The sequence below is a fragment of the Dermochelys coriacea genome, chromosome 8 (assembly GCF_009764565.3).
Source record: "Dermochelys coriacea isolate rDerCor1 chromosome 8, rDerCor1.pri.v4, whole genome shotgun sequence".
NCBI lineage: Eukaryota > Metazoa > Chordata > Testudines > Dermochelyidae > Dermochelys > Dermochelys coriacea.
Window position 1 is genome coordinate 59,914,054 of NC_050075.1, and position 144,179 is coordinate 60,058,232.

Sequence of the window (144,179 nt, forward strand, 5' to 3'; positions counted from 1 at the left end):
ATGGGGGAGGCATAGCTCGGGGTTTGAGCATTGGCCTGCTAAACCCAGGGTTCTGAGTTCAATTTTGAGGGGGCCATTCAGGGATCTGGGCCAAAAATTGGGGATTGGCTTTGAGCAGGGGGTTGGACTAGATGACTTCCTGAGGTCCCTTCCAAACATGATATTCTATGATCACACAGGCCATAAAACCTTCCCAGAATAATTCCTAGAGCAGAACTTTTAGACAAACATCCTATTGTGATTTTCAAATGGCCAGTGATGGGGAATGCTCCAGGACCCTCGATAAATTGTTCTAATGGGTAATTGCCCTCCTTGTTAAAAATTTGCACCTTATAATTTGTTCCATAGTACTGGAGCTTCCTTATACATCATTATTCAAAAAAGCAATAGATACTTATACCAAAGACATTGAAAAGAAAACACTTAACTAATCGTGAAGGAAAGATTCTCTCATCTTTTTTCCATTTAAAAGTAAATAATTGTATAATAGCTACAAAAACATTCTCCATCACATGAATATTAAAGCTGGGCACATACATGCTACTGATGAGTGCATTTGCAAGATAATTTTAAAGAAGAAAATTGACTTGGAAGAGCACTGCATGTTCCATAATTGATTTGTAAAATGTATTTTATTTGTAAAATTTGTACATTTGTAATGTGTATTTTAGTGTATTTAACGAAAAGACATATACAGAATGCAATAAAAACATTTGTCACCAGATAAAATATACAGTATGCAATCTTTCTCTAAATGGTGGTGGTTTGCATGAGAGGGAGGAGATTTTCAGCACTTGATAATGACTTAACTCTTCTCTCATTGACGCAGCAGAAGCAGACTTTGGCCAACACTGAGTACTTTTGAAAGTCACATGTTATAAATAAAGACTGGGATTTCCCAAACTGTTGAAGGATTTGGACACACAACTCCCATTTAAAATGAATAAAAATAAGTCCCCTAAATGGCTGTGTAAGCCCCAATAGTACTTTTCTTTGTATTTCCCTAACTGTTTTTAATCCCCTTTTTGACAGGGATTCTGTTTTGAAGGCTCTTTTTTCCCATCATGCCTTTCTGGTACTGGCCCTTTAAATTTGGCAATCGCAAGCAGCTGCTGCCCTTAAGTGGCCATCTTGTAACTTAATGCTGCTTACTATGTTGTCTGCTTTTCTCACTGGTAAGTGTTCTTAAATCCTACAATCTTTTCCTGTTGCTCTTCCTATCTTATTCCTGAAGAGATGGTAAATTATTGTATGTACACCACACATATATCATTCTGAATCCACTCCCATAGTATTGTTTTATACAATGGAGAATTAAAATATTTATAAGATATTAGGCATTGAAACAATGAGGGGAAAACCGCTCTTAAAAAATCAGTTAGGAATAGAATGAAAAGAAGGTAAAAGAAGGAAGAGCATTTCATTCCCAAACTCCATCACTAATCACCATGTGCATGTGGGACAAATGTGTGAGGAGATGGGCTATCATGTTTTTTCACTTCTAAGTTATCTCATCACCCTGGGGCTTCCTGACTGTATTTATGTAGTTTGAGGTGCATGTACCCCCACTCCAGCCCTGAAGGGGTTAAAAGCAGCCCTGGAGAAGCGGGGGGGGGGGAAGGGATTAAGAACAGCTGGGGGAAGCTGATTGTGTAGCTGACCACAGCTGTGGCTAGCCCAGTCAGGGCCCAGCTGGCCCTTATAAGAGGGCTGTGGGACAGAAGTAGAGGAGTCTCACTCTAGCCCTGGAGTGGGAAAGGGTAGCTGCCTGGGAGCTGAAGGTGCCTGAGAAGGGCAAGGGCAGCTCCCACCTGGTAAATCCCCAGGCTGCAGGCCTTGGTGAAGGCCTATACAGGTGCTGGGGTTGCAGAAGGGCAGCCCAGGGTTAGGCAGAGGCAGCTGGTCCAACCTCCTTGCTAATGATGAGTGGCCATGACAGACTGCAGTCTGCCCCAGTGAGAGGAGACTAGATGATGACTGGCAGTTGCCACTGAGAGAAAGTGGGTTTAGAGGGTTGGGGGTTCTCCTGGGAGGGGAAACCTAAAATAAGGGCATTCTGTTGGGGCAGAACCCTGAGGTAAAGGGCACCAGGGTCCAGGAGGAACACGGGGCCAGCCTCAGCCGAGACACTGGCCTGCAGAGGACACTCCGTACACTGGAAAAGAGCTAATTCCCAGGGTGGCCAGCAGGAGGCACCATGCCAGTGAGTTGTTGCATTACTACAGTGCAGCATAGTTTCCTAACCCTACCCCAGCCAGATCTGCTGAGTTGTGTAGGGATACAGTCATGACTATGCCTCCTGTTCACCATGTTGTTCCTTTTTGATCACAGCTCCTTTGTTCACCTGATCACAAGGGCTGCAAACTTGGCTGAGGTATACATGGGCCACACACAAGGGGGAATGAGTGTCTTTATTCCCTTTCCCTGTGCAGTCACATATGGGTTTATTTCAATATAATCCCTACAAAATTTTGCAGTAACATTAATTATTTGCTAAGATTTTAATGGAGGCTGCTGTAGATCAGCCCACCGCTAAATCACCTGTAAAAATCCCAGATTTGGAGAAATGTATGTAATTTTCCCTTAGCTGTATTTGTCAGGCTTTCCATCTCCTAGACAGATGAGATAGTTTGATGCTATATGCCAAGTAGTAGGATGTGAGGCGTTTAGCCATCTTCTTTATGGCAAATCAATCTGCCATTAGCAGATACATTGCTGGCTTTGCTCTAAATTTTCCTGCCCTAAGAGAAGCACAGTAGCAGAGAGTAAATACTGCACAAAACTTACAATGTTCAGAATTCTAGCAAAGAATAGAAAAAGATGAGCTTAGAGTAGTTAAGAAACTTGTCCTCCATTTGTAAAGCACATTGGTTAGTAAATAATAAAAACAACACCAGACATAGTCATGAAGACCTTGCAGAGCTGCACAGTGTGTGTATTTGTGTACATGTATACACCTATAGCAGTATATTTCATAGCAAGTAACACTGAGTACTTGATTGCATTTCCAAAAAAGATAATAAAAATCAGATCTGTTTCACAAACTGTAGTAAAGGTGATCTCTAAAAATTGTCTGAATAACTCACTAGTGAGCAGTACTTTAAAAAACAAACCCAAACCTATAGCTGCTGTTTGTTTAAACAAAAGTGGGCTATGTAATAAATTGGCTTGATTGTGTTCCTAATTATCCATCAATTATTTGTGTCCATCATACAAATAGGAATTCCTATCCACTATAGGTCATGTACACTTTTTGTAATTGTTCCACCCACTATGGTGGCACAATTTAGTGATTCTGAAGAGTTCATCCAATCTTTAAATTAGTGTGATTCTGCAGCCCATCCATTGGAAAGGTTCCATCAATTATTGCTATCAATCCAGTAGTTGCCAGAAAAGGCTAACAACCTCCCATGTGAGTCATCATTATCAGGGTTCAAACCCCCCAGATGAGCACAGCACAGATTTGTATTATTTGAAAGGTCTGAATAACTTCATTAGTTGGGAACACTAGTTGGTTATTTTTCTATGTGCACCAGTCACTAGAACAATGGCCCCCAAACTATGGGGTGTGCCTCTGTAAGAGGGTATGGAGGAACATTTTGGGGGGCAGGAAGGGAACATCCTCAAATCTGCTCCACCCCAGCCATAGCTCCACTCCAGCCCCTGCTCTGCCCTCATTCCTGTTTCACCCCCAGGCCAGCTCTGCCTCTCGTCCCAGCTCCTCCCACATCCCCAGCTCTGCCTTCAGCCCATGCTCCTCTGCTGAGCCAATTTTGCAGTAAGGGAGGGGGGCATAGACAAATTCCATTACTGGTTAGGTGTGGGGCATGACAGGAAAAGTTTGGGGACCACTTCACTAGAAGGTTAATGTTGCTTGGAGATGTACTTTAAACTGTCAGTTACATGGGATTTACCCATAACTTTTTTTTCCCTCCCTCAAAGGTAATGCAAATTGTTGGCTAACACTCCTGCAATGCTTTGAAAATTCAGGTTTAATGAATTCCCACTTGGAGAAAGGTTTTCTTTCCTTGGTCAGTCAGACTTGGTATTAACCTCTTTGCATACTGATCGGTCTGGATTTTTAGGAACTTTGAAAGAAGCACATCATGCAGCAGTTATTCCATTTAGTGTGCTTTAAATAGTTACTTTATGCATTGCCACTGACTGCATTCTTTTAAATTCCTTATCTGTGGCAAGAAAGGCACTTTCCTTTCCTACTGCTGTATCCTCACTTATGTTTGTTGCTTCTCCCAACTAAGAATTGCAATTGTGTTCCTTTAAGGCTATTGTAATCAAGAACTTAAAATTTGTATTAACTAAGCTTCATAAAGCTGAAGAGACAGGAAATCAGCAGTAAATAAAATTAAAGTTTGGTGTTAGAATTTTTAAATACTTATAATTTGATTTTGTTAAATTTATACCTAATGGCTTGCTATTCTCTGTATTAATATAATCCTCGAGATCTGGAAAGATTATACAACCCCCCACAGGGTTATATTCCAGTCTCTAGGGTAGAATAATGTTGCTACTCAGGGGGTTTCCTAAATGTTTTTTGTGGTGTGATGGGGAATTCATCCGATACCACCTTCAGGGGTTGAAGGTGGCTCAGAAGAGGTTAATTAACCTAGTAGACTGCACTTGGGGGAAGATTTAGGCTTGACTGACAAGATGGAGCCCATCTGGGCAGGAGTAGGCAGGGGTTTGTTTAAAACCAGGAAGTGTGAGAGAAGGGTGTTGCAGTGTGGAGCTCTGCAGTCACAGTGAGGAGAAAAGGAGGAAACTCAGGGTGGAAGTAGAAGCCCTGGGATCCTGACCCTGTGGGAAGGGGTTTACCCAGAGGTATGGCAAAGTAGGAAGAAGGCCAGGGAAGTGGCAACAAGTGCAGAACTTAGGTGCTAATTGTAGGATCCTGGGCTGGAGCCTGGAGTAGTGGGTAGGGCTGGGATCCTCTATCGGCCCCTGGGAGAGTGGCAGAGCCTTGAATTGGAAGACTGCCTGAAAAAACATCTGGCCAGAAGATCTGGTGAGACTTTGATGCTCTAGAAGGGGAAAACTGTTCAGTGACCTGGCCAGAAAGGGCCAAGCCATGAAGAGGAAACACTGTGGCTTGTAGAGAGCAAGAGGGATTGTGGCCCAAGTGAGCAAAGAAACAGGGCATCAAACCTAGCCACAAGGACCCCAGCAGTGAATAGTAAGTCTGTTACAAATGGATTCTATCTTTGCAACCTCTTTGGAGTTCCCTGTATGAAGTCTGTCATAATCTCTTGCCATTATGCTGTCTGGTCACTAAATGTTTCAGTGTTGTATAGAAAATTCTACAATAGAGAGTGGTGTTTGGTCAAAAATAAAAGATGGAAGCCAGCATGTTTCATCTGAAACCTATTGCTGTTCTTCCTAACACATTCCTGATGTTGAAGGGCTAGGCTCCATAGATTGTGACAAAGCTCCTTACCAATGGCTTTCTCTTGGGGGGCGGGAGGGTGTTGTGCAAATTTCACCCATAACAAATAGCCCCCATTAAGGTACTTCATTTTGATTTCCTTTTAACAGTGGTTGCACATGATTGTGTTCCATAGATTATTTAAAATGGTAGAAATTTAAATGCTAACATTGTTATGTTTAACAGGATTATGTTGAGCTGCTTAGTAGTTGTGTATGGGATGTGACTTGTTTATGGACAATTTATTCCCCTTTTTCTGCATAAGGCAAAACTTTGCAGGATAAATTCAATAGCCATTTATTATTCTTATCACAATGGTGGTGTCTGGATTCCACTTTATTATCATTAGTGGCACAGGTGAGTCTATTGAACTCACTTGGTAGGTGCTGTCTTTGCCTGATGGAGCTCTTCAGCTTCCAGTTAGTGAGATTTTGTTCAATCAATAGATAATGCTGAGGTGACACATCCTGTTTCAAATTGTGCAATTTTTAAATATTCTGCTGTAATGTTCTATGTCCGAGCACAAAAGTGATGTATTTAATTTTAAAAATGCCTTACTGGCTTTAAGTGCAATAAATTTACCTTTTGTGAGTGATGATTATAAGTTTGACTTTACAAAAGTTTGGCAAAGTCTTTCTTTTCTTCCAGCAAAAATTAAATGAGTTGCTCTTTCTTTAATAGCCCATTTCCGTGCAATCTTCTTAGCTGTTCCCAGCAAGTCAGCAGTAGATGTCAGAGAGTTCAGTTTTTATCACTGTAAACAAGCTACTATGTGACTGTATTACTAAGGTTCTTTGCATTTCATAAAGGAAAGGTGTCATAACCAAACTTCTTGAGTTTGTCTTCCAAACTCAAACTCTTAAACAAATGTAAAACAACAAATAAACACAAATTACCATGTCTCCCCCACCACAGACTTTTCAGTAAGTAAACTGAGAGCTCACTAAGAACATCAAAAGGTAATAAATTTATAGGAAAGAGCTATTCATGGCCCAGGCTTGTAAGGTTTAGTTGAGGATGTGTGTTAATTTAATTCCGAACCAATGCTATAAAGGAGAGATTGCTCCTAGCTGTGTCACTTCCATAATTTTAAAACTTGAATTATAAATGATTGAAAGTAAATATTAGGGCAAGTACAACTCTAGGTAATGTCGTGTTACAATGCAGGAGAAATGGTGAAATGGGTCAGGCCAAGCTCTACTTGATGTGGGTCTCGAAGGATGGCATTATATCAACTTTATGCTCCCATATGCTGTTTCTGGAACAGCAAGGAGTTAGTTCTCCTACCCATGTAACTTGGAGGAGCTTCAGGGCTGCTGCTCTTAGACGTACCAACTGTGACTGCCCCTTAAGGGGCACTGCACTAACCTAGGATTTCTGGAATGCAAAGTGGTCTGGACACACTCTCAAGATGTTCCCTAAACATTGTGTATGCCTAAAGAGGGGTGGCTAGTACCTGATGGTTTGCTGGCTTTATGCTGCCTGGAGAATCCCCAGTGGGCTATGAAGCTGCCTTTCAACCACAAGAGCAACATAAAGCAGTTGAAACAAGACCAAGAATTTACCCAAGTGTGTTGTGGCAGGTGCTGCTATCTATGTAGATAATATATGCTCTACATAGGGGTTCAACAAAAGTACTCCTGCATCATGTATGTTAAAAGTAAAGAAAAAATAATTAACCCCATCTTCATGCTGCACAATCATTTTGTATGATTGAATGAGACAGAATATTACCATGCATAAAACATTTTTCACACTTGAAGAAAGGGATTATTTTTCCTACAAATGATTCACAGCAGGTTACATTGTTGCTCTGTATTGATGACACTTCATCTTGATTTTTGGGGGGGGGGTGAAATGTATGGCAATTTAGTTTTTTTGTTTGTTTTGTTTTAATGTTATTTCTCCCCCTTACTCCAACTGGGGGGAGAGGGGGCTTTATTTATAATACAGTTAAGGTGTGGTTTTGCTCATATTGTATATTGCTCCTTTTTTAACTAGCAATTTTAGAACTCCTTCACTGTGCTTAACTTATTATGCACTTGTCCCAGTAGTAGTTGTTAGAAACAATGTGTTCAGATACTCTCCTAGGTACTTGTCTATACGACATGCACATGTTCGCTGGCTTTAGTTAACGTGTCATGGAAGAGAGTGCCAATTGTCAAAGGGAAGGTCTGTGAGCAGATCATCAGGTAAGGCTCCACACCTGAAAACTTAAAAGCATTGCAGCAGTTAAAGTATTATAATTTTATCACTGAAAGGACCCTTTATACTGAGGGATGGCAAGCTTATGGGTTTTCCCACTGACTCCTTGTTCTCTCTTATTCTAAAATTTTTTGAGACGAGAGACTTGTGTTCTTTCATTTAATTTCAGTAGGAATTTTAGGTGAAATTCATCTATTGGGTAGTGAGAAAGGGCAAGGCACTCTGCACCACTTATGTCATAAGGACATAATATGGTCACCTCAATAGCCCTATTGTAGGTTGGTAGGCAAGTGTATCGTCAGGGAAGGCCAAAGGAGAGGCTGCAGATCTTAATTTATATGTATCTAGTGGTCATAAATCTTTTGCATCTGGTCACTGAAGTCGCTGTGACAACTTTACCAAGCCATAGAGTGGAATAGCAGTTGTAGAGCCACCCATATACTGTAGCCCCATGTCCAGGTATTGAGTTGGGGAAGTAGATTTAATTTTTACCTTCTACCTGCATAAAGTCTGAATGTATTGTTGGGTGAAAAGTATTGGCATCATTGGAAGCCATCAGGCAAAGCTTGAGCGTAATCTTGCTGAAGACAATGGACAATGTGTATAACTACGGCAAGCAGAGGGTCAAATGCTGCTCACTGTACTGATGCAATAGTACTATTGACTTCAGTGGACTATGCTCTTAGATCCTTGACTACGCTAAGGAACCTCATATTGTTGCTGACAACTGTGGCTCTGAACTGGTGTAAGCAAAGGTGAATAAAGTTCCCGAGTACACGCTAGGAGAGTGGGATTTGGCCTGAGATCCAGATTGTTGTGATTCCATCCAATTGTGTCAGGTTTTCTAATGGGTGAAGCCTGTCTCGTGGTAGCACAGTACTTCAAGTTATCTGGAATTGCATTCAGTGCATATTCCAGTTTATTTTCATTGCCTAAACTGAATGAGTGAAAAACAAAGTATAAACAAACAGCAAAAATGACAAAAGAATATTATATTTTTAGAACTTCTGTGTTAATTGTTCAGGGCTAGATGGAGACACTACTCCCAGCTCCTGATAAGGGGTAATATGTAGCTATGCCACCAATGGAGCTGTTCAGAGAACAAATTGTGATTCTGAATCTCTGTTGTCTTTGTGGCTTCCCTCTAGCAAAAAGTAATCAGATACTTGTCTCTACCTGTGGTTCTCAACCTTTCCAGACTACTGTACTCTTTTCAGGAGTCTGATTTGTTTTGCGTACCCTCAAGTTACCTCACTTCAAAACTACTTGCTTACAAAATCAGACATAAAAATACAAAAGTGTCACAGCACACTATTACTGAAAAATTGTGTACTTTTCATTTTTACCATATTATAAAATCAGCTGGAATATAAATATTGTACTTACATTTCAGTGTATGGTATATAGAGCAGTATAAAGAAGTCATTGTATGAAATTTTAGTTTGTACTGACTTTGCTAGTGCTTTTTACGTAGCCTGTTGTAAAACTAGGGAAATATCTAGATGATTTTACCTACCCCCTGGAAGACCTCTGAATCCCCCCGGGGAGATATGTACCCCTGGTTGAGAATCTCTGGTCTATACTACTAGAAGACATAGGCACTGACTCTGTAGGTGCTCTGGGGCTGGAGCACCCACAGGGAAAAATTAGGGGGTGCTCTGCACCCACTGGCAGCCAAGCGCCCTGCCCTCTCCTCCTCCCCCTCCCCCTCCCCTGAGCGTGCCCGATCCCTGCTCCTCCGCCTAGCTCCCAGTGCTTGCTGCTGCCAAACAGCTGTAGCAAGCTCCAGGAGAGGGGGGAGGAGCAGGGACATGGTGCGCTCAGGGGAGGAGGTGCGGCCAGGGCCAGGATTTGAGAAAGGAGTCAAATCGGGGCAGAGAGGGAGCGGAGTTGGGGCGGGAAATTTGGGGAAGGGGTTGGAATGGGGATGGGAGGGGTAGAGTCAGGGCGGGGTCACGGGCAGAGCAGGGGTCGAGCACCCACTGGCCTCAGTAGAACTTGGCGCCTGTGCTAGAAGATTCTTCTTATGTGCTGGCTCAGCTCTGCCCATGCACCTTTCTGGCTATTCCCTAATCATCTCCAACTGATAGACAAGCAGAAATTACTTTCCCCCCTTCTTGCATAGACTGTTGATTCAGGTAGCCCATGCTGAGGAATAAGTTAACACCATCAGTAGTGGAAGATGGAGCTTTATGTTTTAATCAGAGGCAGGGATGCTGTGCTGGGCTCCGATTAATGCTGAACATGTTATGTCCTCTTAGCTAGTAGAAAGGAGCAAATGGCAATCTTGTCCGTAATGTGGTTATAACAGTAATAGGGTATAAAAGAAGACCACCTCTATTTGCCACAACCAACCTTAAATATTGTGTTCAAATATAGTGGGTCTTGGATCTGAACTACCCAATGATGTTTTGTAAAAAGACAGTCACTCAATCACTTCAGGCTTTGCCTGTCTCCAGTAAAATAATCTAAAATATATAAATTATAGGAGGAGCTAGAATCACCACCTATTATTAATGTTGTCCAGCACTTCCCCTTGTAAGATCCTGCTTATAACTTTGCCAAAATTTAATTGTTTGGACTGAAAGTTTCCACGTTGGTTGTCTGCCTCAGGCTGATTTTTGTTTTGTTTTTAATTTCAGACAAAACTGTTCAGGTGCTTCTGAGAATGAGACTCATTTCAATAAGTTGTTTTGCACATGTTAGAAAATTCTGGTGACCTTTTATTTGAAAAGTTCTAACACCACCCATATTTTGGAATAGCGACTTGATATTTGTCAAAGGGGTGGCCTTTGTGTCAAGGACATGCCTTTTGCAACCCTTGTGAAAATCTGGTCATGTTATAAGCCTTTGAATAATCATAGTTTGCACATGCTAAATAGACACTAATATTTTAGCAACTAAATTTCCTGGAGATTCTTCTGTCACACTGGGCATATTCCAACTTGGGGCAGAGCAAGACTTTCCCTGCAATTGTGACTCTGGTCTGCTGCAGGCCCGTGCTGGGTCAAAGTTTGGGTGCCTGAACTGAAAACAAGGATATTGCCTCTTGTGCTCTCAATGAACCCCCTGCTAGACACAGGCAGTCTGGAGAAGAAAGGTTTCTGATTAGAATGCTGAGGAGAAACCTCCCACCACACCCCATGGAGAGAAGAGTGGGCAGGGGAGACTGGGATTGGAGGCTGCTGGAGTGTAAGAGGGAAATAGACTGAGAATTGGGGTGAAGGGACTAAAACTGGCTGGGCAAGGAGACTGGGACTGTAAGCTGTTTGGGGAATGGGGGTGGCCAGGGCCAGCTCCAGGCAGCAGAGTTCCAAGCAGATGCTTGGGACGGCAGTCGGAAAGGGGCATCAGAGTTTCCGCGGCAGTGGCAATTCGATGGCAGCTTTTCTCTCTCCTGCCGTCCGTGGCGGCAATTCGGCGACAACAGGTTTCACTGCTTGGGGCGGCAAAAACTGTAGAGCCTGCCTTTGGGGTGGCAGTAAGGAGGAGACTGAACCTCTTAATTCTGGCATTTCCTAACTTTTGAGTGCTTGCGTTCTTTTAATATTATGTATGTCTATACAATACATGTGACTTTGTTGAGAATCAAGGCAAAGTTAACAAATGTGATTGTTTGCTTTTTCATTTGTTCTCTGCTAAGGAGAAAACGCAAGGACCAAGGAAACAATAATTGATTTGAAAATGGTAATACTATCAGACTATTAAAATGAATGGGAACTTTCCTAGAAAAATATTTAATTTTCTTCCTAGCAATAAGTTATTTCTAACTCTCCAGTTTTCAGAAGATCCTGTTAGTAAATTATTTTAAAAGAATGACTAATTCTTATTGCATCCCTTTGGGCTCAGAGTTTACTGAGTTATTAGAGAAACCCTTAAAGCTTACATTCATGTAGATTTATTTGCCCTTGAATATGTTTTAATTAAATTTGAAGTATGACAGGTTTTTTAATTCCTTATGGATAAATAAGATGGGGAGGGGCGTATACATCAGTAGGGCCATCTTTGGACTCTAGCAAAACATTTATATTGAAAATGTTTAATATTCAAGTTTTTTTTTCCTTTGTAAAGCTCCTAATTTTGTTTTTTAAATAATTACGCTGTATGTGCCCTCTGAATAGAGACACTGATTGCATAGATCAGGAATACATTGAACTCTAGAAAATGGCTTCATTTGAGCCTGCCTGGAGCAAGATTTTGAGTGCAAAGTGAGCTTCAGCTCACTTTCCATTTCTGGGAGTTCTCAAAGGTAAGTCATTTTAATGCACAAAACACTGTTGTATACAATTTAATGCTGTGAAAGAACAGGAAGATATTCCCACGGAAGCCAGGATCTGCATGAGACAGGCCTTGTTAGATCACACAAGACATACCAGCAGAACTTAACTTCAGAACTATCCACCCACAGTAGCAGTTGGAAGACTTTGCTTTTGCTACACATGTCATTAAAATAGATAACCATAAACAGAGGAACATTTTGCCTTTTGCTCCTGTTAGGAGCACTGTTGTTCTCCTTGGCCACAGAGACCTTTCAGAGCCCATAAGTAATTAAAGTCAAACATTTCATTTCTACTAAAATGACAACTGATTGTTTTCCGCTCTGATTTATTATTGTGAGATCCTTTGAAGGCAGGGAACAGGTTTTGTAACTTGGTGACAAGGAGGAAAACTAAGCAAGCTCCTGATTACGATGGGTAGGATTCCAGCTGCAAGCCTTGGAATCTTTTGCTGGCATAAGGGAATCTCTCTTGCTTGCTTCAAAGATAGGGATCTGGGATGGTTGAGGGAGAGAGGGGTGGGGCAGGGGAGTTAGTGATGGATGAGCTTTAAAGATTTTGTAAATTTGTGTGAGGGAGAAGAGTTTACTTCACACAATACTCATCCTTATACCATTTAAAAGTATTGCGTAACCAAAATAACGAGTAAAATCTTTAGTACCACACATAGCAGATTCAATCATATGTTGTGTCCATTCTAATAGGTTTTGTATATGCAATTTACATTAGAAACCAGAATAGTAAAAGCTTGATCTTACAACAGGGTAAGACTGAAAGTGGGGAGTGGAAGAATGGCTTTTGCTCATCCAAACTTTTTGGTTTTTGAACGTCCCATATTTGTTTGCATTTCAGAATTCAATTTGCATTTCAGTTCCTTTTAATATGTTTTAGCATTGGTACTATGAAAGAGACAAGGAGAGGAAATTCCATCTTACCTTTCCCAACAGCAACTACAGACCAGATGAAAATTTTGTCTTGGCTTAATATAAATATCTCAATAAAATATTGTTTGAAATACAGGGACCTATTGCAATAAAGAGGGATGACCTATCGTTCTTCACATATCAGTGTCTCCTCCTCATGATCCTCCACTCCAAGATAATAACACAACAGGAAGTTGTCTTATGACTTCTGGCAGCACACTTTAATTCTTACCAATGTTAATTAGAGTAGCAAAGCAGCACATGTTCAGCACCCTCTCTTGCCATTTATAACAGTCACCCTTGTACTAGCAAGGTGCCTAACATGAGTTTAAAATGTTAAACACCAGTGCATGTTTTGTTCTAGCATAGTCCTGCATACATTGTAGAACCTGGGTTGTGCGAATAAAGTGGAATATTTTGTGCACACGTGATGGAACTTGTCTTGTGTGCATATGTTGTCCTCTATACAAGAGACAGAGTATAGTCTGTCCTCTATACAAGAGACAATAGTCCTCTATACAAGTCCATGGTAGGTTTATATTTTTCAAATGATGATGCCTTCTTTGTAGAATTTTAAAAAATGAAATAAAGTCAGTTGCTAGGGACCCACTCATTTCCCATTGCATTTAGTGGCAACACTCTGTGGCTTTTAATGGGAGCAGCACTGAGGCCCAAATCTCATAGTCAGATTTCTCTAATTAACCACTTGTTAAATCAGGCTTGTTCTAAATCAGGCTGCTCTTCATTTGCATAAAGTTTGTGTGTGGATTCAGGGCAGTACATAGTTCTGATAATCCAATGTGCATTGTCCCTTTCAGACAGCTTTATTAGAATCCCAGAATGCCTTTCTGCTATAGCTCTTATTCATACGTTTATCCTGGCTCAGGGGAAACTTTTTTTTTTTTTAAAGGAAGAATGTACCTAGTAATGTGTTCTGTTCATTAGCACTATCCCTCATGCACACCGATGGTTCACTGCTTCTTGTGCTCTGCCTTTTAAAAACCTCAGGCTTCCAAAATAGCATTCATGGGGATGCTGCGGAGACAGGAGTCACACTGGGAGGGGTTGAGAATATTGTCTCTTCATTGATTTATTCCCCCTAAGCAATATTTTACAGAGCATCACAGCTCCTTGTCTTTAAAGCAGAGACCTGGGGTGAGAAGGAAAACAAAACTGCAACAAAATAAAGAAAAGCAGAGAGGAGGTTTGATTTCTGGATGAAAAAAACAAAGGGTAATGGAAGGAAAAGTTCCTACAAGCCACTTCAGTTACTCACTGTTCCCTCAAGATAATAACTCTTATTCTGATGTGAATCAGGAACTCTCTCACAAATGGTTACACATGTGACAGGCCTTGTTGCCTAAATTCTGTAGCTAATATGGAGAGAGGCTTTTTACCCAACATTTTTTTACTTGTATGTGCTCCAGGTGGGCTGCAGAAGTTGTGCAGTGCTCGTGTGTACATTATGGGATTAAGGTTATATATGTGGTTATCTACATTTGTTTTTGTTTTTCTAAATTTCTTTTGTGGGTGAAAGTATGGGAGTGAGTAAGCAAATTTCTTCTATAGAAGATAAGACCTGTTAACCAGCCACATGGCACAGACTGCTCATAGTGCACAATGAATCTGCTTATTTTACCTTACAAGAATGATGAATATTCAGAAATGAACCTATTTGGGGTTTAGATCAATAATCCTTGTGGGTCTGATACACATGAGCTGAGCCTTTGTCTTGTTGGATAAAGTCTACCCCAGTGGAGAGGGCTAGTAAAACCCAAAACAGCACACAAATACCTTTCAGTTCTTATTTTGAGAACTTGAGTGGTGATTAGTCCTTTGTGCTGGCCTTTTGCACAGAGGTAAATTTCAGGAGATATTTTTGATGTAACAGATTATTTGAAGGACATTTACTTTTTCTTATTTATGTGCAACCCTATGGACAACCTAAAATTTCAGAGTTGAGAGAAACCACAGCACTCTAATATATTAATAAAATATATAATATTTGGTGAGAGTGGAGGGAAGCATAAGGCAGTTAGAGGGATCCCATCTTCAGTTCAGAAGGTAGTACTTTGTCCAGATTTATAACAGGTAAGGTTGCTTTCAAGGCTAATCCATGAATTAGAGAATAATTCATTCTTGCTCTCATTCTAGCTCAATGACTTTTCAAGTATTTTGTTGAAGCTGTTCAACTTAGTATCAAATACTTGTAAAGTCATTGGAGAGAAGGAGGGAGAAGAAGAATGTTTATCTGTCTAGCTTTGTGGTTAGAGCATTGTTACTGGGAGAGAAACCTGGCTTCAAGTCCCTGGGCTAAAGAATATTTTATCATTTCTACAATGTAGAAAAGCTTCAGTAAGAGAAAATGAAAACCCTGTCCCAGTGTACCCCTTAGTTCAGTGTGGGAACTTACCTGAGTGGGGGGAGACAGTGGTTCAAGTCTTTGCTCCAGAACAAGGATTCAAATCTGTCTCCCACAAGCCCTTTGTGAATGCCCCAACCACTGGGCTATAAGATAAGTGAGGGCACCACTCCATCCCCATCTTCCTCCTCATTGTGAATGTAGCCCAAAAAATCCAAACATTTTATTTTGATAACATTGAAAGGATTCACGTAGACGTTTCTGGGGGATGTGGGGGAGGGAGGGTGTCATTTGGACCTAAACAATGTGCCAGATTCAACACACATTCCCAACATGTTTTGGTAGACCTGAATCTGTGTTTGTTTTGTTTTCCAGTGGTGGGAAAAAAAGTTATGACTGAACATTTTTACCCAGCTCTAGCTTTTCTATATAAAGGAAATACATTGTCATATCCATCAGGGTGTACCTTTTGTGAGAAACTATTACAGAAGCTGAAATTCCAAGAAAATGCTCTACCTATGTTACTTTTTTTTTTTCCCCCAAAGTTTTCAGTATTTGATATGCAATTATGCAAGCGGAACCTGCCATTATATCCTCTTGTTGCTATGACAGCGGTTAAGTAATGAAAACTAATTAATAAAGAGTGACTTTTAGGCTGCAGGTTTAAAAATGTTGGCCCTAAGGACCATATTTAAGCACTTAAATAAAAAAAAGCTTGATCTTTCAAAGATCTTGAGCACTTGCTCCACTGGAGTTTGTGGCTGCTCAGAACTTCTGAAAATCAGAGACTAACTTAAGGCATCTGAGTTTGATGTTTGTTCTTCCATGTGCAGGGGCAAAAAGCATATAAAAAAGTAAAGGTGCTAATTTAGAGCGTCTTTCTTGCTTTAGAGCATAAGGACCAGATACTTAGCTAGTCTAGCTTCTAGAGTTACATTGATTTAAACTTATTTACAGATGATAAAGATCTGGCCCTTAATTTTTACACAGATTTGTACCATGATCTCATATACTTCCTCACTGTGCTCATAGAGGTCCTTTGCGTTTTTGACTAACCATGTCTGTGTGCATTCAGCATTTGTCCTTGGTTTTACCACTTGGAAGAAAAGCTGATCATGCATTTGAATTGAGAATGAAAAATATCAAGAAAGGATGTTCTCTTCTATCATTTTGGTGTATTATATAAAATAGATTTGGGTATATTTATGACATTTCCAGAGGCTGAACAATTTCTATAGCTATTGTGAAACCTGCAGGAAAGAAGTTTTCAAGTTTGAATGTCGAGCTCATCTTTAAACCTTTGACATTTTCTGATATCAGTATTCATGCCAGTCCAATAAGCAACTTCCAACCTTTTCAATAGACTCAAGTGCCCTGCTGGAGATTGCAATACAAAGACATGTAGACCATAGAATTTTAGTAACTTGGGCACACATTTCATTTTGTACGTTTCTTGTCCTTTCTGGTTTATATCATTTAAAGTAAACTTTGTCATTTCAAATAGCAAAAATTTTACATGACATGATTCCCTGAGCTCTCGTCCAGGGAATCGTGTGTTTGCAAATATTCAGTATCTGAGTTGGTTTACTGAGCTTGTGAAATATCTTCAGCCCAAGTAAAAATGGGTGATATGGCTCAATAACATCTTTAGAAATACAGCAGTTCTTTGTTAGGTTGCTAATTGAATATAGGTGTTTTTAATTTGAAACCTAAATGTATTTGGTTTTTTTGCTCCAAAATTATTTTTAGGTGCCTAACCCTTGGAGAGTTCAATACAGTGCAGTTTTACTAAAAGTATCTCAAAATATCCCGGTCTCTAACCCCGGTCTCTCCCTTTCCACTATTTTTAGTTGCATCCTCACTCTTATTCTGTATTCCTTTACCTCCCTCCCATACTTTCCAGTCTGCATCTTTAATCCCTAGTCATTACTTTGCAAATCTGTTCTCTTATCTCCAGCCTTGCTTTCATGCTACTGAATTACTTTGGAGAAAGTCTGGTGGCTATGTTGGCCTCTTCCATGCTAATATGCAATTCTGCTCCATTGTTTTTGTTTGTTTTGCATTGTGGTAGTGCTTAGAGACACTGTACAGCCGGGCACTGCACAAATATATAGCAAAGAGATGGCCCCTGCCATGAAGAGTTTGCAAACGAAGTAGTGTACTCTAAAATGTGGTCATATCCATATGGTCACAGACCTACTCCCATAACACTTTCACAATAAGAGTTGCTATTTCAGTGACCAACATAAGTGTGTACTGCTGTCTAATCCTTTTTACCTCAAAACTGAGGCATTGAACAGTTGTAGCCATGGGCCTGCTCAGACACACAACCCTTTTTGGGGGGAGGGCAGTGAGGGGTGTGATTATGAGCTAGAAGGAACCCAGCTTGGTTTTCAGGTCTCTAGTTGAATTTGCAGGCTGACTAGCTCTCTTTACCTATATGTGGATCACGCTCGATATGAAAATCACTAAGAGGAACATAGAACTCTTTTTACTGAAATAGAACCACACTAAGGGAGGGGGAAAAAAACTCTCAGGTTTCTCTCAGCTCTGCCCTCTTCTTTTCCAAAGAACTTTACTTCTCCCTAATGAACTCTTATGCCTATAGCCCCTGATGACCTTTGTCTTCAGTTTCTTACTTAAATCCTTTTCCAAACACCCTTTTTCCTTCCTAGAATCTAGCCAACCACAGTAAAAATAAAGCTGATAGTAACAGGCCGGGGGAGAAGAAGCCTTGCCAATCCCCACTCTTCTTTCCTAATTTGACCCTCTCATCCTTTACGCTTGTTTCCAACCGAGTGTTCCATGCATCCTTTGTTTATTTTATCATAACATCTGTACAAATCTATGGGGAGGCATAGCCCTGGTACTGATGAGTTTATAATTTAATTTAGAGACAGGCTGTAACAAGCAAATTTGGGAAATAGTGAGGTAACAACAGTAATCAGTTAATCATGAGCAAAAATGGTGGTTCTGAATCTTCTAAATATTGTATTGTTGTGAGGGTCTCATTTTTCTTGAGAAACAATCCACTCAGGCTTAAAATATATAAATATCAAATAACACGATCTGCTCCACAACCTAATCATCAGTGGAATTCTTGTCGATTTCACAGCAAAAGTGTGTTTGAGAAAAGGGATTTGAAAGAGAGGGTTGTCTTAAAACCTCACACTTTTTTTTTTTTTTTTTGCCCTAATTTTTGAATGTATCCCCTTGACCCTACTCCTTTTTTGCCTGCCTGGGTTACAATGGCCCTGATGCATCAAAACACTTAACATGAGACAAAGTTCATCCCTTATTCAGCAAACCACTTTTAGCATGTTGTTTGTGTTTTGTTAAATCAAGGCCTCTGTTTTCCTGGTACTTCTTACTGATCCTTCCTTTAATAGCTCTTCATTCCTCCCTCCCTCTGCTTCTCACCCCACCCCATGTAGTGGTGACCCTCAGGGTTCAATACTCAGTTCCCTCATCATCTTTCTCCTATTATTTATTTTTTTAGTTTCACCTATACTGATCTTTCTCCAGTGTACCACTGCATACCTGAGTGCTCCTATTTCATCCAGTCACATAGTTCTAGCTCTCTTTGGGACATTTCCTCTAGGATGTCCAGCCATTTCTCTACTCAGTATCATTTCTCATTAATCGCGCTTCCCTTCAGTATCACTTTATTGTATGGGATAGTAGATAGGGTACAGGAATAGAGGTAAATGGAAGTCTATTATAGAGCTTGATTATCTGTACATATTTTGGGGTAACTGGGAATGACCAGTAGTATTAAGTTCTTAACCCATCTAAAGTTAAACAGGTAAATTTTGGAGTTGGTTAATGTTGAGTCACTCAGCATATAACAGTCTCTTTTCTTTGAGCATAGGTGCTGGAACTAGAGGTTTTGGGGGTGCTGCCACACCCCCTGACTTGAAGTAGTAATACTCAAATACATGATTTCGGCCTTCAGCCCACCAACTGTAAAGATTGTTCTAGCACCAATGTTTTCAGGAATGTTTTGTATATTAACTTTAATTAAGGTGACCATATTTACCCCTGTGCTGAATACGGACACCTGGTAAAATTATTCATATTCAAATGAGTTCAACAGCAATCAATCGTACAAATGTTCAAATTAACATCCATTTGACTGAGCTCCCATTAAAAAGAAATACTGCATAGTTGGATTCTTTTTATTTACCTTCATATCTGTAAGGCTTTAGGGCTCACATGGGCAGGGGTGATGCACACAATCCCGTACACTCTCTCACGTGGGGGTGGGGTGTGACCAACCAACCCGACCCTCCCTACCTGGCGCACGCCACCCTTCATACTTGGCTGAGCCCCCAGGACATAACTGCCTCTCATGGTACCTGGCACTGTGTCTTCCTGAGACAACACATTGAGGGGCATGCAGGGTCACATGCACCAGCCCTCCCCAGCTGGTGAGAAGGGATCTGGCCAGCAGCAGGACCCACTAGTACTGATGGGGTGGAGGGGGGGGGGAGGAGAGACAGAAACTATGGGACAATTTGCCTGTTTTTAAGAAAAAGTCAGGACACCTGCAGGAGGGTCTTAAAAACGGCACTGTCCCTTTTAAAAACAGGATGTCTGGTCACCCTAACTTTAATAGACAAAATCCTTCTTGCTTGAAAAATCAACTGAACAATGAAATAACCAAGCAAATATTGCTCCCCCCCCCCATCTAAAATAGATAAGTCATACTTTGAATGTTGTTGTTGTGGCTTTTTTTTTTATTTAAAAGCTACCTGGAATTTGTGGTGGGCAAACTATCACTCAGCAAATGTATGCTTCTTCAGTAGGGCATTTATAATTTCCTCACTTTTTTAAAAAGTTGCTTCATATCCTTTGGAGTGATTCTTGGAAGTGAGACTGGGAATAAGAGAGACAAACTACAATCTCAGAGCACTAAAGATGATAGTACATTTTTATTGATATGGCACCAATATACCTAAATGTTCTTAGACTTTTACAAAGATGTAACAGTGTTATATTTCTAACATTAAATTGTGTCAGAACTTAATCAGATTAAGGTCTTCAGGCCTGTCTAAGAGGTTAATTCCACAACATTAAGAAAAACATATTTGAGAGGCCAAGGGCTATGAAGGCCAAAATACCTGCAGAATCAATTCTGTCACAATTCTTTGTTGCAGACCTAAAAGTTTAATTCACTCCAACCTAAGAGAACAAGATGATAGCCAATAACTGTAGCCGAGTAAGATACCCACACTGAGATTTTGAAAGTAGTCTATTTCACTCTTTTCAAGTAGAAGATTTCCCTCAAATCACTTTGAAAATCTTGATCCTGGTGTGCAGACCCGTAGGTCTCCATGAATATTCAGTTGAAAACTTTAAAGTCATTCCGTGTTTCAAAACACAGTGCAGATGGCAAAGTAGCAGCTATACTGAATCAAGCTACTGGATCATCTGGAAAAAATATTTAAAAAAACAAAACCCTCAGCAAAATAGTCAAATTAGAAACATTTTTAGTCTGCATTAACAATTAGGTTTTGTTACTTGCATAGTCAATAGAAGTTTAACAAACTTTTCCCACAAGTTTAACTAGATAATAGTGGATTTTATGTTTTAAAAATATTGATCCCTTTTAATGATTGAAATGAAAATGTCAAAAATAATACTTGGGTTAGCCAAACTTAATTTATAAGATTGTCTTAACACCTGGCTTGGTTAATTTTGGCATATTTAACTTCAAAATATATTCAAGTAAGGAACATTTGGGTGATTTAAAACAAAGCGTTTTCAGAAATTCATTGATAAACTAGTAATAACCTTGCTCTAGCAAAACACTGATGTACCCTTTAGTTAAAAAGAGAGAGAAAGAGAGAATTGAATCTTAAGTAGTAATTAACCAAACTAGAAGTACTTGCTTGTTAAATGATGTGCCCCTGGATTGTGCCATGCAGATTTCCCTTTCTTTTGTCAAGCCTAGCCTTGAATTTAATTGCATGTTATAAATGCACATCTTTCCTTTTGAATTTCCTAAATTATTCCTGTAATTCTTTTTGCTTTTGCTCAGAATCAAGAGAAATACATTCTTCATTATTACTGATGCTGCAATTACAAGATCTTTTTGTTTTGTTTCTACTTGTAAATGGCAAAATAGCTTATCCTCAGTTTAGTGTGTATGGTTTGTCTTGGAAAAAAGACCAAATCGGGGTGGGGGGGGGAAGTGCTCTAAGCCACATTTAAAAAACACCACCACCGAAAAAAAACAATCTTTCATTCTGGACCTATTGATACTATTTCAACTAGAGAGGCCACTACAATGACAATGCACCTTATGCAAAAACTGGTGATTCAGTTGAAGGTTAATGGCTAGCATTGCAGGAACACCAGCGTACAGGCTATAATTAGGAGTGTCTGATGGAAGCTTGCACTATAATATAAACAGAAAACATCTGCATGTTCATGGTAATGACTGTCTCCATCTCTCTCCATACCATTTTTTGTGTTTTAATAACATGTTTATCACTAAATCTTAGTTTCTCATTAAATCTCTAGCTATAGGGAAAAATAAGTCCAAATTGCAGTTAAGTAAATGGAGGAGTATTGCTTCTTTGCATCCTTTCTACTACTAGTTCAATGCTACTAATGCATTTCGTTCTTCACATTGTATTGTACAACTAGGCTATGGAATATGAAAAATATGAATATTTTTAATAGAGATATATGTGCATAGCTTTTCATTCATTTAAGTACTGACTGATTTGTGTATTTATCTGAGAGTTTCCTTTTTCTCATCTGATTCCCAACAGAACTGTTTTAGAAGGTGTGAGAGAACAGTGACCTGTAAACCACACATTGGCCTAGATCCTTAGTTAGTGTTGATTGGCATAGCTCCATGAGAACTACTTCAGCTAACTCTAGCTGAAGATCTGGCCATTTTAGGCTTATAAGCAGAACTCAGAGTGTGCTGGATGCATTTATTTATTTTTAGAAACTTTTCATCGGGCAAACACAGTGGTGCAGAATTGGTTCATGCTATAAATCTTGGGTTTCCAGAAAATTAAACCACTGGTGAATTTGGCCCATTGTGAAATGTAAAAATGGGGAAGTGAATACCCCTGGGCAGGTTCCCTGAGCGCCTGCGTGGTGCTAAATAGGCTGCTGTACAGCTCTGCAGCTTACATGGAACATAAGTCCCAAGTTGGGCACTGCGAGTCACTAATCAATTTTGAAAATCAGGCCCCATATTTTCATGAGATGGATTCATTTTCTGTCATTCTTTATACTATTTATTATATGACTGCGGGGCTTCACCAGTTAGTGAAGTTGATAGGAAAAAAAGCAGTCAAAGAACAGAATGTGTTTCAATGTTGAAATATCACAGGAAAGTTAATTTTCACAGAGCCGTAGATGTAGATATGCCAAAAATAAAGCTATACAAATACTTAATTTGTCACATGTACATCCTATTTTCAAATCAGCTACCACTAGAGTTCATGTAATTTTGGAATGCAGTATTTAAGTCAGATCTTCAAAAACAGAAGAGCACCAGATTGAAAAATATAAATCCTCCTTTGAAGAACCATGATCCTTTTAAAAAAATTGTGATAAACTTCCAATGAATAATGATATCAAAAAGTTCAAAACATTTTTTCTAATTTTTCACTTTTCAAATATATAAACTACGTAATGAATGATTTTTTTTTCTGTTCCATATACATAAATATTGAAATGTAATGAGATCACATGAGTTCTTGAACACCCCAGTGATGTGATCAAGAAAATAATCATGCAGACACTATAAAATACTGTGTAACTATTGTCCAGCAGCTCAGTCCTGTGTCCTTTTATTTTAGGATTTGCTTTAGCACTATGGTATCTAAGCACTTAATATGTAACTTTTGTTTGGGACTCTACATATTCAAGACATTATACAGACATTAATCCCCATACCTTTGTAAAATAGGTGAAAGTTATGTTCACTTTAGAGATAAAGGAACTGAGTCAGAAAGGTGAAAAGACTTGTGGAAGGAGATAAAGCAAGTCAGTAGCAAAGCTAGGTTCAGAATTTGAGGCCCCTCCTAATCTTAATTTTGCTCTTCTAGGTCACAGTGCCTTCCTCTCAGTCTATGCGGTAAAACTGCAACATTTTACACAGCTTTAATTTTACTCCAAAGGTGACTCTGTTTCAGCAATAGCTATCAAATATTTCCTTTTGACTATACAGCCTGGAAAGTATTCTGGGAGCCTTCTAAATGGAAGTCACTTTATAAATAGACAAGGAGTACTTGTGGCACTTTAGAGACTAACAATTGTATTTGAGCATAAGCTTTCGTGAGCTACAGCTCACTTCGTCGGATGCATTCGATGAAGTGAGCTGTAGTTCACGAAAGCTTATGCTCAAATAAAATTTAGTCGCTAAGGTGCCACAAGTACTCCTTTTCTTTTTGCGAATACAGACTAACACGGCTGCTACTCTGAAACCTGACTTTATAAATAGGAGTCATTATTATTTTATATTACTGCATTAATGGCAGGATCATCTTCCTTTGAATATAGGAGCTAGCTGTCTCAATGAATTAATATTGATCTACTTGTTGCTAATGAGAGACAGCAGAAATAGAGAAAATGTTTAAAAACAAAAACATGAGTAAGAAAAGGTGGGGTTTTTTTTATGTATTTAATTTTTCTCCTTGGAAAAGGGAGATTTCATTATCCTCCCACCATTAAAAAAATAAGTGCTTTCTTCCCCCATGTTCTTACTTTGTTGCTTTTCCCCACCTTTTTCCCCATTTTTTAATTTTTAAATATTAAATGAAAACTGAAAGTAAAAAATTTTACATGAAACAAAAAATGTTAATTTTCTTTTGAAACTGGTTGTTGGGTGTGTGGGGGGGGGGAAGGGGGAGCCAAATTTCAACCAGATCTACTGTACATTGTGAATCCCTATATGTGGCAGCAAGCAATTGGCAAATGGATACTGAGGATAGGTGGAGCCAGGAATCTTCTGCAGCACAGAAACTCAACACCTCTTTGGTGGGTCTCATGTAACATACTGCACCAACTAGTTCCATTATTGGGCTGAAGTGGCCTCCATGGTGTCTTTGACATCTTTAAGGAAAAATGTACAAAATAAAGGTGGTCATAGAAAATTGAAAGTGATCAGATTTGTTTTTATTTCTCCCATTAATGGCCTCTGTTTCTATGGGACCCTATCCAACTCCCACTGAAGAAAACAGAAAGATTGTCACTCACTTCAGTAACAGTTGAGTCAAGCCCTTGGTGATCAAGTGTGTATGTAATGGGGAGAGAGAAGGCATAGAGAACCTTTCACCTCATGGAATCACCATGTTGGATTTCTTCAGCACCATTTCCTTGGAGAGACAAGAGGCTAATATACCTGTTAGAAATAACATGAAATCCTGGTTCTGTTGAAGTAAATAGGAGTTTTGACATTAACCTGATTTAACCCAGCATTTCACCCACAAACAGATTAAGATATAGCTCCAGCAATCTACTGTAAGCCTATATTTAGTCCAGTAACTTAGTTCATACAGAGTAAAATTAGAGGGGGAGAAATTATTGGACCTTTTTCACATAATGAACTAACTTACTCTTTGATTCTTTATAAAATGACTTCACAAATACAAACTCTCCTGAAGATAAGATCATTTACCCTTTTTATTACTAAAGGTATGAATACACCAAAGTGAAACTTTTAAAGATCCCCGAGTAGTTTTGGACTATACATTGTAAGAGGTTTTTGTATAATGTTCCTAGCAATGAGTATGGGGTTCTTTCATATTGTATGAGCATTTGGTTTAGATACATCAAACTATCTAAACGATAAAGAAATCAGTCCTTTTACTCGATCACCAAACAGGAAGGAATTTAATTTTCTGATCTGAAGGAAACCACATGCATGATTAGCAGGTGAAATGAGAGAGAGTGTCACAATTTCAAACCATCACCATTACCCTTATAGATTAGTGATATAAAAGACATGAATAAGTCCAATTCTGTCTTCAGCTAGACCTGTGCTACCCTAAGCACTTTAATACTGAAGCCATGAATTAAATTCCTTGATTCCAAGGTTGTAAGGAAGAATTGTGATCCTATAGTTTTGACTTTCTGTATAACACAGGCCATAGGATTTCCCCAAAATAATTCCTAGAGCATCTTTTAGAAAAAAACATTCAATCTTGATTTTACAATTGTCAGTGATGGAGAATCCAACATGAACTTTGGTAAATTGTTCAATGGTTAATTACTCACTGGTAAAAATCTATGCCTTGTTCCAGCTTGTATTTGTCTAGTTTCAACTTCCAACCATTGTACTGTGTTCTGTCTGTCTCTGCTAGATTGAAAAGCCTAGTATTAAATTTTGTTCCCCATGTAAATACTTATAGACTGTAATAGTCACCCCTCAAACTTATTTTGTTAAGTTAAATAGTTTGAGCTCTTTGAGTCTACCACTATAAGGCATATTTCTAATCATTTTCATGGCTTTTCTCAGAGTCCTCTTCAATTCATCAACATACTTATTGAATTGTGGGCACTAGAACTGGACACAGTTTTCCAGCAGCAGTCAACCAGTGCCAAATACAGAGGTAAAATAACCTTTCTACTCCTCCTCAAGATTCCCCTGATTATGCAACCCAGAATTGCAGAAGCTCTCTTAGTCACAGTGTCAAACTGGGAGCTCATGTTCAGCTAATTATCAGCTACCCCCAATCTTTGAGAATCACTGCTTCCCATGATATAATCCCACAACCTGTACAAATGGCTTACATTCTTTGTTCCTAGATGTATACATTTTACATTTAGCCACCTTAAAACATATGTTGTTTGCTTGCCCCCAGTTTATCAAACAATCCAGATAGCTCTGAATAAGTGACCTGTCCTCTTGATGATTTATCATTTCCCTCCATTTGTGTCATCTGCAAATTTTTATCAGAGGTGATTTCATGTTTTCTTCTAGGTCAGTGGTTACCAAACTTGTTCTGCCACTTGTGCAGGGAAAGCCCCTGGCAGGCCATGCCGGTTTGTCTACCTGCCACATCTGCGGGTTCAGCCGATCGCGGCTCTTGGTGGCCGTGGTTTGCTGCTCCAGGCCAATGGGAGCTGCTGGAAATGGCGTGGGCCGAGGGACGTACTAGCCGCTGCTTCCAGCAGCTCCCATTGGCCTGGAGCAGCAAACCGCGGCCACTGGGAGCCGCGATCGGCCGAACCTGCAGACATGGCAGGTAGACAAACTGGCGCGGCCCACCAGGGGCTTTCCCCGCAAAAGCGGCGGAACAAGTTTGGGAACTACTGTTCTAAGTCATTAATAAAAACAAAGTTATATAGAAAAAGGTGAAGAACTGATCCTTTCAGGACCCTACTGGAAACAGATCTGCTTCATGATGATTCCCTGTTTACGGTTACATTTTGAGACCTTTCCGTTTTTAATTTATTTAACGTGTCATGTTAATTTTATGTTCTATTGTTTAATCAAAATGGTACCAAGTTAAACACCTTACAGCAGTCTAAGTATATTACATCAATTAAATTATTACTTTAATCAACAAAACTTGTATTCTCAAATATTGTTCTCAGGATCATATAAGTATTGTGGTTGCCTCTTTTAAGAATTCCACCAGTCTGGGGTATCTAAATAGCTTCACTTTCTGTACTCCCTAATGCTCATGTTCACAGGGATATCTTAACCGGAGTGATTGTTTTGAAATAACTCAGCACTGAGTCATGTTATCTTCTGAGGAGTCATTATTTTTATTTAAAAATAGAAACTTGTTTCCTTTTGATATATGCCTTTTGAATATGGGCTGTTTTCACAACACTCTCTGAAGCTTTCAAATAATTTTTCTCTCACATTGGAATTATTGACTAAAACCTCATAAATACCTGTCTTTAAATGTTACCAATTCAACTATGACAGCCTAAAAAACTTCAAGTGGAATTGTAGTAATATCAATGGATATACTTTTGAGTGCTCGAGGTTTTGAAATAATCTCTCTAGCCTAGAGGGCTGTAATTCAATTGTTACTGGGGGCCAATATCTCACTGAAAGTCAAGGTAGCACATCCCCCCCACACACTTATTAGTTAGTTCTTTTCAGATAACAGATGCATGTCTGAATGATTTTACAAAGTAGGATTCTGAGGAATACTAGGGAACTAGTTTGGGGCAACATAATAAAGGAAAAAAATGACAAACACATACCTTTACAAATAGGGGCTTAAGTCTCTTGAAAATGTAGGTATTGGGTGTTGCTCCAAACAGCATTGCAACATCTATCTAACTTTGGAGTCTGTCTCATTTTCAAAAGTGACTTAGGCACTGAGCAGAACAATGCCTACATACCATTAAAAATCTGAGCCTTGGGCACTTAATGGAATAATTCCCACTGAAAGTCAAACATGGGAGTTAGGTGACTGACTCATGTTGACTCTCAATGGGAGTTGGGCTCCCAACTTCCCTTTGTACATCTCTCCCTAGATTAGTGGCTCCCAACACCATTAACTTTGGATTCCATTTAATCAGAGTGTGTGGCAGGCCCCTGTGCCTATTCAGTTGCCACATGCTTAATTATGAATAAAACTTGTGCAGTTCTTATTGGAAAAACTAAAGTTTCAAGTATGACAGCAATGGTTGGAAGACTCAGCAAATCTCTTCACCTGGATCTTTTCTGAATAAGTGTCACTCTAGGATTGGCCTAGTACAATTATTGTGTCCCAGAGAGGATTGTTTTGTTTGACTCTTGCACATTTTGAGATATTGGAAGCACGTACTCTACTCTAAGGCATAAACTTCAGGGAGCTACTGAGTTCCAAATAGATAGAGGTTCCCTGGATTCTGTCACCATTGCAGATAGGACAGATGGCCAGTGTTTGGACTGCCCAAACAATGTGGTGCTGAAAATCTATTTTAAGATTGGCAGAGAGTGCACCTATTTGAAAGCAGGAATATTGTATAAAGAAGAAGCATTGAAGAACTTCTAGGTAATTATCCAAAACTATTCAGGCTTGCCCATCATTGCAGTCCTAATTCCGAACAGTGCCGGAATTGCTGATTTTGGAGCTGCACCTACTTCCTGCCACACTGACAGATTTCTATAACATAAGCCATGTCTGTTGCTGACCACCTTGTTTTGTTTTGGGTGTCTCTGCACCACTATAATGTGAGCATATATTGCTCACATTTTCATATCCCATTATATGTGTTTTTACTTGATGGGCCATTTCCTCAGATAATGAGAATTCTTATAGATAAGAGCTGTAATAGGAAGAGAGACTGAGACATAAGCCTTTGTATCAGAGGCCTGAGGACTGGGCTAAAGTAGCAGTCAAAAGTTTGCAGATATAAAGCAAAATCAGGCTGTGAGCTAGAGGCAGGCCCTGCTCACAGAATCTGGCAAGAACAGGGCTAATACCGCAGAAACACACATTCCTAAGAAGTGCTAGATTTGAGGACTTCAGTAACTCTGCCAGAGGTTGTGGATCTATTGCAGGAATGGGTGAGTACAGGCCACAGAACCTCAATGTGCAGGGGATTATATTAGATGATCCTGATGGTACCTTCTGTCTTTAAAGTCTGAGTCTATAAGATCTGGCCCTCTAATTTAAAATGTCAAGTTTTCGTCTGCTGAAACAGATGTTATCACTGACACTAAAGGCAGTGAAAGGAGGTTGTTTTGTTTTAGATGTCATCAATGGCATGAGGAAACAGAATGTGCCAATCAGGCCTGGGTAGATAAATTGAAAGTTTCTGTCTTTTTTGTTGTTTGTTTGTTTGTGCATTTTGTAACAAAACAATTAATTAAAATTTAAACTAATGTACATAATGGGATTGGAGTCTTAAACAGTATTTGGAATTTATTTTAAAAAAATCACTGAACATAGAATGACTGCAATTAAACTGCAGCATTTCAGACCCGTAATCCATAATGTGAACTTGGCCTCTGTAGGTATTTGCTTGCAAATTAAAAATAAAATTAACAACATATTGGTGTTTAAAATGCAACTACTGTAAATTCTCCCTAAATAACTACTTTTCATAAAGACTTTTACTACAAGATTGATATTCTGGTCCATCACAAATACATGTGTAATGAAGATCCATAATTTGCAGACTATGCTTTTGTTAATATTAATTCACAATATACTCTCTCAAAGATTCAAAGGAGCTGCTATGCTGTACAATATGCTGAGAATGCATATTAAGAATAAACAAAACTTAACTAAATGAGTGCTCTAATTTGAGTCCATATTTATGGAATACATGCTATTCATGCATATTCTATACCGTAATTGTTCTGAAGGCATATGCCAAGAATGCATATAAGAGAGTCACAATTTGACAAGCTATTAATGGGTCATATTACAGAATGTGGGGTTAGAAGAAGTTTGGCATGAGAATAACTTTTTTTTTTAATTCTATCATAAAAAATCCAAAACAAAAGCTATCTTAAAAAAAAAAATGAGAGAGGAAGCAGTCATGATGTTGAAGGCCTGGTTATGTTATGTAATTCTCCCATAAGATTATATCCTGCTTATGTTCAGGTGGACTAATTTTATTAAAAGCAAAATTATCCCCTCCAAACTGCACTGTACATCTTCTATTTTGTTTTGCCAGTCTTCAATGGGTATATCACAGGTATTCTACACACAGATATCTGTTATGTCTATGGCAGCTGAGTGCATGGAACAAGTAAAGTCTGACTTTTACCACAGAGCCTATAAGTAATTAACTTATTAATGTATTAAATTAAAACATAAAAGGAAAATCCCAATTCTTGTTCATTAACACGGTCACAAAACTGTACCCCTGGCCAACTGCATCTCATGTCCACTTCTCCACAAGTCACACTAGCTTGTATGTCTTCTCTTAACTCTAGGACCAAGATTTTCAAAAGTAATAAGTCGCCTCAATTGTCAGGAGCATAACTAGATAAGTTGGAAAGTTCTGAGAACCTGCCTTCCTGTAATTGGTCCTTTAGCCTTTCTCAAATTGAGCATCCACAATCTCTAGTCTCTTTAAAAATCTTGGCCTAGATTCAGTTACGTTGGCCACGAATCTTTCTAGCTATCTGTTCTGTTAGGTGCGTTGTGTACATCTTTGGGTGTAGAACAAATAATAATTAAGGATTTAATTGTGTCCCATCCTTTCGTGGCCACATGAGGTAAGGATGCAATAGGAACTATCCCATCTTCCCTTCCAGTGGAAGGACAAAATTCTTGTTTTCCTCATCGGGATCAGAATGAGAAGAAGGATGGATGAGCAGTTAGGGTGCTCTCCTGAAACTTAAATTCCCTGTTTCCCCACAGATTTCCTCTGACCTTCAACCTGTCACTTCATCTGTCTGTCTGCCTCATTTCCCTATTTCTAAACTGGGGGTAATAGCACTTCCTATCCTCCAGGGGGTCTTGTGAGGATATATACACTTAGAAACTATAGTAATAGAGTAATAGTATATGCATATACACACACACACACACACACACACACACACACACACACACCCCCAAAATAGACCTTCTCCAGTGTATAATTATTTTACGCCTATGCAAATTATTGTATTTTTATTACTATTACTTGTATTAAGTTAAATACAGTAGCAGCATTGATGGGTCTGGATCTCTCAAGGGAATTTGTCTTGGAGGATAGTAACTGTGAGAAAAAGGGCCTAAACAGTTAGCATGTACAGTAAAAATAAGGGGTCTCATCAGAAAGCCTTCTATACGAAATAATTTCTTCTCTCTCATTTATTTTCCTTTACTCTCTTAGCCACCCACAAGAATATGACTTTCACAATAAAATGATTGGTCTGGCATTTGCAATTCACAGGTCGCATGCAGGCTGATCCTGTTTCCTCTAAAGTGAATGGCAAAAGTCATATTGACTTCAGTGGAAACAGGATCAGCCTACTTAGAATTACTTAACCTGTGCCAAAATTCTACCTTTTGGATGCATGGGCTCCATTGCCGTTCATTGTTATGGGAGTTGGTCATGCCCTTTTGGCATGATTCTCTGTTTCACATCCTGTGTAGTAACTGAGACTTCAAAGGTGTGTAATATATTACCATACTGATTTTGTTTGTATGTGTTATACATATTTTGAACATAAATAGCTAGACAAGGAGCAAGAAGGTGGTGAATCTGGCCTCTTATGAAGAGAATAAGGATATTTGCTTTCTCTCCAAATGTAGAACTACATGAAGTAGCTGGCATCTGGGGTTATGTGTATCCCCAGTCTTTGTTATGAATAAGATGTGACAGAAATTTTGCTTAAGTATGCTTCTGTTCTTTTATAAATCTTTTGTATGCCTGTTGTTTTTCATTAATTATGCAAATTTATCTTTAAAAGTTCCTCAATCTCATTATGTAGTAGTCTATGTTCTAGTATTTATATTCTGATGCACAATGGGGAGGCCAATTCCTGTGGGTAATGTATAATATATCTGTTAGTTATTCCAGCTCAAATCTCCTCTCAAAGTCCATTCTGCCTTTGCACTGTTTCTAGGTGTTTTCTTCTGCGCCTATTCAACACTCATCTGGGTACTGTTTACAAGTGGGTTTTCAGGATGCAATATTAATGGAATCAGTTTGTTCCTTTTAATTTGCATGTAACAGAGTTCAAGGTATTATGGGAACTTTTCAGCAATGAATATATTCAAATTCTCACTGAGTCATGCTCAGGGGCTTGGACAATGAATTCAGGTAACATTTTGTGTGCAGCTGAATAAGCTTAGCTTTGTAATAATCTGTTTGCAGACTCCTGTGGTTTTTTCCCCTCTCCTGGTGAATAATTAATGGGTGTTAAGGATCATCACCCTATCCAATGGTGTATAAACCCAGATGAAAGAAGAGGCTTGTAGCTTTAATCTTAACAGAAGGCAGAGAAATTGCATGCTTTTCAGACACTTCAGGATAAAATGTCACTTTGTCCATGGTGGCAAACTGTTTGTCTATGTAATTTAAGGATTCTCCTAGAAAATGCTTGAAGCCAAGGCATAATGAAGTTCTTCCCTTGAAATGCAATATGAATTTTTAATGCCAAGTAGATTATATAGCTTTCATACATAAAATAAATAAAATGGAGAAATGGTTCTCCCTTGAAACCTGGTTAATTCCAGTGCACTTATTACTGCTGCTCAGTACCAAAGTACACCAAACCCCTAGGTTGCCAGTACCATGCTAGGTGTACCACAACTTTGAGGCAAGCACTGTAGGTGCTTCAGCAGCTAGGTCTTATAGGCACTAGCCCTGGTGGGTTCTAATATCCACTCATACACATGGCTAAGGGAAGAATTATTTTACTAGGGCTGGTAGGAAAAGGAAATATATGAAGGATGAATATAAACAAATAACACAAGTATGTAGGGGCAATATGAGACTAAATTAGCTAGAGACATAAAGGATAACAAGAAAACATTCTATAAATACATTAGAAGCAAGAGGAAGACTAAGGACAGGGTAATTCTGTTACTCAATGAAGTGTGTGTGTGTGTGGGGGGGGGGGGACAATAACAGAAAATGTGGAAATGGCAGAAGTGCTAAATGATGTATATTTTTTTTTCTTCAAAAAGGTTAGCAGCGCTTGGATGTCTAACATAGTGAATGCCAGGGAAAATGAGGTAGGATCAGAGGCTAAGATAGTGAAAGAACAAACTAAAAGTTACTTAGACAAGTTAGATATCTTTAAGTGACCAGGGGCTGATGAAATGCACCCTAGAATACTCAGGGAGCTGACTGAGGAGATATCAGAGCCATTAATGATTGACTTTGTAAAGTCATGAAAGGTGGGAAAGATTCCAGAGGACTGGAAAAGGGCAAATAGAATGTCCATCTATAAAAAGGGGAATAAAGACAACCTGGGAAATTACAGACCAGTCAGCTCAATGTCAGTATCCAAAAAGATAATGGAGCAAATAATTAAGCAATCAATTTGCAGACAACTATAAGATAATGTGATAAGTAACAGTCAGCATGGATTTGTCAAGAACAAATCATATCAAACCAACCTAATAGCTTTCTTTGACAGGGTAACAAGCCTTGTGGATGGGGAAATGTGGTATATCTTGACTTTAGTAAGGTTTTTGGTTCGTTCTCTCTCCCTTTCAAAATATATATAAAAATATATAAAAGCTTGTTACAAGGGTGAGGGAGAAAAAAATTTCTCCTTGACCTCTGAGGATAGGATAGAAAGCAATGGGCTTAAATTGCAGCAAGGAAGGTTTAGGTTGGACATGAGGAAAAACTTCCTAACTGTCAGGGTAGTTAAGCACTGGAATAAATTGACTAATGAGGTGATGGAATCTTCATCATTGGGGATTTTTAAGAGCAGGTTGGACAAACACCTCTCAGGGATGGTCTAGCTAATACTTAGTCCTGCCATGAGTGCAGGGGACTGAACTAGATGACCTCTCAAGGTCCCTTCCAGTTCTATGATTCTATTAAAGGAGGAGAAATACCAAAGGACAGAGGCTGAAACTGTTACAGTTCAGAATGAGTGATGGTTTTATATGTTTGGGTCCTTGGGGCAGTCAATCAAAAGTCAGAGGTCATCAGCATTGCTGCCCTGGGAGGCCCTCTCCATTCCAGTCTATATTCAAAGAAAACAGGAGCTTTTGGGTTTCTGGGCCAGGCTCACTTAGTGTCTCTCATTGGGGCTTCTCTGCACTTGTTCCATGCCCAGCCAATGCTGCTGCTCCAAATCCCCAAACGGGCCTGCACTCAGCTGTAATGTATGGCAGTCACAGCCAGTTCTGCGCATGGCTGTGCATCTGTTTCTGCTTCCAGCTTCTCTCCAGCTTCCTGCTCACCTGGTCATAGGAAAGGGGTGTGAAGTGGGGTGAGGGCTGATGAGAGTTTTAGTCCTCTGCTTAGCAGATCCAACACACTACTTTCTCATCACTAAATGAGAACCCAGAGTTCAAATTTTGTCAGTGCTCGCACATATTTTAATCTAGATACATTGCAGTAAAAATGTATAAATAAATCAAGTGTGGCAACACTTATGTGAACTTCAACAAAATCTACCCTGTGGACAATGCTTTAAACACGTCAGAGTTGACATAGAGACCTACCAATAGTCATTTAAAATAAATTTATCAGTTAGCAGCCTTCTAATGACAAGGATGAAAGGCATAAAATAATATTTAAAAGATAACTTACAGCAACACATTAACAATAATAGCTCACTAATGCGAAGGAAACAAATTCATACTGTATTGCAGAAGACTTAGTAGCTACAACAAAGCACTGTATTCCTTGTATATGTAAAAATAATCAAGAGCAAATACATCCCAGGGCAGCCTGAGAGAGCATTTGGGCTTCTATCAATCAAATGTGTCTACTTTCCTTAATATGGAATGTTTCCTACTTGAGAAAACTAAAGAAACAGTGAAGCCTCTGATAATGGGTAGCACAGCATTGCTATTATAGATGAAAAATGAATGCTGATTCATCTATTCATCATAAGAAACAAGTTCACAAATCAAGAAAGTGATTATAAAGATCATATATGACCACTTTGACTTCGGAGGTTTCATAATTGGTCACAGACTTTACCAAAAAAAAAAAAAGTATTCTATTCACTATGCAGTCGTACAGCTAGTGAAAGATTATGAAACTAAACTGCATAGTACAGAAATAAGAAAATTAAACTTTTTATGGCTTTGGCAGCAAAGGCTTCTATCAACAATTTACATTAGTTTGGATATTGTTCCCCGGTCACATTCATGACACCGTCTCCATACCGCAACCATCATCCACCCACTTGCTCTTGAGCACACACTAGCACCTTTATAAGACTGGGATACAAGTGGGAATAATGGGGGCATGGGGAAAAATTGAAATATCTTGTTTCATGCCCCATGAAGGTTATCTAGAACATATAATAAATCTTAAGGTTCTGCGGAGCCCTCTCTGTATGGTGGTGCTGACTGTTGGAGGCCTGACATTGCGCCTCCAGTGTAGATGGCTCTAACCTATTAAGAATCTTCTAGAATCTGCAGAATACTGGATAAACCCCATGGCCTGCTCCACATGTGGAAGAAACCCACCCCCTCTGAATGGGACTTAGGAACATTGTAGAATTTCTTCTCTTAGAGCCCCTCTCGTAGCTTTTCTTACCCTCTAAGTCCACGTATGTCTTATCTCCCCCCAACACCTGCTTGGTTCACAGGCTGTACAGTTGACTCCTTTTAGCTCTGCAGCTCCCTAGTTTTAAATCTCCAATGTTGGCCAAGATGGAAATTGTCACGTTTTCATCCAGGGAAGAGTTAATCTGTCCCTAAGAAAATAAAAATGAGCTCTTTTCCAACCATGACAAAATCTGTATTTGACGTTCATCAGGTTACTGGAATGGATACCCCCCCAAATTGCTTACACAAAATCCAGTATTAGAGGATTCTTTTCCATTTTTTTTCTAGTTGAGAGGGAGAGAGTCTTTTGTAGATGCTTTTCTTCCTTTTTTAGCTATAAAAGTTGCTAGAATCCAGTATGTTGTCTCAATGTAACATCCTTCGTGTTTACATTTTGTGTTTGGTTTTCTTTTTTGTGAGTATGCTCATGAAGTTAACTGATTAACAGCATTGTTGAAACTAAGGCACAGTATAAAATTCTCCATTCTCTGCTGTCTAAACACCTTGACTGTGACCTGCAACACACCAGTGAGTTCAGTCTTTGATTCTTATGGTTTTTTTCCCCATAAACCAACAGGAAAAAGTGTATTTTTTTCAGTCTTGATTACTTATTTCAGATGAAGAAAAATGACAAAACAGCAACATAAATAGGCTTGGAGAGAGAACACAGTGACTCATTCTTTTAGCAATTCAATCTGTGAACTGAAACACACAATGACAGTGGCATATCAAACAGTCTACATTTAAAGGTATAGTACATAAAAAACAGAACATTTCCTCATAATTACATATGATTTTGGTTGTTAGGGAGTTCAGGAAGCTAAAGCTATTTGTAAACATCATTCAATTTGTATTGTATTGATAACGTATTCAAGCACGGTCTTCCAATAAATATAGTTATTCTATCATAGAGAAAAACATCCTAATTTTTTTGATAAACTTGCAAGAAGTATTAGATTTAATTTATCTTCTAAGAGTATATAAAGCACAATAGACCTACTCTAAAAATCTTAGTCATTTTTTTTTCAAAATTATCATTGGTTATATTTATTACAATAGTGCCGACAGGCCAGCCAAGAATGGGGCCCCATTACATTGATATCTGTAGATTTTATTTAAACAAGCTAGTAATACTGTTGTCCATTAGCTCAGTTGGCAGTAAGCTTGCCTCTGACACACATAAGACCATTAATTCAATTCCTCCTTAGGAAGTCTGCTTGCGCACATTTCTGAAAGTACCAAGCAATAATGTGTGAGTGATGCAATGCTAAAGGCATTGCTATGACTTAGATAAGCCAATAAATTGAGGCACCACCTTCGATGACTGTAAAAATATACATTTGAAATATTTCCTGGCATTTATCAAAAGACAGGCTAAATGAAATAGCCTCCTTGTCCTGCCACACATTTTCTCTTAGTGGAGCAGTCCAAGTCCATATTTTTACCTTATTCTGAGCATAAGAGCTGCCACATTCATCTACAAGGCCAAGGTCTGACTCATTATTGCAAAGAACTTTGAGATGCCTTGTGTGTGAGAGCTATGGTATAAATCTTTCCTTTCTATTTGTTAAATCAACCAGAAGACTCCATCCCAATATTTTTAACCCTTGTCTAAGCAGAGGCAACATAAATGCTTGAAGTCTGATCAAAATTTTCCACCCATTTGAAATGGTCTTTCAGAAGACAATTCATTGATAATGATGTGAATGCAATGTAAGAGCTGTCAATGGATATTGATGGCACTCGTCAAATGCTACTATTTATCATTTGTATTACAGTATTTCCTAGAAATCTGAACCAAGTTGGGGCTAGATATAGTGCGCATACACATAATAAAACACAGGTCCCCACCTCAAGTAGCAACATGAATTTGAAAATCAGTCACATCCAGATTCAAAGAATGCTGTAACACAGTGCTTAAGTGCATACTATTTTTTTCTGGACATACTTTACTTATCTTGTAATTTTTTTTCATCCTTATTCATAATCCTAAACTCTAGAGTGCTTGGGATTCTATTAGAGCAAATGTCATCAAATTACTTCTTGTTCAGAGAGAATTAAGTCTTTTATTACAAAAGCAGATTCTGAAAAATCAATGGTGCAGGACAACTAGCTGTTTTGCAAGCTCTGTTATCTAAGTAATGAGCTTGTATTGATTTAAGTGACTTTAAAATACCTTTTTATTGCAAACATAAACAATATTTTTTCTTAGAAACCTCTTAGATATAAAATCAAATGAACACATAGAGAGGGTTTCTGATTTATATTAATATTTAAGATCCTCCCTTTAGCAGTCTCAAGACTACGACTGATACACCAATGCAATAGATACATCTTGTTAAGTGAACTCTACTAAAACAGAATTTTTCTTGTAGTTTGACAGCAGAAAAGTCAAGCATCTGGGATTTTTTAGAAACAGGGTTTGCGGTTTTACCATATTCTCATTTGTGCCTGAAAAGCCTCATCCTCCATTTTGGGGAAAAAAAGACTGTTACTGTAAGATGTACCATTGGGAGTTTTCTACACATATTGACCCACAGATAGACTGAATAGACCCATACATACTTCAAATAATTAATAGTATAACATATAAAGGGCATTTCTGCATTCTTTAGTATAAAGAGGGTTTTTTCCCTCAATATCCTTTTTCATTCAACAAAAAATTACCACTGGCATTGGGTGACCTGTGGCGGGGGTGGTTGGAGAAATAGAGTTGGGCCCATTTGATTTCTTTGTGGTGTTGTTTTTAATAAAAGCCTAAAAGTGTTTAAAAAGGTGGACTTTTTTGCTTGCTTGTTTTTCCATAGCATTATAAGGAATAGCAAGTCTTTCCTGTGTGTTTTTGTGTGCTTTTCCCTTGAGGGTTCTTTGAAGGACTAGAAATTTGGTGAGAGCTTTTGCCACCACTCATCCAAAGGGGTGATGATATGGAAAAGGATACTTTCAATGGAAACTCTGTGAGCACTCAATTGAAGAAATGGGCACTCAGATAAGAAGGGGAACTTTCAAAGCCCCAAATGATCTGTGTTTGCCTTTTAAAAGTTTGTCGTCTTCACCCGAATACTGATTGCTTGGGGTTCAGTCTGATGCTCAGCCACTGGGATTTTCAAAACCTCAGAGCCATGTGAAGCTGTTCTGTGGGAACCCACCCTATTTTGACACTTTTTTATCAGCTTTTTTGACTTGGAAAATAGTAAAAAAAAAAAAATAGTAAAAAATTGTTTTAAAAAAGCTGAAACATGTTTATTCCACACTTTGACTTCCAGTTGAGAAGACTCAAGTGCATCTGACAGGTTCAAGTGCTATAAGGTAAATAAGAAGAACCCTTGATTTTTTAAAATTTTTTTTACTCATTAAACAGAAGTTGAGATTTTGATGTCATCACATGATTCCAGGAACTGAGGCTTCAAGAAAACACGATACTTGGCAATACTGATCAATGATCACATGAAATAAGTAAATCTTAGAGTATATCACAAAAGAGTTGCAATCATATTCCTCCTTCAAATTCCCAAACACTGAAATGTTGTACTCAAGCACCCAAACTGAGTCCTGAGTTAGAATTCATCTTGCATTGAGATGATGCCAAAAAGAAGGCCAGGGAGTCTGTGTTAGTCCCCCTTAACCACTTTGAAGAATTTTCGCTATCAAAATATTTTTTCCAATTTCTGATTTGGCTTGCAAGCACCCTGAAGAACACTGAAGCACTACTGTCATCTAAATTTGGCAAAGGGGTAGTGTAAGTGACTTATTAACTAAGGCTGGGACGATCCTGCAGATGTTGGGTCTGATTCTGATTTTCTTTACAAACTACTAAACCCACTGAAGTCAGTGGAATTACACTGATGTAAGTACCAATTTGTCTTTTGCAGAGCTTTTCTACAACTATTTCTAGAATCAGTCTTTAGAGTGTCATTTAAATTATGATCTTCATGTTTGCAATGTAGTCTAATCCCTACTTAAGGCATTTAGGAAATGCAAGTGTTCATCTTTTCAGGTGCATAGACAATAGGAGGGGTGACTGAGTCAAGATAAAAGCAATGTTTTCCAGGAAATACCATGATTTAAAGATGAATCCATAGTCTATGAGAATATTGGGATTCATATTATCAATTGGATCTACATAGTCTGTATATTCCTGCATACATACGAGTTTATACGTGTATTATGAAGTGTTTTGCAAGTGCAAATGGTCAACATGCCCATCTTTGTTTTGGTCCTGTTTTCATGCCTTTGTTTGTTTGTTTTTGATTCTTCCATTTAGCAGATGTTAGAACCAGGCCTAAAGCTGTGGGAAGTCTTGTTGACTCATTGTGGAAAAGTGCAGATCATTAACTCTACCCTTAATAAAAGTGTATGTATGTGGCGGAGGGGAGGAGGCGGGGGGGACTAGCTTTCTAATAAGAAGGAGCTAGATCAGATAGATGTTAGAATAGAGAAAATATAGGGACAGCCAAGGTCCCTGAAGATTAGGCTGAGATTTGTGCAGGTTTTTTTTGTAGTAATGTATCCAAACTGAATCTGACTGCAGAATGGGGCCTAACTGTCTATAGAGGGAGAACTGTGAAGTTGACTATCTGCAAAGGACTGTAAAATCCATGAAGTACACAAATGGGGGGGAAAAAAGAGATTTTTTTTTCTTATCTTTCTGAAGTGTAGTAATTCTTTTTTGGTGGGTAGTATAATGGAGGGAAGCGTGAAGTTGCCGTTATATCTAACAGAACACAATTTGCCACTAACAATTTAATATTCCAAGTTAATAAATTGGCTTCTCTTTTGTGATTTTTTTTGAGGAGAGGGCTTGCGGGACGGTTCCTGGGTTTTGGTGTTTTGTTTTTGCTCGTTCTTTGCCAAAAGTCTTGGTCTACAAGCATTTAAAATGGAATAAACTGCACTTGATACTTCCAAATTTGCCAAAGGATGATCCATGGTCCTTCTATTTGTTTTTTCTTGCCTTCCCCAAAATGGTACTCACTTCACAACTTTGTTTCCATAAATAAAAGCCTGATGGAGGTCCAGTCTGATCACAATGCCTTCTTAGAATTATCTGTTATGCCTATGTTTTCCACAGTGATGACCTTTTGCAAGAGAAATTGATGTTCTTACCTGCACAATTTCTATGCCTTTAGGTTAACAAAATTCTCACTGCTGTCTCTCTGTGGTGTATTTAGTTCTCAGCCTGTTTTTTTGTTTTAGCCTTTATGCACCATTGCCGTTATTTGCATATACACTCTGCACTCTATACCACAGACATGGTTTGCAGCTGGTGTTCAAGGAAATCTATCTTTTTGTGGTAACACCAGAAGAACTTGTATCCAAGAATATATGGTCTCATGCTTTGCTCATTGTCTTCTCCTAACAGCTTTCATTGCATAGTTAATTGCACAAATGTTTCAAAGATTTCTTTAGTTCCTTTTCCCTGGCGTATGTGTCTAGCAAAAACCAGGTCTGCTCTTAGAATAACATATGCTCTCTATTTATCAAAATATTTATTTTTTTTCATTACTTTTGCATTCTACTGGCTGATTTTTCATGTACTATAGGTGTCTCATAAATTCATACTATTAATTTAGCTGCACTTTCCTTCAGATTTTGCTTTGTATGGACCAGAAAATATTGACATAAGCTTTGTATGTACACCCTCTACTTTTCTGTTCCTGGAGACATGACAGACTCTGGGTGAAGGGAAGCTATTAATATCTATATTGTGGTAGAGGACAGTAGATTCCATCTGTTTCTGAAACCATGGAATATTTTATATCTTTGTTTAAGCATGTTAGAAAGACACCATTTGTTACTAGAACTCTAGCTTCCATCTGCTCATTCTTACTCCAAAACATAAGTATGGGTGATACAAAAAACAAAGAATGTTTCAGGAGATCAGAATGTAAACAATGAATGAGATTAATGCAAATAACAGTAGCTCATTCTGTTACACCATTATAATAGATATGTTAAAGTTACTTGTGATCCTAATGTGTATACGTGTCATTCTATTCAATATTAAGAGTGCTCTCTGCATCAACTACTGCATATTAATGAGTGAATCAAACTAAATGACGTTACTGGGTCAGAAACATTTATGACTATCTCCCATAAAGGATGTCAATGAGTTAAAAGGATATATTTTACTGGATAAGCAGGATAGGTTTAGGAACTCTAAATTGATTGCACAGAGGAAATTACATCTGCTAAAAATGACTGTTTAGAGAGTATAATGCCGAAAAGCCTAGCTTCAATCCCATTGAAGTTGTAGCACAAACTGACAAAATCAGAAAATCCAAAGGTAAGGTCACCACTCTGTCCTTTATCAAGCTACTTTGATAAAAAAGAAAATTGCAGGAGTCTCATGACCTCAATGTGTTTCCTTTTAATTTAAGTGCATTTGGGGAGTTTGTATAAGTCAACATACTGTGCATGAGCAATTGTACATCTACTCTAATATAAAAGCTAAACCATTTACAATGAAAATGACTGAGACTAGGTCAGATGGAAGCATTCATATCAGAATTCTAGGATCTGATTCTCCTCATACATGAGTTGCACAACAGGGGGCACTTCAATGGAGTCACTCTCTAGATTTGCACCAGTGTAGGTGAAAAGAGAATTAGGGTCTTAGATTTTCAGTACTACTTAACCACAAGCAGAGGGAAAGGGGCATAATGTACATATCTTAATGCTTTAAGATAGTCGTGGGGGATTGGTTCAAAGTTGCCATCAAAGTTCGTTAAAGTTGTGGTTTCGGTGACATCCGTGTGTCAGCTTGATACTCCCCTGGGGTCTAGTAAACCTAACTCCCTAAACCTGTTTTCTGAGGAGATTGAAAACCTGCATCTGGGTACCCTCAAAAGGAGCACCAGCCCTAGGTACAGACTCACACATAAGCTACAGCACCTTCTTCAAAGGCATGCAGCCTACCTTCCAAAGCAGCACAGCAGCACAGAAGAGATGTGATAGATGTCACTTAACTCTCCAAGGCTGGGGGCTGACCAGTCCAAATTTGAGTGGTGGTGTGACTATTACAACACCCATTACTCAAATTTGACCTGGCTATCTGTCCATAATTCAGTGGCCAGGCCAAATCTGAGTGACTGGTGTCTCAACCTGGTGCATAGCATCACAATGCCATTCAAAATTCCAGCAACTATTAAAAAGTTGTGGTTTCCACAACAAAAGAGTGGCCTGTGATTTCCTTACAGCCTTATGAATATTCCATTTATTCCGTTTTATCAATAAGTTGTTTAATTATTTAATTAAAAGGCTTACCACAACAGTAGTTGAGTTCATCAATCATATAGAAGCACATTCTGATGCACTTACTTAACAGCACATTAATCTACAAGTAGTCCCATTGACTTCAATTAAATTACTCATGAAGGAAGGTTCTACTCAGTGAGCGTATAAGGGGATTAGAATCTGGTGCATAATCTGGAGTTGGTAGATTAATTGTTGCATAAGGGATAATGCTGCTCTAGGACCTGGGGGAGTTTGTGTCTGTCTCCCGGGCCTCCACCCAACATTACCCCATATACTTGAACAGAATTTTAGCTGTCTTTTAAAATTCAAAACCAAAAAAAAGCCCTTCTGGCTCTGAGGCCATGCAAAAGTGACCAATGGAAACCAATCCCACCTCAGCAGTATGAATGGGTTCATGTATTCATTGGAAATCTGGCAATGTGTCTAATCAGTGTTGGTGGATGAATGTCAGTGGGGCATGCACACTAGGGGGTATTGTGGAGGAAACAAGAAAAGCCTCATGTTAAACAAAGTGTTTGGCACTGTAAAGCTCTGCCATTTATACTATTCTTCCTCTGTACCTGGGTTTGCCATCCTCAGTGCTAGTTCTCTGTGTAGGAGAAAGCATGGATCGGTTCCATCTCTGCTTTGCTGTGAACTCTGAACATTAGAAGTTGAAGGTCTCTCTAAAATAATTCAGACAGATAACCTCCATAGACTTTCAATCATGTCTCTAGCTAGAGTAATGACTGTTGGGGGGAAAGGGGTGTGATTAAGGACTAGGTGGAACGGACCAAGGGCTGAAGTAGTTGGGCAGTCTGTGGCAGCTGCTGCCAGACCAAGCACTAATCAGTTTATTTTAACAGTAGCAATAAGCATGCCCTGATAAAAATGCTGCCTGGGTAGATGGTCTGTTTTTCTTTATGGACACTTTTTATTTTTATTATTTTCCAGGAAATTGGTATTTTAATCAAACTGCTGGGTTTTTTTCTGAAAGGAAAATCTCAGTGACACTTGGTTGGGGAGGATCAATTACACGTCAGGTGAGATTAGGATTTTGGGATGCAGCTCTGAACACCTGTTACTGTGTTATCTGCACCACCCTGTGGTATTGCCTGGAGGCACCACAAACATATCTGATTTCCAATCCCTCCACTGCTTCCTCCCTTCTTGGAGTGCAGTAGGATGGAAGAAGAGAGATTTCGTAATTTGCCACTTTCTTTACACTATCAGCAAACTAAGGCAGACTCATGCTGGCTCAGTAGGGGAGATGGAGCCAAGGGTTAATCCATTCTCTACCTGTCCCTGCCCACTTCCTCTGGGTTAGAGGAGTAAGTGGTTACATAGTGTTTGTATTATGGTTTTTGTTTGCTTTCTGTACAAAGCTTTTACTTGTCTCTGTTCCTAATAACCATGATTCCGTTCCACAGAGGCTGCAACATTGTGTACAAGTGAACTCCAGTGAAAAAAGGCCAGTTTGAAGCTCCAGGAAATGGCAATAAACTGGACATGAATGCAGAATTTCTGCCCAATTTCAGCGTGAATGTGAAGAATGCATGAACTGACTTGTATACAAGAACTACTATGGCAAGAATGTGACACTTTTTTTTGTTTTGTTCTAGCATGATTTAAAAAAAAATCCTTGAATCTGCACAGTACATCTGGGACTGGATTTCTATGCCAGATAAGGCAAGGGTATTAATGTCATTAGGGCTGATATCCATCATAAAAATACCTGCTAGATAATCTATTGAATTAAATAACATTGGCAGGTTTTTGCTAGCAGTTTCTTGCTCTTTGCTGAAGGAAATCTTTAGGCAAGACACGAAAATTTGTCCTGTCTTCTTGGTAAAATGACTAAAGTCACTACCAAATACTAAGAACATTGTAAGGTTTTAAATCTCTCTCTAATTACTATTTCTCTGAAGTTTTATAGAACTTTTTATCTGAATCTTATCAAATGATATGACAATACTTGACCTGAACTGGAAAAGAAAAAGCAATGTATACAAAGCAAAAGCGATAGTGTGCTCCAGTTTTGATTTCCTTCCTATTTTTTTCAGCTGGCAGTAGTCAAAAGCATGGATACTCACCCACATCTACCTACCACAGTCTGAGTCCCGACCAGGAAGACATTTGCATCCCATTTATGAGCTAAGGTAGTTTTGAAATGGTCAGGTATATCTGAATCTAAAAAAATACTGGGATCTGTGCATATACCCTGCTATCTTCTAGTGTGTTGGTGCCGTTGTTTTGTATTACGAATTTTCAGAAAACTCATTAAAACAAAGGTCAGGCAGAACAATAGGTCAAATGTATCAGAAGGGATGATAGGTAGAATAGATTCTTAATTGCTACATCATGAAAAAACAAACAGTAACTCCCCGTAAGAATGAAGAAACAGCATTTACCATTCTGTTTCATTTCATTGGTCCAAGTCTAGTAGGCTTTCTCCTTACAGTGAGAAAAACTAATGCTTCTGAGGTATTAGGAAATAAAACAATCCTCATAATGCAGCTATCCAGTTGTGCAAAGCTATCCTTGCATGTGAAAAATTCCTTGAACCCTGCAATGATTATTTTATAAGCTGATACATGGTTTAATTCAGACTCAGTTCTAAGGCTTGGGTGAAGATTCACATACATTCTCATTGTATACATCTATATAAAATATTTAATCATAAAGCATAAATTTCCATTGCTGGGTTGTGTACAGGTGAGTCCTAGTGGCCTGTGATATGCAGGAAATCAGTGAATCACTTTATCCACCACAAAAGTGCAGCCACATCTGAGATGACGGTTAATTACTCATAATGGCACTAAACAACATTTTAAGTAATGAAGTGAAGAAAAATATAGTAATTGGAGACTGTAGTAGAATTTAGGCAGGAAGAATGTAATTGTCAGAACTGAAATTTGGGCAGGCCCCACTGACTTAATATTCCTGCCCAAATAAAAAGGGATCTGTAATGACTGCAAGTGGTGAGGGCTTCAGTTTTACACATGATCTGAAAGACAGTAGGAGAGTGAGGTTAGGTCTATACTGTGGTAGTGTAGACATAGCCTAACTCTTAACACCATGTTGGGACATGAGATGATTTTGATGGATGTAGTGCCTATGGAATCATCAATACCCCTTCCTGCAGACACTGAGTGATCCTTTGAAGTTCCCTATCCAAGCACTGAACCAGCTTTACCCTGATTAGTGTGTGGCTGCAGGGTAAAATATGAACTGATTTTTCCCATTCCCAGTTTGAATCTATCAGCCATTTATTACACCATTCTCCAGTGTGTTTAATTCTTTCTCCAGACAACTGAAACATACTGAGCTCTTTTGCAAATCTGTCCGTATATTTCTAGACCAATATGACACAGGGAGTTTTTTAGGTGAGCTGGAATTGAACCTAATCTCCTGAATTCCAGACCAATGCTTTAAACACAAACCCATCTTTCTTGTTCTTTTGTTCTGCTCTTTTTTTCTTTTTGATGCAATTTTCAAATTTAATTGCTTCTGATTTTTTGGAGGCACAGCTTGCACTTTCAGTTGAAGTACCAGTGCATAGCTCAGTGGTAGCATCTCTACCTTCTGTACAGACCAGGTAGATCCCAGACTTACCATAGCAGTTCACTTTTATGGACAATCAATCTTCAACTGCAAAACAGGAGTCTGGACCACATGGGGATAAATAGATTATTTTACTCTCTGACGGTCAATGCAGCATCATTATGGACTAATAAATTCATTAAACATATTAGGAATTACCAATAGTTACCAAATGGTGATATCAGAAATATTCAAGATATTTCTCCACATTCTTTGGAAAGAAACAATTGTGGGAGATGGGTGGACTGTATTGTCAAATATTGACTTTCATATATTGTGTGTAATTAATATGATTTAGAATTTCAAAAGAGTTGCAAGGATTTAGATAACTTCCATTCCTTTTAATGGAATATGTATGTCTATCCTGCCAAACCCAATCACGAGTCTGCCCTCAGAATATTGAGATTTGCTTAAAACTCATGATCTCTTAATACAAATGTTGATTCTTTTTATTCCTCTTCTGATTTTTGAGCCTTTAGCAGTCATATTTTCAAGTTTTTTCTCCAGGAACTAGAGGGTTAGACATTCACTTTCTCTTCCTAGCCCCCTCCAACCCCCCCGCCCCCAGTGAAAGATGAGATTTTTTACATAATCAAAAGATTTCAGTTGCTGGAGTTTTAAGAAAAGCAACAAATCACAAGTCCGCATCTAGCTATTTGCTTTGGAAATAACCTAACACAACTTTTAAAAGGACACTGATAAAAGTCCTATTTACTTGCCCATGGTAACAAAACACTAGATTATTAAAATGAAATCATGTAAAATATAATTTACCTTTCCTTAACATGATTACTTTTCACATTTCCATCAGCTTAGCCAACAGTTGTCAGTTTCCCTTTCATTTGTAGTCCCTCTGTTTTGATTCACTAACAGAAGGGCTACAGTCTTTGGTTTTGTTAGTACTGAGGGGGAAAAGGTTAGGGTTTTTTTATATATTGTTTCCTTTTCAATTAAAAAAGTCATGGGAACATTTCTATCAGTTTTAGGTTTTGTTAAGGTTTGATAGGTTAAGTTTAACTTGGCTGTATTTTATAATCCTTATACTCTTTTTTTTCCCAACTAGAACTCTCTATAAACGTTATATAAATAGTTATAAAATAGTTGCAAGTCCAGGCCCTGCACTGGTGTAAATTGGCATATGTCCACCAATGTCAGTTTCTTACAAGTACACGTTTTCTAATGAAAACAACATTCCTGTAGTCTAGGGGAAAAAAAGCAACCACAAATAAAGAGTATGGGCTAATGCTGCATGAAGCTAGGATGAGGCAAAAGTTAGACTGGAAAGGTTGATGAGGGAGTTTCTATTGCTTTATCCCAATTCAGCAGTCAGGATTATTGTCCCTGTGCAGGGATGGAGGCACTGGGGTCAAAGGCACTTGTGGCTCAGGCACCTGCTACATTGAGTGCCATCAACCTGTCCTGCATGGTTCATCACCAAAGGGGCTGATGACTACACTAAAGAGTAAGAAGGCAGAAGAACTGTCCTACTGGCCTAGCCAGTGCAGGACAAATTGATGTCAGTCAATGTAGCAGGTGCCTGGGACACAAAGTAGTGTGTGGGAAAGGGTGTACTGTAGGCCTAGCATAAGACCATGCTGATTTTGTCAGCACTCTTGTGCCTAAGTAGCAAATTTCTGAAGATTCACTAATCTATTGCACCCCAAGTGTACACATTAACTGGAGTGAGTGAGTGCTGAGTAGCTGATTATCTCTGATGTCAAAATGTTACTGGCAAGTTGTTTTTTTAAATTGAGGGTGAGATGTAGCTAAAAGTAAAATCTTAAGTGCCGTGAACATATGTTGGCAACAATAGAGAAACTAGAACTGAAAACGTGAGACTATTCAGTAAAAGTAGATTCCAGACGTACTTGTTTCTGCTCTCCTACATCTAGAAAGCGTACTGCTAACATGCAATTAGCATTCCCTATAGGTAGTAAAAGAAATTTTCCCCTCTGCCCTCTACAATATGTGTACTGAAATTCATTTTGACTTTTAATCATTTTCTTGTTTTAAAAAAAAAACAAATTAGGAAAAATAGAAGTTCCCTAGACCTTTTCAAGTGATTCATTAAAAACAAAAAAGCATGTTTGCCAAAATGCCTTAAAATTGTCGGATTCCCAAGTGTAGCATTTTGAAAATGTTTACAGATACTGACAGTTTTCCAATCCTGGATAAATGCCTAATCTGTTTGTAAAACAGACTGCCACAGTTTTCATTATTGCTGACATCAGTGGTTAAAATGCATGCAAGATTCATCATTTTCCCCCTGTGGTATAAAAATCACTTTCTTTGAAAAATAATGTATGGAAATTACTTTCCAGTCACAATTTACCTTGAACAGAACCCTGTTGAAGGCTTTCCCCTTTATGCAGACCACCAAATTAGTGCTTAGAAAATGGGATATTATGGATTGCTTGGTCTTTATGTAGCCTTTTCTAAATGTATTCAGTCTATGGGAGCTCTGTGTGAAAGCAAAAGGATAACATTATGTTGGAATCTCCTGCAGTGAAGTTTGGTGCCACAGAATGGAGAGCCTAGAGAGCAGATAGTGAGGAGCCTATCTGTGCAGCCATCATGATGTCCTGTATCCATGATTCAGGGAAGGACTGGGCTCCTCTCTTCTGCTCTTAGTCATGCAGAGATGAAGAGACAAGGTATGGCTAGGGAGAAAAGGAGCAGAGCAAAACTTACATGCCTCCAATAGAATGCTGTTGAGCTCAGCCAATTTTTCTATGGAGGAATTTTTTCTTAATGGGCTAGATTTCAGATGTCTGCATTGTAGATGACTTCTCCTTTCCTTATGTCCCCTATTTCCCATCAGTGGTGATGGCTCCAAAAGAGCATTCATCTCTCTGGCAACTTGGTGTTTCTAGGTTTTCTTCATCTCCAGAACATACCTAGATCCTATTCTCTTGTTTTCATTCTCTCAAATTCTTTTTCACTCTGACCCAACAGCCCTTGACTCCATCTCTCTTCATCTTGCCATTATTATTCTGCTTCCCTGTCCCAGGCTAAGGATCTTTCACCAATCTTAGCCTGCTTCAGCAACCACCAGCTTAATGTTGCCTTCTTCCCTGAGTCATTTTCCCACCCTGTTTTCCACCTCCCAATCACATTCTTCATTTGGTTACACTTTTCAGATGCCTGTGATACTATGCCTCATGCTCTCTAATCTTCCATATGCCAGTAAATATGGGCAGAGCCTTACTCTCTTACTACAGAACCCTTAGGCTTCATTCACATCTTCCACATAAATAGAACTTTGCATTCACCTTTCCCGGTATAGCCTTCATCCTGTCTGCTCATGGTTTGAGCTACTAAAACCTTCACTAATCTGTTTTATTGCTATGCATTGTGAAGCTATTTGATCTGTTTTCCTTTTTAAAGGGTGGGAAAAACCTCTTATGTAACTGAATATTCTCCAGCAATACATTTTTTAGCCTTTTTTTTTTTTTTTACTTATGGGTGTTGTAAAGCCTGCTCCACTTTTTGACCAGCTGTCCACTGACAATTTAGCAATTAGCATAAAGCCATATCTTCCATTTTAGCTCTTGAGATTCCATTTGCAGTCTCAATGATTTTTGCCTTTTACACAACCAATCTCCCTTCCTCCTTCTCCCTCCACTCACATAAAATACATAAGTTCTTCTTTGAGTACTGTCAAGTAGAGAATGCTCCACTGCAAGTGCACCTGTGGCTGTGATTGGAGGGTTTTTTTTTTTGTAGCAATGCTTGTTCAGCCCGTACATGCGCCCCACGCATCCTTGTGTTTCATGCTGAGGCTATGTGTGGGCAAACCACCCCCAGTTCCTTCCCAACAGCCTCTGGCCAGAGACAGATCCCATGTGCCCGTTTGCTATAGTATTCTGTAATTTGTTAGGTAGCATTTAGTTAGTTACCTTATAATGTGTGTAAAGAACTATTGTTGTTGGAACAATTTTTCCCTTTGCCTTTAATGGAAAAAAAATAAAAGGTATTACTAGATACACTTAAATAATAGTTACGAGCTTTCCCCCTTTTAGGGGGTCTTCTTTTGTTATATTACTCGAGTGCTGGGATTGCTGGGATATAAGATACCAAAGTCCTCAGTAGAGGTAGCCTTGACTGCTGCCTATAAGCCAGAGGAGGTATGCAGTAAATCTCCAAGAAAATCTGTCGCTGATGCAGAAGACGACTATGGAGACCTCAAATCCCAAGGGGAGTTCTGTGCAGACTCTGAGTGATGTCGGTACCACAAAGGCAAGAGGAGTCAGCTGTCTATGACAGACTTGGTATGGAGTTTGGGTACCTGTACCCAGAGCAGCAGAGACACTGGTGAAGAAAGTTCTAAGCCAGTCCCTGAGAAGGAGGGATGGAGGTCAATTTTAGACCTTGGCTCTCCGAACAGATTTGTAAAACAGCAGAAATTTAGGATTGTGACCCTTGCAGCAATAGTTCCCTCATTAGATATAGGAGATTGGGTTGCAACTCTTAACCTATAAAAAACATATTTTCATGTCACTATTCACCTTTCACACGAGATTTCTTTGTTTTCTTATCCACAACAAGCCTTAACAATACAGGGAACTTCATTTTTGCCTATCTTCTGTCCCAAGGATATTCAGATTTTAATTATAGTTTCCACCCACCTACGTATTCTAGGTATAATCTGTTTCATGTGTGTGGATGATTGGTTGATCATAGGCAAATTATATCAGAAAATCTTAGCAGCAGTGAAGATAATGTGTTCTTTGTTTCACAGCCTAGAACTTCAAATCAATCTCAAAAGGTCCATTTTGATTCCACTTCAGTGTCTACATTTCATAGGGGCTCCCCAGGATGTAGTGACAGGCAGAGCATGCCTGTCATCCAGCAGACTGCTCGCATTAATGAATCTCATCTCAGCGATTCAGGGCAGTCCTCAAACTGCAGTAAAAGATTGGCTTCAACTGCTGAAACACATGTCCTCATGCGTCTTTGTAGTGTAGCATGCCAAATTACATCTCTGAGGTCTACAGGGTTGGCTTTGAATGGTTTGCAAACCAAGCAAGTACAGCCTAGGCAGCTTACTGTTGGTCCCCTAGTGAGTTTTATATCTGCTCAACTAGTAGAAGGACCTGATCAAGACTTGTGCAGGTGTTCCATTCTTTCAGAATCCCCTTACCGTAGTGATAATATCAAACCCTTCACTTTTTGCTTGGGGAGGCGCAAATATGTAACCTCACATAGTGCAAGAAAATGGTCATTCCAAGAGCTGTTTCTCCTCATCAATCTTTTGAAATTGAAAGGAATCAAAAACACTTTCTACATCTAATCAGACCAAAGTCGGTAAAATTAATGCCGACGTGACATCCATGTATTATATCAACCATCAGGAAGAAACACGTTCCCCATCTCTCTGTGCCAAGGCAATAAAACTCTGGAATTGGTGCATAGCCAACCAGATAGTGATGGCAGATTTCCCCCCCCCATTGATGGTATTCATCAGAAAGTATGTGTTTGCACCCATTCCAGATTTTTACTTAAGTTGTCTTCAGAATTTCATATTCATGAAACCATTCATCTTCTGTTTTCCTCCTCCAAAACCCCATCAAACTGCTCAAGGCCATATTTCATACCATAGATGTCAGGAGGCCATTAGTCTTGTATCTACAGAGGACCAAACCATTTAGAAGAGCTCCTAGATTATTAGTTTCTGTCTGAAATGGATGTAAGTGCTTGGCAATTTCAAAACAAAGATGATCAAAGTGAATATCTGAATCAGAGGTTTTTAAGAGCAGGTTAGACAATCACCTGTCGGGGTGGTCTAGAATAGGTAATACTTAGTCCTGACTTGAGTGCAGGGGACTTGAGTGCAAGATCTCTCATGATCCCTTCCAGTCCTATGATTCTATATATTAAGATCTGTTATGATGGAACTTGTGTTCAACCCCCTTCAAGAGTGGTAGCACATTCTATAGCCTTACTGTAGGATATACCAGTAGCAGACATCTGTAGATTGGCATCTTGGTCCTCTGTTCATACTTTATCTAAATATTGTGCTTTGGTGCCTGTGGCTAGATCAGCTGTGGCTGTGGGCAACACAGTTCTCTCTTCTGCATTGGACTTTGCTCTGAACTTCCCAGCTTCTTGGGGGGGATATTGTTTGGAAGTCACCTGAAGTGGAGCACATACTGGGATGCTGCTTGTGTAGTAACTGGAGTTCACTTTGTGTAGTAACAGGAGTTCTTTTTAGATGTGTCCCCCTATGGATGCTCCATTACCTACCCTCCTTTCCCTCTGTTTCAGAGTCTCCCTTGCAGGACTTTATGGTGGAGGAGGAACTCAGGGTGGTTCACCCATGCAGCCCCATATAGACTTGGTGCAGAGCACAGGATGTGTGGAGTGCCTGCATGGGATATACAAGCAATGCTACCAAAAATCTCCGATCAAAGGCATAGCGTGCAGGGGCACCTGATGTGGAGTGCCCACACGAGGACACGTCTCAAAGAACTCCACTTAATGAACAAGGTGAGAAACTGTCCTCCTTTCCTCTTGTTTGTTGTTAGATATCAATACATAACAAAACATATGATTTCTGTTTTTATACTGCAGCTTTTTTCAGTAGAGACTTAAACATGAATGCTCTCAGAAAGCTTATGAACAGAGCTGACTTTCTCATTTTATAAAGAGGATATAAAAAGTGTCAACGTTCCTATAGGAGAATTCTTTTCTGTTGACTTATGACAAACATCCTATCTGGATGCTGCTTGTTGAATGCATCCAGTGAGCTTAAAAAGGCATTTGCTTTGTTAGCATGTATTTTCTTTTTTTATTATTCATATAAATGTATGTATGGTGAGTTCTTTTTATAATCCATCTGAAAGCCATACATGGCACTGAATATTTTCTTATTACTAATGTAGAGCACATGGTATCATACAACTGCCGGATAACTTCATTGGTTACTAAGAATGCATTTATTGTATGATGTTTGGGCACTGTAAAATTTAAATTATAACTTTATATGCTATAACTGAGCATTACTGAATGTTTTGTTTTTATTGCATTATGGTCTCACAGTAGTTGCCCTATAATTAAAGTGTGTCAGAATTTTCAGTTTTACAGTCTGTATTTGTGTTGCATGTTTTTCAGAACACATTCTTTTTTGTAAGTATTCCATAGAGTATATGAACCGAATTTCAGCCACTAATTAATATATATGGAATGATGTCCAATACGTATTTTGTGCATTGTGATTCTCGGGTAATTTGGAAAAAATAGAATGTCAAAAAAGCCTAATTTACCATAAAGCGCACAATTGCTTCTACCTGCTGCTGCCTGAGCAGTAACGTTGTGACATCAGAGATAATCAGCCACTCAGCACTCCCTCCCTCCAGTTAATTTGTACACTCAGAGGCAGTAGAGTAGGTCAAGGGTAAATTCTGTCTACACACTTCTCATTTGGGGAATATGGAGTGCAATTTAGGAGTCTGTCCACTTTATTTTGTTTACCATTGCTCTATTGTTGGGGGGCAGTCACTATTGCCCTGATTGTCATCGCAATGGCTGTCTTTGGTAACTGTGACACCTCAAAAGACCATGACATAATTACAAAGAAGGGTCCTGGGAAGACCTGTAATGAAAGGAGACTGGGTTGGGATAAGCCCCCTACTGTTGTCCTGTGGGTTTCCACTGGGATAAGTTACACTTTCTTTTCAAAGGGTAATTGCTACATGAAAATAAGATACATTGTAGCTCCTCTTCCTGGATAAAGTTTATATGTTTCTTACAAATTGTGGGCTGTGAATTTCTGGATGCTTACCTTTATTTTAAATAGCTGGGAAATTATAGGTATGAATCCCAACTGAATTTTCAGTTTTACAATTTAAAAACAAAAAAGGTAATTTAGAAACTGCAGTAAAACTGAAGTTGCATGAAATGTTTTGTTTGAATACAATTTAATTACTTGCAATATATTAGTCAACATGGCACTGAGTGGTGAAATATGGAGCTTCAAAGGATAACAATGACAATAAAATACACCAAAGCCAACAAATTTGCAAGTGCTTTATTATTTAAATAGCACACATATATATGTATTTTTTCCTATTAAAAATACCCTAAAGAAATTCATAAACTAACAAAAAACATTTAACTTTGGTTAAGGTTGCACTCATCAATAGATTAAACCATAAAAATTAGGTCATACAAAATTAAGGATTGAAAAGGATTAAAAGAGTATCATAAAGCATGTGCACAAGGTGGCCAAATTATGATGCATGGGCATGTTTTTTCTGTCATTTCCTAATTTTAGAATACTTGACTTTGCAACCTTTTAATCATTATCTTTAAATAATGAAAAATAGGAAATTCAGTTGGTTGATAATCACAAACATTGATTAGCTAAACATTAAATCATTGTTTTGGGGGCTTAATGGGGCCAAAGCAGTCATATCTAGAGTGCACTGTGATGTGGTAACCTTAATTAGTGTAATTACTGGGGGGGGGGCATTACATGTTAGTAATAGTTAAGGTGACTCTTTAGCTGGTCTAACTTTGGATGGTCCCAGAATCTGGGAAGGATGAGTGATGTTTGAAAACGACTTTTGCCTTCCCTCCCACTCTGCAAAATTGCACTGTGCTCTAGAACAGCTAAGGATTGTCTTACACAGAAAGCTGTGATATTTCTAGTACTATTGTTGTGGGGAAAATGTTTGTTTCCCTACAGGGCTGTGTGAATGTTCAGGTGTTGTACCTATGTTGATATGATATTAATGCTCAAATACTGATGGAATGCGTCTCCATTCTTGGGTCCAGTTGGCTCTCCAATATATTCCAGTGGTAGTTCAATGCTTCATATAATCTGAAAGGGGAGGTCTATGATCTAAATGGATCTCCTAAGAGAACTTTTTGTTTAGTGAGTTTTGGGAAGGGGATAGATCCAGAAGGCTTCTTAAGAGCATAGACATGATCTTACAAGAGAATCTCCAGCTTGGGAGGTTGGATATTGTTATGCACATACAAACTGGTGAAAAAGTGTTGTAGGGACTATCATGTGCCATGTAGCAATACCTTGCTTGCAGCCATGAAACAATGATTTCTAGAAGATTGACAGTTGTATGAAAAGCATTGCTAATAACATCTTGGAGCATATTTTGTTATCTCCCAGTTACATGAAAGATCATGTATATCACTACTATGCTTCAGTACTGCAAATAAAGTGATCCGATCAAGATTGCTTTAACTTATTAGGATATATTAAGAGAATGAAGTGTATTTTTGCCTTTGACAAAAACTTCCTCAATACTTTATTTGCTGGTATCACATTTCTGAGAATGAATTATCCTAACTGTTTGTATAAAAACCCAGAGTTCCTTAAAAAAAATCCAGATCACAATGGATTGTTGCCAGCATCCTGTTAAATTGAGGCATTTAAAGTTTGTATAGGCTGTTATGAATTGACCTAGCATACACCATAGGCATCCATATAACTGTGGGGTGAAACTGCCTGCAAATCTCAAAATTACTGGGATGCTGTAGGATTTGATCTTGGTAATTCAGTAAAGATATGCCTATGCAACTGCCAGGAGCAAGTCTTGCTGCCTGGATTGAAAGGATTGAGCTAGTGGGGTGAGGGGTAGAGGGTGTAGATGTTAAAATAGCTAATAATGGCTGTGTAGGTGTTGTTTTGATATTCAGGCTTGGCTGGAGCTCGGGCTCTGAAGCTCCCCTCTCTCCCTCCAGTTTTCAGAGCCTGAGCTGCAGCCCCAGCTATGGGGCCTCAAGCCCCGTACTGCTATTTTTAGCACACTAGCCCCAGCCCTGCTGGCATAAGTTGTCAACCTGGGCTGTGAGACTTGCTCCCAGCAGTAGTGAAGGCCATACCCAATGTTCTCTTCCTTCTCCGTCAGTACTGAATCAGTGTCCCAGTATGATGTTAAGGGGCATTGAACTACATCTTTTGACTGAGATGACACCAAATCTTGATCATTTGAGGTCATTAATATCTACTGGTACTTCTTGCTACTAAGAGTTTTTAACCCTGATGTCCAGACAATTTCCAACCTAACTATGGAGCCTGTTATCAAGATCAGTATTTGCCAGCGGTCACTGCATGGTAGTATTTGAAATCACTAGAAATGCCCCTTCAATTTAAAATAAGAAACATCTTTGGTAGCTATGTGGCAAATGTTGGCTATTTAATGGCTGTTTTTGTAGTTGCATTCTGTTTAAATAAGTTTTCCTTGTAGTTTGTTACACACAGTTTTTCTCACTTCCCCTACTAAATTAACTTTTAATGTTGAGGGCTAGTTTACACTGGGAATTTACATCAGCATAACTAGATTCCTCAGGGGTTTGAAAAATCCACAACCCAGAGCGATGTAATTAAGCTGACCTAAGCCTCAGTGTAGACAGTGGTAGGTCAATGGAAGACTTCCTGGGGAGGTGGGAGACCCCCTCCTGTCAGCATAGGTAGTGTCTGCATTGAAGTATTACATTGGTGTAGCTGTGGCATTGCAGCTGTACTGCTGTAGCACTTGAAATGTAGACAAGCGCTGAATGTTTCTCCTAAGAGATGAGTGTATTTCAGGGAGGGAAAGTCATTCCTCAGACAAGTTTGCAAAGTTTTTAAGAGTCTTAGGGGCACTCTGAGTTGAAAGATAATAAGTAAAAAAAAATTGAAAAATGTTAAACTTATTTGCAACATATACTTCTGTTCTGAATTTAGCTTAAGAAAACCCTCTTTTTCTGCATCCCTGTAGTTGGACTGGATATCAAAATCACAATATTAAGTGCAAGTTACCAGATCTGGTGGTTTTTGGTTTTTTTTGGTTTGTTGGTTTTTTTTGGTACTGTGCAGTATTTTAGTTTGGGTTTTATATCCAGTGCACCATTTTATATTCCTTTTGTTGACAGCTGCACCATAACATAGTGGTGTTTGCAACACAGAGTGAAACACAATCTGGTATATGTAATGTTTAAACCTCTGACTGAACTGAAATACATGGTTTAGTGATATAATAAAAAAATGTGTATGAGCTTGGCATTTCAAAAAAGACAATAAAATATTATTGCAGAAATAGTTTGGCTGAACACTTCTTGCAGATTCTTTGATTATTCTAAAAAGCAAGGACTATTTGCTGATATTCAGCTCATGAATTTTACTATGAAGGGAACGTTGGCCAGAGGGTGATGTGTCCATGTCAAAATAAGGACATAATCTTGAAAGAACAAAAAAGTATAAGAAGCAGGAAATAAAATACAAAATTTGCTTTATGCTGAGTTTTTAAATCAGCCTTAAACACACAATGGCACCATAAAATCAAATTTTAATTTTCTTTAAATTGCATCAGCTTGCCAGAATGTTGAACTATACATCAGATGTGCTGAAATTAGTTATGGCAGAGAGTAAGATGTAAAGCAAGTGATCTGGAAATATCAGTGATTGAGAGAGCAGCTTTAAACACTGAGAAGTAGGAAACGTATATGGATGTAATGAAGTAATTCACAGGGCATTTATTCCGTGAAGTTATCAGATTATGAAACAAAGCCATTAAGAACTTGCTCAAGCAGAGGATTACCACCTGATCTTTTCAGACTCCTCTAACTCATTAATAGCATTAACCACTTACTCTGCTGATCTTTTTGCATAGTTTAGTTTGTTTTTATCCTTACTGAAAGTATCCTTGTTAAAAACAATATTACAACAAAACAAAAACATATAGGACAATAAGCGATGGGGGAAAAATGAATATTTTCATACCAAGGGACTGGATGCTATCAGCTTATTCTACTGGAAGCTAGAGACACGAGAACTGAAAGGGTGTGCAATAGGGCCTGTGTCTAAGGGTTAGGAGAACTGGATTCTGTTCCCAGAACTGGTATGGACTTGTTGTCTGAACTTAGATAAATCCGTTAACTTCTCAAGCTGTTTGCACTGCATTCAAAAGGTGTGATTGGAAATATGTGTGGACATACCCAAGATAGCTTTGATCTAGCTAGCTCAAGTAACAATAGTGTAGATGTGACGGCATAGGCTGGCTGCCCGAGTACAATCCTATCCGAGATCCTGGGTATATACAGAGACACTAGTATGTGCGGCCACCCATGTAGCTGCAGCTATGCAGTTATTTGAGCTATCTTTATGTATATTTCAGTCACACCACTGATTGCAGTGTAGACACATTCTTAGTGTGTCAATCTGTAAAATGGTGATAATCTAGTCTGTCTATATAGACCACCTCTCTGTAATAGCTGAGCACCTCAAATCAAAAATGGATTACTTCTCACAATATGAATGTGAGGTAAGGTGGTATTGTCCTTGTTTCACAGTTGGAACAATGAAGACACAGGGAAATTAAATGACTTGCTCAAAGTTCAAAAAGAAGACTGGTTGAGATGGGAATTGAATTCAGATCTCCCGAGTCCCATGCTTGTGCCATGTGCACTACAGCATCCTTTCTTTCACTGTGGGCAAAACAAGTGAATAAGTAAAATGAGTTGCCCAGTGTCACACAGTAGTCACACTGGGAACAGAACCAAGTTTTCCTGATTCCAATTCAGTGATCTAGTGGACAGTGCACTGAACATTCAGATACTATCTTACTGAGTATTAGGTATAAAAATCTGAATAAAAAAGACTCATAGCCTTTAAGGTCAGAAGGGACCATCATGATCATCTAGTCTGACCTACTGCACATTGCAGGCCATAGAACCTCACCCTCCCAGTCCTGTAATAGATGTCTAATCTTTGGCTGAGCTACTGAAGTCTTCCAATCATGGCTTAAAGACTTTAAGTTACAGAAAATCCACCACTTACACTAGTGACCCATGCTGCAGAGGAAGGTGAAAAAACCCCAGGGGGTCTGCCAATCTGACCAGGGAGAAGATTCCTTCCTGACTCCAAATATGGCAATCAATTAGACCCTCAGTATATGGGCAAGACCCACCAGGCAGATATCTGGGAAGTAATTCTCTGTAGTAACTTGGAGCCCTCCCAATCAGTGTCCCTTTTGAAGCTCAGTCTTGAAGCCAGTTAGGTCTTTTGGCCTCAATGCTCCCATTGGAAGGCTGTTCCAGAACTTCACTCCTATGATGGTTAGAAACCTTCATCTAATTTCAAGCCTAAACTTATTGATGGCCAGTTGATATCCAGTTTTTCTTGCATCCACATTGGTGCTTAACTTAAATAACTCTTCTCCCTCCCTGGTATTTATCCCCCCTCAGCCTTCTCTAGCTTAGGCTAAACAAACCAAGCTCCTTAAGTCTCCTCTCATAAGGTAGGCTTTCCATTCCTTAGATCATACTAGTAGCCCTTCTCTGCACTTGATCATTTGAAGAGTGCATCCCTGCCAATATGGTCTACTAGCCAGCCATTTATTTTATGAGGTTTATAATTCTATTTTCTTTTATTTACTTATTTTAGTTAATCCAACTCTTAGTGGGAGAAAAGTAGCCATTAATTAGACTTGGAAGCTCAAAATGGACTGCAGCAAGATGCTGAAGATGGACTGTGTCGGGGCTAACGATTAATTTCAACCATCTGATTTAACACATTTAACACATTTTTAACTAAGTTTAGCAAAAGAAAATACAGCTTCTCAATTTTTACTTATTTTTTACGATGGCAAAATTTTGGACAACTTAATTAATTTAATATGTAAACTAGTACTACCAAGAAAGAGAATATACTAAAAGAACAAATCACTTGTTTTAAATCAATACAGAAAAAAAGCTTAGTATATTACATCATTAAATAACTAATCACACTGCAACCATCACCTGTGTGAACAGTATTTGAATACTTTAACCCACCATTTCTTTAGGTCTGAGGAATTTGGATTAATTTCCATGTGACTAAAGATTTTGAGTTAGTGCCTAGATACAGTGTTTTATTCAAGTTCTTCTGTATGAAGCAAAGCATTACTATGCTATTACTTCCTATTCATATAGCCATAATGATATTTCTCAGACTGCTAACCAATGTGGTTTAAACTTCACACATTCTTTGTAGAAGACAGTAACATACTACCAAAGAGCTTTATTCTTTGCACTATTATGGTCACCAGTATCTGAGGGGTAGTGCCTGAGGGTGTCAAGCAAGGGAGAATCTCCTCATTTAAACCAGGTAGGAAAGGAGCCAGTATTCTGGAATCTGTCCAGGCACTGATGTAGTTGTGGACTCCCCAGCACTGGGGCTATGAAAAACCTTTGAGAAGAGTTTAATCCAAGATGCAGGTACCCACCAAAAATGGAATTAAACAAATAATGAAACCTATGTGTTTGTTTCACTCTCTCACAGAACCAAATTCTTTGAGTTGCCAACTGTGCCAAAGGTGTGAACTTTCAGTGACTTCAAAAGAACAGTGAAAAAATATAATTAAAAGGACCCTCTTTTTTTTTTTTTTTGACAGTGCTGAAGTTGAAAAGAGTTGCACTACTTTATTATATTGGGTGGCTATTTTTCTGCCCTTTTTGTGATGTGCCCACATATTTGGAAGCACCTCAATCTTCTGCTGGTAATTCTTCCAATCTGATATGGGTACAGTAAGTAATAGCTTTTTAGTTGGCTAAATTCTTTTACAGAACCTGAGATCTAATCTAATTTTGGGAAAAGTTGAGACTTAAGTTGTCTTAGTTATTTTCACAAAGTATATAGTTGTACTAGAGCTCTTTTAATAACATATTGACTCTTGGCCTGTAAGTTGAGACTCAAACTTTCATATTGTTTGACTCCCCTGTGGCTTTTGGCTCTATGCTCTTTTCATATCAGGTTACTCATAAAATAATATGGTCCTCTGACCCTAAGGACCAAATACATTTTAGATATTAAAGCTATGAAATCTTGCTTCAAACTGCCCTACTTTGATTTTTGAAAGAACTATTATTTCTGTGCAGAAAGAGGAATGAAAATTCCAACACTGTTGCAGCTACTGTCCAATGTCATCCATATACTGTATCAAAATATTTGCAATCCCGTTGCAGTGCTCCATAGGATATTACTAGAGTAAGCACTGAATTACTTTAAATAAAGGAAAAACACTGATTTACCCACAGATCTCCTTTTATTTATCAGCAGATATAGCTGTGATTTAGTCTGACATGTTGATTACTTCAGCTTCCAGAAGGCCGTTGTTGTACCTAAAGCCACTTCTCTATAATAAGGGCTATGCCATCTTAATCCTTATCTCAAGCACTGCCAAGTGTGCCCTTCAAAGTCTAAGAGAATTCAGTAAAAGCCTCTTCTAACTCCTAGAAGTGAATTTTACAATTCTATTAGGCACTTTTGAAAATCCCAATATGCACCTATCTTTATCTTAGGCACCTTAGTACCTTAGCACTCTTGAAAATCTCACCTGAAACCACTGCATAGGAGCCCAAAACTCATTCCAGCAATGATGGAAGTAATGAGCATTAAGACTAAGGTCCATAAAGGTGCTTAGGTGCCTAAACCTCAGATTTAGGCACCTAAATCCCAATTTTAGGCACCACTGCAATCCACAAAACTCCTGCAGCTGAATCAGTACCAGGCAAATTAGTTGAAACCATAGTAAAGAATAAAATTGTCAAACACATAGAAGAAAATAAATTGTAGTGCAAAAGACATCATAGTTTCTGTAAAGGGAGATCATGTCTTACTAATCTATTAGAGTTCTTTGAGGGGGGTCAACAAACATGTGGACAAGGGGGATCCAGTGGACATAGTGTACTTAGATTTCCAGAAAGCCTTTGACAAGGTCCTTCACCAAAGGCACTTATATAAATTAAGTTGCAGCTATGCTCCCTCTTCCCTCCTTGGAGGGGTGGTTACTCTCTGCTCCTCCCCTCTCCAATATTGCAATCCAAGGTGTGAGAGGACAGGTGTGTGAAGATCCCCAGGAGCTGCCCTCCAACCCAGACCTGGAAGGAAGCGAAGAATCTCCACAGTTACAGGACCAGCAAATGTGTGCTGGGATGCAAGGGGTTGCAGAGTTGATTTAGGAGCTGAGGCAGAAAATTAACTGATGTAGGAATGCAATGGCCAAAATATCATTTCTCATTATAAAAGTGGCAACACTAAACTATCACACACATTGGGGAGGGGTAATGGAGTTCAAAAGTCTGTTAAAAAGAGCATTTCATCTTTTAAAAACAAATCTCATTATTTTGGGTCTAATCTCATGATTTTTTTTAACTCACATTTTCATTTTTAAACTTTTAGATTTATCAGTCTGAATGATATCCATCCATACTATATGCAATGACAACCATAATATTGACTCTTGCATTTATTCAAGCATTTTTATTTCACTCCGGGGGGAGGAGGAAATGGAGAGGGAGAGAATGAACATGCTACTAAAAAGTTATGCAACTTATCCATGACACCTAGCACAAGTAAAACACAGGTAAAGTGTTGGCATTCCATTTAATTAAGTAGAAAGACAATGTCTACTCTGTTTGAAGTGATTGTCAAGTATGGAAATTTCAACCTACTTTCACACAACAATGAAAAATGAGTTTCACCTTGGAAAATTATTTGCAGTGCAGGTCTCTTTTTGCAGTCATTTTTATAAATTATCACATCTGTTCTGCAGATTTTTCCATCATCTACCCATATATTTTTGGTGTGCCAAACACTATGGTAGCTAGGCAAAAAATGCAAATGGCTCTGTGATGTAAATGAATACGACCATTTATATCACTGATATTGCCACTGTTATACAATTGCAACAAATGTTGCACAAAGTATGTCATGTAAGGTAAGTTATGATTTGCCAAGTATGGCTATTCTGTTTATACGCAAGTATCATTTTTGTATTGGAAGTTATGAATATTGGCTATATAGTGGCATCATACACACATGTTCCTGTGGGTAACACCCACCAGGTAAGATTTACATGAAGACTAGACAGCTATGTGTTGATGGCCCATTACAGATACCTCACTTTAATGGTGGCCATAGAAGAAACTCATCCCACCCAGTAAGCCTTCCTGTGGATGCTTCAACAAGAACCTGGGCATAGGCTACCCCGAAAATCAAAGGATTCAAGGATATATGATATGCTCAAGTGAACCGAGACTCCATCTTGAGACAGTAACTTTCCGTGCCCATGGGCTGTGAGCTGTGTTTGAGACAGTAAAATTCCAGGCACATGGCAGAGGATATAAAAGACCCCTGGCACATCTCCATCTTGCCTCTTCCCTGCCCTTATTATCTGGATTATGGATTTACTATAAAAAGGAGCATTTTGAACGATAAACTGGAGGACCTTCCAATCTTTTGGAGGATACCAGAGAGACTTTACAAGCCTGCAGTTTATTCCGTTACTGTTGCAAACCTGATATAAGGGCTTTGCAATTATTTGTAGGTATATCGTCTATTAACTATTATTAACTCTCTTCTTGCATTTTAATATTAAACCTTTAAATTTTAGTTACTAAAGGATTGGCATCAGTGTGATTATTGGATAAGATCGGAGTTATATATTGACCTGGCTAAGTGGCTGATCTCATGGAATTAGAAGAATCCTAAATTTGATTAAATTGGTTTTCAGTAACCACTCAGAGTGTCCAATGTCTGGGTGGTGAGACAAGGGCTGGAATGTCTAAGGAAACTGCATCTTTGGCTTTTTGTAAACTGGTGTGGTGAGATGGAAGTTTACTTTTGCTACTGGCTTGATATTTACTATTTACTGATAGAGTAACCACTAATTTGTGGTGAGTCTGCCCTATTTCTCAGCAGTTTGTCCAGAATCTGGTATCTCAGCTGTGACCCACTGAAGCATGGTACCACCTTGGAAAGACCAAGGGCTGAACAAAGAATGTGGAGGGGCAAGATTTCATGAGTCATATTTCTTTGAGGGGGAATAGGATATGCCAGTCAGAAGGGCATCACTTCTAAGACAGTTTAGGCAAACACATGCATCTTGTATTGTGTTCTGAATGAAGGAAGACATTGCTGTCCTGTGCTAGGGAGTTATGAGACCAGATTTTCTTCTCGGAGAATGCCTTACCTTTGCCAGAACAAGTTACATCCCAAAAACCTGTGGCATCCTTGTTGATCATAGAATTCTTGGAGTGGTTCAGATTGAGCCACTGACACAAAATATCCAAGCCAACAAGGAGCTTAAATTAGGTAGTTTCCCTTTTGGTGCTAACCATCCATTTTAAAACACCAGGTATCTAAAGATTAACAAACTAATTTGGCCCACGTGTAGGACTGAGTATTTTCAAAAGAGGTAATAGCAATTCAAGTGCATAAACAAGACTCAATTTTTTTTAAAAAAGTGATGTGTATGAATTTGCTGATGAAAGCAAGACTAAAACTCTGGCTAAAGCCAAGAATGCTGCCCGTTAGGCCCTGAGCCAGCAACAATATCAATTTTAGCAAAATAATTTTCAATAGAGTTCTGCCTTGCGTTGTATTTAGTCTGATGGTTGGCACTTTAGAGCAGTGTTCAATAGAATTTTTTTCCTTTTCCCCCTTGTTAGCAATTAGCTATAGTGTCTGCTAATTTCTATATAAAGTCTGTTGTGGTCAAAAATATAATAAGTAGTTATCTGTTTTGAAGAATGACAAGAAAAAAACTCTTGACCTTGATCTTTTTCTATACAAGTATGATTTTGTAATTTATGCACTGTCCTCATAAATATATAAGAAGCTGCCAAAACCCTGATTATGAGCACAGGATACACTATTTAGCAGGAAATGAAATTATAATGCAATAAAATTATTAGTTTGGGTGGTTGCCTACTGAGTAGATGACCAAAAATTCCTAATCATCATGTGTACCTGTTTTGGATACCCATTATAAGCATGTATAAATTAAAACCACAATAGTTTGTTTTAGATATCTAACAGTTAACCATGGTGTACAACAATAAGATGACAAACTGGTGAATTTTAAGGGGAAAACTTTGTTAAAGCTGAAATAAAAACGATGTCAAAAATGTGGTCTGAGAAAAGTGTTGAAATATGACCTCTGATTCATACTATGCCTTATTCAAATGGCTAGCCTCGAAATAAAATAGAAAAATAAAACAAAGATTTTGTTTCCTTGTTTGTGGGGAAGGAAAATCAATTAGTATTTCTTATTCTACAAAATGTATAATATATTGTTGGTATTTTGTTTGAAATTAAAACAGTGGTAGAAAGGCATGAAGGAAGATGATTCATCTGCACAGAAATAATAGTTCTTTCAAAAATCAAGGTAGGGTTACCATCTTTCAGGTACCCAAAAAGAGGACACTGCCAGAAGGGAGGGGGAGTTGGAAGGGGGGCACAGTTGGGGAATGTTGGATAGGATATGGTGCTGGAAGGTTGTATGTGTACTCAGTGGGGATATTTGGTGGGGTGCTGGAGGAGTGTGTGTTCTAGGAGGGGATATTTGAGGGGGGCTGGAGGAGTGTGTGTGTACTGGGAGAGGTACCTGGGGGTGCTGGAAGGGGAACCTGCAACTTCAATCTTGAGATGGGGAGCAGTGTTGCTCCCTGTAACGGTGGCAGGGCAGCTGGTGCAGGCCTGGGACACAGCGCCATCCATCCATCAACGCCTCCCTGCCTCTCCCCCTCTCCAGGACTGGGAGCTGGGGCCTGGGTGGGCAGGATCTGGCAGCTTTGGCAGCAGTGGAGAGACCATTCTGAATGTGGAGACAGCTCCTTCTGAGCTGCAACATCTGCTCCACAAAAATCCCGGACATTTCCTCTAAGTTGCTGGTGGCCTCTATGACAATTTTTCTTAAAATACTTAATTAACTTTAGGAAAAACAACTAAATATGCACATATACATGTCCAAATCATAGTAATTTATTTATGTAGGGTTTTTTTGCAGACTCAATAATAATAACATATAGTTGTCTCTATTCTTTACTGGACCTGAAGCAGTATCAAGCGGAGTGCCCCTGGGGCCGGTTTTGTTCAACATCTTCATTAATGATCTGGAAGATGGGATAGAGTGCACCCTTAGCAAGTTTGCGGATGACACTAAGGTGGGGGAGAGTTAGATAAGCTGGAAGGTAGGGATAGGGTCCAGAGTGACCTAGACAAATTGGAGGATTGAGCCAAAAGAAATCGATGAGGTTCAACAAGGACAAGTGCAGAGTCCTTCACTTAGGACGGAAGAATCCCATGCACTGCTACAGGCTGGGGACCAACTGGCTAAGCAGCAGTTCTGCATGAAAGGACCTGGGGATTACAGTGCACAAGAAGCTGGATATGAGTCAATAGTGTACCCTTATTGCCCCGAAGGCTCACAGCATATTGGGCTGCATTAGTAGGAGCATTGCCAGCAGATAGAGGGGAGTGATTATTCCCCTCTAATTAGCACTGGTGAGGCCACATCTAGAGTATTGTGTCCAGTTTTTGCCCCCCCCCCCGTACAGAAAGGATGTGGACAAATTGGGGATAGTCCAGTGGAGGGCAACGAAAATGATCAGGGGGCTGGGGCACATGACTTACGAGGAGAGGCTGAGGGAACTGGCCTTCATTAGTCTGAACAAGAGAAGAGTGAGGGGCGATTTGATAGCAGCCTTCAACTACCCAAAGGGGGGTTCCAAAGAGGATGGAGCTAGGCTGTTCTCAGTGGGGCAGATGACAGAACAAGGAGCAATAGTCTCAAGTTGCAGGTATGGGAGATCTAGGTTGGATATTCGGAAAAACTCTTTCACTAGGAGGGTGGTGAAGCACTGGAATGGGTTCTCTAGGGAGGTGGTAGAATCTCCATCCTCAGAGGTTTTTAAGGCCCGGCTTGACAAAGCCCTGGCTGGGATGATTTAGTTGGGGTTGGTCCTGCTTTGAGCAGGGGGTTGGACTAGATGACCACCAAGGTCTCCTCCAGCCCTCCTAATTGGAGGATTGGGCCAAAAGAAATCTAATGAGGTTCAATAAGGATAAGTGCAGGGTCCTGCACTTAGGATGGAAGAATCCAATGCACCGCTACAGACTAGGGACCGAATGGCTCGGCAGCAGTTCTGCGGAAAAGGACCTAGGGGTGACAGTGGACGAGAAGCTGGATATGAGTCAGCAGTGTGCCCTTGTTGCCAAGAAGGCCAATGGCATTTTGGGATGTATAAGTAGGGGCATAGCGAGCAGATCGAGGGACGTGATCGTTCCCCTCTATTCGACACTGGTGAGGCCTCATCTGGAGTACTGTGTCCAGTTTTGGGCCCCACACTACAGGAAGGATGTGGATAAATTGGAAAGAGTGCAACGAAGGGCAACGAAAATGATTAGGGGTCTAGAGCACATGACTTATGAGGAGAGGCTGAGGGAGCTGGGATTGTTTAGTCTGCAGAAGAGAAGAATGAGGGGGGATTTGATAGCTGCTTTCAACTACCTGAAAGGGGGTTTCAAAGAGGATGGCTCTAGACTGTTCTCAATGGTAGCAGATGACAGAACGAGGAGTAATGGTCTCAAGTTGCAATGGGGGAGGTTTAGATTGGATATTAGGAAAAACTTTTTCACTAAGAGGGTGGTGAAACACTGGAATGCGTTACCTAGGGAGGTGGTAGAATCTCCTTCCTTAGAGGTTTTTAAGGTCAGGCTTGACAAAGCCCTGGCTGGGATGATTTAACTGGGACTTGGTCCTGCTTTGAGCAGGGGGTTGGACTAGATGACCTTCTGGGGTCCCTTCCAACCCTGATATTCTATGATTCTATTCTATGATTCTAATCTTCTATGGTTCTGTGATAATTGGTGATATTGAAATGCCAGTAGTATTCTGGGGGACCCTGCCTACACCTTGCTCCCCTGACTCATGAAACTGTACACTAGTCACCATAACAGCAAAACGGAAGGATTCACCTACTGGCTCAGCAGGTGCAGAATGACAATTGAATGTACTTTTGGTCGACTGAAGGGAAGCTGGAGATGCTTACTCACTAGACTGGATCTCTATGAGAAAAATATCCCAGTCGTTATAGCTGCCTGTTGTGTCCTGCAGCATTTCTGTGAGGCAAAGGAGAAAAAGTTGCTACTGGGGTGCCTGGCAGAGGTGGATCAGCTGTCTGCTGAGTTTGAAAAGCTAGACATAAGGGCCATTAGAAGAGCACAGCATGAGGGAGGCTTTGAAAGTGTACTTTAACTGTCAGCCGTAGTAATGTGCTGTGCTCGACTAAAGTCTGGCCCTGAAGGTTTGTGGGCTGTTAAGAATTGGGTACTGCTTGGTGTACTTTTAGAAAGGTAACTGTGTCTTTTAATTAACCTCTGAATTATGTGGTGCTTGCTGTATGTTTACTCATGTACATATGTTTCTGGGTGAGAAAAGGGACCACTGGAAGCCCGTGACTACAAGAACCAGGCAGAGGAAAAGACGGGCTAGTGAAAGAGAAACAGAGCTCAGGAGCAGGTTTGCTGAGTTGGAAAATGAAGAAGGGGCACAGCAGCCACTAACAGAAGGTGGGAGGGCCAGGAGGAAGAGAAGAGCAGTTAGCTTTACAAGAAAGCCAGAGTTTGGAGCCCCAGGAGGATAGAGGATGACTCACAGAAGATTGCAAGTGAGAACAAAAGACAAGAGGACTTGCAGCCTGAACAGACAGGAAGAAGGCTGGAGAATCTCATCATCACCAGGAAGAGGCAGGTCTATATGACTGGCAACTCCCTACTAAGAAGAACTGAAAGGTCTGTCACCAGAGCTGATCCAGAGAACAGCTCCTGGTAGATAGCTCACCCCCTAAGATACAGGATCTGGACCTGAGACTGAAGAGGGTCCTAATGGGAGCAGAAAAGAATCCACTGATTGTTCTTCACATGGGAACAAATGGCACAGCTAGATTCTCACTGGAACACATGCAGGAAGACTATGCCAGACTAGAGAAGATGCTTAAGGAAATGAAGGCTCAGGTGATCTTCAGTGGGATTCTACCTGTCCCTGGAGGAGAAGAATGAAGGCAAAACAAGATTATGATAATCAATAGATGACTCAGGCAGTGGTGCTATAAAGCTGGCTTTTAGGGAGGAAGGGTATGCTCAGTGGTTTGAGCATTAGCCTGCTAAACCCAGGGTTGTGAGTTCAATCCTTGAAGGGGCCATTTAGGGATCGGGGGCAAAAACTGGGGATTGGTCCTGCTTTGAGCAGGGGGTTGGACTAGATGACCTCCTGAGGTCCCTTCCAACCCTGATATTCTATGATGTTAGACTTACTGGTCTGTAATTGCCAGGATCGCCTCTAGAGCCCTTCTTAAATATTGGCGTTACATTAGCTATCTTCCAGTCATTGGGTACAGTAGCTGATTTAAATTGTTCCCTTAGTGATTAAAACTGGATATGCACTGAAGCAAGTGAGAGTTCTGTGTGTGCATGTTTGAGGGCTGGTATTTGGTTCTAAGATTTTAATGGAGAAATTAAATGAAGAAGAGGGATTTTTATGTTTGTCAGCTTCACTAATATTGAATATGGTTTCTTTTATTTTGTTGTTAATACAATTTTATTAACATCTGGGGCATTTTTGTGCCCTTATGGGAGAAGAACAGCAAACTGGGCAGCTGTGAGAGCTTCTTTTTCTCAAACAGCAAGCATCAGACTGAATGAAAATACAGCAGGTATGCCAAGTATCACATTCACCACGTAGTATATTTTGAGTTCTGACAAGATAAGTATTTAAAGAATGAAGAACCTATGCCATCTTGTTAATTATCAAATGAGCATTAATCATAAGGAGTCCTGCTATAGACTGGCAATATTACTTTCCTTTTTATTAAGATTACATAGAGTGATAGTTCCTTTAATAAAATATACAGTAAGAATTAATTACACTTTTTAAAGAGCGGATACCTAAAGTTCAAAGGAACTTCATTTTGTACATCCTTTTTTGTGAGGAAGGAAGAACTAATGTATCTGATTCTTCTTAATTAATGAACCATGGAGGAAAATGTATTTGAGCTTCAGCTAGTTGCCCAAAGGATCCTGGGGTGTGGCACTGAGAAGGTATGTCCAGGTATTTTTACAACCAAATAACTCATTGTGTTTATTATGAAGGAATGATAACATGAGTTGTATACATTCTGATTCAGAAGATGGTAGTTCTGTGGCAAAGAATCAGTGGAAAATGATTGTGTCCTAGCTGAAAGATCCAGTCTTGATTACTAGCTCAAGGAAAGGTCTCACAAGACTCAGAACATCTTACTTCATCAGACCACCCTTGCCAAACGGTAAAGTTTTTTTCAGTACTTTCAACCATGATGGCAGAATCACTAAAGCAGTTTAAGAGCTACAAACAGCTGTTGCATTTTTCAGGTAGTAATCCATGCTATGATATTGCTAATATAATATGGAATCCTGCAGTTTGTTCTGATCCAGGTGCCCTTGGCAAAATCCCACTGAAATCAGTGAAGCTCCCTGGGCAACCAATTGGAAGACAAAAGCCATAGTAAGTGACTTCAAAATCATGCTTCCAAATGGCAGTATTTAAAATTTTGCGAGTGGTATATCCTATTTGATTTCTTTGTGATAACTTTGGTATTGGGGGACTTTGTCAGGCAACATGAATGTGCCATATGTTTCCTGTGTATCATTTGATTATTATAGGATGGTGATAGCAGATACAAGTGTTGTGATGCTGTTATTCTAAACCATTATCTTCATCTGTTCATAGGTTTCTAAAAATTTACAGAGTGCGCCACCGAATTTGATCAACAGGGTTAGTGGGGAGGGAAGGGAAGACTGCATATATGAAGCAGGGCCTCATTTACTTAGACACCTATAGATACAGACAGGTGTCTATTTGGATTTACTAGAGCACCTATGTGAGTTAGGTGCCTAACTCTTCTTGAAAATCATAACATCTTTAGGGGGTCTAAATACCTTTGTAAATCTGATCCACAGTCCTAAATGTTTGATTATAGTGAATATAGTGATGTTAATTTCTCTTGCTGATGCTGGTAATTCACCTTACTATCTTCTGATCATTGATCTCAAAGCTGTATTTTATTTTTGTAGTAAATTATTAAAAAGATATTAAGAGTCCAACAGGACTTTCTGTCTCTGGCTAGCCATTGCAATCTATTTATATAAAGCAGCCAGAATGTTTCCTTTGAGCTACAGGTGATGTCCAACTTTTTGTTGTTTTTTTATATTAATTCCTATCTCCAATAAGTCATTCATGTGAGAGACGTTATGAAATTTGGAATTAAATATTTGTTTGGCTTTGTGAACATAAAGATCTTAATCCATTCTCTGTTAGAATTTAAATGAGAGGATTTGTCACTAGGCGGCTAAGTAATGCTGGAATTGACTCCTGGTAACATGGCCCAAAGTCATGAGGTTTTTGAACATGCCTAAAGATGTGGAAAAATACCACTCTATGCAAGACATAGGATATAGAGATGATGATATTCTTGTGTATGTACAACCTTATCCTAGGTAACTCTTGTTACTGCAGCATTGTAGGGCAGGCTGTGTCTGGATTTGCTTCAGTGTACAAGCAGGGTATGCCACAAAGAGCTCCCCACTTACCATTACTCTGGAGAGTTAGAGCCACAATTCCATGTTAGAGCTGTCATTAGTGTTAGTATCCCATGAGTAGTAGGAGAAGGCCTGGGGCCTGGTCCATCCTTGCTCCTCATTACCCAGGTAGCTGGGTCACAGAAGCACATTCCCAACCTGAAGGCTAAATAGTATCATTGGGCACAGTAATGCACTGAGAACACAGTGGAATCATGCTGTCTAAGGCAGAGCACAGTTTGTGGCATACAGATTATGCTGTGTGGATAGTCAGTTCCACTTGCCAAAACATAATGGGGTCCTGCCTTCTGTCCCTTTGTACATTGTGTGTCTCCAGGTCATGGGAGTGGGAAGGGAAAAGTCCTCTGAGCACAGAGCTAAACTGCAGCTAAACCTGCAGGTCCCCCAAGATCTATGTGGATCTCGAGGCAAGGGCCATTCAGTGGTGCCCATTTTCTCCCTGCTACTCCTACAAGAAACAGCCAACCTTCCAGGGACCCCACTGATCATGGCTGCATTTCCTCAGCAGTGGCTCCATAATATGAAGAGGGAGCAAATGTAAGATAATGCAGTGGAATAATTTGTACATGGAATTTCCAGCAGGCATGGAGGTGGGAGGGGTAGGGTAGTGGGCAGGGTTGGGAAGAGCACAGCCAGCCTCCTCACCCTAAACTTCTGTTCCCCTCCCACTCTGCAGTCTCATGGAGGTTTAGAGGAGGGGATGGCACAGAGCCATCTCTCTTCATATCTGTCTTTCCCAGACAAATCCAAAATTTGTCTTCCCTTCCTAGCATTAGTGGATGAGGAGAGCTGCATAGTGCTCTGAGACATCCCAGGGTACAGTCTAAACCAATGGTGGGCGGGCTGTGTCACCCCTGCCCTGAAACCTTCTATACCTTACAATGCCTTGCTGAAGTAGCTCCCATCTGGGCTGCTCACAAACAGCCTTCCAGCATGCAAGCCACACCCTGAGTATCTGGGTGTGCAACTGCAGCCTGCCAGCCAGGGCAATGGGGCATGGCATGGCAGGGGTGGCCCTGCTCCTCCCAGCCCAGTGCAAGGGTACGATGTAGAAACCAGAAGTTGCCAGATGCACACTGACCTGCCTGGCCCTGTGCTGCCAGTGTGAACCATCCCCTCATGGGGCGGGCCCATGCTGTGTCACACATCCCCCCCCAACACAAACACTCCCCGACTCTCTATGGCCAGAGTCCTCCTGGACCACTATGCCCAGTGCCTTCCCCAGATACTGCCACAAATGCACAGTGCCCTGCACAACACCATCCCTGCCCAGCACCCCTCCGCCCACAGCCCCACCACAACTGCCTAGCACTCCACACAGAACCCCCACACCCTAGTGACTCAACACACACATCTTCCCCATCCCCTCACAACCCAGCACCACCCCAGACCTCCAGAGACCCCTCCTCCACGCCCTGCCTCCCGGCCACACTCACCAGCCCTCCTGGGAGGTGACCGTGTTGGCTGGGCTGAGCCAGCAGTGCAGCCAGGGCTGTTCCTGGGGCAGGGAATCACTCCAGCCCCTTGGGAGTAGCGCAATCTGCCAGGCCAGGGCCTGCCCCAGCTGGGCTCCCTCAGAATCCACTTGCCTGTAGGGGCCCAGCCAAGACCTGACTGAAACTGGCCAGGCTTCTGCACCTGTGCCATGTGGCTCAGCTCTGGGGAGACAGGTGAGGCCCCATAGGTGGTGGGAAGCATAGACTGCTCGGAGCTGGAAGTGCACTGGGGTCAGGCCAGGGGGCAGAGAGGAGCCCCTCAGCCAGCTGGCGGGCAGGCCAAGAGGAGCAAATGGTGGGTGGCAGGGGGGAGCCAGCGGCTGGTGGGGTCTCAGGGTGCAGTGCAAGTGGAGCATGGGCTTGGCTCCATGGCACCACTGGCGCCATTGTAAACCCGGGACTGAGTTTCAGTAGGTCTCTTGAAAAAACATTTCCAGCTGGGCACTAGAAGACAGAGTCTATAGGGAAGGATGACCCCTGCTGGCTTTTTCTCACCTGTTTGAGCTTTCTTTGTTTCCCTCTTTACTTGATGACTCCGTTTACTGTTTAAATGCAAATTAAGCAGAGCACACATTCTTTTGTTTAGGATCCGCATGTTTGCAAATTTCTTTTTAAGCAGGACTGTGGGATTTGGAACAGGTGTTGTTAAAACCATATAGAGGCATCTTAAAACTTCACATACAATGTTGTCCCACATATTTTATCAGGGCAATACTGAGTTTTCAAATGAGTTTCAAATGAGTGAGCAAATTGAGTTTTCAAATGATACCTTACAAATATGTTTTATAATAGTGTGTAAGGTGTGCATAAAGAGGTGTGTTCTGTCACAGGCTCTGAACAAGGACTTGAAAGATCTGGCCCGGTTTAATTATGCTGTTTATGGGCTCAATCATATATTTTCACAGGTCCACTCCACAGGATGGAGTGATGTGGAGCTACTGCATTACTTTTGTCCCAGATGTTTACATCTCTAAACAGGAAATTGTGTGTCAAACTGACTGAAAACACCTTATGTGCTGCAAAAATATATTTCCTCCACTGATGTTTTAATCAGAACTAAACAGGAAGTGCCAAATCCTGCTCCCAGGGAAGTAGAAGGGAAAGGTCCAGTGGACTTCAATGGCTGCAAGATTTGTTTCCGAAATTGGTTTACAACTTTGTTCTGGAATCAAATTCTACTTTTGTTCCACAGGGTTTCCAATTATTTCACAAGCTGGCATCCACCAGCAGCTGGATCGGGAGGAAATCATTTTAACTAAAATAAAAAGCAAACCAATATATTTTTTGTGAGGAGAGCTTATGATTGCTCTGTTGAGATTTTAAAAAGTCCTGTGCATTTGTTTTAAATTATATATCTATATTAAAAAAAACTTAGAAACTTATATTTCTATTTTATTTCTGGAGTCTTAATTGAATATTTTATATCCCATTATATCAGCTACTCACACTTGGCCTTTCTTGCAAACTGAGTCTTGGGTCCAGTGTGGTGGGAGAAAAATACTTCCCCAAGAAATAGCCACACCACCCCCAGTTTCTCCTTGTTTCCTGTTTGCATAATGCATCCTTGCACAGCAGACACCTCTTTGGCTGGGGACTTGCTCCCAGTCAAATTCTATGATGATAGAAAATCACCCTTCTCCTGGATGCTCCCCAAAAATCCTTGATTACCCAGTGCACCACTAATTTGGCCCACAAGTGGATAAACAGTTCATGATAAAGGGTATTAGCTCCCAGTGAGCATTCAGGACACAAGGATCTGTAAGATATTTTCTTTTCTTTCAAAATAGCTGATATTCAGAAGAGAATTTGGGCTAGATTTTCAGCTGGAGAAAATTAAAATTGTTCCACTGAAGCCTTTAGAGCTATGCTTGTTTACACCAGCTGAAGATCTGGCCCTTTGGAAGCAATACATTAGATGAGAGCCAAAATGCAGACTTAAGGTGCCAAGAATATGGAACAATATGAAATGTAATGCTACTGATTAGTTGAGATGTATGAATGTAATGTAATATACCTATTAAAACAGCATGTTGCCTTATTTCAAATGTTCATTAATATGTTTACTGTAAATTACAGAAAGTAATGGTAGTCCTTCAAGCTAAAATCCATCGCAGGATCTGTTTACAGGCTGCTATTCACTAGAATCTATTTTATACCTGAAGCAGGAGTATAGGATCCAATGGTGCTCATTTAAATAATGAGTTATAAGCTAAGTGGACTTGTCTGAAAGTAGAAGCCCTGTGTGAGTAGTTAATAAGGTAGTGACTGAGTGAGAATAAAAGGAAGCAGGCAAACTGGCCACGAAGGATGTATTGTGACTAATGCTGAGCTCTGTGATTGGCAGTTAGGATAAATTGAACTCTCTTTGCTGTGCTTTTTATTACTTGGCTACTGGCTCGCTCTCTCTCTCTCCCTCCCTCCCCCCCTCTTCCCCTCCACCACCCATACAGAATCATAGACTTTAAGGTCAGAAGGGACCATTATGATCATCTAGTCTGACCTTCTGCACAACGCAGGTCATGGAATCTCACCCACCAACTCCTGTAACAAACCCCTAACTTATGTCTGAGCTATTGAAATCCTCAAATCGTGGTTTAAAGACTTCAAGGTGCAGAGAATCCTCCAGCAAGTGACCCGTGCCCCACGCTGCAGAGGAAGGCAAAAAAAAAACAACAACCCAGGGCCTCTGCCAATCTGCCTTGGGGGAAAATTTCTTCCTGAGCCCAAATATGGCGATCAACTAAACCCTGAGCATGTGGGCAAGACTCACCAGCCAGACACCCAGGAAAGAATTCTCTGTAGTAACTCAAATCCCACCCCATCTAACATCCATCACAGGCCATTGGACATATCTACCGCTAGTAGTCAAAGATCAATTAATTGCCAAAATTAGGCTATCCCATCATATCATCTCCTCCATAATCTTATCAAGCTTTGTCTTGAAGCCAGATATGTCGTTTGTCCCCACTGCTTCCCTTGGAAGGCTGTTCCAGAACTTCACTCCTCTGATGGTTAGAGGCATCCAGAATAGAAGTTCTCCCTAACTGCTGTAGCACTGCAAATAAAAGCAGCTAGAGCAAGTATTCACATTTTAACATTCAATTATAAAAAGCCCAGTTGTTTCCTTCTGGAACAACAATGCAGCCAGGCCGACGTTATTCCAATCACAGAACTGTCCAGGAGATTTCATACCATGTATGTGGAGGTCCATTACTGCACAAGTCCAAAATGTTCCCACTGCAAGAACCAACTTAACTCCCAAGCCATTCAAGTGCCCTGGGTCATTGAGCAGACAAGAATGAAATGTTTTATACCTCCAAACAAAGGCATGGGATCCCACTTCAGAATAGTAGTTACTGAGATGGGATTAAATGACACTTCCTTTCACTCTGCCACTGCTGAAACTCTCTCCAAGTCATCAACAATATCCAAGACAAGTATGCCAGAAGGGATGTGGCTTATTTGTCCTTGGTTTCCACTACTGTGTATTAAAGTGGTCTAGGGAGCACTGACTACTGCACTTCCTAGTCAGTGCAAGGCAACAATATTTTCAAAGTTCTCTGTAGGTTCGTGCATCCTCAAGGCAGTGAAGTCTGGACTCAGGACTGCAAGCAAACGATTCCTGGATTATAAAAACTAGTCTGTGGCACTGGCTTGCTGCTTGACCTTGGGCAAGTCACTTTGCAACTTCTGTTTCCTTATTGGTAAAATAGGGAGAATACTTAGCTTTCTGGGTGCTGGTAAGTACCTTTATAAAAAGGGATGTATTAAACATTGTTGTAATGGAACTCCGATTGGTTTTTCCCAGACACTCAAGAGGACATAATTTTACTGAACTACTTGTGTGAGCCTCTGCAAGGTCCTCCCAAAGCCTTAAGAAATAGAAATGCATAACTGGTGCTATTTACATTTGGATTAAAAGGATCTCACTTGTTGATTTCAAAGTGTTCTGAAGGATCAATATCGTCCATCACCACCCTCCCATGAAGAATGTTAGTGCGGTTAAATGTTTGTCATAACTGCCAGCATCCCCCTCCCCTCAAAAAAGGGCAATCACATGGAAAGCAGCCAGATGAGAGCTTTCCATTAGGGTGCCCAAAACATCTAGCAAGATGGAAGTGGTATATTCCCCTTGCATCCACCCCTGACAACTTTACAAACTAAACACATTGCTTATTTACATTCACTTATCTATTTTTATTCTATTTCTCGCATGGTCTTCAAATACAGTTTTACAGCTCATTTTTCTGCTACAGATACTGTTGATCTAAAAACAGATTAATGAAAGGTCATGCCATCATGCTATATCTGCCTATTTCCCCATTATAAAAGATCACAATCTCAACCACATCAGCTGTGAAATTTGAAAACTGTTCTTTTTCAGCAGCTTCCAATTATTTTAGAGGAAAAGTCAACTATATATATTACAAGGAGTGGTTACCTCTGATGTTGTGGCTTTCCTTTTAGTATAGTAGCTGCATGATTATCAGAAAAAGGAATGAAAATTCCAACACTGTTGTAGCTACTGTCCAATGACATCCATATACTGTATCAAAATATTTGCAATCCCATTGCAGTGCTCCATAGGATATCACTAAAGTAAGCACTGAATTACTTTAAATAAAGGAAAAACAATGATTTACCCAGAGAGCTTCTTTTATTTATCAGCAGATATATCTGTGATTTAGTTGTCTGACATGTTGATTGCTTCAGCTTCCAAAAGGCCGTTGTTGTATCTAAAGCCACTTCTCTATAATAAGGCCTATGCCATCTTAATCCTTATCTCAAGCACTGCCAAGTGTGTCCTTCAAAGTCTAAGAGAATTCAGTAAAAGCCTCTTCTAACTCCTAGAAACGAATTTTACAATTCTATGCTTTTCCTTAGTAAACTAGTGGAAAAATTGACTATGTAACTGCAAGTCGTCTTTTTCCCTAGGTTCGTGCTCTCAAAAGGCTTTACTAAGTTAGGCATTTGGGGACAAAAAAGCCTTTAGTTACATTTTTTTTTTCAATCTCTGTAAAACCCCATATGTTGTTCAAACATTGGATCTATCTTTGCAGAAATTGATTAAATAGATGAAAAGAAATACCCAGAAGCAGAAAAATAAAGTATATTTTAATAGTAATCAAATCTTTTTAAATGTATGGAAAGTTTCTACGTGGCCATTATGCATGTTGAAAGGAACCTGGATCAGTATGATGTGTGCAGAAGGAAGTGGCTAGCTGTTTCCTAGTGGGGTAAGTATTGGCTTAAAAAAAAAAAGTAAATATGCTATATAGACTCGATCTTGTGCATATAAGTGATTAAAACTAGAACACCTTAGGATGGCATTTTACAATAAGGATGCAGGGCAGAGATATGGCCTGGTGAGAATAACTTGGGAACTGCCTCAAGAGAGGTGGTTGTTAGCTGTCTAAGAACGGGAAAGTGGTTGTGGTTTTTTTGTTTTTTTTTTGTAAATTCAGAATATAGTTTATATGAAATAAGTCAGATGCAGTAACCACACTTTTGTCATATTTCATAAGAAAATACATGAACAAGTTACTTCAGTTCATTGAGTTGGTAATGGAACTGGGATTCATGTAGAAGACTCAACTCTACAAAAGATCTCAGAACCTTTTGGGAGATAATTTTGTTGGTGTTGACAATCCTACTCTGAGAATTTCAAAGCTTCTTATGCTACCAGGATACCCTTCCCATCAATTTCTCTTAGGCAGCTTTGAAAATCCCACCCTTGCTTTCCAGTCAATTATGAACATTAACATGCAATGCACATACATATGCACCACAGAAGATGAGCTTTGGCATATGCACACATACCTTGAGGAGTAGCTGACTTCCTGAGATGCACACTGAGGCATTATATCTGTCAGAGAATGGGGTCAATACTTTGAGGCTAGGAGGGCTGTCTGTTCCCAATCACAATCTATACAGTGACAGTGGCAATGGACAGGAAAGTGATAGGTCAAGAGGGGCAAAACTGGTTCAGAAAATTGTGAAAACCTCTAATACCAAACTATCCATTCACTGAGGGAGCATTTGATGATCTGTGACTGAGATAATTTAGCATTACCTACAGGAATGGACCTTGAAGGCAATAGTTTGACACAGATTTTTCTTGCATCAGAAGACAGTGAGCTGTAGCTCACGAAAGCTTATGCTCTAATAAATTTGTTAGTCTCTAAGGTGCCACAAGTACTCCTTTTCTTTTTAGTTTGAGTTCTGTTTCCGTAAATCATTCTGTTTTAAATGGCATTGTCAGAAACCATTGCATGGTTTAGAGTTCTGATTATTATTATAATGCCCATCTCTCTCATACTACTAGTGTTACCAATTGTAAATACATTTATTTTTCTTGTAGTTTACCTCAGGAACATCCTGCCTCCAACTCAGAAGCAGCCAAAGTATCCCAGGGTCTTGTTAGGACCTCATATATATTTTAAACTTGTCTTACAATTTAACATTACCATTTACTTCTGTGGAATGTGGGTAGATCAACAATCATCATTTAAACAGAAATATACTTGTACAGACCTCAGATGAAATCCTGGTCCCATAGAAATCCATGAGAATTTTGTCACCAACCTCAGTGGGGAGGATTTCACCCCTCATTTTTAGGAAATATTTTTTCCCCTAGTTTGTCAGCTAAAGTAATTATTACACACTTTTAATTTGCTGCACTGCATTATCTTCCAAGAATCTTCTCTTTGCAGGCCATATCTGTTGGTGTTTCAATCCCATCATATCTACAATGTACAAATTAGGAAGAGCATATCTCGGCAGATTCAGAAGGTGGGCTAAGATAAGGACACACAAGTTCAGACATTGATCCTGAGCCTTAGCCAAACTATCCAGACTTCTTGCATCTGCTAACCTAGGTTGTATTTTTAGACAAAAAACCTTGTTTTTTTTAAAGCAATACAAAATATTTTTATTTAAATAGGTTTTTAAAAAGTAATTAGATCTATTTTATTTTCCATATTCTAGTCTTTTACTTCCTCCCTGTTGTATAGCAACATGCTGCTAATGTGGATGTTTTGTATTTACTTGTTTAGTGGCATAATTGCTAGTGGTGTTTCAGTTGTTACATAATAGAAAAAAATCTCAAAGAACTTTCATACTTAAAATATTCATATCTGCTGAAAAGGACCAGTTCAGGTGCTCATGAACATCCTTACTGCGAAAACAACACAAAGTCTCACACAACATTGATAAGCAAATAGCCCGTGCTATATTTGCAACCAACACATCATTTTCTGATATATTGAACTTGCACAAGCAAAGTAAGCTGGAAAGCTTCAACCAGGCTGTACTCCATCCAGGTTGTCAGAAGTCAATGGGACTTGTGCTCTTTGGAGCCTAAATATAGACATATTAAAAGGTTCACAATAACTTTGTTTAAAATATTGAAACTCTTAAGTAACTTTTTGTTGTTACACTTAATTTTACTTTGCATAAAATCTATTTTGCTTCAACTAAAAAGTTTTTAATAAAAATAAACTTAGACCCTGATTTTGCAGATATTTCTGCACATGATTAGCTGTAAGCACACAACTGCTATTGAAGTCAACAAGAGTACTCATGTGAGTAAAGTTATGCATCTTCTTAAGTGCTCACAGGATCACAGGCTAAACGTTGAAATATTTGTTTTTTACCTATAGCAGTTTTGAAAAAAATTCAAATAAGATATCCTAGCAGGTTTTTGTTCATTATAAAGTTTATTCTAAAATTTGCAATGGCACAAATTAAAGCATCAAACTAATTTAAATCAATGATATTTGTTTTTAAAGCAAGTCATTTAAATGATTCTTCCCTGCTAGGTTGGAAACAAGAACAACTTTTGTTTTTATTGTACTATGTTTAACCCATTCTGCTTAGGCAAACTATGCCTAGGAAGTGGAATGGAAAAAGCCCACACCAAAATAAAATAAAATACGATAAAATTCATTCTCCAGAAAGATTAGATTTGTGTTGGTTCTTATTTTATGCAACCCAATTTACATCTCTAATTTGAAGAAATGTGCTGCAAATTTAGCTGTTTGAGAGAGAGTTTGGTTGAAAATTAACTCAGTGGGATCTAGATTTAAAGTGCCATTAAGTTCAAATCTTACTTTTAATCAAGGGAACTTACAAATTGCCATACTAGATGGACCAATTGGTCCATCTAGGGCAGGCTGTTGTTCTGTCTCTAGCAGTCATCTTCAAAGGAGACGAATAATTATGCAATAAAACATCTCTGAGGAAGCTTTATCCCATCCCTCTGCAATTAGTGGTTGGCTTATGTCCTAAAATATGAAGATTGATATTCTGTATAAATTTTTATCCTTGGTCCGGCTATTATTGTTCTGGTCTTCTTCAGCACTTTCTGACTGACAATCCATGCATTAACACTGGAAACTTGTTCTGTTGCCCACTGTTGTTTTCAATCTGTTGTACAGCAGCATATTTAACAGTGAGGGTGTGAGGAGGAATTTCATGGTGAAAACAATGTAGATGAAGAAAATAAAATAGTTGGAAGAAACTGATACACTTCTGTAGGCACACTTGATTTTCTCTCTTGATTAAAAGATCAGCTGGGATCTCACAGAAAAACAGAAGCGAACACATTTTAAAATAATACACTTTTCTCTGTTGTTGAAATGAATTATCAGAATTTTGAGGAGCACCTGAAATTAGCATTAGGTAATTGATACTGAGCTGTTTGTGACCATGATGGACAATACAGATCCCAATATGCAAAACTCCATTTTCATCCATGTGCAGCATTAGATCTTGGAGCCTGTAGGCTGAATTTCAATACTATTGATGAAGGTAGTTAAATGCCACATTTTGGAGCTGCATTTGGCCCATCATGCTTCAGTTACACCAATCCTAGGCAGCACATGTTATTTCTAGATGTTGGAGGAGGAACACAAATGCAGTGTGAAGCTTGCAACTTTCATTAGGCCATGTACTTAATGTATGTATTTGTAACTTGTAGTTCGTGCTTCTGCTCAAAATCAGGACAGAGCTGTTAATGATGTATACTGTATATTTTATTGTTAGGATGACATATTGTACTCTGTAACAGTAAAATAATGAAGTCATTAAACACTTGCTGCCAGTCACTTAGCAGGGAACAAGCTGCTGAAGAGTCTGTTTTACCATAATGAAATTTATTGAATTCATGAGTTTACAGTTATGTGAGGAAATGAAATTTGCTATACTCATAAGGAGGATTTATAGGTATCCTGAAACACTAACTGGAAAATATTATAGGATCGACAATCATGACACATACTGCGATCTCTCTCCAAAGGAAGCAGTTGCACAGAGTATCTAAAAAATATCTGATGTAGATGGTGACGCTTCTTGCTCAGGTTTTTCAGAGGGCAGTTGAATACTGTGAAAGTATTTCAGTTAGGCCTTGAAAGTTAATTTGAGTATTCTTACTATAAATATTTAAGCAGTTCATATTGGTGAACTGACCATACTATAATCTAGTTATGCAAACCCAAAGAAAAAATGTCCTGCCTGTATAAAAAGTGCTTCTAAGCTGGTGATCGATGCCTTCTTCAATATATCTGTCCTTGAAAGTACCACCACTGAAAGTGACCTACTTCTAGGAATAACCTCAACACTGATTGGCAGAAACAATTTATAGTGGTACATACTGTGACACTTTTGGGCGTGGTACTTTCAAGCATGATGTGCACAAATGAAGCTCTGTTTACAGTAATTTAGTCTGAGGACATTGTCAGGGCCCAGACTACTTGCGATTGACTTAAATGGGAGTTGGATCAGGCTTGTGGAGTATGTTCATAGGCAAAAGGTTGATTCAGGCACAATGGTTTTCAGATTAAGGAACATGAATCATCGCAAAAATGATTAAAGATCTAGCAAACATGACCTATGAGGGAAGATTGAAAAAACTGGGGTTGTTTAGTATGGAGAAGAGAAGACTGATAGTGGACATAATAATTGTCAAGTACATAAAAGGTTGTTACAAGGAGGAGGGAGAAAAAAATGTTCTCCTTGACCTTTGAGGCTAGAACAAGAAGCAATGGGCTTAAATTGCATCAAGGGCAGTTTAGGTTGGATATTAGGAAAAACTTCCTACTGTCAGAGTAGTTAAGTACTAAATAAATTGCCAAGGGAGGTTGTGAAATCTCCATCACTGAAGATTTTTAAGAGCTAGTTAGACAAACACCTGTCAGATAGTACTTACTCCTGCCAGGGGACTGGACTAGATGACCTCTTGAGGTCCCTTCCAGTCCTATGATTCTATCACTGATGGTCCTAAGAATAGAATTCTTTGACAATCAAACAGTAAGCTACTGGGGGTCTGACACAGAAAAGTGGGCCATGGAAGGACTGATGTCTTATGAAATGCTCAATATTGTAACAAAATTGGAGAAAATGTAAGTAGTTGGAGAGTTGCTATTCACTCAGTTTCATGGAGCACTCTGTCAAATGCTTGAATATCATTCAGATATATTCGTACTCTATTTCTCTGACACTCATCTTTTTCAATGTTATCAGTAATTTCCTGAATGGCAAAAATTGGAAAATCATGCATATATCTAATTTAAAAATAAACAAATATGTGAACTAAGTCATAAAGTAGGCATACATGCTTTTTCAGTGGAGTTCTTCAGCTGATACATTGTCTCAAGAGCTTTCTAAAGATATTAAAATTGATGTACATGAGGTTTTCATTTTCCTCTTTATTATGCAAACAGTGGACATTTTTGAATGCTGAGATCTTTTGGAAATCTGGCCACTTCATTTCAGCACCTAACCAGGAGCTGTTGACTGTTCAGTTTTTTTTAATATTTTGGCTTGTATGCTTTGAAGAGCAACTTGTTGAAAAAATTACACTGTATACTGCACAGGCAGCTCTGTAAAGTATTCTGGAATCTTTTGTGATTAAAGCAGGCATAGAAATCTTTTGTGATTTAAAGCAGGTAATGAAAGTTTAATATTTGTAGTTTTAAAATCCGTTCTCATGTAAGTAGGTAAAATATTACTATACCCATAGTAAGCATTGTTTGACTTTTAGACCAAATCTTTTTGTTTGCCCTCAGTTTCATCAATTTCTTCTCGCATCTATCCTTGACCAGTGTTATGTTTTATTTATATAGGCAGAAAGCTTTACAAACCTGGGAAAAACTGAAAAGTGTTTGTTAGGGCTCTCTTGGCCTTTTGTACACCTATGCTGCAGAAGACAGCCATATTTTTGTAATTGAATCTTGCCCTCTGGTGGAATTCAGGGTGTGACTATATCTGAATAGTAAATAATGTACTTTAATTAGCTGGGTAACCCAGGTACATTCATTGCATTTACTATAGCTTATCTATTTAACCCTAACATTTTGCGTGGACATTTGACAAGCCACATTTTTAGCAATACATATGACAATGCATTGTATAATTTTCATTTTAAAAATCTTCATAGACTCATCTCTAACACTTAGCCAATTAGCTATTTACCACCACCACAAAAGCAGTTTTGGTGGTGTTTTTTTGTAACTAACTGCATAATATTGGTTTAGTGTCAGAAAAAAATGTATAAATGATTTATCTATAAAATCAGCCTGTGCTCTAGCATAGCAAAATCCTGTCACCATGTCATACAATTTATCCAGTAGAGCAGTAAATGCTAAAAGAGACCCTTAAAAATAAAATCCCTGCAGCAAGGGATTTGTAAGATTCAAAAGGAAATTTGCATTACTATACATTCTTCCCTCTTATTTCCTGCAGGGGGATATTATGGAACAATTACATTCCTCTGAGCTCACCACTTCAGTTACAATCAGTGCAAAAGTCCACCTCATAGCTGCATAAATAAACCACTTAAAAAAGGACTTTTACAATGACTGATGCCTACTGCCTTTAACAAATGGCACATTTTTTATTCCAGGCTAAGACTGAAGCTTTTCACTGAAGTCCAAGTCAGGAAATGTTGGCTCCTGAACAGCTTTGTCCAAAGGTGCTCACATCTGATTCACTCACATCTGGTTTAATTTTGATGATGTAAAGCACACAGGGAATAAAACACTATTGGTAGATTTTTAAAATTGTGCAAGCTGTTTGTTTGTTTGTTTACAAAAACCAGGTTTTGGATTTGAAAGCAGAGGCTTGTTATATACAGATATAGACTGGGCTCAGAACAGCACATGCATGACTAGAATGTGCCACACTGACATTCTACTCATGTTATATTCACAATGTACAAACAACAAAATTAAATGAAAACATACACATTTTTGCTTTAAGGTTGAAAATTAACACTAGTTTATCTTAGAATCCAAAATGATAATACACAAGAACCCAAAACAGAGATAGAAAAGCAGACCGCTCCATAAAATGGAGAGGCATGACTCACCCCACCATAATTTAGGCTGTTTGGCTGTCTGAATTAACTCTGATCTTGGGCTTCCCTACAGAGCCCCCAGCCTACAAGCAGGATCAGGAAAACCCCATAGAATTTAAAATTATCAAAATTTTAACACAGTTTTCAGTACATCACCATAATAGACTTTCTGCTGGAGGTTTTATAGATTTCAAAAGCGGAAGGAAAGTGGGTGGAGCTAGACAGTATAATCATATATGTGCAATTTAAAAAAAGAATTTATGGAGGCATCTTAGAATCATAGACTTTAAGGTCAGAAGGGGTCATTATGATACTCTAGTCTGACATCCTGCACAATGCAGGCCACAGAATCTCACCCACCCACTCCTGTAACAAACTCCTAACCTATGTCTGAGCTATTGAAGTCCTCAAATCGTGGTTTAAAGACTTCAAGGTGCAGAGAATCCTCCAGCAAGTGACCCGTGCCCCACGCTGCAGAGGAAAGCAAATGTAGACAAATGAAAACATTAACTAAGAAGAATCACTTCATAGAAGTATGTAAGCATCAGCCAAAAAGGCCTGTAATTAACTTTTGTTATCATGGTACCTGCAGATGTCTGGATTACAGAAAGTTCAGAAGGCAACATGCAAATACCTTTTTGGTCCTTGCTTAGGAAATATTCCAGGCAAATATATGAAGATTTAGGGGACCAGATCATTAACCCCCTCCCCATTCATACTGCTTTGCATTGGCTCTTTTCACTGGGTAAAAACTTACTAAAGACTTCAGAGGGTGCCAGACCCCAGCGTGCCTCGTACTCAAGTCTTTACCTCCTAAGTTGTAGTTTAAACTGGTCCCCACAAAGCTGGGAGGTGGAGGAACCCCTACAATCAAAGCCTAGAAGGAGACCACCAGATTATCTAGTCTGACTTCCTGTATGTTGCAGGCTACCCAGCACTAATGCACTAAACCCAACAATCAAACTTAGACCAAAGTATTACAGAGCCGCCCAGGAGACTAAAGTATTATGTGCCACAGGGAGAGAATACAAGTCACTGAGGTGCACCAGTAATGGCAGGGACATAATTATTTGAAATATACCTAGATAATCCTAGCAAGTAACATAGAACCACATGCTACAGAGGAAGGTTAAAAAACCTCCAAGATAACTGCCAATCTGACCAACGGAACAATTCCTTCCTTCAGGGTGATCAGCTAGACCCTGGGCATGTGAGCAAGAACCAGCCAGCCAAGCGCCTGAGATACAGAATGTTCAATGCTATCTCAGAGCTGTGGCCTATCTCTGGTTGTGGCTATCTCTGGTGCTTCAAAGGGAGGAGACCAGCCTCCCTTCCCCTTGAACATATTTGGGGAAAATCCCTTCCTGACTCCTGCAGTTGACCATTTGAAGCTCTGAAGTGTGGGCTTTTAGAAACATAAGACATAAACTGTAAGTGAGCCTGTGACCATGGTTGCTGGAAGGACAATATTGAGAATGCTCAAACAGGGCAAACTGCAAAGAATAGGATGGACACAATCCCCCCAAACTGGTGGTTTATTCTATTATTAGATTTCACCAAGCCAGTAACTACACAACTTCTGTAATACCTTCCTGGTTACCAAAAAGAAACTGGGAAAATACAAACCTATGTAGATCTTAAAAATACTAAATGAAGCAGTAATGAGAAAAAATATATCCTCCTAACATAGTAAGACTTTGTCTCTAAAGTCACAGGAGCTATTGTATTCTCCAAGCTAGGTGACTCAAGTGGTCTGCCAAATTCCTTTAGTCAAAGAGTGTGATAAACTTACTACATTATTTACACGATTTGGGAGATTTTGTTTTCAAAGATTACCAGCGCTCTTGAAGTTTTCCAAGTTCCAGGAGAGGCAAAACTGCTCTTGTAGTGAGCCAGCCACTCCCAGTCCCTATTCAAGCCCAAAATAATGGTGTTAAATTTGCAAATGAATTTTAGTTCTGCAGTTTCTCTTTGAAGCCTGTTTCTGAAGTTTTTTTTGTTCAAGTATGGCTACTTTTAAATCTGTTATAGAATGTCCAAGAAGATTGAAGTATTCTCCCACTGGCTTTTAAATGTTACCATTCCTGATGCCCGATTTGTGTCCATTTATTCTTTGCCTCTCCTGGAATTGACACTTCATCATCAATTATTGGGAGTGGACTACATCCAGCCTGATTGAACTGGCCCTGTCAACATTTGCTCTCCACTTGTGAGGTAACTCCCTTCTCTTCATATATCAGTATAATAATGCCTGCATCTGTAATTTTCACACCATGCATCTGAAGAAGTGGGTTTTTTACCCACACAAGCTTATGCCCAAATAAATCTGTTAGTCTTTAAGGTGACACCGGACTCCTTGTTGTATAAATGGGACTGTAATTTTTTATGGACAACATTTTAGCATATCGGTCACCAGTGAAAGAATATGACAAAACCTTCAATGAAGTTCTGAGCTTAATCAATGAGCCCAGAGTGAAACTAACTAAAGAAAAATGTTTTCTGCCTACACCAAATTGATTATTATCTGTCCCATCTTAGAAGGCTTGTGTTTAAAAAAACCTGATATTTTCATTTTACAGTGTGGAATTCTTTGTAATGAAATTCTATTGTTTAAGCTTAGATTTCTTCTGAAGTTTTGTCCTGTATTGTAACCCAGATCAATTTCATCAAGTTATTTCCTTAAGATTATGATACTATATTCCTATAAGCTAAATATTTTAGCCTGGGAGTATTCAGCTTCCTGGGGAGGCTGTATTTCAATCAGCTATATTTTTTGTGAAGTTAACATTTTTCCATTCCACTAAGTTTCAACTGATGTTGACTCTGGTGAATGGCTGTTGGGAAATTGCCCTCAGAACTTTGTTTGCAGCCACAACAATCTTTTAATAATGAATTGTTGTATTGTGAAAGTCACACTCAGTGTGTCGATTGTTTTCCTAAGTGGCACTGTTGAAGCATAACGTACATTTAGTTACCTGCCTGACAAGTTGTCTATTTAACAGGGAAAAAATGATCTGACTGTGATTGATGGCATAGCTGCCCCTTCTCAGTGATGGGGAAAATAAGCTGAGTCAAAATAGATCTGGCTACACTATGGCACTTCTGTCCTTACTGCTTTTTCCTCATTTCTCTTCATTTGGATAAGAAGGGCTTTGCTCTGAGCACACTTATTCCCACAGTCTCTAATCTACCAACCACTGTGCTTATTGCTTTTTTCTTTTTCACTTTGAAATTACTTTAAAGACGTATTGTTCTGCCCTGGTCTACATTAAAGAAAATCTTTTTAATGTTTTCTCTTCTGTGCACTCCAGGTCAAAGACAACAGTGTTGATCATTTGAGCTCTTGGAGGGGAATGCTTAGAGTGTTCATAGAATCATAGAATATCAGGGTTGGAAGGGACCTCAGTAGGTCATCTAGTCCAACCCCCTGCTCAAAGCAGGACCAATACCCAACTAAATCATCCCAGCCAGGGCTTTGTCAATCCTGACCTTAAAAACCTCTAAGGATGGAGATTCCACCACCTCCCTAGGTAACCCAGTCCAGTACTTCACCTAGTGAAAAAGTTTTTCCTAATATCCAACCTAAACCTCCCCCATTGCAATTTGAGACCATTACTCCTTGTTCTGTGGTGTTTACCTTGACACTCTATATTCCCCTCTAAACACTAACATTCTAATTTGGGCCCTTTTCGGCCTCTATGCTGCTGAGGTACTGTGGTGGTCTGGCTTAGAACTTGAGTTGCAGATTACTCGCATGCAATGGGGATACTACAGGATAGTTCTAAGGCTGGCATGCTGGCTCAAGAGAGAAATGTTTTTGATCACTGCTCCCTCTTTGTTTTAGGACCCTGTCATTTCTGATAAGTATGGAGGTCATCTTGTACCTGGGAGGCTAGTGGGAAAATGTCTATAGTTGTCATTCGCTCATCATTAATTGAAGGGTTCTGCAAATAGAGAAACTTGCTGCTGATCATATCCAGGCATTGCTATGACAATGGAAAGAACTGACTTGTGGAGATTAGAGGATTATAATTCATACTGTCACAAAGGGTATAAATAAGATATTTTTAAAAGGCAGTTTCCTAATGCAAAAGGGAAAATTATACCGAAAACTTGTATCTCAAAACTTAGTTTGCTGTTGACCTCAAATCATTTACATTCAAACACAATGCTCAGAAGACTTGAAATTTACACTAGCCTTGCTGGAAGGGGACTCTTTCAGCACAAAAGGAATATGAGAGATGAAAAGGGGAAGTGAGAATTACTCCATAAGGGGAAGAAACAAAGCATTAAAAACTCATGATCTGTCATGGTTTTTCACATACTCTGTAGCCTAAGAAAAGGAAAAAAAAATGGCAAATTGCAATCTGCAGAATAATGAAGGACCTAATCCAGCTAGTTTATTCATTGTCTTCAGGTGGGAGTTAGATCAAGGCTAAAATGTATAAGTACTGTAAACTGTTTCAGAGCTGGAGCTGCAGCTGCAATACAGATGTACACTATTATACAATTTATATTGATCACTATGTATGAGTTTTGGGTTTGAATCTATTTGCCCCACTGTACCTGTTTTCCCGTTCCTTCTTTCAGTGTTTCTATATATATATTAGGGGTCCCTTCAAGTGCAGAGTGTACATTTGCCAAATAGGGTTCAAGTCACACTCAGCTTTCACTGGTTACACACTAAATAAACAAAAGCTACCTTCTGTTCCCATCAGGAGCAGATGTGGGTGAGACATGATGTGCTATTAATGGCTTACTTATTTTTTGTGCTATCTTTAGAAAAAGTAGTCTGCTTTCCCTAAAGGAGATGTGGTCAAGGCCAAATCCATGGGTGCTTCCCTTCAAAAGCAGCATGATGAAGGGAGCTGGTTAATACTGCCTAATTTGGCTTTTAATTTATACGTCTTCCATTCTCTGCATGGGCCCACAGAAGATATCAGTATTAGCATGGGGTTATGACTCACTGTGAGTACTCTGCGTAATTACAAGATTGACTGTAGTAAATTGAGACTCATTTGTTACTAGACTGTGATACTGCTAATATGCATTTATTGGACCTTTTTTCAGAGTAGCAGCCGTGTTAGTCTGTATTCACAAAAAGAAAAGGAGTACTTGTGGCACCTTAGAGACTAACAAATTTATTGGAGCATAAGCTTTCGTGAGCTACAGCTCACTTCATCGGATGCATCGGATGAAGTGAGCTGTAGCTCACGAAAGCTTATGCTCTAATAAATTTGTTAGTCTCTAAGGTGCCACAAGTACTCCTTTTCTTTTTATTGGACCTTGTATTTCTCAAGATGTGGGGTTGGTGTCGAGATCAATGTAATGGATGGGCTGTTTCCAAATGAGTCAGATATGTTATGGGTATGATTCTTCTGTTTAGTATATTGATGATTTTTGCAGGAATATTTTAACAAGATGCTCCCACAATAAGTTCTCCCCTTAGCCTGCAATAAAAACTGTGTACTCAAGGTGTATGCATTCTAAAAGAAGAGAAAGGCAAGGGACTCGGGGAAACAAATTAAGAGATTGCCATTAAAATTCACAGGAGAGGCAATACCACTTGGCAAATCAATTAATACAAAGAGCCACTTTGAAAATGTTTATAGTTTGTTTGTTTGTTTGTTTTTCCTGAAAAATAACCTGTGAGAGTATAGGCTGTGTGGGATAGTATTGCATCTCAATAGTGAGAAATAATTAAAGGATGATTGGTTTTGGAATTGAGGAGCTACCCTGCTGGTTAAATATTTTTGAAAATACATGGCTCTCTGTGCAATGAAATGCATTCTAAAAGCAAACATTTTGTTCTTTATTAGATTATGAACCTTAGGCATAACATTCTCAGGGATGATTAGTGATACAGCTGTATCTTGAGAAATAACAAACTTCATCAGAGGGTGAAAAATCACCTAAGTTGCTTTCTCATTTTGATGGCAGAATATGAAGAAAGGGTTCTCCAGCTTTTCTCCAGCACATCGCTGGCATTCTGAAAATGAAAATACCCAGGAACCATGTGTCAAGCAACATGTGAATTACTAAAAGAAACACTATTATAGAGCTGACTGGTGGTCTGAAGATACAGTGAAATGGATACTGTGGCTCAGTCCTCCTCATGGCTCAGAGGCTTAGACCCACTTTGTACATCCCCAGGAGGTACCAGGAGACTCACTGCTCCTAATAATTTCAAGCCATTCTAGTCTCTGGAACTGTTTCTGAAGAAAATGATTTTCTGAACAGCTTGGAACAAACTCTCAGAACTGTTCAGATATTTTCTCACATATTAAGGGGTTTTCAGAAAGTGAAGGTAGAGACATGCTTCAATGTTGTATTTTTCCACAATAAAAACACATCTGCATTTCCCTTTCTTGTTCAAACACATATTGGGCTTGAATTGTGGTCAGATTTTGCTGCCAAAGCAAAAGGAAGGTTTGTGAGGGGGCAGGAAGGGTGGGGGGAGAGAAGTATAGGTATTTTGTGATGTAAGAGGGGAAAAGATGGAGGTTAGGGACGGTGGAACAGATCAGAATACTTAATCAGGGAGTAAATTTAAATTATTTTATTTACTTAATACAACATACACTGGTACTAAGGAGGTTAAAAAAAACAAGGTGAATAAAATATTTTAAGGTTAACTAAATATCTGTATCTTGCCTTACCTTTTACTTTGTGCCACTCTTCCCTCCCACTAGGGGAGGCTTCCTTATGTTTAACTGTAGGATTTCGTTATGCTAATGACTTTCACCATACAGTGTCAAAAAGCCTACATCCATTATGACCATCTCTTTGGAGCTTTTAAAATGTAAATAGATGAGACACCCCATGTCTTGGAAATAGAGGTCCACCTCTCTCACAAATTCAATTTTAAACCCCAAACCACTGTATTTTGATACAAAGCAAGAATAAGACTGAGGTATACAGTCTCACTATTCAACAAGCTCTTGATATATTTTGCCTTGAACCCTCTAATCCAAATATTGTCATCTGTAACCACATATTTCTTTCAACTCCCTTTGTTTTAACTATTCCTCCATCTCATTGTAACCCACACACCTTCTGGGTGTGATGTTCTGTCCCATCTAAGTGGCACCGAGACCACTTAGAGAGAGACATTGAGTCTGCTCTACAGCTTGAGCTAACAGCAAGTTGGCTTTTAGCTCATGGGGTAGAAGCTTATGCACTAAGTTCCAGAGGTCCCAGGTTCAATCCCACCAATGATCGGGGTATGTCGGTGTTGCATCATCACTTGTTCTTGGCCTGTTAAGAAGGGTCAGAGACCTGTGGGATTCTTGGTTCAGCAGCAAAATGAAGCAAGAAAGGGAAATAAAGTGGATAGAAAGATGTAGAAGGGACAGAGAGGAACTTTTGATTCCAAACTAAAAATGATCTCATCCATTCATGTCAGACCCTTATCCATTTTCTCTTTCCCCTTCACACAACAGATAGAGAGCCTAATTTGCCTTTATCTTCTGTCTGTTGAGTTGTAAGGGTCCCCATATTTCTTTGCCAAGATGGCTCACAGAATTTTCTTTTGTTTTCACCCATATGAGTGACAAACTCTGTCCTCTGATTAAAAAAAAAAACAAAACAAAAAAAACCACTTTAATATCCTTCCTGATACAATTAGGGTTGTACTGTGCTGCCAAATCAGCCTGTTACAGTTCTTTGTAAAATTAAAAAAATACTCAATATGCTGTTTAATATTGTAAGCAACTTACTTAATAGTTAATGTACAAATGCTGGACTCTTTTTTTTCTCAAGATAAGCCGCAATGGCCTAAGATCACAGTGAAGTTTTGTTGACAAGGGAATAACTTTATTTCATCAATAGAAGTCTGTTTCAATCATCTGATTATTAGCCAAAACTTGAAGAACCAATCCTCTGCCGTCTAGCTCCTTCCAATGTTGTTGTTTTTTTTTTGGTAAACTGTCACCTTTATGTCAACATTTAGCATTAGCACCATTTGGATCAAACTTTGTTACAGTATGACTTAAAGTATTTCTCACTAATTTAAGAAAGATCTTGGTTCTTTCAAACACTGGAATATCTGCCAACTCACAGATTAAGTGAATGCTTTAATGTCCACAGAACTAATTAGAACAGAAGAGGGCTTATAGATTTTCATAGTCAAGGCATCTCATTCTCAAAGTGCATTGCAAAGTAATTGGTTAGGTATGATGAGTGCAATGATGGTGTCAGCAAATAGAGCAGCCATTTATGCATTCAGAAATAGCTCTCACACAACCTTGGACATTACAGCTACTTGCACTGAGAAAGGGAAAGATGGCCAAGGCCCCATAATTATCTGGATGTTTTTTCCCAAATAGTGTAGTGCTCTTTAGCATATATCTGAATAGCCACTTTTAGCAAAGCAAAAGGGAATTTGGGCTTAACAGACAAACTGTAATATCAAGCTTGTAATGGTCACAGCATTCTTTCCTAACACAGCACTGCAATTCAGCTTTGAGTTCCGAGTTCAATATTTCATTTATTCCAGTTTTTAAAATGTCTTATTTACTCATGGGAAGCAGTGTGACCAGCTTGACAGAGCACTATACGGGGACTCGGGAAACCTGGCTTCTGTTTCCATCTCTGCCACTGGCGGGCTCGCTGACCATGGGCAAGTTGCTTCACTGCTCTGTGCCTCAGTTTTCTCTTGTGTGAATCGGGAATAATGACAGTGACCTGCTTTCTAACATGCCTTGAAATCTACTGAAGAAAAGCTCTATGAAAGCTACGTATTTTTATTAGTATTATATACGTATTTAATGCATGTTAGCAGTTATTCGTTTATTATTTTTTAAACACCATTCCCCCCTTCCAATTCCAGTTACTGGCAATGTTAACGCCTCTACCTTATTTTTCAGTGTCTGAAGTATGTCAGATGTTTTGGTGATGAATACAGTAGAAATGTAAATATTGACTTGGGGGGGAGATATAGGCATTAACATAAATATGTACATTCTAAGTATCATGACTGGAAATAACATGAAAGGTAACACATCTCACAGATGAGGATGCTTTCCATTGCAACAAATACATTGTGAAATGACTCATAAAATATGACATTATGAACTAGTAAAAAAAAAAAAAGTAACAAGTAAAAGCTAGTAATAAAATAAAATTCAGGGATGAGGTATAATTCATATGTACAAGATTTGTAATGTAGAAAATCCAGCCCCTGCTAAGAAAAGATTTTATATATACTTGTGCCTCTTCTACTTCAAGAAAATAAAAACCATGTACCAGCTTTTCCCCCATGGAATTTAAATAGTTGTGCCATTTGCAACATCTGTTAAGCAAAGACAGAAAGGAGGTAACGGGGAGAAGGAATATTTTAGGAATGCCATGCAAATACTATGAATCAATACTGATGGTGGCTTGGAGATGCTTGGCATGAATCATATTTGTGCTTCAGTCTATCAACAGAAAAGAATAATTTTAACTATAGTCCACCGGTTCTTCCTAATCCAATCTTCCCAAGTACCCAATCACCCCAACCTCCCTTTTTCTCCTTATATAAAAGCCAAAGGTGGCCAAAAAAAAAGCCTGTTTCTCCATGTAATATGGGCAGAACTACATTTTAGTATTACAGGTTTCAGAGTAGCAGCCGTGTTAGTCTGTATTTGCAAAAAGAAAAGGAGTACTTGTGGCACCTTAGAGACTAACAAATGTATTTGAGCATAAGCTTTTGTGAGCTACAGCTCACTTCATCAGATGCATTAGCACCCTATATTTGAACCTTAGCATTTAATGATGAATGGAAAATAGGTTATTAAAATCATAGTGAAAATATTTTTATGCTGCATGCTCCGAAGTGCAGAGGTTATTTTAAATTCCTAATTTCAGGTATCCCAAATTGCTGTGCTTCCAAAGTACCATAGTTTCATGACAATGCCAGATCCCAAAAGATGAAAAATAACACCGGTATTTTTCCCCAGAGCCTCACTAGCCATTAAAAATCTCCCTTCCCGGAACCATACTGGTCCTACTTTATTGTTCCTGCAATGTTCATGTCACTGGAGGCATCACCATTTCCAGGAGGTCTCGGCGGTCAGGAGCTACCCATGCAGTGATATCCATAGTCCTGACATAACTGTGTTTAAATAAACATTTTTATTTAAAACAAAAAAAAACTGAGTGCATAATATTTATAGCTAAAAAGCCACACGCGTACATCTCTATACCAAAGTGTTCATTTTAGCTATGTTGACCATATTCTATACTATACCAAAAGTTTGAATTGATCCCATCACTTCAGATCTAGTTTAATTGTATTGTATTAATTTTAACTAATCTCTAGCATTACCAATCATTTTGTTCCTCCATAACATTTTTCTGCTGCCCCTTAGGCTTAATGCTGCAAGCCCTGGTGACACTGCAAGGTGGTTAACTCCAGCATGAGCGCTCGGAATCTATACATGGGAGCAAACCCGTGCCATGCCTGCTCCCTTATTCTTAAAAGTGAAGAGTCAGGGTGGAGTCCAGGAAGATGGGGTTATGTGGAATCCTCAGTGTGTAAACGAGGCAGTAGTTCCTTCTTTCACCTTACACCCACTGCAAGACAGGAGTAAACTGGAAACCACATAAGTTTATTCAGTGCAGTTCACTGTCCTGCTCATCCTTTTTACTTTGCTCTTATAATGCAAGGTTCCACATCCGAGCTGTGCCAGGTAAAACCTTTAAATTATTTAAACCAGGTCTGCAGGCCCTGCTGATCAACTCCTCCCCCTCCCTCCCAGCACTTCCTGCATGTCGGGGAACAGCTATTTGGCTCTGGCTCCTTGTCATTCTCTCACACCTATCGAGCAATATAAATAACATATGATATGCTAAAATAAAAAGAAAATGCTAGGCTAAGCTAGTACCATCACTAAAACAAATATTACAAATGTGATGCTAGCCAACTGAAGATGTCATCCCTTATTAGTGAGGTTTGTAGCATTTTTCCATATGACTGTAACATGGAACCTTTAGATGTCATGTTTTTTTTAAAGTTCACATCTATATTTTTGATGAAAAATGGGAATAAAAAATGTACCATGGGAGAAAAAAATCAAGTCTATTTTAAAAAAAAAACTGTGAATATTGATAGCAATGTACTTTGAATCTCTTTTCAAAACATAGGCACTTCTCATCTACGATATGTTGTCATAAATATAAAGGAAAGGGTAAACACCTTTAAATCCCTCCTGGCCAGAGGAATAACCCTTTCACCTGTAAAGGGTTAAGAAGCTAGGATAACCTCTCTGGCACCTGAGCAAAATGAACAATGAGGAGACAAGATACTTTCAAAGCTGGAGGCGGGGAGAAACAAAGCCTCTCTCTCTCTCTGTCTGTGTGATGCCTCTGCTGGGAACGGAGCAGGAATGCAGGTCAGAACTCCTGCAAAAAGTCAGTAAGCAATCTAGTTAGATATGCGTTAGATTCTGTTTTGTTTAAATGGCTGAGAAAATAAGTTGTGCTGAATAGAATGTATATTCCTGTTTTTGTATCTTTTTGTAACTTAAGGTTTTGCCTAGAGGGATTCTCTATGTTTTGAATATGATTACTCTGTAAGGTATTTACCATCCTGATTTTACAGAGGTGATTCTTTTACTTTTTCTTTAATTAAAATTCTTCTTTTAAGAACCTGATTGCTTTTCATTGTTCTTAAGATCCAAGGGTTTGGGTCTGTGTTCACCTATGCAAATTGTTGAGGATTTTTATCAAGCCTTCCCCAGGAAAAGGGGTGTAGTGCTTTGGGGGATATTTGGAGGGGGGGGACGTTTCCAAGTGGGCACTTCCCCTGTTCTTTGTGCACCACTTTGGTGGTGGCGGTGTTTAACCTAAGCTGCTAAACATAAGCTTAGGAGGTCTTTTATGCAGGTCCCCACATCTGTACCCTAGAGTTCAGAGTGGGGAAGGAACCTTGACATATGTATACTGTACAACTGATTTAGACATTGTTTCCACCTGTTACAAATATTTACTGTAATTTTAACAGATCTCCTAAATTGTTGTGACATCTGAAACATTTTATAGCTATAGTCAGTTAGAAAATTCACTCAATCACCACAAACTCTCTTTGAAGCATAATCCAAAAGTCTAATTCAATGGTAAGCATTTTATGGACAATGACTGTTCTTTCATAATATGCATGTACAGTGATTGCACAATGGGAGCAAAATGCATGACAGGAGCGTCTAGACACTGCCTGCAATATGAAGAATAATAAATAGTAATAGTCATGGCTATTTCTCATCCAATTTGTCTAACCTTTGCTCTGATACAACTTCAAAACTATGGCTTCTATTCCAATGCTTTGCTGAAGTGTGATCTTTAGAAGCCATCACTAAAGTGAGACTGGGTCCTAAATGACATCTTGAAAAACTGAGAAATCTCTTTTCTACATTCTTCCCTCATTTCCATATATGGATTCCATATCTAATAATATCCTCATAAAGCTAGAGTAAATTGCCATTTTTCCATGTCCTCAGGCAGTAAAGGTTGCAACCTCCCTGTACTCCCATCCTTGATCAAAGTTTGAATATATACAGTTCTTATGAAAAATGTGGACCCCATTCTGCCCTGCATGGAGCTAAGAGAAGAAGATATTTCTCAAGTTGATCATTGTTGTGTTGGAAGTGTTTTTTCCTTCACCTTTCTTCGCCCCCCCTCCCCCCCCGACACACACACACACACACACACAAGAACATAAAAACACCCAGACTGGATCAGACCAAAGGTCTGATCTAGCCCAGTAACCTGTCTTCTGACAGTGGCCAACTCCAGGGGCCCCAGAGGGAATGAACAGAGCAGGTAATCATCAAGTGATCCATCCCCTGTCACCCATTCCCAGCTTCTGGCAAAAAACACTCTCACTCTCAGAAGAATCTACAGGTTAGCCTCTTTGGCCTGCAGATCTCTGAGCATTTTCAGGAAGCAAGAGGCTTTTGAGCTTCCATTTCTCCTTCTGGATCAATCAGCTCCTGGTTTCTGTACCTCTCCTGAAGTACTCCCCAGTCCCAATCTACCCTATCTCCATAATGTAATAGGGACACCATATGCTCTGAGGCTGTATTAACATAACTGTTTTTCCAGTTGATATCCACTTTTCTCTATCATTTCTCCTCTCACTATCCTGCTTTCTCTAACCCCATGACTCTAGAAACCATGGCACCCCAACAGAAATGCTCTTTAAGGAATAGGGGTGAGATTTGCCTCTGGAATATGTCACACTTCAGAAAAATGTGAGTGATAACTGGGAAACATTTAAGAACACCTTACTAGATGCCCCCAAAGCTGTAATCCCATAGCTGAGGAAGAAAGCTGTGCTGGTTTTAAAAAATGGCCTGGTTTAGAGTAAAGACATGTATATGATAAATCCTGACAATGGTGTTGATCCATTAATGGATGGAAATGGTAGAATTAATAATGCAGAAAAGGCAAAAGTTCAAAAAATATTTCTGTTCTGTATTTGGAGGAAAACAGATGATATAGTCTAATCCTATGGTGAAAATTCTCTTTCCATTCCACTGGTGTATCTGGAGGATGACAAAAAGAAGCTACAAGTTAGACCTTTTTAAATCATAGGTCCAGTTAATTTGTATTCAAGACTTTTTTAAAAGAACTGGCTGAGGACCTTGCTGGACAGTTAATATTGATTTTCAATAAATTTTGGAGCACTGGGGAAATTCCAGAAGACTGGAAAACAGCTAATGTGGGCAATTTTTGAAAAGGGTAAATGGGATGACCCAGATAATTTTATAGGTCTTTTAAGCCTGACATCAGTCCCGGGTGATATAATGGAGCCTGATGTAGAACTTGACCAGTAAAGAATGAAAGGAAGGTAATGTAACTAATCTAAATTAACACGGGTTTACAGAAAATAGATCCTGTCAAACTAACTTGATATCGCCTTTTGAAGAGATTACAAGTTTGATTGATAAAGGTTATACTGTTGATGTAATATACGTAGACTTTAAGGTGTTTCCTTTTTTAACTTAATTTTTATTGTTTTTATATAAATGCACAATGAAACAAAACATTAATGGGTGCACAAGGTGGAAATAGCATATAAATAACAAAATTCAATGTTCATTATTTTCAAAACCTGGGGGGTGAGGGGAATCAAAACTGAACCCATGGACGTCATGCAGGGTATCAATTGTTAAAGTGACTAAATAGATAAATAAGTGAGAACATAACTTATTCTTAGACCTCTCTAAGTTGTTTGAGTTGGTACTGAATGACATTTTGATTTAAAAACCCTAGAACAATATAAAATGAACATTGATTAAATGGATTAATACCTGGCTAAATTATATCATTTAAAATGTAATTGTAAATGGGGAACCACCGTAAGCAGTGGGATCTATTAGGGATCACTTGTGTTTGCAGTGGGGTCTATCAGGGATCATTTCTTGTCCCTATGCTATTTAACATTTTTATCAATGTCTTGGAAGAAAACATAAAATCATAATTGATAAAATTTGTAGATGACACAAAAATTGGGAAAGTGGTAAATAATCAGGTCAATTTTCAGAGTGATGTGGATTGTTTGGTAAACTGGGCACAAGCAAACAGTATGCATTTTGAGATGGCCAAATGTATACATCTAGGAACAAATCACGTAGGACATATTTACAGGATGGGGAACTCTATTCTGGGAAGGTTAATCTGAAAAAAGATTTGGGGGTAAAGAGCTGGAAATTGATAACTTGGGGAGGAGTTAGAGAAGAGTGAGGAGAATGATGAAAGGATTAGAAATATGGTTTGTCGTGAAGAATCAGAGCACAATCTATTTAAAAGGGGTGACTTGAATACAGTTCATAAGTATCTACACAAGGAACAAATATATAATACTGGACTCTTCAAACTAACAGAGAATATTTATAACATAATCCAATGCCTGGAAGTTGAAGCTAGACAAAGTCAGACTTGAAACAAGATTTAAATTTTTGATAGGGTAAAAGCAATTTACCAAGGGGTGTGGTAGACAATGATTTTAAATAAAGATTGGATTTTTTTTCTAAAAGATATCTTCTAGGAATTGATTTGGGGAAGTTCTATTTGCATTATACAGGAGTTCATACTAGATGCTCTGTGGTCCCTTCTGGCCTTGGAATCCATCAATCTATGGCTTCCCTCCTTAGTATCCCAGTTATTTATACTATCATTCCCTTTGGAATATGTTTGAGCCTTGTTTTTTGCTCATGGTTAGTAATAGATAGGAACTGTACTTGGCCTGGACAGCCTCATCTTACATTGCTAGAGCCTCATTCCCATGAAGTACCCAGTTCAATCTTGGTTTTCCAAATTCACTGTACTTCTGCTCTTGGTGTCGATGCTCAGCAAGGTGAGAAGACTTCCAGTGATGCAGCTATGTAATGGTATCAATGAGAGGGGGTGGTGGAAATCTATCATGACTGAATAAGCTTGTAGAATTTTTATTTTGTTTGTTTTTTCTGTGTTTTAAATAAGATCTTTTGAAGAATGAACATTGTTATTACACACCTCTGAAACAAATGTTGTAGCTGCCTTGATCCCAGGATATTAGAGAGACAACGTGGGTGAGGTATATCTTTTATTGGACCAACTTGAGAGAGACAAGCTTTCAAGCTACACAAAGCTCTTTTTCAGACCTATAAAACTTTGTTGGCCTTTGTGTATGAAAAGTATAATTGGGTAAAGACGTCATCTTACAGGCCTTGTCTCCTTAATGACTTAAACCATTTTCCCACTGACCTGACAAAGAGCTCTGTTTAAGCTTGAAAGCTTGTCTCTCTCATCAACAGAAGTTGGTCCAATAAAAGATATTACCTCACCCACCTTGCAACTCTGAAATAATGCAGACAAATAACTTTGGGTAATGATTTATCAAATCCCAAGCAAATTTGTGTGGGGGCAATGGTTTAGCTCATTAAGAAGCTTAAGGCCCTTGACGTGACATCTCTTTGTGTATGAAAAGCATAATGTGATAAAGACCAACAGAAAGTTTTAATTCAGAATGACCTTTTTTGGCCCATGTTTTAAAACAGCAACAACAAAACCTATGTTAAAAGAATGGTAAGAATGCAAAATAGAAGCATGAAAAAATAAAGAAATCCCAAAATTGATTGATTGATTTGCTGCCACTTGAACTCTGTCCACTTATGCATATGCATTATGATCTCATATTCATCCTTTCTGCAGCATGACTGAGTAATTCAATGCGGACACTGGAATTGTTCAAAAGGTTTAATTAAATTTTTAATCTGCAAAACTATGTCTGCCATTTTCTTCCTTGAAATCGCTAAAACACCTATGTTCTACTTTAAATCAATTCTGGACAATGAACAGATGTGCCAGTTTCATCCCAAATTGTAAAAGTTTGATGAAGTTTGAACAGCATTTGTAAATAACTCTTCAGAATGAAAATGCTTGTCCAGCCTTAACTATAAAGTTCACTGCACAGTGTGTCTATAATTAAAACAATACAAAAAAGTAAAGTCTCTGTGAATCAAGCACACAGTGCTGTCTTGTTTACAATGGGCTGCAAAACTATGCTTTACCAAATGGCAGCCATATCTCCTCCACAGAATGGGGTTATAAATCTCCAAATCCCATTTTAATGGAATACTACTGAATAAATTCACTGCAGAGAAAACAAGACCATACGTTATTTAGCTGCATACACCAGAAGAGTCTCCTTAAAACAATAGTGTAATGTCAAACATAGGAAGATTATTTTGCTTTTTCATTCTATGATTGAACTTGAGCCGAAGGGTGGACTAACCACTGTTTGATAACTATGGCAGCAGCAACAGATTCATGTGAATCTGATGTACCCATTGTGGTGTGTAGAAGAGACTCAACATATTCCACAATCAAATATTTGTTTAATATAAGTGAGATTCAGGAAATCCTCATTTTCATCATCTGAAATTCCCCAATATATATATTATGAGGGTTATTGTAGCCATGTTGGTCCCAGTATATTAAAGACAAAGTGGGTGAAGTAATATCTTTTATTGGACCAAAAGATAATACATCACTCACTTCATCCCTCAATATATATTACAAAATAATATGTATATGAAATTAATTATTACAGCCTGTATAAATGTGTAATTCTGTTCTTATTTTTAGAAGCAGAGTGATATGCAAAAAAGACGCACAAGAGTCATGCTTGTAGTTCTGCTTCATAAAAGTAAAACACTATAGAGAACTTGACTGCAGTGAAAGTGTTACCAAAGGTGAGGAACCTCCCCCACCCCATACACACACACTTTTTTTTTAACTCATTGGAAATGCCTGACCAAATTGTGAATATTACTGAAATCTCTGAGAAAGTTATTCAAGCAATATTGAACACAAGAAACAGCTGGTCTGCTCCTATAAACAAGGATTTATTTAAGGCACAAAACAATAAATACAAGCCCTGCATCTTCAGTTTTATGTATATGGCTTCTCTGGCTATCATTTCCAATAGGCTACATGCTAGATTATTCCAGTGAGAAAGCAGAATCTCTAATTTTACTTGATTGCACTACAGAGACTGCCCTCATTCATTATAATTAGTTTTGAAAAAAGCAATTTCAGAATTATTTGTTGACAATGTGACTTGATCAATGTAAATTTACTTCAGAATGAAAAATAAGATGTTGTTAATTTGAATCTCATGCTATTCCTTGAATCTTGAGGTGTGTTAGAGCAGAGCTTGGTGCTCCTGAGGGCAAAAAGGAGGGAAGAAGGGAGAGGGAGGATCTTTTTTCCTTTCCAGGAGTCTGCCCCAGCCAAGGATTCCCTCCAGGTGGGAGACAAGTCCAGCTGCTCATTTTCAGGATAGCTTTAAATCTGCTTTGTGCCACTGGAGTAGCACAAAAGGGATTTAGGGTCAAATCCTTAGGCATACTACCTTTTTACTTCTAAAGGTTCAATACCATTATGTGAAAGAGCTTGTTAAAAATACAGCATGGTAAGTCAAATATTGGATCAGATGCTTTAGCTGTAATTAATTACAAAAATCCTTCTTATAGTGGCAAAATGTTTAGGAGGTATTCAGAGGCTTCTGAAATTGTACCCCAATTTAATTGGTAATTTAACCAATAGAGAGATTAGTTCTGAACCATAAATATAGTGGTTTGAGGTTTGGAAGGACAAGTGTACTTATAGTACCTGCTAAATAAATTCAAGACTATAAATAGGCTTGGCAGAATTTGATTTTTATTTTATCATTTTGATGGATAATATCAATGTTTATTTTAATTTTTTTCTAAACGATTTAAATGTTCACAATTGTGGGAGAGGGGTGTCAGACAGTAATTTAATTAATGATAGTAGGCAGTGAGATTCAAAAAGCTAAAGCTCTATAACTATTAAAACAAAAATTTCCAACATCATGTGTCAAATATACAAAGTAAATATCCTTAAATACAACTGAGTTTTCAACAGAATTTTTCATTCTTTGCCTATATGTAATTTTTTATTATAAATGAAAATATTTTATTCATCAGTTTGAAATTGAAATTTACTCACATTTACCAATAAAAATTGAATCCATCCAAGCATAATTACAGGCCATTGGTAGAGGTATTTGAAGAGAGATTTGGCAATGATTATGATATGTGTTAGTTAAAGAAGATCTGGAAACCAACTAAAGAGGAGAAAAATATATCCTGAATAAGCAGAAGTCACTCATTAGTACTTTTGGCTTAGCCTGTTATCCCTTCCCCTCTTCAAGATACTTATACAGGTTACAATTTGTTGGTATCCCCAATCTTTGCTGATTACACTGGTTGTAACTATGGAAATAATCCTTCACAGAATAAAATTGAGCAGCCCCCCCCGATATACACACACAAGAAACACTCTGATATATTGAATCTGCTGTGCAGTGTTCCCATGTTTATTTTAACTTTTTATTGGGTGAGTATGAAGATAAGAATTCACATTCTTCTTGATGTGAATCTGGGCCCTTCTCAATGTGCAGAATGTGGGTGTCAGCACCAGTTCTGTTTTCTAATGATTGTATTTCCTTTGGAAATGGAAAATCTACCCATGCTTTTGCCTCATGCACTTATGGAGAATAACAGGAGTAATTTATTTTAAAAAATCACTGGTAATGTTCTAAATTGACAAACAATATCTCCAGATGTAAAATACTAATCTAAGTCCCAGAGACTTTTCAAACTTTAAAAAAACAATCTCCATTGCTGAGTAAGGTGAACATAATTCTGGTTTTTTACATTTGGTGCAGTATTCATGTTACTGTATCAAGAGATCTGATATAAGCTCATACGATCTTCTTTAGGAACTAGTCTGTTGCCTCAAATTTCCATTCTGCGGAAAACATCCCCAGTAGCAAAAATCTGTTCTTCTTCGACTTTCAAAAACCAGCATAAATAAGGCCAAGGGTAACAGACAAACCAGAAACCTTAGAGAAGTTGTAAAATATATTTGTGGATTTAAAATTATATCAGCCAGTAAATTAATTGCCAGTTTTCCATTTATACATAAAGATGGAAATTCACTTGCATCAAGCTGGTAAAGTGAAGAACATGTCTCTTTGCAGAATGCTGACATATACCAAGCACCTTTGCTATATTTGTCCTGATTCTTTGTTTGCTTGTTCCAGCTTTACTCCCCTCTAACTAATGGGATTATTTCTGACTTTCAATGACATTTGTGCTCCTGAGTAACCACTGTGCATTTGAAAATCAACCCTTCCCCAGTGCATGTACCTGATGTGTTCTAGACAACATTTTTGTGAAGGAAAGGTGAAGTGCTGACAACTGAAAAGATCACAGGTCTTGCTGCTTAATTATATATGGACAGAGATCCTTTGGAACATGATATTGTAAGTATTGCTACTATGAGGCATTTGTACCCTTATGAGAGATGCTGTAAGTACTTTGCAGACAAAGAAGCATGTGATGCTGAGCAAGAGAAAGGCAAAGACTGAATCAAGTGCCATTCACTGTTCACTTTTCTGCTTTCCTTTCTGCTTGGAGTATTTGCTGTTAGTGGATATTACATTTGTGAATTGCAGTGTACATGTACTGTGACTTTAGGCAAAGAATATGAATTTTGGAGCACTGTCGTCACTAAACTCTTTATTGTGAAAAAGCAATAGATACTGATGGCAATTTTGGAATAGTGAATTCTGTTTTACGGACTGTTAGGTTTCTATATGGCTCTTCAGGAAATCAATTTAAATAGTCAATAACATCCTTTTATTTACATATCATTGATTGCTTTGGCTGTAACATGGACATATGTGCTGGAAAATTTAACAAGAAACAGGTAGCTCAACTGCAGCATGAGCCCCATGCCAAAATGAATATAAAACACAAGACATAATCTAGTCCACAGGGAAATAATACAAGAAGTGGAAATGAGGTTCATTTGGGCTTATATTGTCTCTGTCCTGGTCACAACTCTGATAGGACTGGATAGAAACAGGAGAAACTGAGAGCATTCTTTCATGCGTTGTTACTGTCTTGTTCTATTCTGCTGTCATGAGATATGGGTATCTGCTGTATAGATTTTAGGGACCATGCAGAGTTACTTGGGGATGGAATGTTATCTGCATGTGTCCTCACATGGCTTCTTAAGGAACTCCTGCTGATTTATTTCTGTGTTTATAGTAAGTCTTTTCTCTCATGTCTTTGAGTTCTTCATCTCTATATCTGTTCTGATGGTCCATAAAAGTCTTGTTTTTTCTGCCTCTTCCAACTTTTCTCTTCGACTCCTTCTCATCTGACTGGACACACTCTCTTCTCATTTTTGTTTTCTGCCACAAATGTGTCATTTTTGTTTCTCTGCCTTTTGGCCCGGAGATTTGTCAGGCACCCTCACCCATGAGTTGTCAGATGTGCTCCCTTTTCTGAGCTGTGATGGAGCACCACTTCTGGGTCCCGTGCACCTAGTACTGGAGGAATCCAAAATGTATAAATAAAGCAAGGTAGGTTACTATCAGTAGTATCCCCTGCTTTCATTTGCCCTGTACAATGACAGAGTGAAAATTTGGATTCCCCTAAACTAGTCACTTTGTCCAGCCACAGGAAAGAGACATACTGACCGATTCAAACAGTGTACATTTTTTCCTAGTGCACTTTACATCCATCTGGGGCAGCTGCTCAGACTTCCATCATAAACAAGAGTGTTCCAAAATGATCAAATGCAGCTGAACTCTGATCTCCTCTTCACCCCAGATCTGCACAAATTCTTTGTACTCTGCCAGGAGTATTTTAGGCTGGCTTCTGAGAAGGAGATAGGACTTTGATTTTTAAATCAGGTTGCAAAGATTTTACTGCCACACAATAAAGTGGATCGACAGAAGTGGATGCTGGTGAAAATGTGCATAAAATGAGGCCTGAGACGTATGCTGCCCATTTTTTCCCTGGGTAAGACACTTGGTTGATTTGACCCCAGGGCATTAGAGTACAGAAACTCAGGCAGAGGTCACTGAAGAGGTAAATGGTGCAGTGTGAGAAAGTGTTGGAAGGACCAGATGAATGGATGCAGCTGATGTGTCTATGCTGGCACTTCAGTGATGCAAAGTGACACCGTGGCAAATGGTAAATCTATTAGCCTTGCTCAGAGAAACGGCAGTCACAACAACAATGTGAATGCTTCTGTTGGAAGCACTATTGTGGATATATGGTATATTACAGGCATGCTAGGGTATAACAATGGTACTGGCAATGTGCTCTCATGTAGTCACAAATCAAACAAGGAGGAAGGTGGAAAGAAGCAAAAAAGAAATAACCAAAGTCAGGTTTAAATAGTTTTAAGAAGAATATGTGGAAGTGAGAACTTGATGGAAGGGAAATAGAACATGCTCGGAACAGCTATATGAAGCAGCAACTACGCACCATTTAAATCTCTCCCAATTTAAAGAGCTGCAAGAGTAGCTGAGAAAGTTTGAGTTCATTTACTAAGGGCATCAGGTAAAATACTAAGGCCTGTGTGTGTGTGTGTGTGTGTGTGTGTTTGCATTTGCGTTTGCGTGTGCAGGGCAATGGATTATTACATGACATGGTTAATAAGTGCTTGAGTTTGGAATTAAAAGATTGCAAGTGTTATAGAGGGAGTGTTTTATAATTAGTAGAACACAAGACTAGGAATGGAATACGTGTGGCATAAGCTTTTGTGAGCTACAGAAGTGAGCTGTAGCTCACGAAAGTTTACACTCAAATAAATTTGTTAGTCTCCAAGGTACCACAAGTACTCCTTTTCTTTTTGCGGATACAAACTAACACGGCTGCTACTCTGAAGACTAGGAATGAAGATTTTATTTTGGGTTCTGCTGTCAATTTCCTTTGTGACCTTGGCCAAGTTACTTAGGGTAAAATCCTGTATCAAATCAATGAGGTAAAAAGGGGTGCAGTAGCTCCATATGTTGCATAAGATGTTGGTTTACTGAATATAAGAATAATCCACCCACTGAGCAAGGAGTGTGCACATGTGTTGGGTTGGGGGGGAATGCAAGAGCATGAAAGGGTTCCATACTTTTTCAAAAGGCAGGAGCCACAAGTCTGCTCATGGAAAGAGCTTTCTGCCCTCCTGAGCAGTCCTAAGTGAATCCTGATTCTAGGTCTTGCCTCTGTCCCCAGTTGTGACAACACTTTGGTCTAAACTGGGTGGTAATGTTACGTTAGGTGGATAATAGGGGTTGTGTGGGTGCTCTCTGTACTTCTTCCTTCATCATCTGGTGGCCTCATCCAAGCTCGGTTTTGGAGATGACAGCCAGAAGAACTCTTTAGCCATGTGATCCTGTCTGGAGTACCCCTGGGAAGATTATGGAGCCATTGCCTGTGTGACATGACTCCTTCAATATCACTCCACAGGCTCAACAAGAAAGTAATAGTTGAGCAGCTACTTTATGCACTGTGCAACTGTAAGCTACTTGTATCTGGGTGATATGGGTCCCTCTCTATACCCATCAATAGAGGGGATGAGTTGTTACAGCCCCCACTAAGGAGCCTTGGCTCTTTAGTTCAAGGTGTAGCAGCTTATGTTTTTAGCTCTGGAGGTCCCTGGTTTGTGTCAGCCAAGATGGCAGTCATCACACAACCAGCTCAAATGGGAATTTCACCATTCAGGTGTTTGATGACAGCTGTTTCTAGAATGCTTTGAGCTCTTCACATGAAAGGCATTATATAAGTGCGCAATATTATATATTTTTGAGTGTTCGGTGCCGCTACAGTGCACTCTGATTTTCTAGCACTAGTAAGGAAGATGGTGTCAAGACAGTCTTCATGCTGCTTTCATTTCTCAGATGGTTTATTTCACAGCTTTGTGAAACTTTGAATGAGTATCTTGAAGAAAAGAAAATCATCATCATTCACTACCAGTATTTGGATCAATGTTTTACATTTTTTAGACACAGACCAGCAATTTGACAATCCAATATTTTTTCCATTTCCACAAAAAGTATAGCATCCCATTTGAAAATAGCTTTTTCTGAGAATAGGATATTTTCTCCTTCAGCCTTCTCATTCTACTGTATTTTAATGGTGGATGAAGATTTCCACTATAAAATGTTCAAATCCCTTTTAATATGAATAAAGAGGCAGTTATGGCTAAAATGATCAAAACACCTCCTTTTCTACCTTTGGTACCTAAGTGTTTTCCTGTGAATGTCGTTTTAGTGCTGTAGACAGACTGTATTTTTACTTACTTAAGAACCCCACTTAGTACTTCATTTGCCTGAAAATTAATCTTAACTGCTTCCTGATAATACAGCTCTTCAGTTTTCTCTGAGCACTAAGTTAATTGAAGTAATGATAATGAAGCAAATGGTTGAAGTGGATAAGGAATCAGCAAGATACCAAAATTCTATTCATATATATATATATATATATATATATATATAAAATATTTCTTCATAAAATGCTAGTGCATTCATGGTGATTTATCTGCAATAGAGACAAACTGTTGATGGTCTTAAAATGATTCTCAAATCACATTAAATAATCAAGTCTGTAAACAATATTTCTCAGTCAGGTTGCTGCTGTTTTGCCCAGCCACTATATTGTTTTTATGCCTGTTTACTGTTTCTGAGCCTCTGTGTTAAACAAGAAAATATTATTATAGATCACCTAGTTGTTAACCTTGGGTATATAACTGAACCTCTTCTCACTGGACAAAAAGAATACTGTACTATTTACAGTAAACCTGCAGGATAATCTACTTTGCAGTCTACATCAAATGCAAATATTTAATTCTAACAACTAGAAAATATTGAGCCAGATCCTCAGCTGTTGTAAATGATCATGGCTCTGTTGATTTAAGTGAAGATATGACAATTCACAGTACCTGAGGATTTGGCTATATATCCAGTTCTATATGACATTGGGTAGATTTTTCCATCCCTCATGCTATCTGTACATTTAAAAAGCTCCTGATCATGTCTCTCCAATCTGTAGACAGTTCATATCCTTCCTGTGTAGAAAGGGATGGATGGAACATAATGCTAATGTGGCAGCATATGTTCCCCCACCTCTGCCCTTTCCTTACCAAGGGGTTTCTGTGGAAACAGGGATCCGCAAGTTGGGCCAAGAGGATGCATATTGTTTCCCTCCCAATGCCCAGCATATTTCCCCATGAAAAATTAATACAGCCTCACCCTGTATTCATTTTCCATATAGTGGAGATCAGATGGGTCTGCTGGATGGCCAGGGCTCATGGGGTAGGCGTAAAGAGTTGGTGCAGAGGCACGGGGCACCTCTGCAGATGGTGCAGTCTCCTGCTGCTCCCCAGGAACTGCAAGTTTTGTGGGCTGATCTGTGGTCTGTTGCACAGGGAGCAAGTACCATCCCCCGCCCCAAATGGAGCATTGAGTATAAATCCCATGAGGAAAACTGAGGGTGACAATCCGATCACAAGGGGCAGATCGGGAATCAATGCAAAGACACCATATCAGGTCACAATCCTGCAAATGGCTTCCCACACGTGTCTGCTGCATGCAGAAAATGGCAGGATCAGTAACTAAATTACTAAAATACTGTTAGTAAGATGTTTGCAGGTACAATATGGTGCATGCCCACTATGACAATCCTGCTCCTGTTGAAGATCCTTGTAGTTTTGCCATTGATTTTGATGGGTCAGATTCTGAATCCCTCTCTGAATTTGAGAAATACTTACCCAGACCTTCCATGGCACTCCTCACTTGTATAAGTACTACTTGTTAGGAATGAAGGATGCAGTATCTAATGGAGAGGAGAAGGATAACAGCACTAAAAATCATATGGCTACATAGCTTACAGCAGATGGAATATGTACATAACTTGATGGATAGAAAATATTTGTGAGGTTTTCTTCTTTTTGATAAATAAATACATTCATCTATCATGATTTGCCACTTAGTCTAGTTATTTTCTAGCACAAATCTTGTGTAACGTGTTTCCATTTGGGTTTAGTCATTCATGGTGAACAGCCAAGATGGTAATCTTTTGTTACTCAGCCAACTCTCAGCTCCCACCCCCATACCACATTTGTGGTGTTAAGGCAGAATTAATTTTAGGAGGAATTATTTTTTAAAGAATTCTAAATCAATGTGGAACATATTGCAAATCAAATATAATCAGCACTTATAAATGTATGTAGCTTCTTTAGATGTACTGAATGTGTGCATCAAATTTCTCTTAAATGTGCAAAAATTAAGCACTCTAAATAAGAAATGAACTGTTAACAAACTGATCCAATGTTAGTTAAAAAGCTCAGGCCTATGTTTTTGGATACCCAACTTTGCCTAAAAGAGGTTTTATTTTCAGCAGGCAGGTGCTCAACGTTAATATATCCCACATTTGGGCAACCCATAGACTGAGGCACATACAATCACCTTTTGAAAATGTAGGTGTCAATAGAATCCCAATACCCTCCTTCGACGGACAGCTGTACACACAGTCTCTGTCTCCTGAATACTTCCTCAGAGAATAGCCTGTACAATTACATAGGGCTTGCAGCATGCCTTGAAAGTCACCTAACTGTGGTGCTATCACATCCGCATAAGAAGAGAGTTCCTGGTTACGGGTTTTCCCTGAAAATGCTCTCGCATCAGTGCCAAAATGTGCAAATCTCTGGAGGGGTTCTCCAGTGCCTCAGCTGATCTTGACTGTCAGGTTAGAGCACAAGGAGAGAGGGTGTTATGGATAAATCCATAAAACATCAGATTTATAGTAATTGCATGAAAGCCATGTAACAAGTTGTGTGAATTCCCGGGTAACTCATTTAAGAGCTTTGTAGAGAAGTGTGTGTAATCCAGCGCATACTGTAATGATAATGGCTTTCTAGGAACATTTTAATGAAGAATTATAGAGAATCAGCCAAGCCTTTTTCTGATTAAGAAGCACATAGTCCTTGTTTTACCAGTAATATGACATTTAATTGTCCCTCAGTGTAAAGAGAAAATATACATTCTCACTATTCTTTTAGAATAATCTGGTAGATTTTTTTTTTGGTTCTTATTTTCTAAAACCCTCTGTTCTGTATTTAGAAGATTACCCATTTTCACTTTTGAATTATTTTCTGATATTGTATTTATAGTGTTTGGTTTTTCATTACAGTAATGTAAAATCAAAAGCATTCAAAGTCAGAAGGGGACATTGTAATCTTCTAAATTAACCTCCTGCCTAACACAGGCCACTGGATTTCCCTATATTAGTTTCCTGTTTCAGATTCAGTAGTTGTGCTTGAACTAGAGCATATCTTTTAGAAAAATATTCAATCTTAATTAAAAAATTTTCAATGACGGAGAATCCACCATAACTCTTGTTAGGTAGTTCTAGTGATTAGTTACCCTCAACCCTCACTGTTAAAAAATTTCCTCCATACTTTTAGACATATGTTTAGACTAGCTTCAGCTTTCAGCCATTAGTTCTTGTTTCTTTGTCAGCTAAAGATTATCATATTATCATCAAATATCTATCCCCCATGTAGGTACTGTATATATAGACTGTATCAAGTCACCCCTTAATCTTTTCTTATCTAGATATATAGATTGAGCTCCTTTGACATTTTGGGGATCACCCAGACTGGTAAGAGGTTCCGACACTATCTGCATTGTAACCTTGAGGATCTTTATGATATGCAGTTGTGGTTCACTTCTCTGACACCAGTACTTTGCTTGCAAACACAAGGTCCCACTCTGGCTCTGACCAGCTAATTACCCCTTGCAAGGTGACACCAACAGCCCTTACAATGCCGAGTCTCTTCAAATCCACCCTCCTCGAGTTCTTCAGTACCTGTTTCTCAACTGTTCCTCTCTGTTTAGTCACCCCCAAAGGCATGAAACCAGCCCCGCTGATGCAAGCTTACTTTGCCGTGCACACTCTGCTTATCAAACACAGACAGCCTCCTGCCACAAGACTTTCTCTCAAGGTCTAGATAAAAACCCTCAGTCCTAAGTCTGTTTTTAACAGGCTTTTTCCCTCCCTCAGTCAATGGGAGGCGACTGTCAGTTGGTGGCGACTTATATTTATACAGGATAGGGAGATTTTCTCTTGACTTGATAGCTGGGATGTCTTTCCCTTTTCCCTCTAATTGTCCATCATTTTCTTTTCCTGGGCTGGACAATGGATCATTACTTGAATCTAGTTTTAACTCCTGGCTTTTAAGGATTCTCTCTTTTTTTTAAAATGCTCACTGCATGTCTGTGAGGCATAGTTGGAGTTATAGTACAGATTATGATCACAGTTTTCTATATGTACCAATACATAAAGTCATAATCCCAGTCTGTATACATATCTCATAATGACCATCAAGTTCAGAATATTACAAGCTTTCATAAAAGACCTTACTTAATATACTTTTCTAGCACAATCATTACAATATGCTATTAGTTGGTTTAATTGCTCATTTTGAGGGGTTAAAACTCCAGTTCTCCCTAGAGTGTGTTTGGACCCTGATTGTCATAGCTCCTTAACAATGCTTTCACTATAAAGCAGGTTTCCCAATCCTTTAATCATTCTGATGGCTCATCCCTGAACTCTCTCAAATTGTTTTCAAAACCCTTCCTGAAATGAGGATACCAGAACTGGACATAGTATCTCAGTAGCACCAATGCCATATACAGAGGAATACTTATAGGCAGTATTCCCCTGTTTATATATCTAAGGATCTCATTAACCCTTTTGACCACACCATTGCAATGGGTGTTCATGTTCAGCTGATTATCCACCATGAAACCCAAGTCTTTATCTGAGGTATTACTTCCCAGGATAGAGCCCCCTCTCCATCCTGTAAGTTTGGCTTGCATTCTTTGATCCTAGATATATGAACTTAAATTTGGCTGTGTTGAAATGCATATCGTTTGCCTGTGCACAGCTTACCAAGCAGTTTAAATCACTTTATCTCTGACCAGTCCTCCTCATTATTAATTAATTCTTTTTTTTTTCAAGTTCTTGATAAAAATGGTAAATACCATGGGACCAAGAACAGAGCCCTGTGGGATCACACTAGAAACAGTCACTCAATCATTGCCCGTTTATAATTACATTTTGAGACCTTTCACTTAACCAGTTTTTAATCCATTTAATGTGTGCCATGTTGATTTTATATCATTGAAGTTTAATAATCAAGATATTGTGCAGTACCAAGTCAAATGCCTTGTAGAAATCTAAGTAAATTATACCAACGCTATTTCCTTTATCAACCAAATTTGTAATATCATCAAAAAGACAACTGATTAGCTTGACAAGATTTATTTTTTTATAAATGTGTGTTGATTGGTATTAATGATACTACCCTCTTTAATTCTTTATTGAGTCCTGTATCAGCCATTCCATTTTTTTTCTTGGGATCAATGTCAGGCAGACAGTCCTCTGGAACTTCCCTGGTGTTAAGAGTCTTGATGATCAACATTTAATGATCCAGAGATCTTCTTGGCTAGCTCTTTTAAAGCTCTTGGATACAAATTATATGTCTAGACTTTAGTAGCTGTTGTTTAACATTTTCCTGAGTTACTGTTGGAGTGACCAGGGAATCTTCCAAGAAACATTTATTGTGATTTATTTATTTTTGCAAAAAGTGTTCCAATTTGTCAACCAGTTCTAGCCTCTCTACAAAGAGCCCTGCTGGCATCTCTTCCCTTTGGCAGCACAGTGCTTTCCACAAAGAAATTGACGGTCTTCCCCTACAGCTACATAGTAGCACTTGGTGGAAGTTAATACTGTCTGCAGCAGCATTATTTGTGACTGCATTTCCAGTTACAAATCTTTGGGGTTAGTAGAAGTTAGTTAGTATATGTGACTCCATTTTGGTTTGGAGCCCACCATTGTCTAAAAGCAAGCACATCATGCGCCAAGAGGAGTGTTCCTTAGACACTGCATTTCGGTGAAAACCCTCCCCCTATTTTCCAGCCTGTCTCAACTCCTGATTTCTGTTCTGTGTCTGTTCCTAACTCCCTGCCTCCTGGCCTTGTGATGTGGGCCTCCCATCCTGATAAGAAAGGTTACTGATTCATTGCTTTTAGGACCATGTTGTGTAGTTGAAGTAATAGTTTAGCACTGGGAATGTATCTAGCAGGGATAGGTGGTAGATAAGGAAAGGGTTGTCTATTGGCTAAGGTTTCTGATGCACGAGGGCAACATGCTTTGCTAAAAGGCATATAGTCTTTGTATAACCTGCATTTGAGGTCCTCTTCTGACTAGCAGGGGGGCACCACTCTTGAGCCTAATAAACTTAATATCTTTGGGAACTCTGCAGTTGTGGACTTTTTTCGTGTTCCTCATCTTAGACTCGAACTGAGCGTGACCTATCAGGTATAATTTGCAACAATTCATGCTACAGAGTCTGGCCACTCCCCTATGCAACCCCACAGAAACCAGAGGCTTGATGCGAATGAGCTCCAGCAGAGGGGCTTCTGTAAGGGTTTTTAAGGTGGTAGAGCACACCAGAGAACTGTTTCTGTGTCAGTTCCCACATTCCAAATCTTTACCACATTCCAAATCTTCTGGCTCTTCTCCTCAATGAAGCAAAGGGAAGGATCTGACTGCTAGATTATACACCATTCCTGGTAGGGAAAATGTGACACTTAATGTTTGTATAGTGCTATGGATGTGATTTTACTATGATACATATTCAGACTCAGACATACACCAGGACCAATCCTGTTGCTTTTTCTAACTCCCATTAAAGTCAATGGGAAATTGTATGGAATGGCTATGCAATAAGCCAAGAAACTTAAAAACTTAATTATGTCTCAACAATCCTCCACGCTTACACATCCTTCCCTGCCCCATTTTCAAATGCCTGGGAAAAAAACAAGCTTTGCAACATGTCCTGATGGTCACCATTGTCAGGCTATACTTGAAGCAAAGTGGGGAAGAAAATTCCAAAGTTGGGGCCCTCAAACAGTATACACTCTCAGAAGCCCCTTCTCATTTATACTAACTTTATACTAGTCCGGTGGACTAGACCACCGGAGCTGTAAAAAGTAGATGAGGTGGAGTCACTGTAATGCTGGTCTTGCGAGGAGGATGTGCCTCCAGGATAGTGAATCTATAACACTGCTACTTTTATCTCTTCTTTTTTTTTTCTACCAGAGTTCTTCAATTTGAGAGTTTAGTGAATTCAAGACTTCTGATTTCTTTATTAAAAATCTATCCTAGTGGTGGATACTATAAAATCTGCTATCAGATTTGAGCAATTTTTAATCCTTTGTGCTTTGTACTTTGTACCAAAATTGTATCTTGTGCTTATGACTTTAAAATACAGTATCTTTATATTGCTATAAATTATTTGCCACTTGATGCAAAGGGGGATTCCTCACAATCTGAAGTGCAGTTAGTCACTGTATAGTATATGCAAACTTCAGACTAAGCATTTAGAATATGACCTGCATCCGAGTTCCGATTCTGCCAACGATTCTACGTTTGTCAGCTACTTCATTTAAAGTTGAGATCTACAATTATTTCTCGGAAAGCAAAGTTTTTAAATTAAAATTTAAAAAAATCTTTTGTCTACTTACAAATTGGTAACATCACTTTTTGATCCTCTCATTAGAGGCCTGATATAAAGCCCACTTAGAAGTCTTTCCATTGTCTTCAGTAGGCTTTAGATTAGTGTTTGGATAAACATTGGGTAGGAAATCTTCAGTTGCAACAACCTTTACTCTTCAATTGGGGATAAAAATTTATTGTGACTATGACAAAACATAGGCAGTAAGTTTAGGAAGTGAGTTAAATAAAAGACAATTTCAGATCGCTCTCTACGGAGACCCTGAAGTTAAATTTTCTACTGAAGAAAAATACCTGCATGATGATGTATGATAAAAACACAAGAATTGTATGGGAAGTAAAATTCAAAAAGCAGTGTGAGTCAAAAAGCAAGTGCTAAATATAACAACTTATTTAAACTCAATACGAAGGGCTGCCTAAGCCTTGTCATGTGAAAGTACTAAAAGCACAAAGTGTAAAGAATTATCACAGCTTGCAATTATCAGTATAAGAAGATTAAATGGCTCAATTCATTTCTTTTCTTTCCTAAACTGAGTTTATCTTCATTTACACAGTAACCACAGAGCAAGACTGAAACTTCAAAGGCAAATGTTGTAATGTTCCAAGCTTCATCTTTAAGGTTGCTTATTTTTTTACCATTTTCCCTTCCCCTCTCTGAAAAGAGAACCTTTGTATAACCAAGCATATAATTTTAAGAACATAACTTAAATTCATCGTGTAGTTGAAGTTGCAGGTATGTAACTGTAGGAAGGATAGTCTTGAAACAGAGATGTTGATGGGTTTTTTTAATGTTTGGAATTTTGGTAAATTGCTTTTCATATTCTGCCAAATTGACACATTTAAACTGTTGTATGGCAATAATAGCTGAACAAGTGGTAGATGGATCAACAATTTTTGGTCAAATTTTGCAAAAGTGGCATGCATTTTGGGTCCCCAAAATGAAACCCTTTAAAGGGGCCTGATTATCAAACTTGTTGACTACCAATTCAATCTGTTGATTCTCAAACGTCTTGAAAACTAGCCCCAACAGGATTCAAGATAGACAGCCAAAATCTAAGGCCACTTTTGAAAATTTTAACCTTATTGATTAGCATGTGTGGCCTTTTTACTTATGAATGTATTTAGGCATGCCCCTATTGTGTATGCGAGTGTTAATGCTGTATGGAATGGAAAAGTTGCTTCTTAAAATAAATACCAGGAAGATAAAAGTAAAGGAAATTTCAAGATATTTTTGCCTTGTGGGAGGGAAGTGTCAGGATTGAAGAATATGCCTGCAAATTATCAATCAAATTCCCTTTATAGTAAAATGTTCTACAATATTTAGTTCAGGTAACAAACAGAAACTTGGCAATACAAATAGTCATTAAGTTTAATGTTGTACTCTTCTCCCCTTTTTATTAGACTGCAGTTATGATGCTAACACTATTCCTGTAAGAATGTGCTGTGTATACAATATGTATTGTATTCTCAATCTAACAAATGGGAACAACTTCAAACAGTGAAGCCACAGTAAACTTCTTCCATCTTCCAGGCATACGCTATTCATCTTTCACTCCAAGGCAAAACTAAATACCTATCAATATATAATAAATATTTATACTTAAACAATATGGCTAACAATTCCATACATTCTTACATTAGAACATTTTAATTTATAACTCATTTACCTTTTTTCTTGAACTATCACTGGTTTTACTTGCTTGCCTTACCTTCACTAGGAAATTTTATTGTGGTTTAAACTTTAATGGTGAAGTTGGCTAACACAGAGCTGACTGGCCATATAGATAAGGACCTGTGTACAGTATCATGTCAGCCAGTCATGTGTAAACCCGGTGTTTACCCATGGAGAACTGACATAATGCTGAATGTGACTTCTCCTCGTTTATGCTGGCTGTTGAGGTCAGTATTGTATCACTCAACTCAGTTGTTTAAAAAATGGTTAAATTTTCCAGTGAAGACCGGTCTTCAGAGATCTGTGAAAAGCAAATGCTTCTCTATTTACTTAGAGATTTACTTCCTTTTCCAGAGTTGTCATTCACAGGTTTTCCTACCATAATTAGCAATCCAGGTCTGTATTATGATTAAAAAACCTGTGTTAAACATATATCATAATAGTGTGTTTATATTATAAATACATGGATATTTCAATGGAAATACAGATTACTAGAATCCCTTATGATTTATGTTGTTAAAATGCTAAAAAAGTAGAGGAAAAACTCATCCTAAGGAAAAGATCATCAGCTGGTATAAAATCAACATAGCTCCATCGACTTCAGTGGAGATATTCTGATTTATATTAGCTGAAGATGTAGTCCTAAGTATCTGATACAATTTAACAACATCAACTTGCGCATTGCAAATTTAAAGAGGAGTTTTAACTAATAAAATATAACAAATGAAAACAAAATAGAAAGTGACCTCTCCTCAGGCCAATTTATGCCTCCATATAAGAGCCCTGTGGAAATTTTCCACAGTTTCCAAGGGGGTATGCATCAATCCCTATATTTTCTTTTCAATCTAAATCTTTCTCAAGATGTAAAACAGACTCTTCCCAATGTAATGAATGAGGGTGAAATTCACATAGATTTTCCCATATGTTTCTGTGTACCTGACTTAGAATCCAGATGGTTGAAGTTAAGTTACTTTTAAGAGTTAACGCGTCTGGAATTTGACGATTGTATCTGAAGGCTTAAAGGTGGCACAGGGCAGACTTCACTCTCTACTCTAAGCCTGCCAGTACCCTGAGGTTAATTACTGACTGACTATGGGCTCTGTACTCCATGCAAGATAACAGTAATAAAGCTGAAAAATAAGTCGGTCTCTCAACTCGTCAGCTTGGCAAAACCTTAGTCTTGTATGTCTTCCGTTATTGACTTGGATAATACCTCTGATTTAGTCCTTCCAAAAGTAATAATTCAACCTCTGAAAAGATTTATTTCAAAGCTCTGGGACTCCATATGTCTCACCTATCTTTGCTACCTGTGGAGTTTTAATATTCTTTCCCTTTGGACCCCATGAAAAGACACACTGCATATTATGTTTTGTATTCCAGCATTGCAGCAACCTAATCTTTCATGTGGATTAAAGAGTCACAGTGGCTTAACTGAGACTCTTTTCGGAGTAACTCTTGTATTCTTTTTCACATTTGCTCTATTTCTTCCTGTTCTTAGCTCCGGTGAGCGATAGCACCAGGAAGCTAATGTTGTAGCCAGGATGAGTACTCTCTCTATATTTTGACAAATGGAATGAACTTCGAGGTGTTCACCCTCTATAGAACTTATCTTAACCTCAGTCTTGCAACTTCTTGGGAAAGTTAGTACTTATTATGTTCATGGGAACTTCATTGAATTGTAGTATTACAACTGAAGGAAACAATTCTGATCAGTGTGATCTAATATGGAACTGAGGAAAAGAGTGGACATAATCATTAGATGTTGAAGTTAATTCTTAAGTAAAATTGTCAGAACTATAAAATTAAACGTGTAGATGAGACTAGTCAAGTGTCACTTTTCAGTGGATCAAGCAGTAATTTATAAATATATTGTCATATCAGCATGATCAGTGGTTCATCTAGTTTGGTATCATGTCTGCCAGTGGTGAATGCCAATTGCTTTAGTGGATGGTGCAAACATTATTTTTTTTACCTGCACCTTGGTTTTGATAAGTTTACAGTAAATATTTGTTACTGTTCATTCAAAATTTGCAATATTTTGATTGGAAACATTGGTCATTTGTTACATTTTTGTCCCTGGAGGTGAATGTGACTTTCAGAATTGGGGTTCTAAAGTGGAAACTGGTGGATTTTGAATTCATAAACATGTGCGAAGCAGTACTCTGTAGGAGAATGTCATGGACCAGGTGCCCATTGTGCTAGGTGCTGTAAAAACACAGACTAAAAAGGTGGTTCTGGCCCCAAAGAGCTTATAACCTAAACTAATACTTCTGAAGAGTATTCTCTTATAAAATTAAAACTTATTTTAAAATTCATTATTTGCAAATATCCCTGATTAATCTGGCTCACTAATATATTTCCAAACAGTGATCCAAAAAACAGGAATATGAACATTCATTTTAAAATCCAAATTTGTATGTAATGAACAGTTACTCCCGTATTCAATCAGATCTTGACATTTGTATTGATTTCTTTACATAAAATGATAATTTCATTTTTTTCTCATTCTCTCTTTTTTTTCCTTTTTTCCTTGTGCCACCTCATTTGGAGCATGGGGGAATGGTGCTTTCTTTGGGGTCTTAAAGCAAATCCATCTACTCTTTATTTTCTTTTGCATGTTCTGGCCAAATTTAGTCTTATGATACATTATAGTGCTTTCATTGACTTCATTGGGAGCTTCATACATGCATGCCAGAGAGATTTAGTCCAGGGAGAGAGCATTTAAAAATAGCAGTTTACTTCTCACAACAATATACTTTGCTTCTCTTCTCCTTTCTATTCCCTCTCTGTCAATATTCTTTATCTTATCTATTCTCCCTTAAAAACATGTTCAAGATAATGTTATGATGCAGGATCTCATTCAGCAGCCGAAGGTTCATTTTGACAATATTATGCGATTCCAAGAGAGCAAAACTTTGCATTTATCACCTGTCCAAAACAGGGCTGCCTGCGAGACAGCATAGGTAGTTCTTCCAGGCTCAGGGTCTGTGCTGCGTTGCTATGAACAAGAGGTAAAGTCTCTCCTTTCAGTAAGTAGCTCAGGGCTGTGCTTTTCTCCTGAGGGCAGCCAGGGCTTGGGTTAATGCTGGAGACTCTGTGTAATGAATTCATATTGCAGTGCCACCACTAGCACAGAGAGCTCTATGAGCAGTCCATACACACCAGGTCAGGAGCAGAGATGAGGCGTGTTCATGAAAGGAAAAAGTGAGAAATGTACAGAGATGGGGGAGCAAATGAGGGAAATCAAATAGTCAGTGAGGGCAGAAACAAAGGTGGGGAATAGAGAAGAGAAAGAAGAAAAGCACGAAGGTGCATGAGGTAAAATGAGCCCTCTTGGAGGAAAATGGAAGGACTTGGCTCCAGAAGTAGCATCGGAGGAGATTAGACTGAAACTTTCAAAGGTGCCTTTCAAATCTAAATGCCCATTTCCCACTGAAATTCCCTATGCAGCCTAGAGAATCCCAGCCCTTGTTTCTGCTCCTTGCTCAGGGCCCAGTCCATCTAGCTGTAGCCAAAGTTCATATTTCCATGTCTACTTCAGGCTAGTGTCCTTCGGCAGCAAATGGCAGAATTAGAGCTTGGAGTTGAAGGGAACAGTTGACTGCACTACAAGAATGTAGATCAGTAGTTTAGAAATTGTTTTTTCTTCTTTGAAATGATGTACAATATTTTTACAAGATCCAAAAGTTTGTTCATAATCAGCATGACACACCTGTGATTAAAATTAAGTTCAGAATTATTATATAATTATAGTAAAAAGTAACCTGCTATATTCTGGTAACTGTCTTAAAGATTACCTATTACCTTTTCAATCTTCCCAATTAGATTGAAAAGGGCAACCAAACTGTTATCTGAATCTCACTGAGCAGATCTGGAGTAACATTCAATTTGTATTTCTTGCGCCTTTGGTATATGCTGCTTCATCATTTTAAACAAAAATTGAAAGAAGCTGGTATTTGTTGTTAACATGTTGCAGATCTGATGCCATTATACTATAGCGTCATGTGAGAACTTTGCTATCAAAATAATGGTTGTGTGAGCAGCTGAGGAACCCTCAGTCAAGGGAAGACAAAACTTTGCTGTCTCTATATGTAAAAGTTTAAGATTTTAAACTTTTCAAATACCAAAACAAAAAGCCTTGTTGAGAGACCCCAAAATGTTGGTAGATTTGGGTCCTGATTGGCCTTGGCTCTTCTCAGATCAATCTACTTTCTCCCTAGGAAGAATTTGCGCTCTCCCAAGAATGGAAGTAATGTCTTGGGATAGTAAAAAGTTAACTTCCTTACCTGCATAGAAGGGATGCTAATTTACTCTGCCAGTCACTGCCCAGAGTTTATACATCTCCTAGAGTCCTCCAGGATGCTTACAAAAATGAGAATTTGTCTCATTAAGGCCCTGATCCCTGCACCATTGAAGTCAATCGGTATTTTGTGACAGACTTCAGTGGCACAGCATGAAGCTTTAGATTTCTTGGGTGAAATTCTTGCTGTAGTGAAATCAGTGGGAGTCTTTCACCCCTTGTGTTTTTTTTAAAAGCTTTTCTTATTTATAGTTCTTGTTTCAAATTGCAAGGATGTCCTGCTTCAGTCTATACTTTACTAGTCGTTAGCTAACTACAGATTCATTATTTTTATTTGCTTTAGCAGGATGTCATGTAACATAACACTGGGCCTGATTCTTCATTGTCTTGTGTACTAGTTTACTTCAGTTCAAAATGGGTGTAAAACATTACCATTCTAATTATATTCAGTTTGCCCTGGAGTAAATAACTACACAAGGGTCAGGGCAATGGAAGATCATGCCCATTGTGTGTACATTGTGTCACCTGGAAAAAAATTATAATAAAAAATGAACAATTACAACCAATGTATGGTACACAGTGCTGTGTGGAATTTAAGCAATGCATGACACAGAATACAGGAAGGAAAGTCTTTCAGGTTTGAAACGCTACTGTAAAATTTATACATTTAAGAATACGTGCAAAATGTTATACCATCACTCTTAGAACACTTTTTTTCTTTTTTTTTTTTTGAGGTGTGGAATTTGTGCTCGTTAGAAATATACATTGGTATAGATATGTTTACATATTAGTACATTATACAGATTGACAGGATCTTCTGATTTGTCCTCATAAGTACAACTTTAACAAAAAAAAATACAACTAATTTTTACTTTCACTTTATTCTGGTTTTATTTTATTTGGTTTTAATATAATGAATTATTTACTTTTCCCCTAATTTTATTTTGATTTTTACTCTGGTTTAATTTATTTCACTTACTCTTAGTTTTCATTCAAAATCTGTGTTATTTTTCCTTAAAAAAGCCTTTTCCCTTACCCTAATTGTTCTTCTGTCAAAGATTTCACTCTGTGCTTTTCATTTTTTCTTGCATTTTATTTTCAACCAATATTAGCCACCCATTTTAAATTATTTTCCAGAAATGTTTTGTATGGTTACATATAAATAGTTTATGAAAACTTTAAACATACTCAGACCCACATGTATTGATGAGCACATAAAAGGGAGAGGGCCCGCAGTACTGTGTAACTCAGGGGCAGATGTACAATACCATAACAATATCAGTTTAAAAGAAAGAAGGAATACGCAACTGTTCACTGAGATGTGTGTTGGAAGGTTTTAGGAATTCATAGCCATTCTACTGGAGAGGATTTTTTTTTCTGGAGTAGACCATTTATTTTAACAAACAGATGAGTCCTTAAGATGAGCTGGATGCTGCAACGGCAGCTCTCTTGGGCTACAGGGTAGATATTCCAGTCTGGCCTTCTGCATCATGACAGAAATGATTTCATTATCCTTGCACCATCTTTATAGATTGGTGTCAAGTCTAGTCTTGACATCTCCAGTCATGATAGCTCCACATCGTTCCACTGTTGAAGTATTAAAGTAATAAAGGTCTTTGTGGAGAACATGAGGAAATTGCTCTAGATTTTTATGAAAAGTGATTGTTTCCCCACTCACTTTTTCTTGTAACCCACTAGATATGAAGGGATTAATTTTCTTACTGGAATGGAATAAGTAGTGATGTGTCTGGATGTGAGTCACATAGACATGTCTACGTTGGCGTAAATGGAGTGTGAAGAATTGTAAACATGTGAATGGAGCTATCCTGGAGATATAATGGAAGACAACTGGACCATTAATTTTTAATGATATACTGCCCTCCCTTGGCCAACCTGAAAACAGTGTGACTGAAGTTACAACAGACTTTGAGAGGAAAAAAGCTGAGGTGTGAGCACACTGTACTTAGTTTCAGAGTAGCAGCCATGTTAGTCTGTATTCTCAAAAAGAAAAGGAGTATTTGTGGCACCTTACAGACTAACAAATTTATTTGAGCATAAGCTTTCGTGAGTCGATGAAGTGAGCTGTAGCTCATGAAAGCTTATGCTCAAATAAATTTGTTAGTCTCTAAGGTGCCACAAGTACTACTGTACTTAGTGCCTCCCATCACTGGGGAGTCAATCTAGGGTGACTGGGGGAAGGAAGGAATGTTTTGCTGCAAGCAAGCAATCTCCTGTCACTGTAACATACATAATCAGTGGCTTCTACAAACATTATTTTTTAAAGAGAAGAATATTAGAGCTGAATAACTGTTTTGGGTTTTTTGTGGGGTTTTTTTTTTTTTTTTGGTTCACTGGCTGAATCAAACAATAAAAAAGTGTCTCAGGTCAATTTGAAATGAAAATTTTTCAGTGAACTGAACAAGTGAAAAATATTTCATTTCAGGTCAAACAAAACACTTAATTTAACCTGAAATGCAATGTTTTGTCTAAAAGTTAAACCACTTTTTAAAAATAAAATAAAAGTAAAATTCAAAAAGAGAAGTTCTTTAGAATAAAAGAAAAAAATCACAAGTCCTCCTGCTGAAATTGTTGAATCAAACACTTTGGGGATTTTTTTTCCAGATTTTGGTTTTTAGACCAAAATAAATTGGCAAATTGAACACACATTCTCTCAAATGTTTTGATCAACCTGAATCTGCATTTTCTTTTTTGCAAAAAAAAAAAAAAAAAACACCTCAGCTGAAACACATCACCCAACTCTATATTGGAATGACATAATAGACATACATAACAGGGCAACCTCAGGACTTCAAGTGATTTGGTTTGGATAATCATCCATGTGTTCAGATGATACCAAAACCTTTCTGTGGAAATCAGTTGGGTAATTTAATTTCATTATTTGGGGCATTCTGTTGAGTTTTCCATTCTAGGTTCTTGAATACTAAGATGAGCAGCACCATAACAATATTACTAAGTAAATAATAAATTCTTGCTGGATTGACCAAACCAGAAATATTGCGAAATTAGCCTGTTGTGCCATTTTGGTATTTTCTCTTCTGGTCTCTGCTAAAACAAGAAGTGCAGAGAGCTGTGAAATATTCTGTTGTTTTGTGTCTTGGGATTTTGTTTTAACACTTTTTAAAAGTTAAATATTTTTAAACATCAAAAGTTTGGTGTTTGTTGCTAAAAGTTTATGTGAAATATGTATTAGTACCATTTTACATGTGGGAAAATTAAATAAATTTTTGAGATTTGCCAAAGGCCATACAGTGAGTTAAAGCTTGGATTAGAAGTGAGGACTTACCGTCTTCTATACCTACTCCACGAGAGCACCCAGACTCTCATTGTCCAGTCTTCTGTCTCATGATCCATGAAGCTCTCCTTAGGGGTCCAAAAAAGAAAATATTTTGAGAACTGTTTAAAGGATGCTAGGATGGAGATAAAATAATATGTTTCAAAGTGGTTCAGACTGAAAAGGCTGAGAATCTTTGATGTATATACATTGCTCAGGTGATTATTCTAACTGCAGAAAATGGGAAATCCCACGATTCTCCTTGTTCGAAGCAGCCCATCACATTGATCCCAGGAAGCTCATACATGGGTTATGTTGGGATTATGATCATGCCTCAATATTTATGGTGAAGAACATTTAAACTTCTCCTGTGGAGACTCCTCATCATCAGATATCTGCTAGGAATTAGGAAAGCAGAAAGTTATTTGCATCATTGCTCTGAATTATTTCACTGAAGTAAGCATCCTATGTATTGTCTTTTTTAATTCTTAATTTGCCCCTTTTGAGATGTATTGTGTAATGGGAAAAATGATATGAATCATACTCTTTCCCTTCTTTTCTGTATAAAACCTTTATTAACTACAAATTACCTGGGATTGCTGGGAATCCATTGTGTGTTCTTCATCTGAAATAATTAAAAAGGGGAGAAAGTGAGCAAGATAAAATGGTTATTACAGAAAAAGTGAAAGGGAAATTAGAAGTCTTCAGTTCAGAAACAGGCTACTAAGACTGAAACCTAAACACAACCACTCTCAAGATTATTGTACTCATCATCTTAATGTATACAGGTTCCAAAGAGACTGCAATTGTTGCCATATGTATAGCTTTTTTTTTTAACTTCAATGAATACTATCAAATGCAGCCCTAAGATTTCGGCTACAAAATAATATACTTGAATAATAGGATGGCTAGTAACAGCTTGATATTTCAGTTAGGTAGTGTATTTTTTATTTCTTTATTTAAATCTTATTGGGATCTGAGCACTCATTAACTTTTTAAGCAAACATAGAGATATGTAACAGGTTTCAGAGTAGCAGCCGTGTTAGTCTGTATTTGCAAAAAGAAAAGGAGTACTTGTGGCACCTTAGAGACTAACAAATTTATTAGAGCATAAGCTTTCGTGAGCTACAGCTCACTTCATCGGATGCATTTGGTGGAAAAAACAGAGGAGAGATTTATATACACACACAGAGAGAACATGAAACAATGGGTTTATCATACACACTGTAAGGAGAGTGATCAGTTAAGATAAGCCATCACCAGCAGCAGGGGGAGGAAAGGAGGAAAACCTTTCATGGTGACAAGCAAGGTAGGCTAATTCCAGCAGTTAACAAGAATATCAGAGGAACAGTGGGGGTTGGGGTGGGAGGGAGAAATACCATGGGGAAATAGTTTTACTTTGTATAATGACTCATCCATTCCCAGTCTCTATTCAAGCCTAAGTTAATTGTATCCAGTTTGTAAATTAATTCCAATTCAGCAGTCTCTCATTGGAGTCTGTTTTTGAAGCTTTTTTGTTGAAGTATAGCCACTCTTAGGTCTGTGATCGAGTGACCAGAGAGATTGAAGTGTTCTCCAACTGGTTTTTGAATGTTATAATTCTTGACGTCTGATTTGTGTCCATTCATTCTTTTACGTAGAGACTGTCCAGTTTGGCCAATGTACATGGCAGAGGGGCATTGCTGGCACATGATGGCATCTATCACATTGGTAGATGCGCAGGTGAACGAGCCTCTGATAGTGTGGCTGATGTGATTAGGCCCTATGATGGTATCCCCTGAATAGATATGTGGACAGAGTTGGCAATGGGCTTTGTTGCAAGGATAGGTTCCTGGGTTAGTGGTTCTGTTGTGTGGTGTGTGGTTGCTGGTGAGTATTTGCTTCAGATTGGGGGGCTGTCTCTAAGCAAGGACTGGTCTGTCTCCCAAGATCTGTGAGAGCGATGGGTCGTCCTTCAGGATAGGTTGTAGATCCTTGATGATGCGTTGGAGAGGTTTTAGTTGGGGGCTGAAGGTGATGGCTAGTGGCGTTCTGTTGTTTTCTTTGTTGGGCCTGTCCTGTAGTAGGTGACTTCTGGGTACTCTTCTGGCTCTGTCAATCTGTTTCTTCACTTCAGCAGGTGGGTATTGTAGTTGTAGGAATGCATGATAGAGATCTTGGAGGTGTTTGTCTCTGTCTGAGGGGTTGGAGCAAATGCGGTTATATCGTAGCGCTTGGCTGTAGACAATGGATCGAGTGGTATGATCTGGATGAAAGCTAGAGGCATGTAGATAGGAATAGCGGTCAGTAGGTTTCCGATATAGCGTGGTGTTTATGTGACCATCACTTATTAGCACCGTAGTGTCCAGGAAGTGGATCTCTTGTGTGGACTGGTCCAGGCTGAGTTTGATGGTGGGATGGAAATTGTTGAAATCATGGTGGAATTCCTCAAGAGCTTCTTTTCCATGGGTCCAGATGATGAAGATGTCATCAATGTAGCGCAAGTAGAGTAGGGGCATTAGGGGACGAGAACTGAGGAAGCGTTGTTCTAAGTCAGCCATAAAAATGTTGGCATACTGTGGGGCCATGCGGGTACCCATCGCAGTGTCGCTGATTTGAAGGTATACATTGTCCCCAAATGTGAAATAGTTATGTGTCAGGACAAAGTCACAAAGTTCAGCCACCAGGTTAGCCGTGACAGTATCGGGGATACTGTTCCTGACGGCTTGTAGTCCATCTTTGTGTGGAATGTTGGTGTAGAGGGCTTCTACATCCATAATGGCTAGGATGGTGTTTTTAGGAAGATCACCAATGCGCTGTAGTTTCCTCAGGAAGTCAGTGGTGTCTCGAAGATAGCTGGGAGTGCTGGTAACGAAGGGCCTGAGGAGGGAGTCTACATAGCCAGACAATCCTGCTGTCAGGGTGCCAATGCCTGAGATGATGGGGCGTCCAGGATTTCCAGGTTTATGGATCTTGGGTAGCAGATAGAATACCCCAGGTCGGGGCTCCAGGGGTGTGTCTGTGCGGATTTGTTCTTGTGCTTTTTCAGGGAGTTTCTTGAGCAAATGCTGTAGTTTCTTTTGGTAACTCTCAGTGGGATCAGAGGGTGTCTACAGCCAAGCGCTACGATATAACCGCATTTGCTCCAACCCCTCAGACAGAGACAAACACCTCCAAGATCTCTATCATGCATTCCTACAACTACAATACCCACCTGCTGAAGTGAAGAAACAGATTGACAGAGCCAGAAGAGTACCCAGAAGTCACCTACTACAGGACAGGCCCAACAAAGAAAACAACAGAACGCCACTAGCCATCACCTTCAGCCCCCAACTAAAACCTCTCCAACGCATCATCAAGGATCTACAACCTATCCTGAAGGACGACCCATCACTCTCACAGATCTTGGGAGACAGACCAGTCCTTGCTTACAGACAGCCCCCCAATCTGAAGCAAATACTCACCAGCAACTACACACCACACAACAGAACCACTAACCCAGGAACCTATCCTTGCAACAAAGCCCGTTGCCAACTCTGTCCACATATCTATTCAGGGGATACCATCATAGGGCCTAATCACATCAGCCACACTATCAGAGGCTCATTCACCTGTGCATCTACCAATGTGATATATGCCATCATGTGCCAGCAATGCCCCTCTGCCATGTACATTGGCCAAACTGGACAGTCTCTACGTAAAAGAATGAATGGACACAAATCAGACGTCAAGAATTATAACATTCAAAAACCAGTTGGAGAACACTTCAATCTCTCTGGTCACTCGATCACAGACCTAAGAGTGGCTATACTTCAACAAAAAAGCTTCAAAAACAGACTCCAATGAGAGACTGCTGAATTGGAATTAATTTGCAAACTGGATACAATTAACTTAGGCTCGAATAGAGACTGGGAATGGATGAGTCATTACACAAAGTAAAACTATTTCCCCATGGTATTTCTCCCTCCCACCCACCCCCCCACTGTTCCTCTGATATTCTTTTCAGAGTAGCAGCCGTGTTAGTCTGTATTCGCAAAAAGAAAAGGAGTACTTGTGGCACCTTAGAGACTAACAAATTTATTAGAGCATAAGCTTTCGTGAGCTACAGCTCACTTCATCGGATGCTCTGTTTTTTCCACCAAATGCATCCGATGAAGTGAGCTGTAGCTCACGAAAGCTTATGCTCTAATAAATTTGTTAGTCTCTAAGGTGCCACAAGTACTCCTTTTCTTTCTGATATTCTTGTTAACTGCTGGAATTAGCCTACCTTGCTTGTCACCATGAAAGGTTTTCCTCCTTTCCCCCCCCTGCTGCTGGTGATGGCTTATCTTAAGTGATCACTCTCCTTACAGTGTGTATGATAAACCCATTGTTTCATGTTCTCTGTGTGTGTGTATATAAATCTCTCCTCTGTTTTTTCCACCAAATGCATCCGATGAAGTGAGTTGTAGCTCACAAAAGTTTATGCTCTAATAAATTTGTTAGTCTCTAAGGTGCCACAAGTACTCCTTTTCTTTATAGAGATGTAAGTATGAAGTATGGATGTTTGATTCTAAAATTCAATTGATATGAAGACATGACATTGCACACAGGATTTAAACCAATGTTATTGGCAGAACAGAACCTCTTCATTAAAGTTGTTGCTGGTTTTAGCTCAATTCCTTTGGCCTTATCCCAGATTAATGCACCTGAGCTGCTGGAAACGAAAGGAAAGATCAGCGATGAAATGATCATTTGGCGAAGAAATAGAAACGTTAACTGGAATCTCAAAGGCTGTGTTAGTTATGTTAAGTAAATAACCTAGTTACTATCAGCCTTAGTTTACCAATAATTAACACTGCAGTCAATGGTATCTACTATTCCATGAGAGGATGTAAAGTTCCAGGATCAGTAGGGTTTGGTTTGAATGTTTTCCAGTTCCACCCAAAAGTCTGCTGGAAACCCAACTATAAGTTCTTCTCAGTTTGTGTTGGATAGTTTTGGCATTTTTACAAAATTAAATGAAATTTTCTCTCTAGCACAGTTCCTTCCATAAAATTACTATCATATTTTAAAAAATACATGTGTTATAAATTGTCATTTAAAGGTACATGTGAGCAAATGGGGAGAAAACTAAATTGTCATACAAATTAATATAGGATTTCAAAGGTGTTTTGGGGAATCTTTTTATTTTCACAATATTAGACAGTAAATTTTGGGATATCAGTGTTTTGCAAATTGATGTAAACTATAATACTATGAGCAATCAGACCAAATAGAGGGTTTTTAAAAATGTATTAAACGCACATGAAGAAAGGATAAATTAATTTTAAACTGCCTGACAATCAGAAGTGAAATGAACATGCATTATGAAAACTTTGCTTTCTCCTGCCTCTCATAATGTCCAGGATATTCTCCTGCATTTGGGCTGGTTTGCACTACTTTGCCAATGCAATGAGACCCTGAATCCAGCATAGCCAGTCACAAGAGTGTTACAGTGTAGCAGTGTCCTTTAGTGACACAGAACTACCATAACAGTTCCTGTGCCAACACCCTCCTTGCAGCTCATGTAGGGGGCATGGGAAACAGAAGATGATCAAGGCTTTCCTATGTCCTAGTAATCACCCTCTGCCATAAGAATGATTTGGAGTCATTGGCAGCTGACATAGATCAGCCTCAAAGATACTGTAAACTAACTTACAAGGACCAGCTTGGCTGGTACAAAGCAGGCTCAATATTGGTGGGAGTGGAGGTTGCCTGATTTTCAAAGGTGCTGAGCAATTGTAACTAGGGCTGGTCAAAAAATTTTCTGTCAAAACTGTTTTTTGACAGAAATATGGGTTTTCAACAAAATGACACCTTTTGAGAAAAGTGTCTTTCTGTAGAAAATTTCAATATTTAAATTTTTAATTTATAATTTTTTAAAAAATATTTAATTTAAATTTCAGTATTGAAAAATCACCCAAAATGATTTTGGCCAGAGCAAAATATTTCAAGTCAAAATGCTGCTGTGATATTGCACTCGATCTGATTTTATAAAAATATGCTAATGAGTGTGAATATAATGTAACTGGAATATGCTTCATGCAAAAGGTCTCTTGTAAGGTATCATTACAAAGCTTATTATCTACTGAGTGTGTTCATCCTATTTGTCTGTATTTATCATTCTTGTATCTGAAACTAGAAATATGAAATATAACTCTGAGGTCCAATTGTAATTATGCAAAGTGTGGACCATTAATGGTGGCTTGGAATCTTGATGGCTCCCATTAACCAGGACAATTGGGTGTAAATGGCTCTGTTTACTTTTAAGTCTTCCTGTATACATGTCTGCTGGCAAGTGAGTAATGAAGTCTTACAGTGACATGTGATCATGTCACCTGAAATGGAATCCATCTTTAACCTGGTGCTTTTCCATTGAGAAAGAGGGGATGGGAAGCCAGAGAGGGACAAAGAATTCCCACCTTGTGCGAAAGTTATATAAGGGGGTGAAACAGAACAAAGGTGGGCTTCAGTCATGAGAAATCCCCTACCTACCACCTGAGCTGGAACAAGGACTGTACCGGGGAAAGGATTGGGCCAAGACTAGGAAGGCATCCAGTCTGTGAAAAAAAACCTATTGAGACATCCCTGAGGGTGAGATTTTATCTGGATTCAGTTTTCTTACTGTATTAGACTTAGACTTGCGTGTTTTATTTTATTTTGCTTGGTAATTCACTTTGTTCTGTCTGTCTATTACTTGAAACCACTTAAATTCTACTTGTTGTATTTAATAAAATCACTTTTTACATATTCATTAACCCAGAGTAAATATTAATACCTAGTGGTGGAGGTGGGGGCAAAAAGCTCTCTATCAATGTTATAGAGAGTGAACAATTTATAAATTCACCCTGTATAAGCTTTATACAGAGTAAAACAGATTTATTTGGGGTTTGGACCCCATTGGGAGTTGGGATCTGAGTGGTAGAGACAGGAGCACTTCTTAAGCTGTTTTCAGTTAAACCTGCAGCTTGTGAGGGATGTGGTTCTGACTTGGATCTGTTTGCAGAAGGTAAGCAGGTTTGGCTCAAACAAGGCAAAGTACTGGAGTCCCAAGCTGGCACGGAAAACAGGCTCAGAGATAGTCTAGGCACATCAGGTGGCAGTCCCAAAGTGGTTTCTGTGACCCAACCCGTCACAGGTGCCACCATGCCTCATTGGAGTAGTTATCTTTCAAGTGCCTCATCTCTTATTCTCAGTCTCTCTTGCCAGGCAACATCTCCCATAATGCATGGTCAGGGACTCCTATGATTCACCATTCCTCTCATGATGAGGGAGAGTGGTGCATCAGATATAGCCAAGACAGAGAGCATAGCCCTTAGAGAATAGGTGTATCAGGCACTTGAACTATACCTTTCATGAGGCACAGTGATGCCATTTTGAATCTAAATATTTTGGGCTTTGGCCAAAATATTTTAATTTTTGATATTTCACCTACAAAGTCACCATTGTCTGCAGGAGAAATATCTTTTTTTTTCCCCCAGGCAGCTCTGCTCACAACACTTACAAACTCCAGTTGGCAATCTGGCTGTTTGATATTTCTGCAAATAAATTTCTAGATGTCTCAAGTAAGGGCACCAAAATTTGGTGGCCCTTCTGAAAATGTAGGCATCTACCACTGACCTGTTGTGTGACTTTTGGCAAATCACTTAAACCTGTGTCTGTTTCCCATTTGTAAAGTAGAGATAATATATAGTTATCTACCCCCACAGGAAGACTGTGGGAATTGATTAATTAACAATTGTCCAGCGCTTTGAAAATGCCAGCCCACATTTACAGGCTAAGTATTGTTTTGAGGCAATTTACCAAGCAGAAAGAATACAGAAAATGTGGGCTTTCGTCAACTGTTTCCAAATCCTATGAACCACATTGAAAGAGCAGATCTTTCTTTTTTGTTATTTCCAAGCAACATTGCTCGGGAATGTGCAATGATGACACTACTTTGGTTCCAGGAAAATAGGGTGTACTCTACTGTAAGCTCATATGTGAAGAATTACCTAGAAAGAATACTTGTTTCTCACTTTCTCGTAGAAATCCTGATGAATGTGAATGTAGGCTTGGAGATGTCATTACATTGCTCAAAAAGTACAAACACTCTCTGCTGTCACTGTCAAGTTCTAGGTCTCTATGCAAGTCAAATCATTCTTTATCAACTTCCTTCAGGTGTCTAAAGAACTTTCTTTGTATCCACATAAGGGAACTAAAATAATTGAGTAAATTATCTTCTGGTAGAAATTCTCATTATTAATCTATCACACTTCTCTCTCTGGGGTATTGTGTAAGAAAGAGAGTTTCTACCACTTGTTAGCTTTGTATTAAAAGTATCTGGTTTTATTAAAGATAATGTTTACGCTTCTGTAAATGTAAAACGGATATTGGGACCTGGCAGGTACCTGGAATGGTAAACCCATGGGGTCTGCTAGAAGGCAGTAATGATAAGCCAGAGATATACAGAGTCTAGTACAAAATAGTGGCAGGTGTGATTATCATAGAATCATAGAATCATAGAATATCAGGGTTGGAAGGGACCCCAGAAGGTCATCTAGTCCAACCCCCTGCTCAAAGCAGGACCAAGTCCCAGTTAAATCATCCCAGCTAGGGCTTTGTCAAGCCTGACCTTAAAAACCTCTAAGGAAGGAGATTCTACCACCTCCCTAGGTAACGCATTCCAGTGTTTCACCACCCTCTTAGTGAAAAAGTTTTTCCTAATATCCAATCTAAACCTCCCCCATTGCAACTTGAGACCATTACTCCTCGTTCTGTCATCTGCTACCATTGAGAACAGTCTAGAGCCATCCTCTTTGAAACCCCCTTTCAGGTAGTTGAAAGCAGCTATCAAATCCCCCCTCATTCTTCTCTTCTGCAGACTAAACAATCCCAGCTCCCTCAGCCTCTCCTCATAAGTCATGTGCTCTAGACCCCTAATCATTTTCGTTGCCCTTCGTTGTACTCTTTCCAATTTATCCACATCCTTCCTGTAGTGTGGGGCCCAAAACTGGACACAGTACTCCAGATGAGGCCTCACCAGTGTCGAATAGAGGGGAACGATCACGTCCCTCGATCTGCTCGCTATGCCCCTACTTATACAACCCAAAATGCCATTGGCCTTCTTGGCAACAAGGGCACACTGCTGACTCATATCCAGCTTCTCGTCCACTGTCACCCCTAGGTCCTTTTCCGCAGAACTGCTGCCGAGCCATTCGGTCCCTAGTCTGTAGCGGTGCATTGGATTCTTCCATCCTAAGTGCAGGACCCTGCATTTATCCTTATTGAACCTCATTAGATTTCTTTTGGCCCAATCCTCCAATTTGTCTAGGTCCTTCTGTATCCTATCCCTCCCCTCCAGCGTATCTACCACTCCTCCCAGTTTGGTATCATCCGCAAATTTGCTGAGAGTGCAATCCACACCATCCTCCAGATCATTTATGAAGATATTGAACAAAACGGGCCCCAGGACCGACCCCTGGGGCACTCCACTTGACACCGGCTGCCAACTAGACATGGAGCCATTGATCACTACCCGTTGAGCCCGACAATCTAGCCAGCTTTCTACCCACCTTATAGTGCATTCATCCAGCCCATACTTCCTTAACTTGCTGACAAGAATGCTGTGGGAGACCGTGTCAAAAGCTTTGCTAAAGTCAAGAAACAATACATCCACTGCTTTCCCTTCATCCACAGAACCAGTAATCTCATCATAAAAGGCGATTAGATTAGTCAGGCATGACCTTCCCTTGGTGAATCCATGCTGACTGTTCCTGATCACTTTCCTCTCCTCTAAGTGCTTCAGGATTGATTCTTTGAGGACCTGCTCCATGATTTTTCCAGGGACTGAGGTTAGGCTGACCGGCCTGTAGTTCCCAGGATCCTCCTTCTTCCCTTTTTTAAAGATGGGCACTACATTAGCCTTTTTCCAGTCATCCGGGACTTCACCCGTTCGCCACGAGTTTTCAAAGATAATGGCCAAGGGCTCTGCAATCACAGCCGCCAATTCCTTCAGCACTCTCGGATGCAATTCGTCCGGCCCCATGGACTTGTGCACGTCCAGCTTTTCTAAATAGTCCCTAACCACCTCTATCTCTACAGAGGGCTGGCCATCTCTTCCCCATTTTGTGTTGCCCAGCACAGCAGTCTGGGAGCTGACCTTGTTAGTGAAAACAGAGGCAAAAAAAGCATTGAGTACATTAGCTTTTTCCACATCCTCTGTCACTAGCTTGCCTCCCTCATTCAGTAAGGGGCCCACACTTTCCTTGGCTTTCTTCTTGTTGCCAACATACCTGAAGAAACCCTTCTTGTTACTCTTGACATCTCTTGCTAGCTGCAGCTCCAGGTGCGATTTGGCCCTCCTGATATCTTTCCTACATGCCCGAGCAATATTTTTATACTCTTCCCTGGTCATATGTCCAAGCTTCCACTTCTTGTAAGCTTCTTTTTTATGTTTAAGATCCGCTAGGATTTCACCATTAAGCCAAGCTGGTCGCCTGCCATATTTACTATTCTTTCGAGTCATCGGGATGGTTTGTCCCTGTAACCTCAACAGGGATTCCTTGAAATACAGCCAGCTCTCCTGGACTCCCTTCCCTTTCATGTTAGTCCCCCAGGGGATCCTGGCCATCTGTTCCCTGAGGGAGTCAAAGTCTGCTTTCCTGAAGTCCAGGGTCCGTATCCTGCTGCTTACCTTTCTTCCCTGCGTCAGGATCCTGAACTCAACCAACTCATGGTCACTGCCTCCCAGATTCCCATCCACTTTTGCTTCCCCCACTAATTCTACCCGGTTTGTGAGCAGCAGGTCAAGAAAAGCGCTCCCCCTAGTTGGCTCCCCTAGCACTTGCACCAGGAAATTGTCCCCTACGCTTTCCAAAAATTTCCTGGATTGTCTATGCACCGCTGTATTGCTCTCCCAGCAGATATCAGGAAAATTAAAGTCACCCATGAGAATCAGGGCATGCGATCTAGTAGCTTCCGTGAGTTGCCGGAAGAAAGCCTCATCCACCTCATCCCCCTGGTCCGGTGGTCTATAGCAGACTCCCACCATGACATCACTCTTGTTGCACACACTTCTAAACTTAATCCAGAGACACTCAGGTTTTTCCACAGTTTCGTACCGGAGCTCTGAGCAGTCATACTGCTCCCTTACAAACAGTGCTACTCCCCCACCTTTTCTGCCCTGCCTGTCCTTCCTGAACAGTTTATAACCATCCATGACTGTACTCCAGTCATGTGAGTTATCCCACCAAGTCTCTGTTATTCCAATCACGTCATAATTCCTTGACATCACCAGGACCTCCAGTTCTCCCTGCTTGTTTCCAAGGCTTTGTGCATTTGTATATAAGCACTTGAGATAACCTGTTGATCGCCCCTCATTCCCAGTATGAGGCAGGAGCCCTCCCCTCACAGACATTCCTGCCTGTGCTTCCTCCCGGTATCCCGCTTTCCCACTTACCTCAGGGCTTTGGTCTCCTTCCCCCGGTGAACCTAGTTTAAAGCCCTCCTCACTAGGTTAGCCAGCCTGCTGGCAAAGATGTTCTTCCCTCTCTTCGTAAGATGGAGCCCGTCTCTGCCCAGCACTCCTCCTTCATGGAACACCATCCCATGGTCAAAGAATCCAAAGCCTTCTCTCCGACACCACCTGCGTAGCCATTCGTTGACCTCCACGATTCGACGGTCCCTACCCAGGCCTTTTCCTTCCACGGGGAGGATGGACGAGAACACCACTTGCGCCTCCAACTCCTTTATCCTTCTTCCCAGAGCCACATAGTCCGCAGTGATCCGCTCAAGGTCATTCTTGGCAGTATCATTGGTGCCCACGTGGAGAAGCAGGAAGGGGTAGCGATCCGAGGGCTTGATGAGTCTCGGCAGTCTCTCCGTCACATCACGAATCTTAGCCCCTGGCAAGCAGCAGACTTCTCGGTTTTCCCGGTCAGGGCGGCAGATAGATGACTCAGTCCCCCGGAGGAGAGAGTCCCCGACCACCACCACCCGCCTTCTCCTCTTGGGAGTGGTGGTCGTGGAACCTCCAACCTCAGGACATCGCATCTCATGCCTCCCAACCAGCGGAGTCTCCTTCTGCTTTCTCCCCCCAGACATATCATCTGGTCCACTCTCCGCATTGGTACCTGTGGAGAGAACATGAAAGCGGTTAGTTACCTGTGTCTGTGTTACTGGAACCCGGACATTCCGCTTACCTCTTCTGGAGGTCACATGTTGCCAAGCTTCTTCACTGGCCTCTTGGCTCCTCTGTGCAACCTGCTCTACATCTTTAGAGCTTTGTGCCCCTAGAAGGCTATCCTGAGTTTGGTCCAGAAAATCCTCAGTCTCTCGTATACAACGCAGGGTCGTTACCTGTTGCTCCAGACCTTCAATCTTCTCTTCCAATATGGAGACCAGCTTGCACTTTGTACAGACAAAGTCGCTTCTGTCCTGTGGAAGAAAGACAAACATGGCACATCCAGTGCAGGTCACAACAGCTGAATTCCCCCCTTCCATATCACCTACCTACTACGGAGCTTCCTCAGAGACGTTGGCAAGATGTAAGCCTCACTGGGCTCACTCCAGGCGAACTCCCAGGCAAACTCCTGCTGTGAGCTGCTCTGCTGTCCCCGCTGCTCCGCTGGTTCGCTGCCGCTCAGCTGGTTCGCGAGGCTCCGGCTATTTTTAAACAGCCAGGCTTCCCTGACGCAAACACACAGACACCCTAATGCCCGCCCCCTGCAGGCTAGCAGCCAATCAGACACTCACTCAGGCTCCCTCCCAGCAAACACACGCTCGGATACTTCCTCAGCAAGCAAACACACACACTCGGATACTTACCAGTCCCAGGCAAACTCCTGCTGTGAGCTGCTCTGCTGTCCCCGCTGCTCCGCTGGTTCGCTGCCGCTCAGCTGGTTAGGTGAGCAGTGTGATTAGAATAAACCCAGTTTTTTTGAAACATCATGAATCTGGGCTGCTAATTGTGAATTTGGCTAGATTTCAAACTTACCCTATGTTTGAGTAGGTTCAGGGTTGTACCTTAAATTTTTGGCACAGCTCTGGAGAGCACTCCTATGGTATCTCCCAGTTGACTTCATTTTTTTTTTAAGAACACAGGCAAAGCAAGCCTACTCTAAAAAATATAAAAAGATAAGTTATCTACAGGTTTTTGAACCATGCTAGATTTAAAATATTGTTCAGAAAACATGTAAATAAGTTTCCTTTTTCGATGGTGTTCTGTAGAACTTTTCAGTAAGGATGGCCTGGAAGTAATATTCTATAAAATCCTACTGCATTACTATACCGTGATTATTGATTTTATCTCTTTTAAATATTAAAGGAGATTTCCTTGAGGTTATGAAGATTCCAAGGGTAGAAAGATACTTGAAACTGCATACTATAAATGCAGCTAAACTTAGTTTTCTACTTTTCTATCAGTATCTCCTATATAACTCCCAGTTGCCAGTTCTTCTGCAAACTTTTTTCTCCCTGGTGACAAAATTTCAGGCCCATACTTGACTAATGGAGATATTAATTACTCATTTGGGTCCTGGTGCTGCAGTGAGATTGCAAGGAGTTCAACTAAAGTAATTATGAATGCACACAGGGCAAACGTCTACTAATGTAGATCTGTGTTTCAGTTATAAACATAGGTGCTGAACTGGGGGTTCTGACGCATCTTCTGGCTTGAAGTAGTAGTAACCCAAATACATGATTTCCGCCTTCATCATACCCACTATCGAAATTGTTCCAGCACCACTGCTTGTAAATGGCACTACATTTCAATCCCCAACTACATCCCCAAAGTTTTGTATTGCTAATCATAGAGGAGGGGTTTCTGAGCTTCCTTGAACCATGGCTTCTGCCATTCACTCCATCAAAGTCCAACAACTAATTGCCCTCCCTTTGTCTGTCTCCCCAACTCCCCATGTAAATAAATAAAAAGCAAACCCACACACAAACATAACATTCATATTAGAGGAGCCTACTCTACAGCGCAAAAGGTTTAGTGAAAAGTTTCCCACACAAAGCTGAAGTAGTAGCTTTCTTTATACCAGTATTTTCCATATTGTAACAGCTATTTTTGCCATTAGCTATTTTCGCCATTACATTGTACACAAAGGAAACAACAATAAAAATCATGTCAAACCAAAAGGGTGGAAGCCTGAAGGTTGAAGGCTGATCGTACCTGCCCAATAAGCAACCTCAGGGTCCCACAATGGGAAGAGTTTGAGGAGTAAGAGAATGCACTGTGATGTTGCTTTTACTTTTTTATTTGTTTGCTTCTTTGATGATTTATGGTACAATATCTAGCCATGGATCTCTGAGCCTAGCTAACATTCTCTTCAACTGGAGTTTTGCACACAGATTGGTGAGTAAGAGGCAATCCTAGACTAAAATAAAGGTGTTAAATCCTCCATGTTAGGAGATGAATGCATGCAATGTATTTTGAGAGTGGACAAAATCTGCTACAAAGCTTCAGAGTAGCAGCTGTGTTAGTCTGTATTCGCAAAAAGAAAAGGAGTACTTCTGGCACCTTAGAGACTAACAAATTTATTTGAGCATAAGCTTTCATGAGCTACAGCTCACTTCATCGGATGCATTAAGTGGAAAATACAGTGGGGAGATCTATATACACAGAGAACATGAAACAATGGGTGTTACCATACACACTGTAAAGAGAGTGATCACTTAAGATGAGCTATTACCAGCAGGAGACGGGGGGCGGGAAGGAAGAAAACCTTTAGTAGTGATAATCAAGGTGGGCCATTTCCAGCAATTGACAAGAATGTCTGAGGAACAGTGGGGGATGTGGGGGGGAAATAACATGGGGATATAGTTTTACTTTATGTAATGACCCATCCACTCCCAGTTTCTATTCAAGCCTAAGTTAATTGTATCCAGTTTGCAAATTAATTTCAATTCAGCAGTCTCTCGTTGGAGTCTGTTTTTGAAGTTTTTTTGTTGAAGGATAGCCACTCTTAGGTCTGTAATCGAGTGACTAGAGAGATTGAAATGTTCTCTGACTGGATTTGAATATTATAATTCTTGACGTCTGATTTGTGTCCATTTATTCTTTTACATGGAGACTGTCCAGTTTGACCAATGTACATGGCAGAGGAGCACTGCTGGCACATGATGGCATATATAACATTGGTAGATGCGCAGTTGAACGAGCCTCTGAAAGTGTGGCTGATGTGATTAGGCCCTATGATGGTGTCCCCTGAATAGCAATGTGGACAGAATTGGCAACGGGCTTTGTTGCAAGGATAGGTTCCTGGGTTGGTGGTTCTGTTGTGTGGTGTGTGGTTGCTGGTGAGTATTTGCTTCAGGTTGGGGGGCTGTCTGTAAGCAAGGACTGGCCTGTCTCCCAAGATCTGTGAGAGTGATGGGTCGTCCTTCAGGATAGGTTGTAGATCCTTGATGATGCGTTGGAGAGGTTTTAGTTGGGGGCTGAAGGTGATGGCTAGTGGCATTCTGTTATTTTCTTTGTTGGGCCTGTCCTGTAGTAGGTGACTTCTGGGTACTCTTCTGGCTCTGTCAATCTGTTTCTTCACTTCAGCAGGTGGGTATTGTAGTTGTAGGAATGCATGATGGAGATCTTGTAGGTGTTTGTCTCTGTCTGAGGGGTTGGAGCAAATGCGATTGTATTGTAGAACTTGGCTGTAGACAATGGATCGTGTGGTATGATCTGGATGAAAGCTAGAGGCATGTAGGTAGGAATAGTGGTCAGTAGGTTTCCGATTTAGGGTGGTGTTTATGTGACCATCGCTTATTAGCACCGTAGTGTCCAGGAAGTGGATCTCTTGTGTGGACTGGTCCAGGCTGAGGTTGATGGTGGGATGGAAATTGTTGAAATCATGGTGGAATTCCTCAAGGACTTCTTTTCCATGTGTCCAGATGATGAAGATGTCAGCAATATAGCGCAAGTAGAGTAGGGGCATTAGGAGACGAGAACTGAGGAAGCATTGTTCTAAGTCAGCCATAAAAATGTTGGCTACTGTGGGGCCATGCGGGTACCCATCGCAGTGCCGCTGATTTGAAGGTATACATTGTCCCCAAATGTGAAATAGTTATGGGTGAGGACAAAGTCACGAATTTCAGCCACCAGGTTAGCCATAACATTTTCAGGGATACTGTTCCTGATGGCTTGTAGTCCATCTTTGTGTGCAGTGTTGGTGTAGAGAGCTTCTACATCCATAGTGGCTAGGATGGTGTTTTTAGGAAGATCACCAATGGATTGTAGTTTCCTCAGGAAGTCAGTGGTGTCTCGAAGATAGCTGGGACTGCTGGTAATGTAGGGCCTGAGGAGGGAATCTACATAGCCAGACAATCCTGCTTTCAGGGTGCCAACGCCTGAATGATGGGGCATCCAGGATTTTCAGGTTTATGGATCTTGGGTAGCAGATAGAATACCCCAGGTCGGGGTTCTAGGGGTGTGTCTGTGCGGATTTGTTCTTGTGCTTTTTCAGGGAGTTTCTTGAGCAAATGCTGTAGTTTCTTTGGTAACTCTCAGTGGGATCAGAGGGTAATGGCTTGTAGAAAGTGGTGTTGGAGAGCTGCCTAGTAGCCTCTTGTTCATACTCCGACCTATTCATGATGACGACAGCACCTCCTTTGTCAGCCATTTTGATTATGATGTCAGAGTTGTTTCTGAGGCTGTGGATGGCATTGTGTTCTGCACGGCTGAGGTTATGGAGCAAGTGATGCTGCTTTTCCACAATTTCAGCTCATGCATGTCGGCGGAAGCACTCTATGTAGAAGTCCAGTCTGCTGTTTCGACCTTCAGGAGGAGTCCACCCAGAATCCTTCTTTTTGTAGTGTTGGTAGGAAGGTCTCTGAGGGTTAATATGTTGGTCAGAGGTGTGTTGGAAAAATTCCTTGAGTCGGAGACGTCGAAAATAGGATTCTAGGTCACCACAGAACTGTATCATGTTCGTGGGGGTGGAGGGGCAAAAGGAGAGGCCCCGAGATAGGACAGATTCTTCTGCTGGGCTAAGAGTATAGTTGGATAGATTAACAATATTTCTGGGTGGGTTGAGGGAACCACTGTTGTGCCCCCTTGGCATGTAGTAGTTTAGATAGCTTAGTGTCCTTTTTCTTTTGTGGAGAAGCAAAGTGTGTGTTGTAAATGGCTTGTCTAGTTTTTGTAAAGTCCAGCCAGGAGGAATTTTGTGTGGAAGGCTGTTTCTCCTCTGTTGGGAACAAAGAGGGAATGACATCTTTGGAACCTGGGAGGGTTGTTTTTTCTTTTTGCTACCATTCACTTTTTAAAATATAATTCCCCTTACCATTCTTCCAACTTTACCTGATGTCCTCCTTACACCAATCAGGAACACAGATATGTAATAAAATTAAGATAATTTTAGGGAATTTTGAAGATGACTTTGTTTGGGTTAGTCCTTGTATGAGACTTCTATAATCTCTCCTTTGCAATATCTCTTCATTGTGATAGCTAAAAATACTAATCAAGTGGGGAAGATTAAGATTTTGCAAGATGAAATTGAACTCTGACATTCATCCTTCTCCATTGCAAAGCACACTTTTTTTTTTCTTGGCTGAAAAGCAGTATGACTTCTGCTTTGTAGTGCAGAAGCTCATGACTCTGGTTGCCTGAAAAGTTTGTGTTAGGGTGCAATCACATGAGAGAGCTGTGATTGAACTCAGCATATAAGAACTCAAAAGTACTAGAGAGGAAACTGATTTTTACTTTGAATATGTATCACAAAAATGCCATACATGATTTTCCATGGCAGGCAACCACAAAATGTCCAGGTTCCACCCAGCCCTGTCCAAAGGATCTGAGGGTCACCTCTGACATTCTATCAAGCAGACAGTAATGAGATGTGCTACCTTCATAGGTCAGAATACCGCTGTCGTTATTTTTATAGCAAGTTTCACCAGTGTACTCACTCAATAGTGATATCTAGAGACTGGCAGAACAGGTTTGACATAGAGCAGGTACATACAAAAGTAACTGTTTGGCCAATATCTGATCTATCTGGAGATACTCATTTTTTCGATAGTTACATTAGCAGTAGAATAATTTGTATGGAGTGATCTAGTGATTTTGCAAGAAAACTTAGGCTACCTATCTAAATAAATATACGGTATGAAATTAAGGCTATGCCACAAGTGGAAGAAATAAACTAAGAAATATATTTCACAAAAATGAAAACAAAACAACAGATTGTCTTTTTGGGTGTTTCTTACATTTATATCAGTAACTTTTTCATAGGAAAGAAAATATTAACACTTAGCAGGAGATAAGAAGGAAATAGGAATCTATACTGTAGCCTTTTTAACATAAAATAATCAGACTTCCCCTGGGACTGTACAAAAAGCAAGAAACAGCTATCCTACTGTATCTCCCTCTTACACACACTGTACTGCACATCTATCTCTGTCTAGACATTTATACCAGGTTCATCACAGTAGTATCTGATTGTCTGCATGTCAGCTTACAACAGATAGACTTAGTCTGCACATCTTAGTTCCTCTTTCTTGACTATTTTATCTTCTACTTCACCTGCCTCACAGAAAGTCTTCGTTAACAAGCCAGTTATTTTCTGGCTACTTTGTTGTCTATCATGCAGTATGGAC

The 144,179-nt window shown here is 39.3% G+C and overlaps 2 long non-coding RNA genes across 4 annotated transcripts; one reads left to right on the forward strand and one right to left on the reverse strand.

The window, feature by feature from the left end:
- Positions 1-44,626: 44,626 nt before the first annotated feature.
- On the forward strand, positions 44,627-85,088 carry LOC119860307. Of its 2 annotated transcripts, none has more exons than XR_005294490.2 (3): positions 44,627-44,722; positions 52,434-52,655; positions 84,964-85,088. It is a non-coding gene; the product is annotated as an uncharacterized LOC119860307 (long non-coding RNA). The 2 variants fall into 2 exon arrangements; XR_005294489.2 differs by lacking the exon at positions 84,964-85,088 and adding an exon at positions 52,740-53,233.
- Positions 85,089-117,696: 32,608 nt separating this feature from the next.
- Positions 117,697-126,724, reverse strand: LOC119860199. 2 transcript variants are annotated; one of them, XR_005294458.2, is made up of 4 exons: positions 126,200-126,724; positions 125,819-126,004; positions 125,622-125,698; positions 117,697-121,729 (listed from the first exon to the last, which is right to left on the reverse strand). It is a non-coding gene; the product is annotated as an uncharacterized LOC119860199 (long non-coding RNA). The 2 variants fall into 2 exon arrangements; XR_005294457.2 differs by having other exon boundaries at positions 125,819-126,007.
- Between the last annotated feature and the right edge of the window lie 17,455 nt (positions 126,725-144,179).